The following is a 144,179-nucleotide window of genomic DNA, read 5'->3' as shown; positions in this document are numbered from 1 at the left end:
TATTATAACATAATAATATTATTGTTATACGTTACGAACGGGACGGCGGCGCGCGACGTAAAAACAAACCGTGCCAAACGATAATAATAATTTACACCGTGCACACACCGCGTTAGACCACCCCGGATTAAAATCCGGACGCGCGACTACAATATTATTATTATTATAATAAAGAGCATTTAAAAATTCGCTCGTACACGAGTTAAAAGGTTTTTATTACGAGTGTATTATATAGCAATAATAATAATAACGACGACGACGACGGTGATAATAATATTATTGTATACGTGTCCGCCGGTATAAATCTAAATTTTTAGTGTATAGGTACGATATTTTACAGGGTGTGGATTCACCAAGTATGGTTTTGTTTTTTTTATCTTATTTTGAATTTTTGAATTTTTTGGTACTACGTAGGTACCCGTGTCCTGTGGCGATACAAACTTTTGTTTTTCGAATAGAACTATTGGACCACCACCAACCTGTTATACTGTACCTACATTTTTTCAGTAGATGACTTTTTTTGGAAAGCTGTATTACGCCTAATACAAAATCTGAACGAGTAGCTTCTCAGTTATTAAAATGTATATACTAAGGATAATAGTCCTTAAAAATGGTTTTACAAAAATATAAAATAGATGTACCAAGTATTGGAATTAATATATTGGAAATATTAGTTTTTGTTATACTTAGACCAATTTCACAAATTAATTGATTAATTAATAATATTTATCAGTAAAATGTTCAAATGACCACAGTCTCCACATGTTTCGAATCAATTACCCTTATTAGTACACAAAGTTAAATAACTCGACAACTACTCGTTTGAGTTTTGATGCTGATACATCAACATTTTCATTGAAATTATCCGCTAAATAATTTACAGTAGAGAAGGGAAGTTCTCATTAAAAAAAAAAAAACAGAAGTTTGTATCTTGACAGGACACTTCTCAAGTAGTACAAAAATTATCAATAATCTGAAAATATGTAGATTTAAAATTTCCAAAAATCAAATAATTGCATTATTGAAGGAAAAAAAGGAAGTTAGTGTGCTTGGCGAATCAACGTGTATATTATTATTACTATTACACGGTCGAACCGTCGGCGCCGCCGATAGCGGCCGATAGCCATATAATAATAACATATTGTTGTCGTGTGGTTTTATGAGCGACTTACCGTGAGTTTGCTGCTGTGCAGTCGTCGCCGTTCGCAGTTGTTTCTGGAATCTTTGGGTTTTTCGGTTTTTAACGGTCGCCGTCCAAATAGAATATCCAAAGGGTGATGTATACTACTACGTGAGTGTGTAAGACGCGGGTAGGTCACCGCTGCCCATATAGCACAATAAACATGATAATATATAATATGATATACACATCGCACATCGTACATAATAATATAATACATTATGACTCTTGTATACAGTTGCGTGCACCTCTCGTATTCGGTAGGCATTTTTTTTTTTTACGACGTCGTTAAACCTCAAGTATTCGTCACAGTACAATAATAATGTATGCGGGTGCGCGCGCGGGGATACACGAGAAGCGACCGTGTGCACCCACCATGGGTACATAGGTACTGCGCTTTTCATTTTGACGAGACCCTTATTGCCGGTGAGGACACTCCGGACGGTAAAAACGAGCGCGACGCAAATTGTGTTTTCCAACACTGCACGGGCCACTTGGTTATTCGAGTCGTCTCTTGCAGTTTCTTAACCTTTTAACCCTTTATCATATCATATAATATATATATATATATATAGATCATGACGTGTGTTTCCCGTACAATATAGTACGTATTAACGGCGACGAAGTGACGGAGGACCCGAGTCTCGCGCGTGTGAAAAATATAACAATAATATCGTTATATAGATTACACTCGACCTGCAGCACCGGAACGTGAAACGTAAAACGTCGTCGACTTCTTTTATCAGCCTCTGTAACCGCACTCCGTCCACGGTCAACCGACGGGTTTCAACATCCTTTGTTTTTAAGCAACTGCAGGATCAGTAACTCTACGACGGCATCATACGTTTATTTATAGGTAAAGACCGACTCAGTGTTATAAACCGGAATGAGCAACCGAAAAGAATTACCAAGCCTGGGAAAATAATTTTAATATAGATATCTTAGTCGTTCAGTCGAGTGGCCCGAGTGTAGGTAGGTGGTAATATCGACTCGTTCGTTTTATTGTTTATCAAAACAATATCACCTACGCGCAAGCCCGGATTAAGGATCAATTAGGCCCCTTTTCAACTTTAACTTTTAAAAAATTGTGTCGCTTTATCTAGAGAGACAATCATTTATGCGTACAATGTAGTTCACACAACTACTTACCATTTCATAAACTTCATCAAATTGTTATCAATTGTTTGAATATCAATTTTATATTTATTATCATTTAGTAATTTTTCGTGATATGAAATCGAGAACATTTTTATTTCATAATTACTACCTACTAAAATTATTTTATTTTTTATTAAAGTGGTTTTGAACGCATAAAAAAAAATATTTCGGGGATAAATATGGGCCTCTAAAATCATTGGGCCTGGTGACCGCTCCTGCGACCCCCCTCAATCCGGGATTGCCTATGTGTTTCTACTATAAATTTTAGATGTTAGAAAATAGAGCTAGAAAATTTCAACATAAATTATTAAACTTTGACTCCGGGACGATTGACCGTCCTGAAACAATTTATCGGGGCAACGGCATGTTATATATTCAAAACCGGAGCAGTCCCGGCCGCGTATTTACGAACCGTAACTGAATTCGGCCAAACAACTGGTATGCACATCATCCAATTCGCTTGCACGTGGCACAACTATCAATTACACGCGTTATCACAATTTTATTTAGAAAATAGTTGAAATTCGACTTTCTTTACAAAGTAGTTGTTATATAATTTTTCGACAAGAAATCAGACAAAGTTTTACTCAACACTATTTCGTGGTAATTTTTTGCAGCTGTTTGTATCGTCCCATTGACAAAGTATTCAACGAATTCATTTTTTACCAATCTGGGATATATATAAGCCTAAGGCCCTTTGGCCTTTCTGACTTTTCAACTCATTTAGTCATTTGGTCGTTTGGAATTTTTATTTTGCTCTCCGATCGGTTAGGATTTTTAGAAACTACAGTTATTGTTTTCTTTAATATTAGTTTAATTTGCATAACTGTTTGTAAATTATACAAAATAATTTGACTCAATGAAAAATTATAATTATGTTTATTATCACCTGTTAAGAACTAGGGTACCTATATAAATTGCAATAATAGTGGTTTCTAAAAATACTAACCGTTTTTTCTGGCGTTAAGCCAGCTGCAGATTGGATAAAAAATATAACAAATTCCAAACAGGTTACCCATTGTATTCGACGACCTATACTATATTGGACCTATAGTTTTTTCACGAAAATTGGTTAGGATTTCTCATACAAATGATGACATAAATATGATACAATATATTTTACCTACTTTTACATATTACACTACAGGATGATTCAATACAACATATTGGAATACAATTATATTTTTTATCGTAACTATTATTATTTACTTTTTGAATGACTGCAATACCAGCACACATTTTAATTTTAACCAGAATTTTTTTTCAAGAATTTTTATGAATCTAAATTGTATTTTACACGAGTGTATTGTTATGAGTATAACATTTTCATACGAACAAAATGGAATACTGGCTCAGGGAAACCCCGAAAAAATGCTGTTCCACTATTCAGTTCGTGTTATAACTATGTAATTATTAACAACCTACACGTTTGAAATTTGAGTGTATTCAAATATTTTCAGAAAAATGTCTACATATGAATGTAATATTACAAAAACATACTGTAATTTATTCAAAAAAAATAAAAACTTAATAATAGTAACGAAAAAAATATAACTTTTTTTAATCAAAATCGTTGCAATTCAATCCATTTTATGTATTTAAAAAAATAATACGAGCGCATATGATTGTACATATACGTTTACAGAAAGTATGTATAATGGTGATAACAAGATATCAGCTACAGGTTACAACGAGTAAAATAATGAGCTATGAATAATGAATAATTTATAAAAAAAATGAATTAGATTATCGACCTTCCGGTTACTACGAGCAAATTGCTACCATTTGGCCATTATTTATTTGAAATAAATGAAAAAATAATCAAAGATGTCATATCCAGCTATCAAGTCGAGCACGATACTGATGAGTTTGATGACTTTTTTGGACCTGTACCGTCAATATCCAATGCTAGTGCTGCATCGAGGATTCTTGAAAAATGTTATTACACAAGACATGAAGGTACAAATGATGAAAGGAAGGCGTTGTTTTTATTAAACTTCGACTAACACTAAAAATTCCACAAAGAAAAGATTATTTTAAGAAATTAAATTCAAGCGTATAAAAATATAATAATGAATTATATTTAAGAGGATGCCAGTGCACTATTTGTTTTCTCTTTCCGACCCGCATGCAATATAGAAAATGTATGTTTAGCAACACTATTATTACTTTTAGAATGAATTCACCTATTATCAAACTTTAAGTTAAGAACGTTAAATATGTCCCTACGTTGGTTATCTTATGATATTTTAATTAAAATTTAAGTTATGAGCGTGTAAATTATTACGATTTAAAAATTCTTGTAAATTGTATAGAAATTAAAATATTGTAAAAACCATCTAGCCAACGTAGGGACACGGGTAATGTTCTTGGCTTAAATGTTGATAATAGGTGAATTCACTCTAATATTAAAAGTAACATAACACAGGGTTGATTCTTCTAAACACAAATTTACTATGTTGGCATATTGTGCGTGGGTCAGAGAGAGGAAACAAATGGTGCGCTGACATCCGCTTAAGTAATATTATGTATTCATAAATGCAGTATTAATCTAGATTATAAGTAAAATAAAATCGTCTGCATTTTTGTTTTCCCGCTGGTTACAAAGAACACTCGTTGGATTCGTAACTATAACGAGCTACCGCGGGTTACAACGAAGAAAACTCGCTGGCCATTGAAACTTGTAACAGATTTCTACTGTATTTCCAAAAAAAAAACGTTAATAATTTTCAAGATAATATTATGATAGTGTTTATTTTTAATAGAATCGCCATGTACAAACAGGCAGACAGCAGCAAACACGTTGTAATCACGGTCTATAATTTATATTTGTTTTATTTATTTTTTTATTGATCATAAAGCCCGGCAACTGTGGCCATTAGCTGTTTGTTTTTGTTTGTAGGGGAGGAATTGTACGTTAGTGTGTTTTGGTTTGAAAGATTTTTTAGTGGGCACCCGTATAGGTGTCTGCCACTTATTCTCTCCGGACACCGTGACTAGCCCGAAGAAAAATGCCGCCCGCGGCTGGGTTCGAACCGGCGCTAGCGTGCGTCGCAACCGACGCCTTAATCCGCTTAGCCCCCCCCCCCCTCATATAATGTATAATTTGTCTTGTCATCGTCAGCAGACCGAAGACCTTAAGAAATCGAAACAGAAAACTATTACAAACATAATATGGTATATTGCCTAAGACATATTGAAAAATAATTTATAACCAAACCAACTTCAATACTGCGCACTATTAGATAAATTACCACCATCGAGAAAACACGTAATAGGTGAATAACTAGATATGTGGAACTTTAAACGATTCGATAAAAAAATTAAAATAATGATTATGTCATGTATTCGTATTTTATTTTATATTTTTATCTCTTATACGTTTCTATACAGCAATTTAAAATATGATTATCGCGTTTTTAGATAAACCGTAAATGGTTGCAATTTTTTTTTCAATTCCGTGTATTGTATTTATTTTAAAAAATATATATATATGTACCTGTAGGTAGGTATACCTATTGTACAACTACATTTTCTTTATTATTATTTTTTATTTTTTTTTTCCAGACACGTTTTGGAGAACGATTGAACAGTTTTAATGTAGGTAGCATTTCAAAAGATCGGAAATCGAGTCACTATACAATATTACCTATATGATACTTTGAAGAGGTAATTTTTCGATTTCCTAAATAGTTGCTTCTATAGGAAAAACTACAGCAACGTAGAACGAATGATTTTTGAAAAAATGTCGGCAAGCACGGGTTTAACCGAATTCCGTTCAAAATCGGTTTGGGAATGTGCAAGTATCGTTGTTATCGTTTTCGAATCTAATAATATACATAGGCACGTACCATAAAATGTGCACGTTACGATGATTGGAACCAGTAACAATCGTCTATATTCCAATCATAATATATTATTATTAAATCATAAAATTTTGATTTTTTCCAATTAAATTATAAAACGGCTCGTCTACATTTTAAACACTCGTCATGGGCCTAATCTTTTATTATATAATATATAAAATATAATTATGATATTATTATTTCCATTTTTCATTAAATAACAGTTGTTTTTTTTTTCAATCGTTATTATATTATATATTAATTATTATTATTATTATTATTATTATTTATGACGAGTGCGAATTGGAAAAAAAAAATGAATGCCATTTATTTATGTTTTAAATTCTTATTTACAACTACTATAATACCGTAACGCAACGCTGCATGATTGCTCGTAGTGTACACGCTGTTACATATATCCAATGCAAACCACGGTACTTTGTTGGTCGACGGGAAGACGCATCTTTGTAGAAGAGGAAGGATTTTTACGTGTAATGAAATAACATGTCCTTTCATCCGTGTGCGTTGACGTTGATTGCGAATCCGTTTTTGTGCTTGGCCAAACGCCGGTCTAGTTTGTCTCGTTTTTTGCACGGCGACCTTATCTTTTTGTTCGGTTGCACTTTGTGTACGTGATTTACAGGGTTGGACATTTTTATTTTTTTAAATTTTATTCGCATCAAAAACCAAATCTCCTATTGAATTCGGCCAGATAACTGGACAAATATTCCAAACACCAGAAATACCTACAATATGATGTTATAAATAATAAAAAAAAAAAATGTATTACAATGAAATTAAAAATAAGTTGCAGTCGGTCGTACAAATTTACTGATTTAGGGGGAAATATTATGCTTTAAGAATAAAATATGGGAAAAATCGTTTTACATTTTTTAATGAATCGAATGATTTTAATAAACCATTGGTCATACTATACAATACAACAAACACTAAACAAGGGTGTATACTAATATAATATTATAATAATTAATTATATAATACATGCGATGTTTTTTGAAATAAATAGTTCAACGTTCAGTATTTCTAATAGAAAAATAGAAAATAAATAATAAGATCAATATGAATATAATATAAAATATCGATAGAAATATGGGCTGACGCGCCGTCTCCGATCATAATCGTTTTTTTGCAAGAAATGGTTTGTCGTTAAATTCAAACTTGACACATCAATTTAAATGACCTACTCAATTATGAGGTTCACTCGAAACCATCTGTACAGCAAACTGACTTCCTCGGTTTTTCGTTTAAATTATTTCCTAATGATCAATAGTATAATATGTTTTTGCAATACATTTTACATACGCCATCTATATTGAAATTTTACAGTACCTATATAATATAATCACTTTAAGGTCCTAATACTATTTGTGTACGATAAGATCGAACAGCGTTGATTATTTCTATGAAGAAACGTCTAATTAAGTTTTCGAGTTTTGTAGCTATTATTTAATCGTGAATGGCACAGGCGACGTCTTCCACTTCCATTTCAATGGGGATAGGGTATCCATTTAATTTGATACGATTGCTAAGTGCTGACTAGTAAACAATTTATAGTCACATATATAATTCGTACCTCGATTGTTAACAAAATGATAACGTTTTTCCCCATCGAAAACCGAACGACACCAGAGTATCATTACGACAGAAATATTATTTTGATATCGATTATAGTCAATCGGTCGTCGTCTCTTGATATCGTAAGATTGACGCCATTAGTCATATGAAAATTAATGTGGATTCGATCGATAAACGGCGATGATTAGTGAAGTTGGAATTTTAAACTGTTATTTATCAATTTAAATCCCAATTATTTAAAATAATAACATATTTGGTTATATCCGTGCCATGAATTTTGATAGAACTAAGGTACTTTCTACCTACCTTTATGTCTATATACCATTCAATGTTTGTTTAGTTTAGTGTATGGGAGGTCATGAGTAGATATTTTTTCCATAATCTTTTAAAACCGGCTAAAACCCACAACATTTCAAGTGTTTTTATTGGACAGTTTGTGGTGTCCTAAAATAACAAAAAATACCTTAAAATAAATATCGTGTGTGCTTATGTGTGCTTTTCACCCTACGAAAATTGATCGTACTTCAAAAATTCAGGAATCATCTGATAATTGTTATTATTATTATTATTATTATTAATTATTTAAATGTATAGTGCACGATGCACCTGCGACCTGCTACGACTAAAGTACTTAAATATTATGTTTTCAATACTTTAAAATCATAATAAAAATAATATTAATTCAGATATATAAGTGTTTACCTGTATATATTGTAGAGTAAATAAAATAAAAAAGACACCCGATCCGAGTTTTTTATGCTTGTTTCGTCTCCCTCATTTCGATTGAGAATTTAAATTTGAGTAACAGAATTTAGTTTTGTTTTCTGTTTAAGTTGATGCTACCCATGCATTGATTGTCTCCGTCTTACACACGTATATGACACAGACAATACGTTCACTAGTTTCAATAGTGTACAGTTAGTTTTGATATTAAAATTAATTTACCTATCATACAATTTTTAGATAAGGTTATTATCTGTCCTTAGGTATCGGTTTTTATTCGATATTTCAATTTTCAAATGACATATGACCATACTTAATTTTTGTTATTTCACGTACCCATATTTTGCTTGAAAATGAAAATATAAAAATCGCTGACGCTTAAGTAAAGATAATGCACTTACCTAAAAGTTTGATAATGAGTCAATTCACTCTAATATCAAAACTAACAGTATATATTATTATATACTATTGAAACTAGTGAACCAACATCTGTTGTGTAGTATGTGTGTAAAGATGGAGACAACAAATACATGGGAAGCATCATTTTAAAACTCAATATAAATACGTATCGCCAACATTTAAATATTACGATTGTGGATTTAGTGTCAGACCTTGTGTTATCCACTAATTTACCAATTTTTTTAATTTTTCCGGAATATAGTGGACGATTCAACGTTTCACGTTCTTCTACCATAATATAATAATAATATATACACCGATCGATCACATGCGGTGCGTAAAGTGCTTCTCAAAAATAACTCATAATTTTAAAGCCAATGAGACGTGTTCCTAGTTCGTACAGAAAATCTATGATAAGCCCCTACACAAGTTCAATGAATTATATACACCTAAACATTTATTATCATGTCCAATTTCAAATCAGAATCCTTTTAGGATATCACTTCTAATGTTGTTTTTGGGAATTCCGTGCGAATTACTTTAATTTCATGCACGGCCGAACATTGACGGTCTAGTCTGACTTGAGTAATTGATGATAAAACACGTATAATAGTCTATCCAAATCTGTATTCAGTATACTGTACCTACACGGCACCGAGACTTAGTGGACTAAGTAGACTTAGGGGTGTACAGATAACCCAACATGTGAATCGGTCTTTCTAATCAGCTGTCATTTAAACAATTTATTTTAAGTTAAGTATCACTGTATCAGAGAGTTTATATCAGTTATTTTACCTTAAACTTTTTTTCAGATTTGTTGGTTCATTTATTTATAGACAGTATATCTATAGTCTATACTATGAAAATCAGTCGTATTTTATATTTTGTTTTGGTTCTTTGACGTGAAAAATAAAAATTGCATTTCAAGATTTCATTTTCAGGTTTATTATGTCATTTCCGTATAGTTTTATCAATATTTGAAAATATAAAACACGGGAATTGCAAACAACATTATTCTTATCTGTTTTTTCCGTCGACATCTGTTTTATTTTCATTAGTCATAACAAATGTTTTACGAGCCAATAATGCTTTTTTTGTTGTGGCGTAAAAAATAAAAATAACCCTAGAAAAATATTTCGTCAAAATATATTGTGATAATTATATTGTAAAGAAAAATGTATTTCTAGTACTAACATCTAAACATGCAACTATAGGTATACAGTTGTATTTCACACGCACGAGAAAGTTTCACCCTCTACCCCTCACCAAAACTAATTTATTTGAAATCTATGCAGCCATTCAGTAATTTTATTTAAAATATAAATATATATATCAATGTGACGGGGGAGATCGACTTTAAGTGCCTTTATGTATTCCCTGTATAATTGCCAAGTATTTATTGTGACTCAACAATTATTCATAATAGTAATCACAGTTATTTTTTTCTTTTTCAATAGTTCAATATTTTTATATTTATAACTTTATTATCCTACAAGTCTTCCTATACATATTGTTGTACCATTTGTTTATTTAATTATGCAGTTCATATGAAAAAAAAAAACAAATATAAATGTAAATTTTTGCAACCCCAGATTCACTTACGTATTACAAAACTAACAATAAAACCAGACTCGTGTTATATAAATTGCAAAAAAATATGTCATTTAGAGACTAGACTTTATTTCGTATCGTTCAATATCGTGCAAGTTCATAATATTATTATACCTATTACACAATATAGGCTTTTAAAACGAACGTTAGCTCGAATGCACGTAGAAACCTGCACGTTCGTCTTACAACGAACAATTCGTTTGCATTTCAAATAATGGAGAAATTATGTTAATTCGAGAAAATCGTATTACACATTTTATGATACCATACCTCCTATATAATAGAGGATGTATACCTAGGTACACAGTTATTATCATTGAACGGCAGTACAAAACGATAATACATGGAACGCCTGTGGATCGTTAATAAGTTAAATTATATTGAATCAGGTGGTTTGTGTGTTCCGGTAATATTTTACAAGAACGGTAAAATGTCCGTTATCTGTTCGGCCGGATCGCGAATCGTATAATTAAAATATTTTCGCCGTGCTCGTCCGTTATCGTATTTTGTTCCCAACGGCAATAATAATATCCACCGTCGGATCACATGTTATTATTGCGTTTAATGGACAAAAGGTCAAACACTTACGGGCTCGGGACTTTGAGTAGAAATTGAGAAACGATACACGCCGGAAAAACAATCGTCATTTACCACAGTTGTTTTCTGTCAGACGCACTGAATTATCGACATCGGACAAATGCACTGGCCGGTGGTTGCGGGACGTGGCGCAAAGTACCGGCTATGTTTTTGTAGGGAACGTTGACTTCGATTAACGAAATTAGATTCAGCCGGCCGTGCTAATGTTCCCGAAGTAATTCCCGGTAAGTTTTTGGTAATTCAATAGACGGCGATCTTATCGAGGGTCCATTACACACACGATATTTCGTAATGGGAAACCGCCATTTCAGTCGTATTCTTGAGTGCTCCAGCTTTGTGAATAGGCCATTCAGCGAGCAAACATTTCCCGTGCACCAAACTTACATCAAACGCATTGATATCGTCGTCCGTACGGTGTATAGTACGGTAACGATGATGATGATGATGATGATGATGATGATGATGATGATAATAATAATAATAATAATATAGTTTCGATACTTTCCTATGAAAACCGTTACACTTACGGAGATTGACGGACAAAAAGTAGAACGAATGTTATTTGTGAATTTTGTAATTTATTGCCGTTTACGGCGATTAAATCGCGTTTGGTATAATGGAGATAATATTTATTTTTTATTTTTTTTAACATTTATTAGATTATATACAATCTGTAATATAATATTTACTATGAGCATATGTGCTGAATTTATTTACATGGCTTTTGAATGCGGGAGGTGAGTAGGTAGCTACCCAGCAATAACACTCGACGGTGATAATATAATATTAATTGCGTTAATGAGGCAAACACTGCAGGTATTTTAACCGTCCAGTTATTATTGTTTTATATTTTTCAACCCGTTTACCACTGCAGGGACATAACCTTTGTGTGATTTTGCCATATTGGGCCCACGATTTCGACACAGAGGATTCGAACTGTTGCCAATTTTTAGCAACCAACATTAAAATTTGCAACCCATACACGGTATTAAGGACAATATCGAAATATTCAAACATTTTGAACCTGCAGGGTGCCCACCTCACGTAGCTCCCTATTTTGTCCTATACAGACTTCGAACTTGTGCTAATATTTACCAACCTACATATCAAACTAATATTGCAGCCGTCTTGAAACAATTTTCAACTTCGATCTACTTTAGATTTTAAACCAAACGAGTTGTACCGTCGAATGGTGTAATTAGTTATATAATATTATTAAGTGTATAGATATGTCCGTAAAGTTTGTACCGGCACATCATGCCAGAACATTAAATCTAATATCAAACAGTTTGCTAAGAATTTTCTAGTGTTTGATAGGCCATTTTCAGAAATTGTCAAGGCCCCCTAAACTAATCATTAAACAAACTGACGTGTGGCACTTTGTGGAGAATTCTAAAATAATAATAATATATTCATAGGTAATCATGTATATGCCAGATTTTTATTGGCCATCTTCATATTTTGGTAGAAGTCGTAGAACCATATGATTTTCGGAATAGGTTTAAAATTATAACTACTACAGAACTGGCACATAGGGTGCTTTTCACTCTACTCTCTCCAAAATTCAACTTTTATGAAGTTGGTAGGGGACATGGAATATAACTCAATTACACCTATCTAACAATTGAGTTGAAAATTGGTTGATAACTGTAGTAGGTAAGGTTAGGTTAACTAATCCGTTGGATGGACCATAGTTTTTTCTCGGCCGATTCATAATATAGAATATATTTTATAACAACTATAACAGCAGTATTTTCAGTATTTTATCGATGTAAACACATGTGCTGTTATAATATTATATAGTTTTATTCTAATACCAATGCGATAACATAGTCCTCATTATTATAGAACACGATTTTGGTTCTTTCAAAAATATGCTGGCGATGCTAATTCATAATATTCATATTAATATGGTTTATGCGATATTATTACTAAGTATTAACCTGCGACCTCGCATACGGGTTGGCGTGATATTGTAGTAATAATTAAATAGTATATTGTGTGATAAGGGCGGGAAGAGAGCTATTTCAGTCGCGGGCGACGTGTGCGGCACGAGCCGCAGATGGAAAAACGTCGCTTTCCAACGCTTCAACCGTCATCGAAAACTAAACTTTCGGCGCAGGCGTGATAAAAATATATTTTATGGTTAGTAAAAACAAAGCTAAAATAAGTAGGTAAAGGTCAGGTACTACATAATAGGAGGTAATTTAATTTCATCAACTAGTTTTTTTTCATCGATAATTAACAACTATCATATTATTATAATAGGTCTATTATCGGAATACTATTTAATAATGTCAGATTCGATGAACGCGTGAAGTTTGTTGAAATATACCTATCGGTTTTGAATAATAGACGGAATAATAATATAATATGTTTTATAGACTTGGGTAACGCTTTTTTACTGTTCAACACTGTTGCTCCGTCGGTTAATAAAATGATGTCGACCGACGACGGATAATCAAAAGACACGCGTTTCCAGCTGTCACGATGACAGTCGTGTCACTCATAACTTTGGCACCCGTCGTGTCGAACGGGCGTCCGAGATCCTTGACAATATTCTAACGGCTCGGCGGCAAACGACCGTGAAATTTCCGCGGCGGCGGACGAATACGGAATGGAGATTGTAATAATTAGAACCTGCAGACGAGGGGCGGTTCGTCGAGTGGATACTGCAGCGTTCGAGGAAATCTCACAAACAGCCTCTAAACATTAATACTATCATCGTTATTGTGTAGTTTCGAGACGACACAGCGAAAAATCTCCGGAGGACGACGACGTCGTCGCTCACCTGGAGACCGCTCGTGCTCGTTTGTATACACACTAATTTGATGGCTGGTTTTTTTTTTCCGGCGGGAGGGTAGCTCGTGCCCATCCCTCTTCCCCCCCCCCCCCACACACACACACACACCCGTGCAACAACGTCGTCTCGCGGTTTTGTTCATTTCGAAAGTTGTTAATCACGACCCCGGAATAGCCGGAAAATTATATCTCGTCCAAAAGCTTAAGAGACTAAACGAAGATTAATGGAAGCCGAACGCGCGGCGGCACCGGTTCCTGGCGCTGGGCGGCAGCGGTATTACACGAATATAATTAAACTATGACGACTGGCGGGGCGGGCCACTGCGGCGGCGGCGGGACGTATTGTACTACCTATACATACATACATATATATATATATATATCGCGATGGGTAGCGTGTTAAAGAAATTAAGATGTTAGGATCCATAAACCTAGGGATTAATATACTTTTTTTTTTTTGCTCGCTTGTTTTTAGTTGATATTTATGTATTTCCCAACTACAAAAACTCGGCAGGCGCAACGCGAAACAAAGGCTAGTAGAGATTCCTCTTTTATTTATTTGTCTTTTTTTTTTCATCCTTTTTATTTCTATATGCCTGTATACATAATATATATATATATATATTATGTACATAAGTACGTAACAAAAGAATTAACGACCTTCTAGTAAAACTTGCGAGGGCTTGCGTTGCGCGCGAAAAAGTCCACTACTCCTCTTGCGGGCCGTCACCGCGTTGGTGAAAAAAAATAAAAATAAATAATAACTATTCCTCGGATGTTTGACTGTTTGAGCATATTATACTTGGCCGTATCATTAATCGATTGATTTGTGCACGTTAGCAAAAAAAATATACGTTCACTATCGCAGTACGGCGACTGCAGGTACACACTCCCATCGCGTTTATTATAATATTATTCTGATCGTATATAAAATCGTAATACTATGCAATACTGCACAGAGCGATCTTTTGAACGTAAGACACTGGTTGTTCGAAAAAAATCTTTAAACATTTTTGAAAATATTTTTTTACATAATTTGAAGTCGTTCAAAACGACTTTTTTCTAAAAATATAAATTTTTTACTATATTTTTGTATTGTCATAGTTTCTTACTCGTTTGGATGATAATAGATATATTGTTATTATATATTATAGCCTGTAATTTATATTAATATTATAATATTATAATTTTGTATTCATTATTTCTATGGTGATAAACAAAGCTTTTGTAATTAAAATCCCATTTTTAGCAGTTTTTTGTAATTTGTTGATGGTTTTCCCGTGGCATTAAATAATTATTCAGAAAATCAAAAAATTACCTCTCTAAAGTACCATCTTGAACCAATTTGCTAAAATATAAGAAACTACGTTATGTTAAAATCAAAGCACTCCTTTTGGTAGAAATTTTGTATACAGGATAAAAAAAAAATAATAACACCATTGTAAAACCGCTAGCTTCCTCGCTCTGCTCAGAATCTAAAACTAGGAAAAATATATAGTTTTTTCCCCCCGTAAATATTGTTTATAACGGCTTAAAATTAAAATAAAAAAATATTATCAAAAAGTTTTTTTTTTCTGAAATAAAGAGTTTTATACGTTGAATGGATCACCCCGTATCGGTTGACCTATGACGGCACTCTATGTAAACATTTTATTTTCTATGAGTTTAAATGTCCGCCATTTTATACACGCCATATAAACAAATTACGTTTAATGTTCAGTTGAAACACGATATCGCATATTATTAAACTTTTTACTCAGCCATCATCCCGGCTTCTAAACATCCACTCTGGTATACATTTTTAAAAAGTTTTCCATACAGTATGCACTATACACGTTCGTCGCTGTATAGTGACGTCCCAATTGTGTTTTACATTTTCCACAGTTCCCCGAAAATGTTTCCATGTTTTAGTCGTCTCGCAGTATCTACCTACTAGATACCCACTCTGGAAGACGGTAGACGGGTATAGTATTCACTTTCAACGTTTACATTTGCAAATGTCCTATAAATGTTGTAAAGCGATAACCCGCGCGGGAGTACGCACAAAGGTATCTTTCGTTATTAATAAATAATCCCACCTCGGATGAAGCACAACATCAATATTTTGCATACATACCTATATATATATTATACATGTTTACGAATACTCGTATTTGTGAGCGGGTGCTTTTGATAAACTGATTAAGTTTACTCGTAGATAGATACCATATGGTACCATGGTATAATATCGTACATACAGTATGATTCTTTCGACAGTCAACACTCATAAATTGTGCACGGAGTGTTAACTTGTATTCGAAGTTCTGGTTTTAGACAATGTTTGATTGATGTGTAGATGACGAACATGTAATGTTTGTGACCTACTGCGTCACCCACGGAAATGAGAGGAATATAAGACGTTTTAAGTATGTACATCTCAAAGAAAACCTGAAAAAAAAATTGTAATTATATTTTTTAAGGATAACCCAGTCGGACGTCTTAAACGCGAATGGCGCCCAGAGAACTTCTCACCGTACATCACACTTAATGTGTTTATTAATATTTCTCTCCTCTGTGTAACTACTATTCATTGTCTTTTTCTCCCCACCTCATTTAATTCGTTCACATTTACTTATTGTACATTTTCAGAATATAAATGAAATTTTTTATGAAAAAAAAATATATAAATTATTTTTAAATATTATGAGCGCTATAGTATAATATAGTAACTGTTAGAGGAATAATTCTGTGTTCATATAAAATATAAATAGTATTTCTTTATTTTTAACATATTATTACGTGTACTGAAATATAATTATATATAATAGTTATACTATTGTATAGGAGACAATAGTTACACTACTGTTAATATAAAACACTACCTAGCGTATTTTAATATATAAATAAACTCTGTCGATCATATTGAATCGTATTCTAGGGAAATTAATATTATTTAAATTCAATTGGTTTTGACGATAATGTTCATATTATAAACTAAAACAAATTTAATTTATTTTCACGTCTTTCTTCTATTCAACTATTGAACTATGATAAATAATTTAAACACTATGTCTAGACATGGTTCTAAAAGACAAAAATCAATATATTTGTTTGTATAAGGAAAACAGATTAGCTTCCATACATTATACATTTATACCATATTATACCCTGGCGATATTTGTTGTACGCCGTAATGTTCAAACAAATTGAACTTGCGCACAATTGCGCTGCACAATGTGTCTACAACTTTCATTCCAAATATATACGCAAAACAATCTTAAAGTTTAAAAGCGTACGGTTTTTGTGTCGAATACATTATTTGTTCAATTGTGAATAGGCACGCATTTGGAAATAAAAGACCACCCTCCTCCCCCCAACACACCAACTGATAGTACGCATTAGTTTTAAATTGACGTCTTAATCATTTACGAGCGTATTTGAATATTGGAAAGGTCGAGCCGTTAAACCATAAAATATATAAAAAAAAATTTATCATCATGTTATTATATAGTTATCACTTAACTTTTTTAAAATCTGATATAGACATTAACTATAAGATAATATATAGACTGGAAACGACGTGGTTGGCGGGTGTTCCTTGGCTTTCGTACGAATTTTATGTGGAAGCGGAAATTGACGGAACCCCATGAATCTGGTGGTGAATTATTATGATTATAATTCTGCTAAAGAAATTCGCATGGATCTGTAAACGTTTATTTAATATAAGATTATGGTACTTAGGCGCCAGGATGAGATAAGTTACCTAGATGACCCAATATTTTTTCTTCAGTGGATCACAATGGTAGGATGTTCTCTTCGTGCCACCCACCAAAGTATACCTATTTGTACTTAGCACTTGTCGTATGGTGTAGGTACCGATACAGTTTACAATTTACTATCTTATTTTTGTCATTTTTCATACTAGTTATCTTTAAATTCAATTGAACCGCTAAATTTTAGTGCACTTTATTAGATACATAAAAATGATTATTTAATATTACTAATCGTATATTATAACCATAATAACGGTAAAAACCGTATTCACGCCCTATTATAGCGATTTGCGATGTCAATTGATTATAAAAACGGATTGACTCTTATTTTTATAGTGAAATATTTCGAACAATATTTTATTAATAATACTTGTGTTAGGATGTTATGAAGTTAAACGAGTTAGGTACGCTTACTAATATTGTTTTATTTCTTTTTTATTATTATTATTATTATTATTAGTATAAGTAAAGACTATTTGACATCAATGTCTCAAATTAAAAAACGACAAACCCGAGAACATTTTTACTTTTTAAAAACTTAAGCTTGTCAAGCTAAATTACAAATCAAAATTAAATCGATGTATTACACGTGTTTAAGGAACAACAAAATAAAGTAACTTACTCATCTTGCTCCAAATCCATGTAAAAAGATTATTGTTGTACTTATCTGAGAGATTGCCGTGAAACTCCACCCTAAAAATTATGGGTCACTCGGCTTTTACTATTTTGGCAACACAGGGCACTATTATATTATGGCGCCTGCCAAAATTCTATGATGTATTCATTTACTCTAGCATTCGGTTTCTATGATTTATTCATTATTTTTATTTTTTTATGAAACTTGTTCATGTATGGTAGAAAATCGTCAGTTTTGAAAAAACAAATAAAATGTAAAATCAATCAAATCCTATCTTACGCGTGGGTTCACTGAATACGATACCAAAACGTAGTACACTCTACTTTTACCATGTCCCTAGTTTATGAAAACCAACGAATGGAAAATTTAAAGGAAGCGTTAAAATTAAAAAAAAAACTAAAAACAACAATTATTGTTAAGGAGCGTAATTTGAACGTTTTCGTTAAGTCCTACAAATTGATTGACGAGTCGGATGGGAACAAACGAAAACTTGAACTCTGTCGTTTCAAGATAACCCACGTCAAATTGTTCTGCAAGCCACTACATTATGACGTCCTCAGACCGTTCGCAGAACGCACACTGTTTTCGTGTGAACTAAATTAAACGCACATTATAATATCACGTAAAGAAAATTAATAGTTTAACTCTGCCGAAATAAAAATCCGCCATGGACGTTTGTAAACACCTGGTAAATGTTCCATTGTTATTATCGATTTTTGCCAAACAACATAATTATTTAGGTTTACTCGGATGGAACCGCGACGATAACGACGTTATTAGGGCTCATCGGCTAAATCTAAACTTTGGTTCATAGAATGACATTATGTCCACGATTGTTTACACAGACGCGACTTGAGTACGACTAATAGTCTTAAGCATATCTCGAAGGGGGTTCGAGATTTATAAAACAGATCCGAAATTGTTCACCGCAAGTTCGTTATATGCGTCTTGTCACCGTTGTCCGTTACACCTCGGTTCGAAAAATAAAGTCTTCGAAACTTTTGAAAAATTATGTGACACATCAAATTATTATTATATCGATATAATGAAGACACTTTGCAACCACCACTCATCAATTATTTTCATGACACTTCGATCGGCCGCATAAAATATTGCAGAAAAATGCGCGGTTTTGCTTACGATATTACAGAACCGTTACACTGCAACCAAATCAGCAAATAATATATACTCATTATACGCTGTTATGTCTATATTTTACGATCAATAGTTTATTTCATCGGCGGGGGACGTAAAATAGGTTTTATAATTATTGTATTTGTTGCAAGGTGTAATTGTAACTAATGTATACCTAACCACATACAGTATTTATATTTTATTATAATAATATAATATCCCGTACGCGTGTGCCATTTCACATTCGTTCGGCTGTATTACCTCAGAGTCCCACCACACAGGTATAATTATTTTTGATTACTTTAATAATTTCATAATAATAATCCATCGGCCTGCTGTACATACGTGTGCTGAATTATAGTTCAATTATCGTTTCATCGCTTACTCCGTGTTTATTGCTATTTGCTACCAGGTCATCGGTAAAGTAAAATATTATACTATGTTAAAATTTCATTTAATGTACCTACGTTAAATTGTGCTGTCGAGATCGGTATGACTAAGACTAAGTTGCTTCTTGAATAATATTATTAACACCGAAATCCTTCCGTACTCGACCGTTTGGTATTAATCGGTCACTTATGCCAACATGTAACAACGATTTCAAACGGTATTTGTATATTTTGATAGGTAGGATTACAATTTACAATGATATTTTGCGCAGTAGACCTTAACAAAATACCTTAACGCTACGCATGAGCGAATGAAAACAATAATTATTATGATTCATGTATCATAATATTGTATATTATATTACAGTTACGGCTCTTTTATTCTAATTGAAATAGTTTTTCATTTTACCTATACGCGCACCGCGAATAGGGTTCGACGAGATGAATGGATATTTCATAGATATTAAATAAACAATGGACCTCGACAAATTAGTGAAAATACCGATACTGATGCAGGCAGTGATGTAAATTGTATAGTACAAATTGTATAATATTGTATTATACTAGCGTATTATACGTCAGGTATAAAAAAATACAATACAAATGGTATAAAAAAAAAAAATCAGTGATAAATGGTAGATCAATAATAAAGACAAAATATACGCAGTACATAATGGGCCAGAGATTTTGTATGGAATTGTCTAAATACTAAAACTGATGATATTAAATATGAACATAATAACATGGTGGAATGGATTCGTTCATCTACAAATTTGGCAAAAGTTGCATAGGAAATTTGACAATGTCCACCTACTTCAGCTTCGACAGAGAGATCATTTTCAACTTATGGACTAGTGAAATATAGCTAAAAAGAATAGATTAACAACAGAGATAGCTTCTAAACTAGTGTATGTTAAGCACAATCTAAAATTGCAAAAAAGTAATGATGGTGATTATTAATTAGGTATATTTAATATTTAATTATTAATATTTTTCTGATAAATTGTTTCAAAAAGTTATAAAATTTATGTTTCTGTATTTTACAATAAAGTTGCTTTCTTTTTTTGTTAAAACTTTGCTTTTATTAGAACTATAGTGTTTTGGGTCTACACTTACTAGTTGTGTAGCCAGTAGCCACAGTAAACACTTACTAATTAAATAATTACATAGGTACTAATTAAAATTAATGAAAATATTAAAACCCAATACCTATTCAAAACTTAGAACTAATCTATTTCCATATACTTACTATTAGTTATTAATTTATTACCAGACTGCCATTACATAATTTAATAATCAAATTGCATCATTATTCATCAATAAACTGCAATATTATTATTGCACTCTGGTAGCTATATAATCATATTTAACATTAATCCAAACGCCATACGATATTTGTAAAATACTGTATTATACACGTACAATATATGTATAATACACGTATTATACGATTTAAAAATAAAATACGGTATTTGTACATCACTGGCATGCAGGCGAGTAAAAAATATATTATATTATGCACTATTAAATACTTTTGATAGTAATATTGAACCATAAACTCTGTAATAAGATTCAATGAGAAATAATGCAATATTTTGATATCGTCAGCACTTTGTAAAACTTTAGAAAATCGTATAAATTGCGTGCAGAAAAACAATCAAAGTTCACTTTTAAAAAAATTTAATATCGTTGAAGATCGTTTGTGTTATATTGAATCTATATAACATGGTAACTTTAGTAATATTTTATATACAAGTTATATTATATTATGATATTAAGTTACAGACGTTTGGTTTTTGATATATTTCTAATAAGGAATATCTGCGATTTAAAAATAAAACCCAACCGTGTAGACTTTTAAGTTTCAATACAGAACTGTCAGAACTTACGCAATTTCTAGAATTTGAAAATTTCTTATAGAAACCCATAATAATATATCATACATGTACGGTGTATATTTTAATATTTGAATAATAGAATTATAGAAAAGTATAAAGTTTTTCATTCAAAAATTGAACACATGGCTACACATATAAATTATTATAAATTATATGAATATAATGTTCTTCACTGTATTTATAATATTTTACTTTATTTATGGCTGGTGCATTCGGATGCGCAATGAAGTAAATACAAAAGAAAACCAACACGACAGTGCACACAAATAAATAAATAAAGGTAAGTACTGCGACGTGGCTATACTTAAAATAAAAAATAAATTGAAAATCGTTTTATATACTTAAGTATATCATACTATATAATAATAATATATTTAAGACTTAAGTACTTAGCGAATGGTTGGCAATCGTTGTTCTGCCCTACGTCGGCGGTGCCCGCTAAAATATCGACAGTGGTAACGTCGCTAAGAATGTGTACAATGATTTATATTATTATGCTTACCGATCACGTTACTAAATTGTACGCCTTATCTCGTAAGTATCGCTCTTATCTCATAGATGTGATGATGTGTCACCTCGTCCGCTCATGTTTCTCATTGATATCACCAACTATAATTAGTACATGGTCATAATAATTGTTGAGTGGCATAGGCGCAATTTGGGGGTCTAGGGGGGGGCTTAGCCCCCTAAGTTTTTAAATATATTCATTCTAAATCCACCTATTAAAAAAATTATGCGGGTCTGTATTGATTTTATAAATTTAGCCCCCCCCCCCTAAATCAGTTGTCCAAATTGCGCCTATGTTGAGTGGAACAAATATACATAGTTTTACAGAATTCACGATACAAATAATAATAATAATAATTTAATCGTTAGGAATAATTATTGAATAGTGGTGAAGCGCCGGAGCGCCATAAAAATTGAATAGGTTAAACAGAAGTGTGTTTCCTCATTCGAATTTAAAAAACAAATAATACGATGTAATTTTTAAATTACGAATTTGGTGTACTAATTAATTAAAATTAAAATTTATCTAATCTTGCTTTCAAAATTCCATTTACAGCTAAAAACAATCGATATGGATCAATACATCAAATGGTGAAATCATCATTACATTATGAAATTCAGCATCAAATAAATATAATAATATCATCGAAATATCATATAGAATAATTTAAATAATATACATATGTGTACAATGCACGTTTAATTTTGAAGATTTTGTATACCTATTTTATTTAAGTATTTTATTGCATATAATACCCATCCCTAAGTATGATTATTTTTATGAGCACAAAAAAAACACCAACGCTGGTTTTAAATTTAAATTTAGTAGACGGTTTTTCTTTATTTTTAGAAATGCTTTGGATAAGATGCATATAAATTGATTTATTTTATTTATTTATTCGACCACGATTTTGATGATTTTAACCATTATTAAACGCGTGATAGATTGGATTCCGGTCATCCACATGTCATTGATGCTTTTTAGGGAGTATGAAAATACGAATAACTCCTATAGTAGGTACTATGAATTTGAAACTAGAAATAGTGCCTCAAATTTATTGTGCAGAAGTATAATGATATATTATACATCATTTTGAATCACCTTTTCTGAAATATTTTTTATAATAACATTTCAATATGCAATGGAACAACAGCCTTAAATGAGACACAATAGAGACACAATCAGTAACCACGTCTTATATTATAATGTATAATACAACGTCTAAAACGTTTTACATTTAAAATTGTTTACTCATTATAAGTAGATACTATCATCGTAATTTGATACATTGTCTAAAACAAAACTTTATTTAAATAAAAAGGTATTTTCCACTGTATACGTATCATCCCTTAGTTTTTTTTCCTCGGTCAGTTTCAGAGAAATCGTTCTGTTGCCACGGGCAACATTTGAGTCAGTTGTTTTTGTTTGTTGAATAATTCAAAGTATAAATTTTGATAATTAGAGCTAAACTAATTAAGACGATTATTATAATTTATGGTTATCTCCTTATTCCCTATTAACTTCCGTCAAAAAAACAAAAACATTAAAAATAGAAAATTAAAAACCCTCCATAGTCCTGATAAAAAGTGTATACCTACTAGCAGTACGTAGTTTTATATAATATAATATAATATTCTACGTACTAGGTCTAAATACCATTTATTACTCGTTTCTTTGTCCTTATTTTTATGTTTGTATATGAAAATAATCCCGAGACCGAATTTGTGTGATATTATTCGTATACATTTATATTAAACATACATTTAAATACCATATTATTCTGCTTTTATTTCACAATACTTATTATTATTTATATGTTGTCGAATGGAAAATCGAAAAAATAACTAAATATATTGTCATATTTTATTCGAGTTGAGTTAAATCGTCTTAATTATAGTTGAAACTCCGATAGCGACGAAGACAAATAAAGCGTTTAATCAACAAGCTAAACGTAAGAGTAAAATATTATGTACCATGTCGAAGCGTTCTAAACATTTCATCTAAACTACTAAGAAAGTTCATAATATTGTAGTATACGTCATATTGCAGCAACGATGCACATTAAAATAGTTTGTTATTGGTACCTATAACAAAAATTACTTGACAAGTCACAAACTTAGTCGGCAAAAAAGTTGTAATGCACAGAACTATTTCAATTTCACGAATGTGACGCTTATGATTTTATTTCATATAATATTCCGTGTGTGAATTCCGAGAATGGATCGATGATAGCCAATTTTTATTCATATTCTTACATAGTTTGGTACAAAACAAAATAATGGTAGGTACCTAAAACCAAGCTATAAAAGTCTATCAAAGGGACGTCATGTACTTAATACCTTTATCCAAAAATCTCTGTTTTCATCAGCACAGAATAATATTATATTAAAAATACGATAGCGAAATATAGGTAACTAATCATACAGTTTACTAAAATATTTAGATACCTACGTAATAGATGGGTCAGAAATTGAATAGATTTAAAACATTTGTTAAAATAACGAGTCGAGTACTTATTTGAGTTGATCCGATGTAATTTGTTGTATCATTTAATGTTATAATTTATACAATTATTTAGTCAAAAATTCTATATAATTTTCGTTTTAACTCATTACCTACAGAAATATATTCTATACATATAGCATTTGAAAAGAATTGTATATTGTATACCACTAACCTAACCACTGTCCTTAGTTGAAAACGTTATTGTTGAAGTTAACATTAAATATTCGTGTCAGTTAAAACACCAATGGTGTCCACTTAAACAAATTGCCAGCTTAGATTACCCATATCAAAAGCAATCTAAAATGACTTAATATAAGACTTTATCGTATATGACGGTCCTCTTTACTGTAAATAGATAAATTTGAAGAAAAAAAATGATTATTTTCGAGATATAAATATTTTTAAACAAAAATAGGCAATAATCATAAGATATACAGAAATTAATTTTTATTCCTACCTTTTATTTTTGAGATCTGTAAATTAATTATAAGATAAGATAATTTATTGTACTATAAAAATGATTTTATTTACAAATACTTTTTAAGTATTCATCTCAATAGTCTTCAGCCAACTCTATATTATATGCATTATAGTAATAAAATATCGTTTTTTTTTTTGTGCTATACATGTTGCTTATATTTTAAGATTATATTCAAATAGTTTACGTAAATTTTTAATTAAATAATATAAGCTAAGTTACCTACCTCTGAAGAAATATTGTTTTTTTAAAATTAATAAGTATTTAATTATAAAAAAAAAAATAATTAAATTAGATATTTTTATTTGATTAATTATAACTAAATTTCTTTAAACCTAAAATGTTCACTTAGAATATATTATTTTACGATCAATAATTCATTATTATGTTAAATCCATCGCAGATATAAATCACCTCTTATAATATTGAAGCTTACTAATCTTATTACGCTACGCTTAAGAAATTAATTTGTTCAACTTGAAAATTATTTAATTTTTTTAATCCAGATAAAATCAATTAGCTTTATTTCGTATAAACTATATTATTTTATATTATATTTGTACCTATTGCGTACATAGGTACATCGTACATATTATATCATATAATATCGGATGTTAAAAGGATGCCACATCCCCGCAAGTGGCATATGTCGACTCCATCTTACAACCAACAACATGGAAAATTGTATGATCACAATAATACATTTTACTCTGTATATTCTAAAATTACAGTGAACTGACCTGTTATAAAATGAAAATGTAAAGGTAAGATTATCATTCAAGGCATCTTAAATTTATATTTTTATTAAGAAGCAAGTTTTTACCTTTTTGAAACTGTACAATTCTTGAACATTATAAAATGATCATAACTTACTTAAAAGTAATAAAATCCTCAGTAAAATCCCCAGAGATGCCCTAGATAATAGTCTATCTTAAAATTTTGTCACTGTAATTTAAAATCAGCAGAGTGAAATGGATTATTGTTAACTTAAAATTGACTACCTATGTTGTACGTTTGTAAGACGTAGACAACAAATGCGGGTGGCGTCCTTTTAAAGATATTTATATTATATTAATCGACTGATAAAAATAGTAGCAGTAATTTTCGTTCATATTAGATATGCCAGTGAAATGTAAAATCATTGTTACTTTAAGAGGACGCTGTACACATAGGCGCAACTAGGAATATGCAAGGGTACTTGTGCACTCCCAAAAAATAAAAGGCTTTCTCCATTATATTTTGATAATTTTAGAGTAAAAATTATCAATAAATACAAAAATATTGTGCTGCTCTACCTATATAATATTGTATATTGAGGGATAAAATATGCAGGTATTTATAACATAATATTATGAAATAAATAATAATCTTTAGCTTATGTAATGTGTTGTAAAGGACAGGTCACAGTCCACAGATACGTATATTTATTACTTATTTGTATCATAATATTATATTATTATACTATCGGTTGACGAAATAACTTTGAGCACAGGATAACGACATGTTATCTTTATCTTTGGCAGGATGAAAAACTGCCTATGAATATGAGGGCGTTGACATTGTCTCCTTAGGAGACTCTCCTAGTTTATAATTTGTTATTGAAGTGTATTTATTATTGAATATATACTATTATAATAGGAATCATTTATCACATAATATTTTTTTTTTTTTTATATCTTACAAATGTCGCCGCAATAATGTATAGAAAAAAATCATTTTTAAATGTTATTTTGTCATGAAGGGAAACATTTCTCCACCCCCCGAGGTTTCGTAAATTTGAGCTTCAACCACCTGTGATCTATATAGCTGCAAAGTATATTTCTTTAGTCTCTACTACGGTCTTATTTTATACAGGTTTTTATCTTATTAGTATTTGTAATTTACATAGATCGGTACAGCGAAAACTGCACTACACTTGTATAACATTTTTTGTTTTTTATACATCGATATAACATATTTTAATATAAATAAACAAATATCAAATTTAACGTCGAATAGGATTTATTGTTTTAATTTTGTCGCAACACGGCATTCGCACATTTTCGGCTTACTATAGCGTTGAATTTTAGTGTGTTTCAACCTCTGGAAAGGCGAGCAAGGCTGCTGGCGCCAAGGGATTTATATCTGTCACATAGCATTATAAGTCCAAGAGGAGTAAAAATTCAGTAGTTTTAAATTATTAGGATGATATCCCCCGATCCTTATTTAAAATTCAACACTGTCCTAATATTATAACTATAACTATATTATAGTTACTATTATTATTATATTTATCATGCCTTATTACTAGGTATAAATATTATAATTTATTTATTATTATTTACAGATTACCGAAGTATTACCTATTTCTAAGTCTCCTACCACTCACTATTTCTATTGGGCCTCTTTATTCAACCTGTTTTAAATGTCGTGATACTCATTCATAAAAATGTTTTTACGATCCTGGAACAAAGTGTTTATTTTGAGTGTGTGACGCCGGCCGGCGATAGTGGGTGATGTGTTTGGCGTGGAGATGAAATGGTGAGGAGACGACAATATTAAATAAATACATTTTACAAAATACTTAATACATAAAATCATATTACTTGGTTTAGGCATCTATAGTTCTTCAGCTTACTTATCCGCAGACCAAGACTTATATCAAAATAATTCCTTATCGTCACTTAGACTTAATAACTTTTCTATAAAGGTTGACAGGTGTTGAAACATTGTAGGTGCATAAAAATATTTCAGTCTTCAGATCTGTGGCCTGAGAAATTTAATCCTTCCTTAATAATAGCTTTCATTGTTGATGTACGTGTGACAATGAATCTAAAAAGTATAATATTGTTTTATTAAAAAAAACTTATAATTTACGAACGAAAAAATACTTAAAAAAGTTAAAAAGAATATAGAAAAACTTTTAGAAAATAAAAATTATAATAGTTAACGGAAAAAATAAATATTATTGACGAAAGTAAAAAACTGATGTATTATATTAAACAAATGCATTTTGAACAAAATTAAAACGGTAATAACATTAGTACGAAAATTAATAACTAGGTAGCATACCCACTATTGAGCCAGCATATCTATTATTTATAATAATAATAAATATATAAATAACTCAATAACTTGTTTGTGTACGTTTGTTTATATTGTGTTTGTCGCCAACACACGATACAAAAAATTAATACCAAGTAAGTATAGCTCTCCACAGTAAGGCTGCCCCTTTACGTACATAGTACCTACATGTAGTATTTAAAAAAAAAAAATTTCTTAACAAGAAATTAACTTTTTGAGTCTTATTGCTTAAAGGTATTCTAATTCTAGTTCAAATCGGTCAGACTTAAAAAGTGCCTACTCAACTGAATGAAAAGAATTGTAATGACATTATTGATTAGGGTATAATTGAGATAGAAAAGGTAGAAGTCTGAACTAATAATAATTTAAATTAAAATTTAATTTAAAATTTTACTGGCCGAAAAATTATGTAGTAGTCACAATTTAGTATTTACTGTTACTGTTTCACAAAAATATTAGAAATATAGGAAGTATCTACATAAATATACATTTGAAATTATTGTTAATAGATAAACAGTGTTAAGGGGAAATTATACAGGAAATTTTATAATTTGTGCACCCCTAAAAATATTGGTCTAGTTGCGCCTATGGCAGTACAGTGTACAGACATCATTATTTTCAACAAAAAAATCGATTCGCACTGAAAAGAGCCCAGGAGGTTGTAAGCACTAAACATACGTACTTAAGACTCCAAATTCGTATACTCGAGATGGAGGAGTGGAGGACATCTTTATCTGTGCAACAGCATAATAATTTTTTTTGTAAAAAAGAAAAACTTATAACGTTAGGTGTGTCATAATGTTTAAGAAGTAAAATTATACTTATTCAAGTAATCTAAACAAAACTGCTCAGATATTATACAGATAAAGCCGTGGTCTATCTAGTGAAAAAAAACGTTTCTTAAGACGTATATGTCAGTGGTTCCCAAGCTTTTAGTTGGCGGGACCCACGTCGCATGGACCAAATTTAGTCGCCACGTCCGGCTGTGAATACTGCGAGGTACACGAATAAAAATGTACACAAATTCACATTGATAAGCAATATAAAGACCGTGCATCTTGTATTAATATCAACCACGAGTCAAATGCGATTATTGACAAAACTGAACAAAGCCGATTTCACGAAATCGTGTGTGTAATAAATTGTGATCTGTATTTAGTGTTTACACGGCGTGTGGGACACGCCTATGTAAAGATTCTTGAACACAATTTTGTTTCTGATTATCAGATAAGTTGTTTGTTTTATATGATTATTGTCAGTACATTAATAACTAATAGACACAAATTATTTTTATAAGACTCAAAATTGAAATTAATAAAATATAATGACAGTAAATTATAAATAGTATTTATTTATTTTTATATTCGTATATGGGACGTATAGTTCCATATAAAATAGGAGCTCGTGGTGAACAGTTTGGAAACTGCTGGTCTACAACAATAAACAATTTCAAAAAAACCCAAAAAGTTAATACTTTTTGAAATAATGAGCGTTTGCTGTTAAAAAAATTAATTCTGAGCACGTTTACCAACGTTTAAACTTGTTTTAACTTAACGTATTAACTGAACTAGTTACTATGGTAAAAAGAAGAAAGTTTAAATTATGTCGACTAATTCTTAAAAAAAATTAAAAAGTTAAAATTCTTCATTTTCTAATCAACAATGAAAATATTTTTAATAGCTGAAGATAATATGAGGGTATATTTAAACAGTATTTGACATAACATAGTAAGTTCAAGTGCCTTTATGCGAAATTAATTTGAAACGCTAATACTTTATATATATATATATAATATAATAATCGACTTGACCTGAATATTCATCTAGACAATGCTTACAATCGGAGCGCAACAACAATGACTCCGATCGCATATAGGGTCCATAAACCTGGTATTTTAACGGCACTTGAGAATAATCGCGCATAATAATATATCATATACAAATGACCAGTGTTGACCGCCGTAGACCGGTGATCGGATGTACGGTTATAGGTTAGGCAGTGATTCGTATTCGGCCGCGGCCCGGTAATATTGCGGAAACCATGTCGGGCGCGCTCGCGGCATTCGTCTGGCCCTAAACCACCTGTCCACCTGTCTCGGTCAAGTCTGGGATATCTATCGTGGTGACGTCACCTCGTCCGCGCATACTATCATCGCCATGGTGTTGGCCGACCGAGAGAATCGCACGCCAATACAGCGACGTATATTGAGAGTGAGCAGAGAGGGAGAGAGTCAGTAATCATCGAAAGTCTATACTCTATAGAAATAGTATTGGATCCGACGAAAAAAGATAGGGTCGGATATCGGACCTTTTGTTGTATCGAAACAACGCGCGGTGAACGTCGGACGTCCGGTTTCTCTTTATTTCCGACGGACTTCGGACGCGTCCGACATATTAATACTATTACGGACTGACCGAAATGATGATTGAAATCATTCGACGCCAGTTTGGGGTGTGTGGTGTGTGCGCCTGGGTGGGGGTGGGGTCCAAAAACGGGTTTTTCACGTCGACTTTAGGTCAAACTTCCGACGCGATAACGGCGATATCACGATCATTCGTGAATAACCCTTCGCACGTGTGCTGCTGGTTCGGCGTCCAAATAGTGATGGCCAATTGCGATTGACGGTGGGCTCATCGAAATTCGTTTGTATTTGTATTTTGTATACACTGAGTCGATGTCGAACGCAGTTATACCGTCCATAAACTCTATCTCATACCGGTCGAGTAACGTGCTCTGAAATGTTTTATGTTATCCACCGATATTTTCGACCGTAATACCGTTGAATGATTTGAACTTATATCGATTCCGAAATACTATTCTGTAAGTACCTACATCAATATATAAAACACCGACAATGAAAAAAAAATGATTTTAACGATGTTAAGCAGAATACCTATCATAAGTTTTTAATTAATATAGTTTTAAATACTAAATAATGATTATAACCCCATCGAATTGTAAATGCATTCAATAGACAGCAAAAATCAACATTGTTTTTTTTCGTGTTACCAAAGTATACTTATTATTCCATAAAAACATCTATATTCTATAATGTATATGTACAGTTTTTAAATTAAAATACAAAAAAAAATGTAATATTCAATATTATTTTTAATTATTAAAGTGCCTTTAGCAAAAACAAACATATCAACTGCGCTTGACATATTAGTAAATAAAAATAATATAGGTATAGGTACATAATACAGGGTAATCCGTATACGTCTTAACACTAATAATAGACTCACATTATATAATATATATTTATAATTGAAATGCATATATTATAGGTATGGACGTTTTAAGTTAAACAATAAACTAATAAAGTAAAAAAACTTAAACGGACACTGTAACAATAAATACATAATATTATAATTAAAATTAGAATTTATTATATAAAATGTCATAAGACGTACATCAAATTACAGTGCACGTACTGCACAGTCATAGTATTACGATGGTGTGCAACAACACTTTTTTGCTCGAGTAAGCAGTAGACTATAATTTATACTGGTCAATAGTAACTGGTAAGTTATTTAAATGTGACTCGTGTAATTCCATCGTCATTTTCCACCAAAATATACTATTACATAATGATCGTCAATTCGTTCTATGTTTTGAAATCGGTGACATGAGGAGGACTTATCCTCTTTAAATATTTAGTGTTGTGATTTTATTGTCTATAGAACAGAACTTAGAGCGGTAGGTACACAAATATTTTATATTTTCCACTTGCATGAAACCAACCATCTGTTATTATTTAATAAAAATGTACGCATGAAAAACCATCATTGTTCTCCACAATATTGGGCACACTACCTACACAATATTGATTTGTTTTTTTTATTGTTATTAAGAATTAGATTTGACAGCTGGGTCTTTGGACTAAAATTCAAAGTAATTTTGTAATTTATATGTTATGACATTGTACCAATGTAGATTTAATAAAATGTTGTAATCATATTTAAAAGTTTTGAAATGTTTATACCCTCCTCCTCCCCCCCCCAAAAAAAAAAAAAAAAAAATAATAATTTTAAACGATTTCCTACGATAATATAATATGTATAACGTACCTAAATAATTATAATCGCTGGAAGTTTATAATAATGGTCAATTGACCAATATTTTTATACCTTTTGAATCTATTCCTTAATAGCTTTCCAATTTAATCATGTACTGAACTTACTCTATTTAAAATTTTAATTTTAATAATATGGTTTTTATTTGATAAAACTGAACGGCCGGACATGAAAAAATATTGACGATTTACATGTAGTTTTGGCAAAACTCTATTGGCTAGCTGTATAATATAAATAATTCTTGTTGATCATTAATCAATAATAATTAAATATTTGTTTTACACAATTTAAAAAAAAACATATTTATTCGTATGATGAAAATCGTATCACAATAATATGTTTTATAAATTATAAGTCTATAAGTCTATTTGATATAATTTACAACTTCTATTCGATTTTATTGTCTTCTATATAAAAAAATAATTAAGATTGTTATATTATCATTTGTATACGTAATAAATGACAACCAATCACATGGATACGTTTTAAATATTAAATATTAATTACTATACCCGCATTATATTTTGTAAAATATATGAAAATCTAAAAAAAAATTCAAATAATCAAAACTAAGTCTTATTTTTAGGATTCTTTAATTTATGAAACAAAATTGTACACACGGGACGCAATGTTTTAGAGCTCTAGAAAACAATGATTTGCATTCGAATCCGTGATCTACATAATATTATTAGGTAGTGTGGTTTGACGATTTCATTCTTTGAACGTGTTCTCGCGGTGGAAAATCATATCTAGTAAAATAAAACTTCGCGGAGAGTGGTAATCGTTCGTTATTTACATAAAATATTGTCTCACGGTTATTTCCCCCCGTGCTGGTCGTTGCGGGCGTCTGGAATCTTTTCAATCACTATTATAGAATATTCAGCTATAAATCAATCCTCGTCCGATGGCTGATGTGAACCGAACGCAGCACACATCGAGCACCCGCCGCAGCTGTGGTGTGAATGCAATAATAAGTTTAGTTATTTAACTCTGCAAGAAAAAACAACGGCGGCAACATATACCACGGTTACATTATACAAGTAAACCTTGCGAAGGGTGGCGTCGTCGCGGTCGTCGGTAGCTGCAGAGGCAGCGGCATGTTAAAAAAATTAAGACGTTGGGATCCATAAACCTTTAGGGATTAATTTACTTTTTTTTCTCTCTTGTTTCAGTTAATATTTATATTCTTTTCAGCTTTTTCTATAGTACGAACAACGGAACAAATGCCAGTAGATTATTCCTCTCGTATTTATTTATCTTCTTTAATATACACAATACATAGGAATCATCGACCTACTCATATAAATTCAGTAGTCCTGCGTAATGCGAAAAAGTCTTCTACTCTAATTATTATACCTCTTGTAGAGACGCAACCTTACTATAATAAAAACAAATTCTCAGTCTACCGCGACGTCTACCTTTAATCGCTTAAATTATAGCTTATAAGTTATGGGTCATAAGACATAATAACATTTTTAATAACAAAATAATTTATTGTAAAAAATTAAAAAAATCGCGTTTAAATATTTCGTTGTGATTTGTAGAATATTTATAATTGCGTCGTAAAATGTTTATGTCAACCTAATTATTTTCAATTTACTTAAAAGTTAAATTACTGTAATTTTATACGCAACGTATAAACACAAAAATATTACTCAAATTGATATCCAGATAAAACTTAATATCGCGTAATAAGCGTTCTCTCAACTTAAACTTATAATTTTACTAATTTTATTTACATCTTTGCTTCGACAATAAATTAAATAAATATAAATTTACAAAAGCGCATTATAAAAAAGAAAATAATAAACGTACAAGTATTATTTGCACAAATGTAACATTTATAAAATCAATACATTTCTCCTTAACTTAAAATAAAAAGTTACAAAGTCATTAGATACAGTAGTTTAGTGGACACTGGGAGTTTCAACGAATTTCAATAAGTTCGGAAGTAACAGTTAGATACAACTAGTGCGTCGTAACGTTTATAAGAAGACGTCGCATGAGTATTTGACAAATAACAGATCGACCAGTGTGCGTGATTTCGATATTGCGCACATAAAGATTTCAAAAAAGTCGCAACTATATTATTGTTATATCTCATAGTATATGATGTGAATGCCAAAACCGTTGTAGTAACATCAAACGCACTATAAAAAATCAAAGAAATATGTAATAATCAAGGATGGCCAGTTCTCGGGAACACAACGTGACGGGAATTCCTTGCAATTCCCGGGATCATGTTGGAACACACAGGAATCTTACAGAAATTACGAAAACTAATTATAGTTTACACATAACAGGGCTTCTTAATGGTGTATTTCATTTAAATATTCAAGGTTTTTGGTAAATTTTTATTTAAATAAGCACTTATAAAGTAAATTGCTTAAACATTTTTTTTTTTTAAAAAACAAGAAATAGGCTTTCAACTGGGATATTTATATTGTGTACCTGCACTGGCAGAATCAATGGTTCTCATTCTCTGATTGTTTATTACATTAATATAAAAAAAAAAATAATCAAAGAAACAATCAACATTATAGAGGTACCTACTAAATAAAAATAATCTTTCATAACTGTTAATCATAATTACATTTAAATTTAATTATATTTATAAAATAAATCAGCATTCCTTTTATTTCTTTAATATTTTAAACAATTATTAACACTCAAACTCGCACTGTTAAATAAAATATATAAATATGGCGAAACTGGTAGGTACCACCGAATGATATTATAAATTATCAAACGATGCAATACATATATTAATGATAACGAATTATATTTCATGGACACATAATAGTATTAACATTATTATAATATATTAATATAATATTACCATAACAATATTATAATATGTCCGAAAAATTTAACCTTGGTAGTCATGTAGCTAGATTGCCTATTCATAACGCCGTGCGGTCATAATATTATTATGATATTATATTATATTTTTTAGATGTATAAAACAGTAAGTTACTGATACAAAAACCTATTAGAAAAATGGATAATGTTATTATTTGTTTAATCATTAAAACTACAATGTAAAATCAGATGCTTAGCCAGTGAGTCATATGGTAGGTAATGTTATACCAAGTTTATATAATTAATAATTTATTATAATGCAGTATCAAAATATATACTTAGCTGCATTGTGCACTAAATTAATAAAAGGCATTTGTTAAAAAACCATTAAATTTATCAAAACAGTCCAAATATTATTATTACTATGTAATGAAGAAAAATATTTAACATAAATCAACAAGATAAATAATGGTATAATGTTAAAAACATAGTCAGTAATGATAAAAAAACCAGTATGTATTTCGCTTATCGTGATAATAATCTAATTATGTATATCTAGCGTTTTAAAAACTATGAAATATTAATTGCAACGGTTGTACATTACTATTATGATTATTAACTTTGGTGCTAAACTAAGCAGATTTAGATAATTCATCCCCTTTGGTATGATATTATATACTGTCCAACCATCAACTACACAAACGTCGATTGGTCCATGATGGTCGTTGACCATTTGCACTCGATAGATTATAATTTATAATCATATAAGCCACTTACGCTAAAATGTTTAGTTGATCTTGTTTACACCTCATTGCGTGAAATCAGATATTGGTAACTCATCTCACGCTTAGTTCACCTCATCTATGAATTCAGTAATATTATTATAATCTATTACAATGTAATCTTACTAGAATAGCGTTAAAGAAAAATCTGAGCTGTAAGTACTTGATTTACTTTATTGTTCATACGACTGTTTAAAAATCTTAAATGTATTACTAATGAATATGTACATAAATATTAATACCTATTCATATTCATGTACGAAACCCCAATATTCACCCCCCCCCCCTCCACCAATCTTGAATTTTAAAATATGTTTGATATAAAATAATTTGTTTGTAATTTTTCCTATGACATTCGGGCAAACAGCTATTGTATTTCGGTGTTAACGAGTTTATGAAAGTTTATTTAAAAAAAATCTAAAGAAAAATTAATCTTAAGTTTAATAAACACTTCGTTAACACTAGTTCAAGAAGCGTCCGTACGAATCGTCAACAATAAAGCATGTTCATACTAAAGTAAGCCGAATTTCATTTTATAATTATTTTGTAATTTAATTTAACTGCTTTTAATTTATAAAGAAAAAATAACATAGCATTTACTAAAAGCATTTTATTTCAAATATTTTTGGCATAAATGACTTGACAAAATGTATTTACTCGGTAGTATTATTAGTCACTATAAATTAAAATAAATCAGTTCATAAATCATAGTTTACCTACATAATTTAAATAATTTTCTAAATTAATATACCTAAAATATGTTTAAATAACTTTTATTATAAAAAAAAAAAAATTCAAATTCAATTATTAACAATAAAATATGTCTATAACATTATTATCAACAACTATGCGAATATTTTTAAATCTATATTGCATATTATAATGCACTAATGCATACCATAAAAAAAAATATTACAAATACTTATTACTATGATTACATGAGCATACTTATTTATAATTTCTCAAAACAAGAAAAATATGAAAATGAAATTCATCAAAAATAATCAACTTAATAACAATTTATTGTTTTTATTACAGACAAAATAAACAAATAATATTGCCCTGGGGCCTATACGTTGGCTTTTTTCTTACTACACAGAGCACTTCCAATTTTATTTACAGCGTAGTATTTTTATGACTACGTTCTTTGGTAGCGTAGTGAATATAAGTGAAAACACAGGGGCCCCATGAAATCATATGTGCATTACTTCATAAATCTAAAATTTAAAGTTTAAGTGCCTAAAAATAAGAAACTATTGGTACAACATTGGATATTTATACATACCTATGAAAAAATGCGTCAATACTTTCAGGCAAAAAAATATTCCGCCTCTGAATACAAAATTAAAAAAAGATGTCGCTTTGCTGTACAGTAGGTTAAAAGTGGGTCAATGTATAATGGATTGTATTAAACTTAAATTCAATGATATAATATCATTGTATAAGAAAAACGATTCTGAACGGAGACGGTTTGTCAGTCTGGATTTGTTATATTGTTATTATTAATTATTATAGCCTGTTAGTTGAATTAATATTATAATATTATTATTTTTGTTTATTCTTTACTCTGGCGATAAACAAAGCGTTAGAAATTAAAATCCCATTTTTAGCCGGTTTTCGTAATTTGTCGGTAGTTTTTCCTGTGGCATTAAATAACTATTGAGAAAATCGAAAAATTACCTCTTTTAAAGTACTATCTTGATCCAATTTGCTAAAAGATAAGGTACTATATGTTGAAATCAAAGCACTCCTTCTGGTAGAAATTTTGTATACAGGATATAAAAAATAAATAAATAAACACCATTGTAAAACCACTAGCTTTCTCGCTCCACTCAGAATCTAATATTAGTCACCAGTCAAAAAAATAGTACTCATTTTTATTCTATTAAAAATGAATTTATATTAATATTAGTAATTTATGAACTGTTGAAACTATATTAAAACATTTTCTACAAATTCACTAAAAATTTACACTTTATAGTGAATATTAACGAAAGTTTAATGCAAAATGATTGCTGTGGCGTCCGCTTTAAATCAAAATTAGTTTTCACTTTTCAACAAATCTAAATTTCTTAAGTTATAAGAACGAAAATTGTAACGAAACATTATTAACATATTTTATGAAATACTTAATAAATTATAATGATTAATAACATAATATGCATCTCTAACATGGTCTATGCAAATTTTTGAATACCAGGGTAGTTCTATATATAGTTTATTATATTATTAATTTATTCTATATTATTTAAATTATAACAAAAATATTACTAGGCCTCACTGAGAAAACTCGTGTGGAGACCCCAGGGGTTATCTTGGTTTACAGATATTCTTAAATCTTAATAATACAATATTCTGTTTAACATAATATATCTATATTATAGATGCACATAATAAAATATACAATATAGATATAATTAACATTAGATAATAAAAGCTGCTTAATGATAATAATAATAAATTCAAATACAAGTAATAAGTATTATTAAATAGTATAGTACATATAACATATATTTAGTTGTAATCGCATCATATTCATATCGAAGCCAGTGGGAAATTTTTTTTTTTTTTTGAAAAGTAGTAGCGAAATATTGGCTAATAGAAGAATATTTCTAGCCATGTCCCGGGAAGCAAATTAAATGGATTTACATATAGAAATATAATGTAATTACGAGACATGTATTAAAATGGTGTACCTATCGCATTATTTGTGTCCTATTCACAACAAAATGTTTGATTAACTTGTACCTACTTATTGTGTTATCTAATACGAGTTGTATAAATAATTGAAACACTCGATGACCAAGTAAAACTATAGTATATAGTTACTATACTATTATAATACTATACGACACGATTGATATAATATTCTTATTAAATTAACGATTTCTAGTGGAATTTTTCAATTTAAATAAGACATCTCAACTTTAACATACGTATTGTTATCATTGTGAGTTTAAAAAAAACGGAAATTAAAGTTTATGCACCTAGTATTTGTTTTTTCATTCGGAATAATGCGATCTGTTTATATTTTATAGAAGAATAATAATTTTAATAAAAATAAATAAATAAATAAATTGAATAAATCTCTGTATACCTGCAGCTGTACGACGGCTGACTGCTGTTATTGCTTCTGCTAACAGGTGCGAGTGTAAAATTGTTTTATTTATTCTCACCGCCGGTGCAGCCCACACCACTATACCGCCGTCAACCGTATGCCCGCGAGATTATTATTATTTAACCAGTGGCGGCGGCTGCAGCCTTCAGGACTTGGGGTGGATCAACAGTGCCACAGTTGAACGGTTCGGTGACTTCGGATTTATTAACCGATTGGATTCGAAAAACTTCAAAAAGCTCTGTCCACCCCTACCCCTCCCCCTCCTTCCGTGACGCTGGCACTCGTCGTTCCCGTTTGGTCCATCAATCCCCATCTGAACTGCGTTTCGCACGGCCGAAACTCTTTATTACTCAACGCGCTAAAATGGGATTTAGTGTACTCGATCAATCGCGTAGTTTTCTACGGTTAAATAACAAGGTCTGCCCAGGTTCCTCGTCACACGAACATATATAGGTAATAATATGTATGCATTGTATTCCATAGTCCACCTGTAGGGTCTACAATCCAAATCATAACGAATATAATAACATTACTACAGTGTGTACAAAACCATAATAATATGCAAATGTGTCCAAACGTGGTGTAGAAAATAAAGTTAAAGGCGTATAGTTTTCGGTTGAACTTTACCGTAATATAAACGATCTATAACGTTGATCATTACCTACATCATAACAATAATTAGCATAACAAATAAATCATGTACCTATAGTCCTTTACGTGTATACAATATTTTTTTTTAATTTTTTTTTTTTAAGAACTTTTAGACCATGCGTCCAAACATAACTGTCTGTAATATTAGAATAATATTATTGATGACCACCTTGGACCAGCGTTTTTATACCATGTCCGTCCGACATCGTAATATGCGGCACGGATAACCCAATGCTTGGGATGTTATAATAGAAGAATATTGTTTAAAGGCATTTCCAAATAAAAATGTAATACATTTTAATATATCATACAGACCATACAGTTTAATAGTCCACCATATTGGATCGCGTGTTGTTTAGGTTTAATTTTTAAATTATTAACCTTTATAACCACTCCTAAAAATAAATTTTTTCGAAGGTGCTTGAAAAACGTATGTTTAAAAGAATATGCCCAATCATAACCAACTCCAAAATTATTTCACACAATTAACACACAATATTTGGCTTTCAAAATTATCGTTCCACAATTCACCAAATAAACCATATAACTGACACAATCGCTTAATTACTAAAGAAAAACATTACTACATCACAACTTCCCTCTATGTCACACTGGCGTTTGATCGGGTAAACACTCTGACCGTCTTTTTAAAATAAAGAAATTTCTAATTTCTAATTTTCTGATACTCTTTAAATCCCACCTCAATAATTGTCAGTTGGCAGTCTGATACTGAACAGTACAATAACACCTCCTCTCATATTCAACATTTTTATATTGACCCTCTTCTCCTCATACTTTTGTCGCTGAATATGCTGAAGACAAAGCAATTCTTTCATTTAATAAAAATGTAATCACCACATCTTATGTTCTTCAATCTCATATTTTTAGATTCTGAGCGAACCGATGAATGTATTGATTTTACAATAATGTGTGTTTTTTTTTTATTTTTATTTTTTTTTTTTTTGTGTCTGTCATCAACTTTTAGGACAGCTAAAGTGCTTGAATTTTTTTCAACAGTAACTTTTCTGATAGTAATATGAAACTAGTTAGTACTTTGGGGGTCAAAAGTAAAAATTTCTCAGTAGTTTTCAAACGCGACGCGAAAAACAAAAAAAAAATTAAGGGTAAACGAGAATTTTTACGTAAAATCTGTTTTCGAGAAAATCTAAAAAAAATGACCGTAGGTACATGCAATTTTGACTGAATGTTTATATTAGCATTTTCTATACACCATAACATTTTCCAAATATTTTGACTTATTTTGAGCTGTTTACGAACATTTTCAGTTTCCATTTTTTTTCGTTTTTTTTTCTATAAATATCAATAAAATTTTAACTGTTGGGTAAAAAAATTTGAAAATTTAATAGAAGGCTCCTAGGTTATTGTTTCAGAGGCAGATGAAAAAAATTAAAAATCCTTAGTCACAGTTTTTATTTATAAGTATAAAGTTCAAATCTTGACAATATACGGAAAAATCACAAAAATTAGCAAATTATTTTGAGTTGAGAATTCATAAAAATTTTTCTTTTTAAAACTAAGATTTGAAAATGTAATACATTTTTCGTTCGTCATTAGTTTGTCTACCTCTATCAAAAAAAAAATGTCTACAAGAAAGTCAAATTAAATTTTTATGAGCGTTTGAAATTCATATTTTTACAGCATTTGATATTCACTCGATATCTCAGGTAACAATTTTCTTATTTTGTTGTAATTAAAAAACGTATGACTGTAGATACTTGAAAATTTCACTGAATGTTTTTATTAGCATTTTCTATACACCATACAATTTTGAAAATATTTTGGCTCTTTTTGAGCTGTTTACGGACATTGTCAGTTTTCAATTTTTTTAGTTTTTTTTTTCTATAAATATCAATAAAATTTTATTTGTTGGGTAAAAAAGCATAAAAATTTAATATAAGGCTTCTAATATATCGTTATATAGCAGTTGAAAAATATTAAAAATACATAGACACAATTTTTTTTTATAAGCATTTAAAGTTCAAATTTTTCAAATTTATAATTTAATAATTATTTTGTAGTTAAAAATTTATGAAATGTTCAATTTTTATAGCTAAGGATTGAAAATTGAAAACAAGGCTCTTAGGCTCCACGTAAATAGGTTATATATAAATTACTTTATTCATAATAATATCATAAAATATACTTGGTTATATCATAGGCTGACTGACCGTTTTCGCTCAGAATCGTTTTTCTTATACAATGATATTATATCATTGAATTCAAATTTAACACCATCCATTACAGTGACCCACTTGTAACCTACTGTATAGCAGAGCAACATCCTCTTATTCACCTTTTTTGTATTAAAGCCTGATGTCAGAACTGGAAAGTAAAAATGAATGAAAGAAAATCCAGTAGGTAGTCTCGTCACTCTTGCTCTCAAGCACTGCATTTATCCTCGAGTTACATTAAAAACATATTGATCCAACATCACTAACCAAAAAATACATTTGTCCACTTTGATAAGAATTTCCCATCATATCCACATTACCAAAGGTAAACTAAACTCTCGTCTTGATATCTATAAAATATTCCCTGAACTCAAAATCAAAACTTTCACTCCACACTAAACTAATCCTCTACTAAACTCTACTACAACTAATTTGGATGTATGGGATCCAAATTTAGAGTTTCACAAACAAATTTAATCTAAAGATAATACAAATAATACAAACCACACTTTTTGTTTAGTAACAAAACCACCTTCTACAACTCAAATCAAACATTACACGCAGATCTAAAAATTAATACAATTATATATACACTGCTATTAGTCGTACACATGTTAGGTACTACAAATTACCTTCCGACCATACAAATATTATAACAAAAACAGAACTAAAACAGATTATTGCTTTTTATTTATAATTATAATATACGATTTCTATGTAGTCATCTATGTAGATACATTATATTATTTTGTTTAGGTATACTTAAAATATTATTTTCTTTCGTGGTTGTGTTTACAATGGCTCTATGCCTGTATAAAGAGGTGACACCACATTATGACCAACGCTAATATTGTTCTCAGCTGGGTGACCGCACCACTCGAGAATATTTTAGCAATGCACTATAACAATATCATACCGAAACACAACTTGATCATGACAGTGATCATACATTTTCGGGATGAAATATCGCAAAGATAACCCAAGAAATGAAAATCCTGTTTTGAATTTTACCCGTCTTATATTTTTGTATTTAATATTAATCATATTATTGTTGCGAACATTTTAAAGAAGTAACATTTTTTTCAATATTAATCATTAACTTGGAGATTAAAACGAATTATTATTTTTATTGTTTTGTTTTGTTCGTAATCACGTATATTCTGCCGTAATAATATTATTAACACGGTGTTAAAACAAGCGAGTCGAATATAATAATAATAAATTCCTCGGGGAAAATGAGTTGTAAATCATTTCATTATGCGTTAAGCATAATATATTAAAGCTTTTAGACTGCACCGCTATACCTGCTGACACGCCGTCCGTAGAAAGCTTTAAAAACAGTAATGAATTTATTAGGTACCTATGTGTATATACGCACACAGTATGAGATCGTTGTAACGTAGGTACCTATATACCGATCATATTATATACAAACGCGAAACCTAATAATTGGAATATTCAACGCGTGTAGCCAAAATTACGTATTATTTTTCGCTAAAGATGTGCACCACGCTACCACGCACATATAATTATTATAATTATCATATCGTTATTATATAGATACTATCATGCTCAGCTAATGGCCATAGTTGCCGAAGCTTAAGATCAATAAAAAAAAAAAAAAAAAAGATACTATCATATAAACGTCGAATATAGATCATTTTTTTCTTTCTACAATACAATCCCTCCCCTCGACTATGTAGTCGTAATACAATAAACAACGGTACACTTATACACTGATGTGTGTGGTAAATCGATGTAGTTTCTCACTAATCGCATTTTATTGTTATTTTTTTAGAAATGAAATTATAATATATTATAGGTACCTATTGTATTTTATTGAAAATGTTTGAATCGCAAAATGTGCGCTAGAAAAGCCGACGGGTCGTCATCACGTACGCACGCAATCTATAATAAGAACTCCGTATACCTTATATTATATGGCCTTTATAAGGTACTAGGTACCTATAGCTAGCCTTTCATCGAAGCGTATATCCGCAAATAATATATTATTATAATATCGTACCTATTATAAATTGTCTTCGCGACAGTGTCAAGATTTACCATTATAAATTGTTTGCTGCTACAAGAACTCAACACGACGCTCTTCTATAATATTATAATGATGGTGTCCCATTCAAACGATGTAAATTATTATCTTGTATCATATTTTATAAACGGGCGGTTTCTTTTAACGGCGTACACTCATAATTTCAAAAAAAAATATGGTTTATTTTCAAATTTCTTCATTTGCAAAATTTATATCGATGCCATTCTATAATATTTTATGCTGTACATTATCTTTTTATATTATGCATTTGTTGGTGTACTATATGTTTTAAGTGATTATCTGATTATGATGAATGTATTGACTATACAATAATATGTGTATTTTTCAATTTTCTAATTATATTTTAAGTGGAGCGACGAATGTACTGATTTTACTTTAATGCGTGTTTTTTTGTATGTCTGTCATCACCTTTTTTGGCAGCATAAATGTATCAATTTTACTTTCTCTACATTTAAAATTTGAAATTAATTTTCAGTTTTTTTTTTCTGTAATTATCGATACTAAATTTTTTGTTTGGTCAAAAAACTTGAAAATGTAATGCAAGGTTTCTCGTAAGTTGTGTACACTGTAGTACCAATTTAAAAACATTAAAGATACATATGCAAGTTTTTTATGAGCAATTCAAATTTTTACGAAATAGTCGATGTTTTCATAAAATGATATTCCGCTTCAGCTGATAATGAAATCCATAAGCAAATCGATATAGCGGTTTCACTGGCTAACATATTAATATTATAATATAGGTAATAACGTCATAATGTAAGGATGAAAAAATAAGGATAATTTAAAATGGTACAGTACTATTATAGTCTAAAAGTTATACTTAAAAAAAGAAAAAAACTAATTCAATAATATGTTATATTGTACATACCTACTTATTTATTATTTGAACTCTCAACCTCAAAAATAACACACCGGTCACCATTCCCAAATTAAATGGTAGACATATTTAACTATTCATATCAAAAGTCTATACTGAAGCCCCACAGTTGGGCCTGAATACATTTCTGCTTGTGGTACTAGCGGCTCTTCAGAAATTCCGGTGCCATTTAATGACTGTGTAGGATATATTATTATTATATTATACTGTGACTGTGAAAGTTCTCTGAATATAATATGATATCAGTATTAATAGGTAGGTACGCGTATATATTATTATATACGAATATAAACTAATAACTAAGAGACTTGCGCGGCGGCCTTTATACGATGTTCACTCAGCCGGGAACTTTGATACCGGTTAAAGCCATTATACTATAGTATTGTGAAGTGCACTATAGTGCGACTATCCGGTGGATTCGTCCAACCTCCACAGAGCGGTGTCCTCGATAAACTATAGATGATCCATTTAAGAGTTAACATAATATTAGAGACTCTGCACTCATTATTTCGAAAACTCTTATCTTTTTGAAAATTATATTTTACATAATATTAATTTTATGTCATTACAAAACAATATTTTTGAAGAAAAAATTACAATTATTATTATTATTATTATTATTATTTTGTATTATCATTATGTATTATTTTTTATGTAATTCGCATTTTTGAATGACAACGTATTATATTTTTAATTTAATTTCCTAAAGCAGAATATTTTTCGGAGCACCTACTTTTTCGATACATAAAAATCGAATTTCAAAGGAATATAATTGTTAATAGTTAATTAGATAAAACTTTTTGAAATAATAGATGTAGAAACAAATGGATCATCTTATATGATACCAGTCTAATATAATATATATATTATCCAGGCTGATAGTTGTTTATTATAATAATAAATAGTGGTTTATTTAAAAATGTTATTATTAATATTACTCCAAATTACAAAGTAGGTAATGGAATACATAATATATAAATAAAATTATAGAATAAAATACATTATTAAGATGTAGATATAATTATATAAAACTGAACTTTAACTGCAATGGTACTAGGAAAACATTGAAAAATTAAGAAATTCTAGACTAATTTTTTCTATAAATTAAATTAGCAAAAAATGAAAGATTTAATAAAATAATAATACATCACATTGCACACGCGATCCCCACAGATAGGGAAATAGTAAATCTTTTCCACAGTATAAGGTAAAAACTACCCTTATAATGTAAGTCCCTACGCGAGATTAAAATTCGTATAATATGGGAGTTCCAATTCTTACAGGAGCGTTAGTTAAGTTAGATTAAGTTACATAAAATCACAAAACAAACTTATTAAAGCACAAACATTGGAGACAAATAATAATAAGTACCTAATCATATTACATATTATACTATTCTTAAAAAATAAATAATTTTATAATTACACAACAATTATTATTTTGAAATAAAAAAGCTAGACATAAGCAAGTATCTATAGATAATATATACCTAACTAAAATTTTGATAAATTAATTAAATGAACCGAGAAAAAAAAACTATTTTAGAACTTTTAATGCGCGTTTTATAGATAAGTCATAATTACTTAATTGTTTCTTTATTAAAAATAACGGGACAAACACCGATAATAGTGCACAGGATTAATAATAGGTAGGAATCTTTATATTACGTATTATATTTATCTACACAATATATTGTCATATTGATACAATATATATAATAATTTGCAACGTACCGAAACACTACCTATTACCTAAGTAAATATTTGATATACTGATCCTGGTTGGAGAGTCCCATCGTCCTAATCCTTATCCAGCGGTTCACTATAATATGTAGGTACTGTCATAATTAATTATGAGCGTATCTAAGATATAGGAGTCGCAGTGTCACGAATATATAACAGCAATAAATTAACAAGTGTTTTCGAAAACGTTGATAGATGTATATTTCATACTATATACAAATAAGTAGGTATAGACGTATAGTATGTATACTGTATAGTTGACTACATCCTAAATTATAATTGTTTGAAAGCCATTACCTATATGTTATGGCTATACGCACACATCATTTTAAACTGCGAATATAATATAGACGGAGTACAAGAATAATGTTCGACACTTTGTTCACTTTGTGCACTGATTACAATTTACAAACACGTGCGTTTATAAGTGCATCGATATTAAATTAGGTATTATTTAAAAGTTAAAAATTATAAATTTAAAATAGTTAATTTGAATATTGCCCATATTATAGTGTAAATTAATTTTAATTTCACCTATAATTATTGTTAAATATTATGTTGTGCAAAAAAACTCTATAACAACCGGTGATTAAAGTTAATATAAGAATTATATTATAATACATAATTTAAAATGCGTACATTACAATTACCTATTAGACACTGCATAACAATAATTTAATACAATACATTTTTAAAATCAATAAAAATATAAAATAAACAACTTTAATTATGGTCAATGATTTTTACTATGTAGGATGGATTAATTTCACATATAGTTATTTCATAGTCAAATTGTATTTATTTCAAGATAAATAATATACATCATTTTAATATTAAAGTAGGTATTCACAAATTCAATTAATTATGCATGCATTTTTAATTAAAAATGTTGGTAATCTAAAATCTTTAAAAACTTTAAAGTTTAAACATCGTTCAATCGTGGAGTATTTTTTGATTAAGAGTAACCTACTCGCTACAACTATATGGTGCAGTTATATTGTACTGTTATTATAAATGTGAAATGTTATTAATAACAACAAAACGATGAATCAAGTTTAATTTAAATCATTGATACACAAATTAACAATGCACACGCTACACGCATATAATAGAATATGTCATATAAATTAAATAAAAATTCTGATTTACAATCAATTTTTACTTTGAAGACTGAATGCTCAAAGCTGAGGGTACTAACGGGTTAGGCTGAAATATATTGAAAGCAGAATATACGTAGGTACAGAATATGCAGTTAGTAGCTATACTACGAGTACCCATCACATTATTAAGACACGGATCCTAATTGATTTACGAACAGTATCAGTAGCGGAACAAGTTTGTACTTCGTGCGTTGCAACTAAATCACATCATGAGTTTGCATTCAATACGATTCCGGTATATATAATAATATATACACACGCACTGATGATTTGTACGTACGTACCATCTACGATATTGTGTGCAGTAAAATGAAATTATTGGTCTGAATTGAATAGGTGTTTTCGTTAAATGCCAGGCAACTGGAAATATTATTATAATAACATATTTTGTATTTAGATTCGTACGTGGGTACTTACGACACGCCATGTCACATAGACAAAATAATGATAAACGCCCAGACTTAAAATCATATATTTTTTAGATTCTGAGCGAAGCGATGAATGTATTGATTCTACAATGATGTGTGTTTTTTTTTTTTATTTTTTTATTTTTTTTTAATTTTTTTATTTTTGTGTCTGTCATCACCTTTTAGGACAGTAAAAGTGCTTGGATTTTCTTCAATAGTAACTTTTCTGATAGGAAAGTGAATCTAGTTGGTACTTTGGGGGGTCAAAAGTAAAAATTTCCCAGTAGTTTTCACAAGCGACGTGAAAAACAAAAGAAAAATTAAGGAAAAACGGGAATTTTTACGCAAAATCTGTTTTTGAGAAAATCGATTTTGGTTTTTGGTGTAACTCTAAAACAAATGACCGTAGGGACATGAAATTTTGACTGAATGTTTATATTAGCATTTTCTATACACCATAAAATTTACAAAATATGTTGACTCTTTTTGAGCTGTTTACGGCCATTGTCAGTTTTCAATTTTTTTAGTTTTTTTTTCTATAAATATCAATAAAATTTTATCTGTTGAGTAAAAAAGCTTGAAAATTTAATAGAAGGCTCCTAGGTTATTGTTTCAAAGGCAGATGAAAAAAATTAAAAATCCTTAGTCACAGTTTTTAATTATAAGCATTTAAAGTTCAAATTTTGACAAAATACGGAAAAATCACGAAAAATAGCAAATTATTTTGATGAGAATTCATAAAAATTTTTCTTTTTAAATCTAAGATTTGAAAATGTAATATAAGATTACTCATAAGTTTGTCTACCTTTATCAAAAAAAAAATGTCTAGAAGAAACTTAAATTAAATTTTTATGAGCGTCTGAAATTTATATTTTTACAACATTTGATATTTACTCGATTTCTCATGTAACAATTTTCTTATTTTATTGTAATTAAAAAAACGAATGACTGTAGATACTTGAAAATTTCACTGAATGTTTATATTAGCATTTTCTATACACCATAAAATGTTGAAAATATTTTGACTCTTTTTGAGCTGTTTACGGCCATTGTCAGTTTTCAATTTTTTTAGTTTTTTTTCTATAAATATCAATAAATTTTTATTTGTTGGGTAAAAAAAGCGTGAAAATTTAATATAAGGCTCCTGATATATCGTTCTAATAGCAGTTGAAAAATATTAAAAATACATGGCACAATTTTTTTTTATAAGCATTTAAAGTTCAAATTTTGACAACATTTATCAAATTTATAATTTATTAATTATTTTGTAGTTAAAAATTTATAAAATTTTAACTTTTATGGCTAAGGATTGAAAATTTAAAACAAGGCTCCACGTAAATAGGTTATATATAAATAACTTTATTCACAATAATATCATCAAATATACTTGGTAAAATCATAGGCTGACTGACCGTTTTCGCTCAGAATCGTTTTTCTTATACAATGATATTATATCATTGAATTCAAATTTAACACCATCCATTACAGTGACCCACTTGTAATCTACCGTACAGCAGAGCGACATCCACTTATCCACCTTTTTTATTATTATTATTAACAAAACGGGTCGCGGCAGCTAAGGCTATTGGACGTAACAATGTTTTACATAATGTACATATTAAGCTAGATTTTATAGATTAGATTACAATATTGCTCCAGATTTTAAAGAGCTTCAGACAAATCACCCGAAAGCTTTGGAAAGTCGTTATCTCGTGAGTTTGAGGCTACACAAATAATTTAGATCGATTGCTAATATTGCAGTTCAGAAAAATTCCTTAGGTGATGCGTACGTCGCCTCCGCGGAGTTGCACGTTTCGATGGATTCGCCATCCGCCGAATCGTCTAACGCCCCATAAATGACACTTGCCACTGCAGAAGTTAGGGACATCGAGACGCCGTCTCGTCATCTTTGTCAGTCTCGGCTGGCCGAAGCGGACGTACTGCAGAGCGTAGGCAAATTCGATACACAACATGGCAACACAGTTTGGGTTTGGTGCTGCTAAGTAAAAACGACTCCACCAGCCCACGAGACAGCTAGTCTCAAGGATATGGTTACCTGCAGCCAGGGCCATATTTACTATAAGGCAGGATAGGCAACTGCCTATGGCCTCCGTTATTAAAGGGCTTCAGATTTTTATGAACATTTTTTATTTTTTTTAGAGTACTACTTTCATCGTATAAAATAAATATAAGAAACATATAATATTTCAAAAAAAATAAATAATTAATCCTTATCAGTGTAAAATGTAAATGGAAATAAATAAAAGTCTATTTTTAATAAGAAAGAATTGATAATTTAGGTTTACTATCAATAGAAAGCGATCTTACATCTGCTTTAAACTTCGATGACATAATAAATATATGATACATAATAAATGAATTTGCTTTAAAAAAAGCAAGAAAAGTAATTTTATAAAATAGCTTATTAATTATTTCTATTATAAATATAAAAAAAAAAATGTTTTATTTTGTTTTCATTATCAATAATAAATATATATATATTAATTAAAAAATAATAGGTACAAGAAATCTGTAGCCTGTAGAGATAAAAATGAATAACATTATAATTATGTTAGTGAAAATGTATAAGTTAATACTAAATTGATATAAATTATTATTTTGTTATAAACAACTCGTTTTAGGAGGGGGGCTATAAATGCTACTGTTGCCAAGGGGCCACGTTTTTTATTTTGTCTAAGGCCACAAAATGCCTAAATCAGGCCCTGCCTGCAGCGGCCGCTGCGGTGATGCAGAAATGGGCCCGACGGTAACCGCGGTCAATCCTAGGCACCACTAATTATTTCAAAAACTTTTAACGTTTTTCCATACATTTTTTTTACATCATTTTAAGTCGTTAAAACACAAACGTTTTTTCTAAAAACTAAAATATTTATAAATTATAACTAGGTAATTAACTACTTGTCCAACATTTGAATTTTATAGATCGAAATACCCCGAATAATTTAATAATATTCTGCTACGGAATATGATATTAAAAATGCATGTTCTAATTTAAAAGAGTACCTAAACAAATTAAAAATTGATAACGTTAAAAAATAAAGTTTTGTTCCAAAAACTACTTAAAATTATGTAAAAGATATATTTTCAAAAACGTTAGTATTTTCTAAAATAATGAAGGTCTTACGTCAACTAAATCCTGTGGCGGTAACACACTTATACACGCCCTTTACGCGTTTTAAAAATGTTATCACGTCGACTTTTTCCTTGAACCATAATGATTGTCGTAAATCGTAATGACTGATAACAGTTGGAAGATATTACGCTATGCTCTTACGCATAGTAATAAATATAATATATTAATACGCAGCAAACTCGAATACTCATTAATATCAAATATTCAAATGGGTATAATAATATAAAAAACATGAATTAAGATATAGCTATACGTCATATTGTACAACCATTAATTATCATTATTAGGGCCCGGATGTTGATGCCCTAATATACCTATAAAAATGCATAAATGACATCAAAAACCCCAAAAATGCCCTAAAAAAAATATTGTATATTATGTTAATGACTTAAACAGTGTTCATAAAATTAGTGAAGTTAATACAATTATTTATCAATTATATCGTCAGAATTATTAACAATTTAATAACTATAACATTATAGGCACTTATAGGGTGTTACCACTGGGTACCTTCCCTAATCTTATTATCATATTCTTACTCGTCACTCATCAAACCTATTTATTATACTAAGAACATGTATAGATTGTAGATTACTTCAATAAAAAAAATTTTAAAAAAAACATTATAGGCACAACTGCCACTACTAGTGTTAAAATACTGGGGGGGGGGGGGCTAAACCCTACTGTGTATACATTGAACACTATAGTTGTTATATGTATTGTTTGTGTGAACAGTAAATATAGAATAACAAATTGTCGGTTAGGTATATTATTGTGTCGGCCAAAATTGGAGGTCTGTGTGACTGTACCTATATTTTGTTGTCAAATAACCGAAAACATGCATTATATTTCATACAGACTTCGTGCATTTTTTCATGTTTGAATAAAAAAACAAAAAAACTGTATATTTTGTTTTAAACTGTTTTTTTCAATTGTTTGAGTTTTAAACAGTTCAAAGCAATGTTTTAAACATTAAATTTCAAATAACTTAGTTTAAAATTTAATAAGTAATTTACTTATATGGCATAGTATGCCTATATGTCGTGTAGGTACTAGTATATAATATACAAAACATATATGTTTCACTATTTATTTATTACTTATTTGAAATGTATTTTAAATATTTTCTGAATGGATGTTTTATGTGGACATAATAATATTATTATGTATGTATTAACTATTAAGTAAAAACATTTTAAATTTGATAATTTATTTGATAAAATTTTAAAAAAAAATTAAATGAAGGATGACAATAGATATAATTATTTAATAGGTAGGTACCTACTATAACTTAATTTCTGAAGGAAATAATCTATTATTATTTATTAGTATTTATTAGTAATTACCTACTGTTTTGGTACACTTTTTGCAGCCATACGTAGCGTTTGGTCTTAAATCAGTTATATACAGTTTCTCGTTGGTATTTCAGATTTCTGGACAACAATCTAGACTTAGACAATGCAAACATGACGAATTAGGCTTTGTTAGCAGATTTTGGTCGAAGTTTAATTTCCTCGTGCATACAATTTGTATTATTTACATTAACGCCTAGGTAATTAGAACAGCTTAAAAACTACAGCTAACTTGTTGAAAGAAGGGACCGTCAACTGTCAAGTGTTTCATGTCCTCTTAGCTTTCCTCCTCCTCGACAAAAACATGTTCAATGGTCGTATGATATTATTATAACCTAATAATGCAGTAATGCCTTTATAACAAAAATATGTTCTTTGAACGTCTGAATATTCACATACCAATATTGAAAACTGTAAAATACTATGTTATAGTAATAATATGTTATAAACAATAAACATAAAATTTATTTTATTTTTCATACAACGCATCCGCTCTACATTTCGACGAGGTCCAGTTGTAGTTTCCGAATGTCGGTATTATCCGCCAGATTCCGTTGTCGGTTTGGTTTTTTATCCATGACATAATAATATATTATCGACGTGTTATTTTTCCATGTTTTTCTCTTCGATCTGCTCTTGTTTCCATGACCGTCACCGTCGGTTATCAATGTCGCGCGTCGTTAATCGTTATCATCTCCTATTTTCACGTCGTCGCCGTCGTCGGTGGAACCACTCAACCACTGGAACCGCGGCTTGCGTTATAATTCAAGGCGGCCTCGTCGCGGTTCGTATTTCACACGGCACCGCCGTCAATGTCAACAATTATTATTATTGATCATTCGATCGTTGTCGTCTATTAACTATTGTGAATTATAATCCGGTAAGTCGATTATAACACCGTTATTGTGTTATAATTATTTTCACGCTTTCTGGTGGACATTGAACCTTCCGAATGACAGGTCACGTTTTTTGATGGCTCCGTGCCCTCACTGGTAAAATACCGTTCACGAAGTGACACCGAATTTCCGGCCATGGAGGAGCTTGCGTGCGTCCGGTGCATGAGCTCCAAGTTCCGGAACCCGAACCTCGTGTTCAGCTTCAACGTGTGCGGGCATACCATGTGTGCAAATTGCATAGAAGTGGCGTTCATGAAAGGTAAACACCGAATTATTGTGTTTTGAGTATGTGTTGATTGTGCCAAGTGCGAAGGTGGGGTGACATCAGGTGTCCCGATTAAAACTGCATCTCTAGGGTGCCTCTGGTATATTACTAGTTAACTAATAATATTGAGTGTTAGATTTTGAACCGGCTAAGTCATTACTCATTGCTGTCTACTTTGAGCAATTTCATAGGTCTTAAATATATTAAGATAGGTAATCAGATTTTCATGTTTGTCTCTGGACTCGTCGTGGGTTAGCTATCTTTCAAAGTTATCGTCCATGTTTAAATACCTATCCAGTTTTCGAGAAAATATCAAGTCGAAAACAAATTGTTTGTATCATTATTGCATTTATTCAAAACTAATCATTCACTAAGTGATTTTTTTTCATAACTTGTACTGTTTGTCCTTCTTACAATGTTGTTGACTACAGTAAATACAGAATGTAGACAGTAGTCGAGTAGTCCACTACCTACATAATCTATGTATTTAGAATCTTTAAGGACGACACATACTGCAGCGGTTAGGTCATCTGCTTTAAACTTCGATGACATAATAAATATATGATACATAATAAATGAATTTGCTTTAAAAAAAGCAAGAAAAGTAATTTTATAAAATAGCTTATTAATTATTTCTATTATAAATATAAAAAAAAAAATGTTTTATTTTGTTTTCATTATCAATAATAAATATATATATATTAATTAAAAAATAATAGGTACAAGAAATCTGTAGCCTGTAGAGATAAAAATGAATAACATTATAATTATGTTAGTGAAAATGTATAAGTTAATACTAAATTGATATAAATTATTATTTTGTTATAAACAACTCGTTTTAGGAGGGGGGCTATAAATGCTACTGTTGCCAAGGGGCCACGTTTTTTATTTTGTCTAAGGCCACAAAATGCCTAAATCAGGCCCTGCCTGCAGCGGCCGCTGCGGTGATGCAGAAATGGGCCCGACGGTAACCGCGGTCAATCCTAGGCACCACTAATTATTTCAAAAACTTTTAACGTTTTTCCATACATTTTTTTTACATCATTTTAAGTCGTTAAAACACAAACGTTTTTTCTAAAAACTAAAATATTTATAAATTATAACTAGGTAATTAACTACTTGTCCAACATTTGAATTTTATAGATCGAAATACCCCGAATAATTTAATAATATTCTGCTACGGAATATGATATTAAAAATGCATGTTCTAATTTAAAAGAGTACCTAAACAAATTAAAAATTGATAACGTTAAAAAATAAAGTTTTGTTCCAAAAACTACTTAAAATTATGTAAAAGATATATTTTCAAAAACGTTAGTATTTTCTAAAATAATGAAGGTCTTACGTCAACTAAATCCTGTGGCGGTAACACACTTATACACGCCCTTTACGCGTTTTAAAAATGTTATCACGTCGACTTTTTCCTTGAACTATAATGATTGTCGTAAATCGTAATGACTGATAACAGTTGGAAGATATTACGCTATGCTCTTACGCATAGTAATAAATATAATATATTAATACGCAGCAAACTCGAATACTCATTAATATCAAATATTCAAATGGGTATAATAATATAAAAAACATGAATTAAGATATAGCTATACGTCATATTGTACAACCATTAATTATCATTATTAGGGCCCGGATGTTGATGCCCTAATATACCTATAAAAATGCATAAATGACATCAAAAACCCCAAAAATGCCCTAAAAAAAATATTGTATATTATGTTAATGACTTAAACAGTGTTCATAAAATTAGTGAAGTTAATACAATTATTTATCAATTATATCGTCAGAATTATTAACAATTTAATAACTATAACATTATAGGCACTTATAGGGTGTTACCACTGGGTACCTTCCCTAATCTTATTATCATATTCTTACTCGTCACTCATCAAACCTATTTATTATACTAAGAACATGTATAGATTGTAGATTACTTCAATAAAAAAAATTTTAAAAAAAACATTATAGGCACAACTGCCACTACTAGTGTTAAAATACTGGGGGGGGGGGGGCTAAACCCTACTGTGTATACATTGAACACTATAGTTGTTATATGTATTGTTTGTGTGAACAGTAAATATAGAATAACAAATTGTCGGTTAGGTATATTATTGTGTCGGCCAAAATTGGAGGTCTGTGTGACTGTACCTATATTTTGTTGTCAAATAACCGAAAACATGCATTATATTTCATACAGACTTCGTGCATTTTTTCATGTTTGAATAAAAAAACAAAAAAACTGTATATTTTGTTTTAAACTGTTTTTTTCAATTGTTTGAGTTTTAAACAGTTCAAAGCAATGTTTTAAACATTAAATTTCAAATAACTTAGTTTAAAATTTAATAAGTAATTTACTTATATGGCATAGTATGCCTATATGTCGTGTAGGTACTAGTATATAATATACAAAACATATATGTTTCACTATTTATTTATTACTTATTTGAAATGTATTTTAAATATTTTCTGAATGGATGTTTTATGTGGACATAATAATATTATTATGTATGTATTAACTATTAAGTAAAAACATTTTAAATTTGATAATTTATTTGATAAAATTTTAAAAAAAAATTAAATGAAGGATGACAATAGATATAATTATTTAATAGGTAGGTACCTACTATAACTTAATTTCTGAAGGAAATAATCTATTATTATTTATTAGTATTTATTAGTAATTACCTACTGTTTTGGTACACTTTTTGCAGCCATACGTAGCGTTTGGTCTTAAATCAGTTATATACAGTTTCTCGTTGGTATTTCAGATTTCTGGACAACAATCTAGACTTAGACAATGCAAACATGACGAATTAGGCTTTGTTAGCAGATTTTGGTCGAAGTTTAATTTCCTCGTGCATACAATTTGTATTATTTACATTAACGCCTAGGTAATTAGAACAGCTTAAAAACTACAGCTAACTTGTTGAAAGAAGGGACCGTCAACTGTCAAGTGTTTCATGTCCTCTTAGCTTTCCTCCTCCTCGACAAAAACATGTTCAATGGTCGTATGATATTATTATAACCTAATAATGCAGTAATGCCTTTATAACAAAAATATGTTCTTTGAACGTCTGAATATTCACATACCAATATTGAAAACTGTAAAATACTATGTTATAGTAATAATATGTTATAAACAATAAACATAAAATTTATTTTATTTTTCATACAACGCATCCGCTCTACATTTCGACGAGGTCCAGTTGTAGTTTCCGAATGTCGGTATTATCCGCCAGATTCCGTTGTCGGTTTGGTTTTTTATCCATGACATAATAATATATTATCGACGTGTTATTTTTCCATGTTTTTCTCTTCGATCTGCTCTTGTTTCCATGACCGTCACCGTCGGTTATCAATGTCGCGCGTCGTTAATCGTTATCATCTCCTATTTTCACGTCGTCGCCGTCGTCGGTGGAACCACTCAACCACTGGAACCGCGGCTTGCGTTATAATTCAAGGCGGCCTCGTCGCGGTTCGTATTTCACACGGCACCGCCGTCAATGTCAACAATTATTATTATTGATCATTCGATCGTTGTCGTCTATTAACTATTGTGAATTATAATCCGGTAAGTCGATTATAACACCGTTATTGTGTTATAATTATTTTCACGCTTTCTGGTGGACATTGAACCTTCCGAATGACAGGTCACGTTTTTTGATGGCTCCGTGCCCTCACTGGTAAAATACCGTTCACGAAGTGACACCGAATTTCCGGCCATGGAGGAGCTTGCGTGCGTCCGGTGCATGAGCTCCAAGTTCCGGAACCCGAACCTCGTGTTCAGCTTCAACGTGTGCGGGCATACCATGTGTGCAAATTGCATAGAAGTGGCGTTCATGAAAGGTAAACACCGAATTATTGTGTTTTGAGTATGTGTTGATTGTGCCAAGTGCGAAGGTGGGGTGACATCAGGTGTCCCGATTAAAACTGCATCTCTAGGGTGCCTCTGGTATATTACTAGTTAACTAATAATATTGAGTGTTAGATTTTGAACCGGCTAAGTCATTACTCATTGCTGTCTACTTTGAGCAATTTCATAGGTCTTAAATATATTAAGATAGGTAATCAGATTTTCATGTTTGTCTCTGGACTCGTCGTGGGTTAGCTATCTTTCAAAGTTATCGTCCATGTTTAAATACCTATCCAGTTTTCGAGAAAATATCAAGTCGAAAACAAATTGTTTGTATCATTATTGCATTTATTCAAAACTAATCATTCACTAAGTGATTTTTTTTCATAACTTGTACTGTTTGTCCTTCTTACAATGTTGTTGACTACAGTAAATACAGAATGTAGACAGTAGTCGAGTAGTCCACTACCTACATAATCTATGTATTTAGAATCTTTAAGGACGACACATACTGCAGCGGTTAGGTCATCTGCTTTAAACTTCGATGACATAATAAATATATGATACATAATAAATGAATTTGCTTTAAAAAAAGCAAGAAAAGTAATTTTATAAAATAGCTTATTAATTATTTCTATTATAAATATAAAAAAAAAAATGTTTTATTTTGTTTTCATTATCAATAATAAATATATATATATTAATTAAAAAATAATAGGTACAAGAAATCTGTAGCCTGTAGAGATAAAAATGAATAACATTATAATTATGTTAGTGAAAATGTATAAGTTAATACTAAATTGATATAAATTATTATTTTGTTATAAACAACTCGTTTTAGGAGGGGGGCTATAAATGCTACTGTTGCCAAGGGGCCACGTTTTTTATTTTGTCTAAGGCCACAAAATGCCTAAATCAGGCCCTGCCTGCAGCGGCCGCTGCGGTGATGCAGAAATGGGCCCGACGGTAACCGCGGTCAATCCTAGGCACCACTAATTATTTCAAAAACTTTTAACGTTTTTCCATACATTTTTTTTACATCATTTTAAGTCGTTAAAACACAAACGTTTTTTCTAAAAACTAAAATATTTATAAATTATAACTAGGTAATTAACTACTTGTCCAACATTTGAATTTTATAGATCGAAATACCCCGAATAATTTAATAATATTCTGCTACGGAATATGATATTAAAAATGCATGTTCTAATTTAAAAGAGTACCTAAACAAATTAAAAATTGATAACGTTAAAAAATAAAGTTTTGTTCCAAAAACTACTTAAAATTATGTAAAAGATATATTTTCAAAAACGTTAGTATTTTCTAAAATAATGAAGGTCTTACGTCAACTAAATCCTGTGGCGGTAACACACTTATACACGCCCTTTACGCGTTTTAAAAATGTTATCACGTCGACTTTTTCCTTGAACTATAATGATTGTCGTAAATCGTAATGACTGATAACAGTTGGAAGATATTACGCTATGCTCTTACGCATAGTAATAAATATAATATATTAATACGCAGCAAACTCGAATACTCATTAATATCAAATATTCAAATGGGTATAATAATATAAAAAACATGAATTAAGATATAGCTATACGTCATATTGTACAACCATTAATTATCATTATTAGGGCCCGGATGTTGATGCCCTAATATACCTATAAAAATGCATAAATGACATCAAAAACCCCAAAAATGCCCTAAAAAAAATATTGTATATTATGTTAATGACTTAAACAGTGTTCATAAAATTAGTGAAGTTAATACAATTATTTATCAATTATATCGTCAGAATTATTAACAATTTAATAACTATAACATTATAGGCACTTATAGGGTGTTACCACTGGGTACCTTCCCTAATCTTATTATCATATTCTTACTCGTCACTCATCAAACCTATTTATTATACTAAGAACATGTATAGATTGTAGATTACTTCAATAAAAAAAATTTTAAAAAAAACATTATAGGCACAACTGCCACTACTAGTGTTAAAATACTGGGGGGGGGGGGGCTAAACCCTACTGTGTATACATTGAACACTATAGTTGTTATATGTATTGTTTGTGTGAACAGTAAATATAGAATAACAAATTGTCGGTTAGGTATATTATTGTGTCGGCCAAAATTGGAGGTCTGTGTGACTGTACCTATATTTTGTTGTCAAATAACCGAAAACATGCATTATATTTCATACAGACTTCGTGCATTTTTTCATGTTTGAATAAAAAAACAAAAAAACTGTATATTTTGTTTTAAACTGTTTTTTTCAATTGTTTGAGTTTTAAACAGTTCAAAGCAATGTTTTAAACATTAAATTTCAAATAACTTAGTTTAAAATTTAATAAGTAATTTACTTATATGGCATAGTATGCCTATATGTCGTGTAGGTACTAGTATATAATATACAAAACATATATGTTTCACTATTTATTTATTACTTATTTGAAATGTATTTTAAATATTTTCTGAATGGATGTTTTATGTGGACATAATAATATTATTATGTATGTATTAACTATTAAGTAAAAACATTTTAAATTTGATAATTTATTTGATAAAATTTAAAAAAAAAATTAAATGAAGGATGACAATAGATATAATTATTTAATAGGTAGGTACCTACTATAACTTAATTTCTGAAGGAAATAATCTATTATTATTTATTAGTATTTATTAGTAATTACCTACTGTTTTGGTACACTTTTTGCAGCCATACGTAGCGTTTGGTCTTAAATCAGTTATATACAGTTTCTCGTTGGTATTTCAGATTTCTGGACAACAATCTAGACTTAGACAATGCAAACATGACGAATTAGGCTTTGTTAGCAGATTTTGGTCGAAGTTTAATTTCCTCGTGCATACAATTTGTATTATTTACATTAACGCCTAGGTAATTAGAACAGCTTAAAAACTACAGCTAACTTGTTGAAAGAAGGGACCGTCAACTGTCAAGTGTTTCATGTCCTCTTAGCTTTCCTCCTCCTCGACAAAAACATGTTCAATGGTCGTATGATATTATTATAACCTAATAATGCAGTAATGCCTTTATAACAAAAATATGTTCTTTGAACGTCTGAATATTCACATACCAATATTGAAAACTGTAAAATACTATGTTATAGTAATAATATGTTATAAACAATAAACATAAAATTTATTTTATTTTTCATACAACGCATCCGCTCTACATTTCGACGAGGTCCAGTTGTAGTTTCCGAATGTCGGTATTATCCGCCAGATTCCGTTGTCGGTTTGGTTTTTTATCCATGACATAATAATATATTATCGACGTGTTATTTTTCCATGTTTTTCTCTTCGATCTGCTCTTGTTTCCATGACCGTCACCGTCGGTTATCAATGTCGCGCGTCGTTAATCGTTATCATCTCCTATTTTCACGTCGTCGCCGTCGTCGGTGGAACCACTCAACCACTGGAACCGCGGCTTGCGTTATAATTCAAGGCGGCCTCGTCGCGGTTCGTATTTCACACGGCACCGCCGTCAATGTCAACAATTATTATTATTGATCATTCGATCGTTGTCGTCTATTAACTATTGTGAATTATAATCCGGTAAGTCGATTATAACACCGTTATTGTGTTATAATTATTTTCACGCTTTCTGGTGGACATTGAACCTTCCGAATGACAGGTCACGTTTTTTGATGGCTCCGTGCCCTCACTGGTAAAATACCGTTCACGAAGTGACACCGAATTTCCGGCCATGGAGGAGCTTGCGTGCGTCCGGTGCATGAGCTCCAAGTTCCGGAACCCGAACCTCGTGTTCAGCTTCAACGTGTGCGGGCATACCATGTGTGCAAATTGCATAGAAGTGGCGTTCATGAAAGGTAAACACCGAATTATTGTGTTTTGAGTATGTGTTGATTGTGCCAAGTGCGAAGGTGGGGTGACATCAGGTGTCCCGATTAAAACTGCATCTCTAGGGTGCCTCTGGTATATTACTAGTTAACTAATAATATTGAGTGTTAGATTTTGAACCGGCTAAGTCATTACTCATTGCTGTCTACTTTGAGCAATTTCATAGGTCTTAAATATATTAAGATAGGTAATCAGATTTTCATGTTTGTCTCTGGACTCGTCGTGGGTTAGCTATCTTTCAAAGTTATCGTCCATGTTTAAATACCTATCCAGTTTTCGAGAAAATATCAAGTCGAAAACAAATTGTTTGTATCATTATTGCATTTATTCAAAACTAATCATTCACTAAGTGATTTTTTTTCATAACTTGTACTGTTTGTCCTTCTTACAATGTTGTTGACTACAGTAAATACAGAATGTAGACAGTAGTCGAGTAGTCCACTACCTACATAATCTATGTATTTAGAATCTTTAAGGACGACACATACTGCAGCGGTGGCGGTAAAATTGTGTCCGGATTCAATTTACTGTAACCGCTACCACCACCGCTGCAGTGTATGGGGACTTTTATATTGGAAAGTCAGGGTAAATATATGTTATTTATTCACAATATCTGCTAAAAACTAATTGATGTATAACAAAGATGGTAATTTACATTCATTAAAATTGTAATCATACTTACATGTATTAGGTACCAAATTGTGTTTCAAAAGTATTTTTTATACTTATGCCCAGTTATGGTAAATTATCTACTAACATACGTTTTACCAATTGGCTTGATATAAAATAAAAGATCTAATAATTGGCTAGTCGAAGACAGAATTATGAATACTAATAACATCTGTTCAAAACTAAGCCTATAGCAAAAAGAACATACACGGTCGCAGAAATTTAATTATCATAATTTTCTTGCACTACCAATTTGTCCAACAATTTTCTTTTCTTTTTTTTAGATTGTTTTTACCACTTAAATATTTTATAATCTGCAATATCTTAATCTTAGACATTTCCAGTTTATCTTTCAAATGTGGTATAGTTTATCTCATTTAGAATATCAAGTACTGGAGTCAAAACTAGTTTAGGTATATTTATGTCTAGATGTTATAGGTAGTGAACTTGGCAAGTCGAAGACAGAGAATTGATAATTTTTCATTACTCCTGTTCAAAACTATGCCTATATTAATAATTGACTTAACGGTCGCTGGAAATTTGTTTCTTGTATTTTTCATGCATTACCAATTTGTCTTACAGGAAGTCAATTTAACAAAAATGTAGTATTTCATTTAGAAGATTAAATAGTTAGGTACTTAACTAGAACTAGTTTATATTTATTTATTGATGTTATAGTGAACTTGGCAAGTCGAAGACAGAGAATTGATAATTTTTCATTACTCCTGTTCAAAACTATGCCTATATTAATAATTGACTTAACGGTCGCTGGAAATTTGTTTCTTGTATTTTTCATGCATTACCAATTCGTCTCACAGGAACTCAATCTAACAAATGTATAGTATTGATGCAGTTTTTCTTATTTTGAAGATTTGGTAGTTAGGTACTTAACTAAAACTATACTTAGTTCAAAATAAGACAATGACCTGGCAGCGACCAGTTTTTGTTCCGCTACAGTGACGCGTCGGGCACTGCCACGGAACAAAGCCACACCCATTTGCACAACTTGGCCGCCTGGTCATCGTCTTATTTTGAACAGAGTATAGTTAGTATTTATGACTTATGTATTGATGTTTTAATGAACTTGGCAAGTCGAAGACAGAGAATTGTTAATTTTTCATTACTCCTGTTCAAAACTATGCCTATATTAATAATTGACTTAACGGTCGCTGGAAATTTGTTTCTTGTATTTTTCATGCATTACCAATTTGTCTTACAGGAAGTCAATTTAACAAAAATGTAGTATTTCATTTAGAAGATTAAATAGTTAGGTACTTAACTAAAACTAGTTTATATTTATTTACTGATGTTTTAGTGAACTTGGCAAGTCGAAGACAGAGAATTGATAATTTTTCATTACTCCTGTTCAAAACTATGCCTATATTAATAATAGACTTAACGGTCGCTGGAAATTTGTTTCTTGTATTTTTCATGCATTACCAATTCGTCTTACAGGAACTCAATCTAACAAATGTAGTATTGATATAGTTTTTCTTATTTTGAAGGTTAGGTAGTTAGGTACTTAACTAAAACTAGTTAATATTTATGTATTGATGTTTTAATGAACTTGGCAAGTCGAAGACAGGGAATTGATAATTTTTCATTACTTCTGTTCAAAACTATGCCTATATTAATAATAGACTTAACGGTCGCTGGAAATTTGTTTCTCATATTTTTTATGCATTACCAATATGTCTTTCAGTACCCAACTTAACATAAAATAAATACTAAACAAATTAATTTTTTTTCTGTAATTGTTTGTACTGTGATATTTTTTAAATTGTATTAGTTTGATTTACCTTATGGCTATTCGAAGATCAGACTTTTTAATCGTTTAGCTTTGGTTCAATTGTATGCCTAAATAAATACAACATACACGGTCGCATACAAGTTTTTATACCATTTATTGCATTACCTATATGTTTTACAATTTTCTGGAAACTATTCATGTTTATGGAATTTGCTTGTACCTATATAATATATAAAAATATTTGAACACGGATGTTAACTAAAAATATTACTCAAATACTAATTCAAATAACAATAAAATATAAAATTGATATATCATACCCTCAAAAATATTATCTTCTTTAATTTTTGTAATAGTTGATTTTATTCTAAGATACTCAAAAATCATAATAAAAAAAACTATTTTATGTGAAAGCGTTTTATATTTCTATTTAGGTATTTAATAATATAATATTTTGCTTAGTGCATAAAATAATTCCTAAATAAATTAAGTTTTATAACTTTTATATTATGCACAAGTGTCTACTCACCCTTATTCCAGCTATAGTAAGAAATGTACCTCCACCACTGGCAACAAAAGCACTTTATAAGAGACAACATCATTAAACTAATCACCTATATTTTACTATATATTACTACAGCATTATTTATCTTTTTAATTATATTTTAATGATATTGATATTGTCTAACTAATTATTTATGCTACACGTCATAGTTCCTTAATGGTATATATTTTTATTTATTTCAACTAAAAAATTACTTATAATGATCTTTTTTAATTTTTAGGTTCTGGTCCCTGCCCTAAATGTCTCATTCCTCTACGGCGTAATGGTTTTAAACTTCAGCAGTTTGAAGACGCTTCAGTTGACGTGGAAGTGGAAACAAGAAAAAGAATATTGCAAGATTTCAACAAAACTGAAGATGATTTTGAATCTTTAGATGATTATAATGATTATTTAATAGAAATTGAAGATATTATTTACAATTTAGTTAGAAATATTAATGTAGTTGAAACAAAAGAACGTATTGATCAATATAAAAGAGAAAATAAAGAAATAATTATGAGGAACAGAATGAAATCAAAGCGTGAAGAACAAGCCTTAGATGATTTAATTGAAGAAGAAAAGATGCATACTCAGTATAAAAGAGATGAAGTTTTAAGAGATGAAGCTGAACAAAGAACTAAAAAACTTCGAGTAGATTCTGAATTGATTGATAGTTTAGCACGTTCTAATTCTGATGCTAGAGACATTGTTAACACTTATACACATAAAAAAGAAGAAATTCCTGTCCCGAAACCAAAACCTATTTCTAAATCTATAAACTTCACCAAGTTTTCAACTGGTGTCAAATTCAATCAGTCTTCTATATCAATCTCAATAAAAGAAGGTCCATTATTCAAATATGAGCCAGTTTCTCATCAACTTAATGGTCCTTCCTGTCCAGATATTACGCAATTAGATTCATTAGGATATATGAAATACATCAGAAGAGAAAGTTCTCAAGAACTTGCTGGTGGATTTTTAATAAAAACATCCTGCTTGCATTATGTTCAAGAATGTGTATCAGCATTGTATGAAAGAAAGACTGGTAAAGTATAATAAATTAATTTAAATTCCAATTATGTGTTCATTACCAAAGCTATACAGTTGTATTAATTAATTTATATGTTAAGTTACTTAGTATTTTAAGACCTTATTTATATGTATATATTTTATTTTTAATGTCAATGTACCTTTATACAAATTACAAATATATATTTTTTTATGTGTACATTTGTCTGAGTTAACATTTATAATTATTTTTTTAGTACCTACTTATTTAACATGTTACCTACTAACTGCATATTTTGATTCATCTTAATTTATCTTTATATTTGTTTAAAAAATATGGGATGATTTGAATAAAATTAATTTTTATTTATTTAAGATATAGCGTAATATCAGATTATTAAATCATCTAACTATTTATAACATAGATAATCAACTTTTAATTTTAATTGTTAGAAATCTGAATGTAATACCATTGATTATAAATATTAGTAAACTAGTATTTATATAATCAATGGTAATGCTCATATTGTACATTGTGTATCAGTAGTTTATTATTTATACATAGTATTATACTGGTATAATTATAAATTAGTGTAAAATATCCATAGTTGATTGTTTTTGACACAAAGACACCTGTGTTACATTCAATAATATTCTTACATATTAGTTACACTGATTTCCAACCATAAATTATTAATTATTAAACTTATTTCAGTGTACCCTACCTATACTCTAAAATTGCCTTAAATTTGGTACCTATATTACTTGATGATGTGATCAAATTAATTTTTTCCCATGGTCAAAAGGTAATTACTAATTTGGACATTTTATGTTATTGGTTATTTGTTATCAACTCAAATTTCAGAATATAATTAAGGGTGGCGGACAGTTATTTCAACTAAAACATACAAACTTGTATTCCATGATACTGTTCAACCTAGCAATGCGATAATATTTTTTAAAACTAATTTAAATTTGTTATTATGTCTGCTTGAGATCGGTCAGTCCATATTTCCCAATTTCACCCACCCAATAATTATAAATTTATTTAGAAATTTCGAAATTTTCAAACGTTGATTATTTGGAATTTAAATCAGAAATCTTAAAATGTGGACTGACCGATCTCAAATAAACATAAAGAATTCAGATCAGTTTTGTGAAGAATGATCGCATTATTAGGTCGATCGATAGGATGGAACAAAATACATACAAATGAGCATAAATTGTATACCGTTCACCTGCGAATCGCCAAGTCAGTGACTTGTACATGCAAGTGCGGGAACGCTCCGCCACACACTAAATCATTAAATGATAACTTACTACGCACACATTTATAGACCCGTATGCGTGCAGTTTGAAAATTGCATAATCCGAACTCCTTAAAAACTGTCCGCCACCGATCGGTTCACAACTATCTCACCAAAAATGTTAAATACATAGTTTTGTAATTCTATAAGACGTAGTTATACAGTACCTAATCGCCAACTATTTAACTTATTTGAGTCCATAAATCCATTACTAAAAGAGTCGATAAGACAAAAGATTCAAAAATAAAAACTAAACATAATATGCATTGTAATGAAAAAATTTAATTTGGGAATATACTATTAAATATTATGTATTTCAAATGTATGTTTTTATTCACGAAAAAAAAACAAAAATTGATAATTTGAATGATGATTTTTTATCAAAAAAGTTGTTTTGTTGTAATTTAAAATTATGTAAAGAGAAATATTTTTAAAATCCTAAATACTTTTCGATGTGATTAATGAAATTGATGAAATAGTATTATTCATCTAAACTCTAAATATATGATATTAAATTGGGAAAATTGACTAAAAATCGTAGAAATATGACCTTTATTTAACCCCACTTGGACTACTAGAATGTTTTTAATGAAATTTTATTTTTGAAGCATTTATAATAATTTTAAGACTACATTTTTTTTTAAAATTACATTATATAAAATACGTGTATTTTATATGATAAAAAAGAATTAGCTCTTAGTACATTTTGGCACACTTATAAAAAAAAACTCAAACGGAGCTACAACTCTACAAGACTTGATGTTTGGCTACTTAATATTTATATTAATTAAATTGTTTATTGCTCAGAATCTTAGCGAGTGAGAAACTGAGTACCATCGTTTCTCTCTCCATTATTGTTCTGTGGTTATACTGGCCTGAAGGACGTAAATGGTGAAGATATTAAGATTGGAATACCGTAGCCATATGTTTGATATTATTACCTATGATTTTATTCGAAAACAATATTATCAATCAAACTTTATTTACTTCTTTATTATTAAGTTTAAGTAGATATGTATTTACTATTTGAGGATGCCAACCATCCATCCGTCTCGCATGTGTTATTATTTTATACGATGTGTGGGTATACCCAGCGTTGTTAAAATATGTAATGCTATGCATAGTGCGTACGTTCCCATATGGTTATTACTCAATGCGTATTTGATTGTTTGAATGATATTGAATATTACAATTTATAATAGATCACTACGAAACTCATAAATTCATAAATAATATCGATTTATCATTTATTTACGGCGTGTAGGTGTACATATTATATTGTATATTATTGTTGTATCATAAAATTATCAGCTTAGTGTTCATTCTAAATAATAAAAGAGTCGCGCAACACGTTTTAATAATAATATGTAGAAAAAATAACCGTAACGCGTAGTCATCACAATATTGTCCTTATTACAATGCCTACATGGCTATTATATATAACATAATATATACATAGAAGATAGAACTATATAAGTAGATAATACTGTGCACAATGGTCCATAATACTATAGGACAGAGAAGTATAGAACGGTATAATATATTATTTATTTAACGGTTTTAATCTCGCCGAGCTATTACGAGGAAAAATTGTTGAAATACGCAACAATTAAAATAATATTATAGGTAGCTACTAGCTGCATTAATACGGTAATGTTTCAGTATTTGCTTTCGCAATTCGATATAGGTAATAATACTAATAACTAATTAGTAATAAGTAATAACTATCCGTAAAACAATTACAGACTACAGTTGTTCAACCTATGGACCAATTGGCAACCGTTCATGGTTCATATTATAAAAGACCACTGACCAACATAACAAAACAAAATATAATTGGTACCTAATTTATTACATATTATATTATAATATTTTCTATTCTCAGCAGTGCGATGATTGTATTAATTTTACAATGATGTGTGTGTCAGTAGTGTGTATGTTTTCTTTTGTCATGATATAAAATATAGTATTGAAGAAAACAAAATAGTACAACAAAAATACTTCGATTTTCAACATCAATTAATTTTAGTACTTTTGGGAGGTCAAAATTAAAAATTCCCAGCTCAATACTTTTTATGATAATTTATTACTAATTAGGAATAAAAAATTAGGGAAAACGGGCATTTTTACGTAAAGCCAGTTTTTGACAAAATGGTATTTTTATTTTGTTGTAATTCAAAAATGAATGAGTACCTACCTAATAACCGTAGATACATGAAATGTCCAAAAAGTGTTTCTATGTTTCTAGTATAATTTTCAAAATAGTTTAACTTTATGATTTTTTTTTTATATATATTATATAAGTACCTACTTGCTGATGAAAAATGTTCTCCGTGTAAAATGCTTGAAAATAAAATACAAGGCTCCTTATATAAGCTGTTATTACTTAGGTACTGGAATACAAAATAAAAGTTGAGCGTGAATCCACAATACCTAATCTTTTATCAGGTTAGAATTTTGATGAGATTAGACTTGAAATGATCACTAAATGTTTAAATTATCATTTTGTAAACATATGGACATATGGTATTAAATATTTTTTAAAAAATCTTGACTCGTTTTGAGTTATTAATATACCTACATTTCAGATCTACAGTTATTTTTAGTTTTTTTTTATATATATTTCGATAAAATACATTTTACTGGATCAGAAAGCTCGAAGTTGGTACGAAATCCCACATAAGTTGTTTTTATAGCTGTACCTGAACTAATATTAAAAATATATAGTTACAATTGTTTTTAGTCATTTAAAGTTCAAATTTGGATAAAATTAGATATTAAAAAAAAAATAACAATAGCTAATGGCCATACCGGGCTTAAGGATCAATAAAAAAACGATTTTAGTTATTTTGTTGCATAATAAATTATTTAAAAATATTTTGCTTTAGGATTTGATACTTCTACATATATATTATTATATTTTATAACTTTATAAACACAATGTCACGCGTGCAATGACATTTTCAAAACATTTAGATTAATTGTATGCGATTATCTACCTCTTTATACACCAAGAGGCATAAAGCACGAAACCTATTCACAGTTCACACCGTTCTACAACAGTAAGTCGGTATTAACTCAAAAATTAATAATATCGCATTCAAACATAGTTTGAAACAACCGTCCGGTTCATCTTGGCACCCGCCAACCGTTTACAATTTTTTTTTTTAAATGTGGTCTGAAAACTAAATTAGGTATATTGAAAAAAGTATTGTTTTTTATTCAAATCTAAACGGTTTCCGAGTGCCAAGATGAACTGGGCGTATACCTGCAAACTCTTCACAGTTACAATATTAATATAGATATTATAATATATTTAACATTTATATATTATCTATATAATATTATAGGTATTAGTGTATTATTGGACTATATAGAACGGTACCGAACGCCTAAGGCTACCTAACCTAACCTAACCCTCGGGTCTGGAGGATAGCGTGGCCCCCTCATCCTTAACCACCCCCTCACACCACCAACCAATTGTAGACTGGAGCCACTCCATCCCGTCGTTGGTGAACATATATTTTGCAACACGATTGCTTTAGAGTGAGCACGTGTTACTTTTTTATTCCAAAAAAAAAGTACAATATAATGAAAATTAATTAAAGAATAAAGACTCAATAAACGGTAGTGGAAATTTAATTATTAAATGTATTATCTCTAAGGTATTATAAGGTCTATCGTCTATACGATTGAGGTCTATTCACTATTTGGAGTTTCGTTTTTTATCATTACAGCAGTAGGACGTGCATAATATTATTATTTTGTGCTCATTGCGTGCTCCTCGCATACATCGGTAGGTAGAGGTACTCTCGAAGTCTCGACTTTGTCAAACGTTAACCTACTGTCGGGAACGGCAAATAAAGCTATCAAGTATATTTAATTTTTGTAAATATTTGTAAACATGTCATTCGGAGGTTATATTATTATTAGTAGTATAATCGGATTACTTGTACAGCGTTTAGTATTTGCATACGACTGACGCTCGAAATGTATTATTTGTACTTTGTGTGAGCAGCGCACATTGTGTAGATATACCGGTTATATAATCTATTACACATTATTAATATGTCATTTCCTCTTTCTCGCTTTCAAAAACCCGCAGTGACTACAATATCTCCTTACGACCCGCTGCCCAATTGAATATATCCCCTCACCCCTACCGTTCAATTATCCCGCTTCCAGTATTTTGTGCAACGTCGTCGGAAACACGCAATCTCCATCGCGATATTATATAGACAGATAGTGTAAATTATACACACGAGTACTTATATACACGACACACGTGCGACGTGCCGAGTGCCCGACACGTCTTGATTGAGTTTAATTGAAAGAAATGTAATATCGTCGTGTTTGTATTTGATATTTTGTCAAAGCATAATAATATCATTATTATATCGTATCACGAGTTCTCGTTTCTTTTTTAGATCCGCATATCGGAGCGATGTAAATACTTTTATTGAATACGAATTCACACGAGTCCTGTGTGTGATATAAAATACGACTGCCGGCGACGCTCATTCGGTATTTCGTTATTGCGTCGACGGGCATTGCAAAAAAGGTGCTTATTGTGCTAATTACTAATAATTTATAAACAGGGGTTCGTAACACCCCCGGGGTAAAATGAAAGTTCATTTCCCATTTAAAAATATCTAAATTATTCTGGGTAATGGACTTTCGGGGGAATGAGTAACTTCTAAGTCTTCATATGTTTTAGATACAATTTCTTTGTTTTATTATTCTTAAACATTAAAAATAATAATACTAATACTAATAATAAGCCCACACTGCTGACCATAACTATTACACCGATTAGTAGATAATGATTTGAGTCATAAATCGTATCGACAACATTTCTTTTAAGGTGACTTTGTAGTTCATCTAGTGATTTGGAATTTTCAATTAGTTTATTCAGATTATCTTTTATTCTTAAATTTTCTTTTGGAAACAAAGTGTTATCCAAATCTTTATTAGATACAGTTTTTAATACGTCAAAATTTAAAGATAAGTTAAGTTTTGGAGTGTAATTTTTATTAATTTGTTGGTGGATTGTTGGACATCGTTGGATAACATTTATTTTCACTGGGGGACCAATTTCCAATTTTGCGCTGCCAAGTTCACTCCAGCAGTGCAACTGTTTGTTGGAACATGTTGTTTGTGCTACACGGGTTTGTCTCCATTTGTTGGACACTGTTGGACAACTTTCATAATTTGTTGGAAATTTTTTTTCACCGAGGGCCAATTTCCAATATTGCGCTGCCAAGTTCACGCCAGTAGCGCAACTATTTGTGGGAACATGTTTTTTGTGCTACACAGGTTCGTCTTATTTTGGTGGACACCTTTCAGAATTTGTTGGACGTTATTTTCACCGGGGGCCAATTCCCAATTTTGCAGTGCCATGTTCACGTTAGCAGCGCAACTTTTTGTTGGAACATGTTTTTGGTACTAGACTTGTTCGTCCCTATTTGTTGGACAGTGTTGGACAACTTTCAGAATTTGTTGGACTTTATTATATAGAGTCGTGGAACTTTGTTAAGTATCTTTTCAGTTAGAACTATGTTACATAATTACTATCAAAATTTCTACTGTAGAATCATAAAAAAAAGTTGTCCATTTTGTGTATTCACGCAATGTATACGTTCATTCACTTTCAAAATTTGATGGAATTCATTTTCCTGAGAGTGAGATTTTGAACTTTCGTGCTTAATAGCATTATAAGCTAGGCAATTATTGTGTTATTTTTTATTCATTTATTTTCTATTAAGAAAAGTATTTAAATAACTCTTTGAGTATATTATTAAAAATTAAATAAAAGTAAAATATTTATCAACTTTTAATATTTTTCAATAAAACTATTATTATTTTTATGTAACTATATTTTCAAACAATATTGACATATTATTTTAAATACATGTATTATTTTTTTGTTAATAAAAAAGAATAAAATATAAACAAAACTTTTTAATTATATATAAAACAATGTTAATTTTATTGGAGACGAACCTGAGTAACACAAAAAACATGACCCAATAATTAGTTGCGCTGCTGGCGTGAACTTGGCAGTGCAGAATTCGAAATTGGCCCTCCGGTGAAAATAACGTCCAACAAATTCTGAAAGTTGTCCAACAGTGTCCAACAAATGGAGATGAACAAGTCTAGCACAAAAACGAGGCCCAACAAACATTTGCACTGCTGGAGTGAACTTGGCAAAATTGGAAATCGGCTCCCCCCGTGAAAATAACGTCCAACAAATTCTGAAAGTTGTCCAACAAATGGAGACGAACCTGTGTAGCACAAAAAACATGTTCCAACTAACAGTTGCGCTTCTGGCATTAACTTGACAGCGCAAAATGTATGTATGTGTGTGTGTATGTATGTATGTATGTATGTATGTATGTATGTATGTATGTATGTATGTATGTATGTATGTATGATATGTGGCGTAAAATATATGTCGGTCACGTGTCGGATCGGGTGGCGGTTGTGATGTTTGATGAGTTTATGTGTGTTGCGGGTTGCCTATATTGAGTAATTAATACAAATTTGAGCGGTGCATGTACTGAGTGTTGCCTATACAGCGGTGCCTATGCTTTTACATGTAAAATATAAGGGGGCGGTGAACCTACATAATTATACTACTCATACTTCCATTTTTTTTGGCATTTAAATAATTTAATATTATATTATAATGTTTATAATACATACTCCACGACTCCACTTCGTTATTTATTTTACACTGTGCCGTGTTAACCTAACCGTCATTTTGTCACTGTTACGAATTGATTCGATTATTTTTTATTATACACTCCGACCGTCCGACGTGTCTGATACATCGATATATTCGCGTTGTTTGAATAATATTTCTATTACTTCGAATAGATATTTTTATCATCCATAACATACCCATATAATATATGTACACAAAGTGTTCCATTTAGACGGATTTTCTAACTTTTTCAAACAGTTTTAATAGAAAACAAGTCTGTCTGAAGTGAGAGAAGTTGCTCCACCGTATAGTGTACCTAGGTATGGTATATATATTATAGTATAATAGTATGTAGTGTCATGTTGTAGCCTGTAGGTATCGAGTGTACCGCTCGTTGCACCTAAGTAGGTCAGTGGTCACTGTAATGGATGAGTTAAATTGTATTACATAAATATAATTATATTATATTATAGGTATACAAAAACCATTTTGAGTGGAGACGAGCTGTCAGAATTTATTTCTAAGGATATTTTAATATTTAATATTATATAGGTATTTATAATGATGTAAGTAATTTAGTAATTGGTACTTGTTATAGGGTAGGTTGAACAATTTTTTTTTCCAAAAACAAATTAAATATATTATTATATTATGTTAATATTATTACCTATATAACATTATAATTAGTTTGAAGTAATTATATAACTAAAGTTTTACTAAAAAAAATATAATTTTTTGACTAGCTAATAGCTAATACCTACATATTTTATCATTAATAGTATTTTTTTTAAGATTATTTATTTTTTAATAAATCTGCATGTATGCTTAGGGAAACATGGGGCAAAGTGAGGACGCTAATGTCTGAAGACCTGTAATTCACTTAAAAATCAAATTTTTCCTATCAAATTTTGTTCACACAAAAGGTTATTTTTAGGTTATGGTAATTGATAATATATTTTTTATGAAAATTTGATTTTTTTTTTTATGCAAGTTTAAAAGGATGTAAAAAAAGTACAGTTTACCCCAATTTTCCCCATATGTGGGACAAAGTGGAGACATACGAAAAAATTCCATATATTTTAATTAATTTTATAAACACAACAAATTATTTCTAAAAAACGTTAATATACTTGAATGTATAGCTTTACTTAAAAGAAATAAAACTATAAATTGTAACTTTTTAAATGTTATAAAACATAAAAATAATTTTAGGAACAAAATTCACATTTAATTATTTCTAATCTTTTTCTTCAAACTCAGCACAAAGACAATGAAGCCATTTTTTACATAATAGATACTGAATCTACCCATCAACTAAAGTTTTTCCTTTATTTTAAGAATATTTGGGTTGTTCTCACATTGCCCCAGACAGGTATAAACGACTTTGCCCCAAATAATTAAATTGTCTAGAGCCCTAGAGCCATTTATTTTATTTTATTTAAATACCTAAACATAAATAAAGAACTTTAATCATAAAACAAACAACATAGACTTTTTAATAAAAAAAAAAATTATTATTAACAAAGCGCAAAATAATTGAGTATATAAATAACAAATTATGCAATTCTATTATCAAGTAAATTATAATAGGTATATGTCCAGTTATTCATTGATTAATTGCAAAATAATCGATAGTTTGATTCAAAACTTCTACCACACAATCTCAGACGACCAAGCCATAAATCTAATAATATTATCAATGTTTTACATTAAATAAATAGATAATACAATGTCCCCACTTCGCCACGGTACCCCAATTTGCCTCATGTTCCCCTACCTATTTTTTTCAAATATCGAATATATCGAATATTGAACGAAATAATGAATGGTTTATTATTTATAAGCATTTATAAAGTTAATATCGTCAAAGTTTAGTACCTAGAAGATTCCTCTCGAGTTGGTTAGGTTAGGTTAGGTTAGGTCCTCTCGAGTTGGTTCACTATAGTCACTATACTCCACTCCAGAATAAGAGATTACATTTACTATAGATTGTACCTACTATGTAATTAAAAACAGTAGTGAAAAATCACTTTATAGAATTATAGAGTTCTTCGAAATCACAAAAATTATTTAGTGTAGGTACTTACTATTGATAAGTTAGGATTTTAGCATTTAACCATTTAATATTTTAACTGTGTCATATTATATTATTATGTGCACTAGTGCAAAATGCCAAAATGTAGGTACAACATGCTTGAAAGAAAGTAATAATACTACACATTCGGTTATTTGTTTTTTTTTTTTTTTTAACTAAAAAATATGTAGCTAACCTTCTAACCTATATCTAATCGCCGAAATCGCCAATATTCGTCAATAGCGTCCGCAAACTCGGTTGCGTTCCATTTTATCTTTATAAAACGGTCTTACAACACCAACGTTATAGACATATATTATGATATATTACCTATATATTATAGGACCGTGACGTGTTAGAAGCTTAAACAACGCTCTATAAATCATCATAACTCTTATCAGTATATTGAATGCAAATAAACACTGTAGTAGGTAATTAATAGGTACGTATTCTATTGTAAATGATTTACAGAGTTAATTTTAGAGACGATTACGCGAGCCGCGCGCGTTCTTGACGTTTCCGATTTACGTGTGAACAGACGACCATGGCGATATATAGGTAGGTATTTTATATGCGTTCACAAGAGCACCAAGTAGGCGATCCCTCCCTGTAAAATGTAAAGTAAATTTGTTTTTATTTAGAACATTAACACGCGGAATAACTTTGACTAGAAGAAAATGAATGAAGGTATAGGTTGGACTGGTTGGACGGACTGTGTCCATAGAGAAAAAGTTCAACATTACTCCAAGCAAAATTGAAAAAGTACCTAATCGAAATATTTAGTTGGTAGGTGTGCAAAATAAATTAAATTTACAGTTTTTGTTTTTAAAATGTTAGGTATTTATATGACCTATAACCTAGTCAATAACACATTTATTTATAATCGTGCAGATACGCACATATTTCTTACACTTTTGTATACCCCTTCAAGCACTAATTTAAGCTACTAATTCAAGCACTGTAAACACTTATTTTTTACCACAGCCATAAATAACTAGGGCTTATTTGAAAGACTATAAATATATTTAGACAATTATTCAGACAAATAAACTGTGTTTGTTTTAATTTATGTTTTTTCTTATATAAATTGATTTGTAACCCTTAGGTTTCGACAGAAGCGCCCTCACGCAGAAGCGCCCTCACACAATCACCTATGTATATCCTGTAGCATTTAATTTGAATATAGACGATTTAGTTCAATAATTTCATAGGTTAAGGTCGAAGATTCAAAGGGATTAAACTTCCAAGGCCAACAATATTATTATTATATATATATATAGGCACTCATGCAGGTAATTACAAAGTTGCTTTACAACAGTTTGACACGATTGAAGTATATAGTATTTGATTAAAATGTCGATTGATGACGATTTCCTTTAGGTAGGTACCTACATAATGTGTATTCGCAACAAGTGAGGTACTTTAACTACCTAATGCGGGATTCTTGAAGAACTGTTATGCGTGCGGCACGAAAAAATGTACACAAAATCTTATTATATATATATATATGTATTATGTATTATGTGTATACTTTTGTTTTTATAATTATGGTACAAATGTACAATGTATCCTACACAAAATAATAAAATAACAAGATATTTATTTAGATTTTTATTACATTCGCGTTTTTTAGACCGTACTATTAGTAGGTAGGTACCCATAAAAATAAAATTGCTTGTACTATATATATAATACACCAGTACGATGACACACGCTACATTATAGTACTATACTGTATAACGTGTACGAAGGTCGAAAGCATTATGCGTTACCTATCTACGACATTTTTTGTATCATTTAATATTGTAAATTGTAGTCTTATAATAAAGCTAACGACTGTTCACCAAAGAAAAAAAGTCAGTCACGGTCGGTCCGTCAAAAAACAAAAGAAAAACGGCAAACTACAATAATACCGTATAATCGCGCTGTTTTTTTGATTAAGTTTGTCCCGTGTCCGTCTCCGACAATATTATAAATTAGTAAACAATATAATGACCCTCACTCTACATATTATTGAATTATGTAATACATTAAGTTACAGGGTCGACCTCTCTCCCGCACAAACCACCCCGTGTCCTCCTCGTCACCGATACAACCTCTGGGGATGCCTGCAGAGTTATAATAGATGGTATACACTTATGTAACTTCACACAATAATATAATAATATACCTCTTCCGGTATCCCTAGTCACTATGCATATATACCTGCTATATACCTATATAATAATAATAAATGTTCTGGCTGCAATTAATTATTGAACTATATACCTGTATAGTCTAGCAGTATGAATACGACTACGTGTAGTATATATATATATATATATATAATGTATGTAGATAATAAACGGTCGTATATATATAATATATATGCGCTCGAGGTGTGTAGGTTTAAGCATATGCATGTATATAATATTATATATGTATGTATATGTAAATATGTGCACTCTGCGTTTATATATTTATATATATATATAGAATAGAGCGTAGGTAGGTGATGTAATTGTGTCAAGTCTCGACGGAAGGTAAATTAACATTGACAATAACGTCGAGTAGGTACGGCGCCGAATACATATAGTATCGGTACGCGTGGGTTACAGGTTATATAAGTTTATACACACACACACAGAGACGACACACATGTCACACATACAAGCACTTACCTACGATTTATAATATATTTATATGTGTATATTTCATAATATGTGTTCACTGCTCAGACGATGAATTCTAAATTAATTTTTGAGACACACACGCACACGTCATATTATTTTATTAACTATAATAAAATAAGGAAATAGTTTTGGAAAATAAATCAATCGACAGATTATTATAATATAATACAAAATTGTATAAAATATAAATGGCAGCGTATTGTAATGATGAAACAGATTATATTTAAATACTATAGCTGATCCCGTGCACTTCGTTACCCGTTAAATGTACAAACTGTATATGACTCAAACTTTGTTCAAGGGCTTATTTAATATTTGGTGTATGATGTTCTAGATTCATCTTAACTTTTCTGTTGCCCGGAATAAAAATTCTTATTCGCAGCAGTTTATTAACAGGTAGGCAATCAACCTGGGGTTAGGTACCCGTGGACCCCGTGCTGTAAGTGTATGATTTAACTCTAAAGTATCAAAGTTATACCAAGTTTGTCGTTTTTACTTGATTCCACCTACGGTTAGCCCAGTTTAACCTACGGTGGATTAACCACCGATACATATAATATCAAAACACAGCGTACAAAAAAATTAATGCATTGAATGAATACACTGATTTCACGGCAACCAATAATAATAATTATTATTATAATAGCTTTAAAACCCATGGCAACCATTTATAAACAAAAATTTCCACCGTCAATCTCGAAATCCCCGTTTGAGCACATCCCCTGGTTGGACCTAGGGGGATGATTTGAGAATCTAAACCATCAGAGGCGTCACCCAAACGCATACAAAAAAATTCGTTCAAATCGGTCCGGCCCTTCTCGAGTCTTAGCGAGACTAACGAACAGCAATTCATTTTTATATACATAGATTATATAGACATGCACAGGTATTCCTAGTTTTAGATTCTGTTTTTTTTTTTATTACAAGTTTTATTATATAAACCAGCGGTTGTCAACCTGGGGTACGCGAAAAAAAATTGAGTAATGGTGGATAAAAGTGAAATTTAATGTAACCGAAATAGTTTGCTATTAACGAAATATTTAATAATTGTGTACTGATTACAATGTAGAGTCTGCGATTTAATGTTATTAATGCGATAAGATTTTATCGTTATAATATGAACACTGTAGAAGTATAGAATGTAGTTAATTTAAGTAGATCAATTTTTGTAGATTATTTTTAGATAATTGTAGAGACTCGTTATATCGCTGTATTACAGATGAGCCATATAAGGTACCTACACAATCGTAATAATCGTCAACTATTCAGTTGTTATATGATATTTGTGAGTGGTACATGTTTCAAAAAATTAAGTTCAAGCAAAGAAGCTCAAGGTTCACATTCAAATAAAATTGTTTAGTTGATATTATTATTTTTATATACATTGTTTGGCGCAAGCTAATTAAAATAAATAAATATTTCCAAATTTTCCTTAAAAATTATTATTATTATTATTATTATTATTATTTTCCATTATTTATATTCAAAATTGATATTTGGGGTACGTGAAATAGTGGTGAGTGGTAAAGGGGTACGTGAATGAAAAAACGTTGAGTACCACTGATATAAACGATTATATATACGATTAGTTTATTTAATTTGATGCAATATATAATAGCAGGTAGGTATATCTACATTATAATATTTCACGCTCCTTTGTGTATGTTTAACAATGCGCTAACCCATTTGCAACGTTTTGAAGAGAAAACATTTTCCAACTATTGTCACCGCGGTGTCTAATAACTAATAAGTATATACCATACCTATACCTGTAATATGTAATTGTTGTAGGTATATTATACTATTATTGTACTAAAAATGTGCAATAAATAATAATAATCACAATGCACGGGCGTTTCAACTGGGAGAAAAAATAAATAAAACAATTGAGTCTCAGTCTTCCATAAGAAGGCAACATCCCACAGTCCTTAACCCCTCGAAAGTATTGCGACCACTCCTGCAGAACACATAATTTAATGTGTAGTAGGTATACCTACAACTAAACCTAACCATGCATGTGATACATTATACGGAATAATAAAGGGTTAATGTGTATAATCAATGGCATTATGTAATCGTATGCATGTTATATAGGTACTCAGTGGTACTTGGAAAAAACCTCATAGCCCATCATAGGCGGTACGAAAAGCAAAAAGTTAAAATAAAGTAGAACTATTGATCAAATAACGTATTATTATAATTAACAATAAATATTAAATTAACAAATACTTGAAAAAGTGATAGGTAGGTTCACAATAATGAAATACCTAATAATATAGGTATTTAATTGTGATATTACACAATAAACGTGCATCATTATTCATTACCATCACATTTAATGTAATTGATTTTAAATGTTCATAATATTATTATATTTTAGTTTCTAATAATAGGTCAATAATAGGTCATTTAATTCTAAAGGGATTTTTTTTTTAAGTGGTTCATTAGGGTAGGGATATTTTCATTTTAATTAAGCCGGGACAAATATTTTTTGTATAAATTTCAAGAGGGAAATTTTACTATTTTCCCAGGGTCAACCTCTAGTTTTAAACTTATAACATCATATTTCTTGGTAACTGAAATACCACACATAGAGGTCAAAACTCTACGACACGCATTTATCTATATATAAAAAAATAAGTGTACATTTTGAATAAATTTTATAACTCAAGATCCACCGAACCGATTTCGATAAATCGTCTATACAATTATTTTTATCTATATAACCCATAGCAACCATTAAAAAACAAAAATTTCTATCGTAAATCTCAAAATTCCTGTTTGAGCACCTACCGGGGGTGATCACTTCCCTTTTTAAATTAGCCTATGACACTCACAAAGAATGTGGCTTTGTATTGGTGAAAGAATTTTCGAAATTGGTTCCGTAGTTTCGGAGTTTATCCTAAACATACAAACAAACGCTATCATTTTATATATTAGTATAGATAAAAATGAATGTTTGTGTGTAGATTAGACCTCTGGGAAGAAGATAGGCTAATTTAAAAAGTGTTAAATTTGTTTTTTTTTATTCATCGGATTTTAGTATGGTTGCGTTAGGTTTTTGTATTAATTGATTATATTAATCCTCCCTAGGTGGAATTAAGTAAAAATGACAAACTTGGTACAATTTTAATACTTTAGAGTTAAATCATACACTTACGTACAAACAGCACGGGGTCCGCGATCTACCGCAGGTAGATTGCCTACCTGATAATATACTGCTGCAAATTAGAATTTTTATTCCGGGCAACAGAAAAGTAAAGATAAATTTTGAACACCATACACCATACACCGAATATTAAATAACGAATTGAACAAAGTTTGAGCCACATAGAATTGGTATAACGGGCAACGAAGTGCCAGCGGGATCAGCTAGTAACTTTATAAGGCAAAAAGTAAAGTTACAGATAGGGATGAATAACCGATAAAATTATCAATTAGTGATAAGTGATTACAAAAATTGACATAATAATATGAGGTAACAGAAAATGAATGAATGAACCTATATTCGTCAATATTGGTCATTATTATGGACTTCAAATATCGTATCTCAATGAAAGATTAAAAAACCACTTCAATATAACAGATAAATTCTAAAAAAAAAAACTGAAAATTCTAAAAAAAAAACACTAGTAATTATTTATTTTTATTTCTTATTGATCTAATACAACTTAAATTAAATACAGCTATAAATTAAATACATATTTTAGTAGATAATAATATGACTGTTGTCTGTTCCACATTATAAAAAAGTACAATATAGGTACTATAAATTATAATACATAATAAATCCCCTAAATTCTTAAATAATGTAAAATCATTTAAAATATAAACTTTTTACTAATAGCATTTTTCTTAAAAATAAAATATAAAATAATTTAATAATCCCAAAATTCACTTGTGACGTGACGGAGCAGATGACACAGAACGATTGAATACAACATCTAATTTATTATCCTGGTAGATTTTATCTTATTGATTTTACCTTTTCGATCATTGTGCAACTATAACCTATGTGAGAATTGATTAAAATCAATTTTATCCATTTCCACTAACATTACAAAAACATAAATAAGTAAACCTATCAAATTTAATGAAAACAAAAAAAACTCTAAAAAGTAACTTAGGTAAAAGTAAAAGGAAGATTAAAAAGCATTAAAAAAATGGCTTGAAAACCAAAATATAATCTAGTATATACTAATCCTACGTAGTAGGAAATAAATTATTTATAGCTAACGTCGCTTATGCATATTGGACCAATAGAAAAAATAAGAAAATACCTACCCACAACAGTCAACATTTGAACTTGAGTCATCACCAAGTCGGAAAATAATTTAATAAACATTGATTTCGTCAATTAGTCAAATATAATCAGCTTAATTATCTTATCATTTATCAAAACAATATATTTTTCTACTAGAAATGTTTAGTAAAAGCATAGATAATAATATAAGAATGGATCGGCCATTCATATATAACAAAATAAGGGGTGGTGGCCCGGAATGTGGATGAGAGACAGACTATAGCAATAGTGCACTCGCCACTCACTCCAGCAAGGGGTTTTATCATTAATTCAATTTGTTATACAATTGATTAGACTTTTTGAAACCTCAAAATATCAAAATGTTTACTATCCGGTTATAAATTCTAGTGGCATATGGTCTATCCATTCTTAAATTATTGTCTATGAGTAAAAGATAAAATGTTAATAAAAATGATTGAAGTTTAATTTCGGGACAATTATTCCTCCCAAAACACTCTTCAGGACACATGCAGCTGCAGGACTATAGGACGCTATAATATTCAAATCTGCACATACAGTCCATGAAAAACTATAGGGCGTATATATGGCAATCGTATGGTATAAGTGAATATTTTAAAACTAGTGTTTGGTACTGGGATATAATATAAAGGTTAGGGCTTGGGAACCGCTGACCTAACCTGACCTAACCAACAATACTCTTAGCTATTATAGATGTGAGACTCACGGGATCTTAAACCATGGTCAGACTATATAGGTAGGTTATATTTTATATTATACTAGCTGACACGGCAATGCGTTGTTATTGCTAGGTTTTTGTGATTATGTGAGCAGTATATTCTCAGGTTGTCTCAATCTAGTATCTACTTACTTGCGGTAGATCGCGGACTCCCCATTATGTGCTTACGTAAGTGGATAATAATTAAATATTAAAGTATCAAAAAATCGGTGCACCGAAACCGTGCTTTAAACTCATTACATTCTGTACTCATAAAACACACAATATGCTTGTCGCATTAATAATAGGTAATAATTGTTATTATTAAAAACAATAGCAACCATTTATAAACAAAAATAATAATAATAATAATCTCAAAATCCATGTTTGAGAATATCCCCGGGTTGGACTCTTATTTAACTTTTTCGTGACAAAATGTAGCCTACCTTCTTCCCCAAGGTCTAATCTATCTCTGAACCAAATTTCATCACAATCGGATGTACGGTTTAGGAATGCGTAAAGAACACAATCAGTCAAACAATTTTTTTCTTTTATATTTATATATATATATATATACATACATTTATGTATAGATAGAAGATTATTAAATTAGGTAATAATATAATAGTATGTATTAAGTGTTTCAAACACTGTGCTTGTATGCCTGTGTAATAATATTATGACCTTTACGAGCTTCTACTACGCGTAATGTTTGGACAATGACTCATTGTATTGATATAATTAGTGTAAACAAAGATTACATTAGGTATTATAATATCGATTGATAACCAATTTTGGTTTGAAAAACGATAACAAACCATAATTCTATTTTTAATATTGTATACTTACATGTGTTTATATAGCCGTGTGTTGTATCTATATACTATTAAGTTCCAAATGCAAAACGAGCGGTTGTCAATAATTGCGTTTCGTTTTCGATAATATGTTAAATAATAATATATTTAGTCATTAAGATTATTTTTAAAAAAATGTGTCGTACAATTACGTATCCAATTTATTGATAATGTCTATTTATTCTTAATTATAACAACATTTCAGAAATGAAACAAATTATCCTAGAACTTTTTTTTTTAAGACCACAGTCGTCAGTCAATAAGTACAGTATTACAGTTCGGGGAGGGAAGAGGAATGTAATTCAGAAAGGTCATCAAACCTTTTCTGTAGAGAGTAACCTACGAAGTGAATTCATAATGACAAATCGATAAATTGATTAACTTACAAAAACCTGCCAAGCATTATTTAGCATTTTATAAACTGATTAAATAAATGTATTAGGTATATAACACAAAAAGCCACCAGAAAGGAATGCACAGTTATATTTTCAAAACAAAATATTAAAACACTGCAGACGATAGAATTTAAACGCAAAAGCCATGTACATAATATGCATAATATCTAAGAATATTTATATATTTTTTTTAGGTTTCTAATGATTTATTATAATGATGTGTGTGTTTTTGTCTATCATCATATTTTTGAGCAGCAAAAATGATTTAATCTTCCACATTAAGGGTGGCTTCTGTTTGGATTGAATCTAGTTGGTACGTTGTGAGGGGGGAGGGTAGATATAGAGATTTAATTAAAAGTTCCTCAAAAGTGGCTCTTACAGCAATTTAATATATTTTCTTTTATTGAAGTTTGAAGTTTGAAGTTCTAATCAATTAGTTATATTTTAATCGTAAAATAATGATTTTTCTTTTAAGAGTTAAGATCACGCTACACAAGCATTTATTGTCTCCATCTTACAAGATGTGCGTAACATAGTAAATTTATGCTCAGCAAATCACGTTTAGCTTCGTTAGTTTAGAAATTAGACCGAATCGATCTGTTAAGAAACTTGATGGTATGAACATAATCTGTGTTTGTTTGTGGGTTTTTACGACATTTCGATTTTTTAGCAAGTTTTACGTATATAATATACCTAACTTAAATTAAAAGTGCACAAACTCACTTTAAAACAGAATTATCGTTAAAACATACATATAAACACAGATAATGTTCTTACAATTTTACCATCAAGTTTTATATAGATCGATTTACTCGAATTTTCAAACTAACAAAGCTAAACGTGATCTGCTGAACGTAAATTTGGTAAGCATACTACGCATTTGTAAAACGGCGATAACAAATGTCTGTGTAGCGTTCCCAAGATCAACCACCTCATTCATAGATGGAGTTAAGTTAACCACATGGATCAAATAATTAAATACTAAAGGATTGCGTATTCGCGTGTACCTATTCCATTTAAAGATGTTCAATGAAAGACCCAGTTTATTTGACCATAGAGCCATTGCATTGATATTTTGCTGGAGATGCAGACAATCATCAATTATAATAAATAGCTGATTTATATTTTATAATCTTCACTCATCAGTTGTATAAATATTCTCATATTAATCATTATTGCAAGGCTCTATAAAAACAAATTATAGGTATAATAATATATTGACATATTATAACAGTTATTAATTAACTATGTAAATTAATTACATCGAATTTAAAGTTTAATTAAACATTTATGTGTTTTAATAGATTTTGCTCCGTCATCCAGTGGAGCCTTCAAAGAGTGGGGGAGGAGTTAGCAGTCACCCTCCTCCATACATTGTATAGTTTTTTATAGTTAATTTTGCTGTATAACTGAACTATTTCTGATTACATAATTATTGTTAACATTTTAAATGATATACGAATGATTAATACATACCTATATAAACATACTAATTACAAATAATAAGTTAAATTATTATATATACATAAATTAGTCTCCGTCTAACTAGAGATAGTATTAAATCAAATTTAAAGGAAAGAATATTATTTAAGACACACGTGTAGAATGTTAATTTTAAAACAATTTATGAACATTTCAAAATTTTGTTATTTTTTTTTAAATTTTAAAATTCTCTTAACTTCTTTCAAAATTAAAATATAAAAAGAAAGTCTACGGGCTTAAAAAATATTCTTACCTTCAAATTTGACAAAGGGACACAGGTCAAATTTTTATAATAATTTTAAAAGTAAGTAATGTTAAATGTATGTATTATTATAGTATATGAATATCTGTTACTCTGCTAGGTATGTTTTTTTTGTGTTCTAGTAAAACGGAGACCACTGACAATACACCCGCATGGTACAACGATCTCTTATATAATTCATGAAAACTATTGAGAATTTTAAATTTTGGCCTCCCGATGCACTAACTAGATTTACTTTCCCATCGAACATGATACTATTGAAAAAAATCGAAGCAGTGTTACTGCCCCAAACGGTGATACCAAAAATAAATTTAAAAAAAGAATTAAAAAACACACATCATTGTAAAATCAATACATTCATCGCTCCGCTAGGCGCTCAGAATCAAAAATCCAATATTTAACAATATAGTGAAATATTTCAGACTTCAAACACTAAATTATATATTATGTATTTGTCAAACAGAAATTTAACTATGGACATATCATGTAGATTACGATATTGATTTATTTTGCGTAGTTAGAGTACCTAACTGAAATATGTGTAAATTATAATATAGTATAGTGTATAATACTTGTATACTATTTCATCATATTTATGTTGCTTTTAAATCTAACAAAGAACGTTTACGTAGGTATATATTAAACATATATGGGTGTAAAAACCATATGTAAATAATATATAAAACTTTATAGTATCTAATATATTTACAACCCACGTCCCACAAGTAGTGTAGGTACAACACACTATAGGTAACTGATCAGCATATCTACTCTTTATTCTTTGACATTTTTGTGATTTAATAAAATATAATAATATGATAACTCAATACATAATTGTATAGTTTAAAAACTCACTATGACCTGTAAACTCGCAAGTCGCAGTTGTATAATGTATTATTGTATAAAGTATATTATACTCTATTGTAATTGAAATTTGACTGAAATAATAATAGAAATATATTATAATAATGTACCTATAGTGTAGGCATATGCATATCACCTATATGAATAATAATATGATATTACAATTGTAATTGTTATAAATTCGAAGGGCAAGTTGGAACACAGCAGGAAAAATAAGATAACACTACGAAGTGACCTAGGTTTAGGTACCTACCTACGCGTTATATTCTATTTACACTATTTTTCTTCCTATTGTCAAAATCCACGACGATTCAATACGTATAATATGTTTCACTATAGACACAAAAGATATATATATACCATAGACGTATCGCAACTATAACTATTTTAGTGTGACGGTCACATAACATCTGATAGGTATATTTCTCCAAAAACTGTAATTTCAAAACATTTTTTTCCCTGTGTGTATAACATATTTTACTGTGATTAAAGAACGGAACGCGTACTTATAGTACGTCATACAAAATAAACTTAATTCCCTTATTGTTTTTTCCTAGTATATTTAAATTAATATTCGTTTTTTGAACTTTTCAAGTGATTTATGTTTTAGGATGATAAAAATTATATTACTTTGTAGTTTGTACCATAACTAGTATTACACATTTGCACCTACTACCTACCAAGGTATAAACTCACGACCACTTAAATTCCAAAATATATATATAAATTTTCGTCCGATTTCCTTCGAATGACAGCTCAAATGATTTGAACTCAATTACCTATCCTACCTAGGTACTTATACTGGTTTATTTTATTCGAAATTCACATTCTATTCGCATATAGTTACAACGATTTAGTGTAAAGGGCAACAGTTAAATTTATTTTAAATGTGTATGACATTTAAGTTAGGCCAGTTTATCTTCATCGTGGACCACTTACATATACAATAAACGTATCACATCACCACATAAAATATCTGACAAATCCTCAAATTAAACATATTTTCATAATAATATATATATATATTTTTCTAATTTATTAAAGCCTTGGCGTCAAAGGCCATATTGGCTGCATAATAATATTATTTAGGTACCTTCATGAATATTGTATAATGATTAAATTATATAAGTATGGTATAACTATTGGAAAAAAAAAATCACATATAAATATACGTGATGATGATTTTCGATAACAAACACCAAAAAAGTATTAATAGTAAATTGTAAATATTGGCGAAAAAATACCTTTTGTCCCAGACTACAAGTTATTAAAATTGATCATAAGAATAATGTAAATAACCAAAATATATCGGACGCATATCCCGCAGCTATAGCCCAAATGGGTTTTATATTGCAGGTCTTTAGTAGGGACGAGGTACACAGCAAAGAGAAGTCAGACTATCGACACTTACAGTATAGGCAAGAAGCTATTAGACGTACATTATTTTTATATAACTAAATTTGCTTAGATAACACAATAAATTTTCTTTAAACTTTGTTTTGAGTATTTTATTTAATTCTTTGTTGATATATTGTGTTAATTAATAACGATATGCAGTGGATTTTTTTTTGAGGGAGGGATCCCAAAAAATATTTATTTTTTGTATAGCGTAGGTTATAGGTTATCCATACGTAAATGAGTTTACCAACACGAATACCTATAATAGCAAATGACTAATACCTACCTTATATTAATAATGTATTTAAGTACTAGACTATAATATTATTATTTATTACCTATATACTATAGGTATATTTATATAATTATATATTTTATCAATTTTAAGTCATAAATGATAAGTACGACCATTGTACTTATTGGCTATACATTTTTTTTTTTTTAAAGAAGTAAACACCTTGGCAGCTGTGGTCATTGGTCTGACAGTAATACTTAAATTTATTATTACATCATTTAAATTAGATACATTCATATAGGCATAATCTGGGGTAAATTCTTGACTATTAGTGGTAAAACTAAAAATCTATAAGGTAAAATTTCACTATTGTCTATTGCCCACTTAGTTAAATACCCCCCTCGCCCCCTCAGATTACGCCTATAGATGAATTTATGATACTTTGCTTAAACTAGGGTATACCTAGTTCATATTTTGTTGAACACATTAGTTTTTTTTTAGATACTTAGATAAATTATGAATAGCGTTTGGAACTGGACTAAGAAATACATATAATTGTGTGAAGCAGAGTTTCCTCGCGATCTCTCTGGTGATGACAGCTTCAGTGAGGGGGTGCTTGAGTAATATTGACTAAAATGTAAAACGTTTTCAATTGTACAACACTGATGCTGCGCGAGACTGACAATATTATGTACCATGTAATCGTGTTTATAACTTACATTAACCGCAATTACAACAGTCTGTGATGCTATTATAATTGCCATATTATATGTTTACCGTACAAACGGCAGAAAACCTGTTTACACAGGTTTTTCATCTATTAACCGAATGAAAAATATAGTACGAAATACGAATACAGTTTGTAGTATAAAAATGACCGAATGAATCCAATATCTCGGTTATATTTTAAAGCTAATAACTTACAATTTATATAAAGTTATTTATTATTTTTTTAAATACCTATGTAATACAGTATGTATTAATAATTAAGATTACTAAACGACTACCTAGGTCCGTTCTTACAATGTCCGGTAATGTGCAGTATATATTCATATTTTAATTTATAATGTATAATAGTATAATAGGTAGATATGTACATAACTATTACGTAGGTATCATATGGATATAATATATTATATTGTATAATATGTACCTAAATATTTATACACTATATAGGTACACTTTAAACACCTATAAATAGTTTATAAAGGTGACTGAAATATTATTAACATTTAGCTCCCTCTTCGTTATACCGTAGTTAGTCGTCCATCTATAAAAAAACGTCAACAATATAAATATTATTGTGGAATGTGGAATACGTTGTAGTCGTTTTACGCGTACACTGGGGACCATTCACGACGAAGGGTTTGAATCCGATAGGGCGCTGATTCCGCTATAATGCGTGGCCTATTACAGTATTAGTAGTATTACCTATACACATTTTATACGTTATACGTTATACCTATATATTATATACACTATACAGGTATAGCATGTGTTCGTGTACGATAATAATATATTGTAATATACAATAAATGCATTACCACATTATAAATGCAGAACCTCTCACGTCTCACGCCCAATGACGATTTATACCCGCTCGAGGACGCCAAGCCATATTCACCCTTATATACAGTATAAGTGTATTATGTATATGGTTTAGGTAATACTGTTCATTTAACACAATATAAACAGCGGTTAAGCTACATTAGTTCTCGGAACTATGGACACGGTGTTAGGCATAATATTATATGTAGCGTAAAACATACGTGTCATTGTATAGTTTGCTAGCGACTCGACTTCAATATTTTAAAACGAGTATAATACGACTTATCAATAAATAATAATACAGGAATGATTAGCGACAAATGGTTTAGAATAAGGTTCACCTGAGACGTAAATAGTGAATTTATATAATATTATGTCCAGACCAACAGGTGAGATTATCACCGGCAGAATTATTTTCTAATGTATAGGTATTATCGTGTACATTATTGTCATCATTAAATGGTATAATTTATTTTATCATTACACTATAATATGTATAATACTCATAAATTAGGTATAGATTATTAATTAATTAATTCAAAAATCTAAAATAATAACCTGTTTTCCAATTTCGCATTCTCATTCATAATAATATGATCCATATGATTCTCACCTATTCGGTCAGGAACTTATAGGTTAGGTTGGGCATACACGGGATCAGGTACTTAAAATATTACGCATTTCGTAAAAAAATGTTTATGTTATTATTGTTAAAAATATAAATTAAAAAACCATAAAAATTTCTAATTTTACCCGATTTTAGTAACAAAATAAATTGTTCTTATAAATCTTTTTACGTATACTGCTATACCTACAATATTAGATGGTTGTACCTAGAAGTTTTAGCAACCGAATTATTTAAATTTTTTTCAAAGTCATTGTTATATAATTTTTATTTTTACACAAGTATAGATTCATATTGTATACCGCGGCCTGTATTGCTGACTGCTAAATCTATATAGGTTTCTAAAAAGTAATAACACTCTAATTATTTTAAATTCTTGAGGCCTTGAACGGTACCTTGAACCCGAAATCACTCGAGAAATCTAACCTAATTGGTATTTATTTTATCGTATTGACATATATTTATAGGTATATATTAATAAAGTGTTTGGTTATTTATTTTACTACAGTGGTACCTATGGATATTTTACTTGTGGATGGAGCTTCCCAGATTCTGATGCCTCTCTAAATATCGAACAAAATTCTAAAGTAATGATTAAATATGATATAATATTAAATATAGTGCAATTATACCTAACTTTTTTTTCAATAAAAAAATATAATAACTAATAAGTAATATAATATTATGGTATTTTTTAATTAACAACAGAATAGGGCACATATATAATATTATATAGCATATGACTGAGTTAAGTATATTAAACTGTATAGAAAAATAATATGGCAAAAATTAAAATTAAATCTTAATTTAATTTAAAAGCCCATTACTCACAATATATCCATTCGTTTTACATTCGTTTTACACAAACTGCAAAAATTATTTATTTAAGTATTAACAACGTGAAAAAATTAAAAATATGTTTTAATAATTATTAATAACCGTCAACCGTGTATCTGAAATATACGAGGCACGTACCTTATTATCACCTGCTGGAACACATTGTGTAAAGTACTCATTGAGTTTAGTTTTTTAGTTCTTGTATAAGCATATTATGTAAGCACTCCAAAAAAGTTTCATCAAGTTTCAAGATATTTCTATATAATACCTAATGATATACTCGCGCTCCTACTTGCATTATAATTAAATCGAAGGCATTCATCGAAATTGTATACTGCTTATAGAAATTGAACGGGCTTATAAAAAAATGTTTGTTATTAAAGTATTTTTTTTGTTTTTTGACTCTTACAAATTTACAATTCTAAAGACCAGATTAAGTTAAAGAAATCTGAATCTGAATCTGAAATACTGAATCTGTAAAAACTTTATACAACTCATGAAGTAGACAAACATTTTGAAGCCACTAACTAGTAACTAGATTATATTCAAGATAGAGTTCAAAATATTCACCTAGATACGATTTAAATTTTTTTTTAACAAATTTCTGACTTGGAATAATATTATAATCAAATGCCGTAATGTGGATGTTTAAATTAAAATCACAAAAGTTTCATAAAACAACTTCAGTTTTATTACCTACCTATAATTAATTTATTTTTTTTATATTAAAAATTATAAATATATAATTACGTGTGCCCAATTTCATAATACCTACCTACATAGCCACATAGGTATCTACAGTGCGTGTAATTGTATATTAAATGAAAGGGTTTAGCTCTCCTGACATTTTCCAGGACGCCCGTGCGGGACATAATAATATTACAGTTTCTTAGAATTCAGATGAATATTATATGAATGGCAAATGGCAATACAAATTAAAATATCAAAACTCATATTATTCGATTTAAAACGGTGCCTTTGCCATAAATTACGAGGTTTCTTTCTTCCGTTGTGAATGCAGCTACCTATAGTATGGTAGCTGGTATGCTACATTGGTACATAGGTGGGTAAAGCCGGTAAAATTAATGATAATATATTATGTAGTATTAAACCACGTAGGTAATAACAATAATAATAACAACAATAAAATACGAAACGCTGTTTTGTGGAGCGCGACCTACAGCTGCAGCAGCTGCTGTTTGCGGATTTTTCTTAATATTCACTATTATAATAACAATAATAATTTATACATAGCGACGACGACGACAGCCGGTCGGTCGAGTCGTCGGTGTTCCGATCGCGCGGCGGAGGGCGTGTTTTGCGCGCTTTACCACGACTCGTTCAACGACCAAAGACTGATTACACGACGGACGGCCCTGTGATAACGATCAGTAGTTAAGCGCGCTTGTGTGTGTGTGGTGTGTCGGAAGGCACAGTCGGCCGTCGTGCGCGCTCGGAACTCATTTATTATTATCATCGCCGTCGTTTATCATAATAATAATAAAATATATTGTTATAACATTTTACACCGTTTTTATATGCAAGTACACAACAACTACCAGTGACGTACTGATGTCCGGACTATCCAGTTAGTTCAGTTTCCAGTACGCAGCGAAACGACAACTTAACGTCCTCCCCGGACCCGCGGCTAGCCACTACTACAGGTAGGTAGTGCGACCGAGTCCGGAGCCGTTTTATGTTTTAGTTTACGTGAAATTTTTGCCCTCCCGACCGGCTAATTCGGGTACGCGTCCTGAAGTATTTCGCGGTTTTTGGTAGGCAGTTAACGAACACGAAACTCCGCGGCGCATCGGTACGAGACCTTATAAAAATATTGTTATATCATTTTCTTCAGGATCACATATCGCCGCCAATCAATTTTCCCCAGTAAGAAAAACGTCCGCCCGTCCGGAGCCCAACATAACTACGAGATTTGACTGCTGAAACGGACCGAATAAAAACGAGTGCAGCAGCAGAACACCTGCCGTCGCAGAGTTTTCCTTTTGTCCACAACATCGTTTGACGCAGTGCCCCCCCCCCCCCCAACTACCCTACTACAGCCGTTCCATTGCTAAACATCCCCCCCCGCTCAGGGATATCGTTTTCAATCAACAGCGTAAGTTATTTATTTGCTTGTTTTATACGACCGACCTAGTGCTTGTCAGATTTTTGTATTTATATATATATATATATATATATATAATATATATTGTATTTATATTTATTGTTTATTGTAGTTTGGATAGAAAAATATTTGTTCACCTTATGCTCACAGCGCATTCCGATGCCTGCCTATCACATAATATATTATTACTATCTACCTAATAGCTTACCCATCTTTTTTATCTGTTTCAAGCCAACAACGACAGGGGAATTTCTTTGCCGTAGTGTTTCCCCATAATCATCCGCTTAATGCTAAGAGTTATGCTTACACTTTACATATAAGCACTTTACCACAACCTTATGCTTTACATATAGGTACCTAGCTAAAAATATTATTTCTGATGGGCCAAAAACTTGCACATTTTTTATTACTTACCTGCTAGTTTTGAGAGTAGATATCACAGTTTTCCAAATTGTTTGTAAACAAAGCCCAACGGTCAATTAAATTACACCATATTATATTATGTTTCGTTAAAAATTCTAACATCCATATGGCTATTAGTACCCTATAAGGTAGGTAGGTATTTGTATTTTAAATACCTATATTTTGAAGTTTTCATAATAATACCAACAGTGTACATAAGGTCTTATAATTACCTAATACCTATTATTTACTGATATTTGTACTTAAGGCTTTATACGTTATATTATAGCATTAGGTGAAAAATAATAAGAATACGTAAATACATTAGACTACCTAATTTGAACATCTATAATGACTTGACTTTTATTTGCGGGTCTTACAAATATTTGACTAGGAAACAAAACAAAATTGTCTGGGTTATAAACAATATAAACTAATCAAACTTATACCTTACAAGGTATATTATCTTACACACTTTATGTTATGTTTTGTGTCTATTTATTCATCATTGTTCATTACCTATTATTATTACTTATTAATTATTATTATGATAAAACTATTTTTTATAGGTTTAGCTTATAATATTAGCTTTAGCTTGTGTTTAAAATAATAATAATATAATCAATTAATCCAAATATCCAATACTTCAATTATTAAGGCTCTAATGTTTAATATTATTGTTTTGTTTGGGAATTTGACTTTTGATTCTTAAGTACCTAGTATAATATTATTATTTTAGGATATAATGGATACCTGTATTGACGTATAGTTAATTTTAATTCATCAGTTAAGACATTTTATGGTTGAACAATAACACAATAAAAAACTAGAATTTGTTTATTTTTTGTATAAAGAAATAATAACCATTACCTACCCACCTACCTACCTATAAAATATACCTAACTACATAATATTATGTATACCTACATCTTATAAAATAATGCATGTATAAGTAAACACCAAGTAGACACTTGTTTTATCATATTTATAAGGAATAAAACTGAATAAAATGACTTGTAGTTAACATTATTGTTGAGTATTAATAAACTATCTAAACATAATATATTATTTTATTTAAGTGCTTTACTAATTACCATATAGGTGCGTGCAGGGTATGCAATTGCACCCCCCAGCGAGTTCAGCTTAGAAATAGATAGATAGATAAATAATATATTTTGAGTTTATAATTTTTTTCAAAGCAGTGGTCATACAATGAGTGGTATGTACAATTACACAATTAAAATTGTTTTTTAATTAGTCCTGGCCTGACTTGTTGTAAGGCTAGGTAACATTTTAGTACTGTGCACCCTCAGCAAAAATGTCCTGCGCATGCCTATGCTTGGATACATTTTTATGTTATTTTGTCTTTCACTAATTATTAAATAGCTATATAAATGTATTATAACAATAACCATCTGAATTACTACATAATAAAAGTATAATTATCAATTGTTTCAATTGTTTATATCTTCTAACTGCAATATTATGTCTTATATTAAATGTGTTTTTATATTTTATTATTTAGTCTTAAAATGTAGGTACCAAGATGGTATCTAGGTACTTAATCAATAAAAATATGAGTAAAATCTTGTTATGAAAATCATATTTTTGTCTATACTCTGCACCAGGATAGAACATTACCGTTTTGCGGCTTTGCGCATGCAGACTGACAGCAGTGACTGGTCCGAGGTACAATTTACCCCACTTAATGACACGACAGTAGAGGTTGTATAAATATATATTATAGCATCGAACGTACCTCACATTAACAAACTGTTGTCGTTGAATGGAGGGTTGCGCAGGATCGGACATGTTTTGGTCAGGACACAGTAATGTTCTCTCGTGGTACTAACTACAGTTTCAATATACTTCATAATTATTATCTATCTTAGATAGGCTACCTATAAGTATAGGTATAAGGCAAGCACAGACTTATATAGCAGATGTGGCTACTATTTTTTTTATCATCCACCCCTTCACACGGCCCACCCACCTTCCTACAAAAAAGTATACGTACAAAAAAATGCATAAATAAAATATACTCAAACAGAAAATTAAAATTTATAATACTTTCAAATTTCAGCAGTTAGGTGAAAAAGACTTATGGGTAGGTATTGTCTTTTTTGGCCCTTTTTAGGTGTCTACCTATAGCTTAACTCATGTGTACACCTATACCTATAACTTAAAAGTAATGGAGTATTGCCAATTTAACAAATTTAAGAAGTAAGACTAAGAAAAAAATGTCGTTTGTAGTTTGTACCTATGTATTATAAGTAGCATGTTACTAGATATTTTTCCTCTGCAAGGAAAATTGAAGAATTATATTATATATGTTTTTGGGTATAGTGCAATGGTAAAATATCTAGTAGCATGCTACATTTTGTTAGGAAATTAATTTAATTTTTTTTTTTGCGTTTCTTCGGCAATAAATAAAGCATTACAAAAATTGGCCCCATAAAAATTGGTTGGAAAAAGTTAGCCCAAGTACTAAGCCCAAAAACATATCTATGTTAAAATGATTCTAACCAGATACCTAGATAAAGTATTTTCTTAATATTTTACTATTGTTCCATGGATTTATTATTAAAAAAAAAAAACTTTGGAATAGATAAATTAAATCAAGTAATAAAGCAACAAATTTGAAAACATGGGCTATAGATATTTACTTCTAATTAATTAACTTTTTACGAGAATAATTCCTATTGTGATGTATCTTTTATTGCTTTAAAAACATTCATACACATTAGACATTATTCTATTCATTATATACAATTATGCAATCGTATATATAATTTATAATTTAAAATTTATATATTTGTAGTATATAGGTACTACAGGGTGATTCACTGTATGTTCACCACAATATTTTTATTTTAGTTCTGCATTCACTCAAATTCTGATGCTTAGAATTTTTAAGTTTAATTTCATAAATACCATTATAACTGTATGCATAGTCAGATCATAAAAGTCACTTAAATAGGATTAAAATTTTCAAATACTAAAGTTTTTTAAACCATTTAAGGATTGACTTATGGTACCGAATACACACTTTTTTTGAAATGAACTACCATTTTATTTCTGTCAGTTATTAAGCAGATAATTTTTTTGAAAATATTGATACCCATATTGAGTACCTATATAATCAAAATTCTAACTAGTAGTTTTTTGTATTATTAAACTGGTTCTAGGGTAATTGTTAACAATATGAGGGAGTCTAAGTCCTTCTAAAAAATTGATAAGATCGTGGCATAGAAATATAAAGGTACCATAAGAAATATATTTCTCTATTTCATCAAAATAACCTAGCCTTTAAAAATGTGATCACTGATTTATAGAATCAACCGTTTATTGGAATCAAAAATGAAAATCCCAAACCAAATGTTATATTGAAAAAAAGGATGCTTTATGTAATCAACTAGTTAATAGAATCAAAATGGCCTGAACAAATGTGGTCACATTAAGAAGTACTCACTGTATAATACCTACTTTTATTGTTATTTGATGTCCACTTTTGAAAAAGTGGCTAGTTATTTTGTTTTAATTTAATTTAATCATACATTATTATAAATAAAATTAAATAAACAATAAATATATACATATAACAAAAAACAACGGCACACAAATTCAAACAAATGTCTTGGTCATTCACTTTTCACTTGAAACCATTTAGGTTAAGTTTTTCAAAGGATTACACATAAATTAGTAGTTGGTACTAAACTATTAAATTATATTTTTTCCTGTCAGTATCATAATATGTTATGTGGAGGTGATGAATTCCGTCAGTAGACACCTAAATACAATTGGCATACCAACATAAAAACATTTTGTTCCATTTGGTTTAATATCATTATAGCTCGTATCATTTTTATAATATTATTTTTTTCTAAGAATGTTATTAGGACTTAAAAAAATTACTATTTTAAGGTTTTACAGTGTAGTCCTGGGTCTACCAGCTGGACATGCCACTGTATGTCATATTATAGATTCTGCTGAAATGTAACATTTAAAATTTCTGATTTCAATGGTTATTGGATGAATACCTAGGTAATAGTTAATGCATCATACAATATTATCATATTCTATTAGAACAATATGCTCTATTAGGTAACATGAAAAAAGTAATTTATTCATTAATTTATTACTATTATATTTTCATTTTGTTAAAATTTGGTGTACACATTTGTAAAATAAAATAGTACTTTTAAATAGGTTTAATATATTCCATTATAAAAATAATTAATACCTACATATATTTTTACTTTATTTTTAACCACATATTATATTTGTCACGTTATGTTAATATTATGTTATCCTGTTATTTTAATTTACTTAAAAGTTTATATGTGTAAATTAAAATTACAAGGTTTTTATTACAACGAGGATACGAAATAAATTATCATATTATTCTATATTTATTACGATTTAATTTAATCACACGGATAACTGATAACTGATAAGTATACAAATAAATATATTATGCAAGTGTTTGCGTAAGTAAAACCGCAAAATAAAATATGATAATATAATATAAAATATTATTTATAATTTATTAGGTACTTACCTTTATGGCTATATTATAGAAAACGATCTTTGCTTTGATTTACATTTTCCAATTGAATATTGGTTAAAAATATAATGATATTAACATAAATATGTTTTTGGGCTGGGTACTGCTGATATACAATTAATGGTTACTTTATTAATACAGATTTATGATTCATACATTTTCTTCGAAGTGAAAAATATCGAGTAACGTTCTATGTTTGTAAATACACCACTTTTTTTTGTTATTTGATTTTTAAGAATATATTTTATTTGTAGTTATTTTATAAGAACTGATTATAATATTTTAGTTGTATATAATATTATCATCACATCGTATATTTGCTGCAAATCGCTTATAGATCAAATAACAGTATAGACCCCACAATGGAAATGATTGCTATCGTGGGTTATTGACCGTACGTGAATGAAGAACTATTTATGAGTCTGACATTACTGTTTTATCTTTAAGTTCAACTGTTCAAGTATTTTTGTCAAAAATGTGTACACTGTATATTATGTGAACTGTGAAGACGAGTTCTGAAAAATCCTATTGTTAGAAATAATTAATAAAATATATTTAATACCAAATTAAAGTATAAAACATTTAAACCTAATACATGTTTGGGCTTTGGGCTTTTACATTTAATGGTTGTATAAAGTATAGTTTTGTGAAAAAGACGAGTGTGTTTATGTAATATACTAATGTGTATAAAATATTAAATCGTATTTTAGAAATTTAGAGTGTATAATAATATCTAAATCATGCGGTTTATGAACCACCCTCTCCTGCATTCACCCTCTGCAAACAAATTATAGATAACTAGATAAGGCCTGATTTATTTATAAATTTATAACATACTAAAACAACTCAATCTCAAGTTTAAATTATTTTGTTAAATCTGAGAAAAACTTGAAAAATGTTTGCATTAACGTGCTGAACAAAAATTAGGTTAGGACGCTATACCCGTATGCGTTGTCTCCGTCTTACAAATGTACAACATAGCAAAAAACTGTTTTGCGCGGAACTGAGAAGGCTACAGTCATAAAAAAGAAACGAAATTTTCACCACATAAAAAGGAGAACTTTGGCTGTGCAACGTTGTTTTTATTTTTTTGATATCACTTATATGAAAAAAATTCATACTGTTTCAAAAACTATTATTGTTTGTGTTTTTCAAACATGAAAAACTTTTTTCATAATAATGATATCATAGACGGAGACAACACATACGAATGTAGCGTCTTCTTAATTATTTCAAGATTCTTGGTAATGAGTTGAATTTTAAATATTAGTACCTACTATTTTCCATTTTGGCTTTTCTGAACTTGATACATTTTTAATGTACGATGTGTTCATAACAATAATTGAAGAAACTAGAAAAATAAATTATTATTAGAGGCAATATAATACAATTATTGAAAGTTATTTATAACAAATTGGTTCAGTAAAATAAAATAATTTAATTGGCTTGATTCCAAACGAGATTAGATACGTGGAAATTATCCATCAGTTTATAGTTATAAATTATAACTTTATTAAGAAATAAGAATAATTAAGAAATTAAAATATTTTCTCAATCAAATCCGAGTAACCAAATAACTAGAAAAAATGCGTGGTTGTTTTTAACATTATTCACTATACAACAGTTTCATATGATATTTTTGACAACATGGGCATATGACGGTTGAATGAATTCAACCAATGCTGGATGACCGGATGTAGTTTGTTCGTTATCTCATTTGTTTTGACTTAGATAATACAAATAATAATTAATGTTATTATTAAAATAATAATTTATTCAGTTTATAAATAATATGTAAAGTATTATAACATTTTTTTTGTTGGTAAATATTAAATTCAATTTTTACTATTTTTTGTGATAACATCGCACCATTCACTAATAAACTAAAATATGTATTAAGAGATCAAAAGGACGTCATGACCTGAACGTGTTGTCTCTATCTAAAGCATAACAGCAAATTTTGCGTTCAGAATAATCCATTTTACTGTTATATATTTTAATATTAGAGTGGATTTGTAATGCTCATAACTTGTGTTAAAATTTAAATGTCGAAATATTTGAATCTGACGATACGTCAATTCACTGTAATATTAAAAATAATGGAATAAAGTGATTATTCTTAGCGTAAAATTTGCTACCATTTGGTAGTGTTTAATTATGTTACTGCGTTAGCTAGCATACATCCATTTGAGTACCTACGTCGTCTTCCTAATATTAGCAAAATAATTAAATGGAACATTTCTAAAGATTTTGTATGAAAGTAAAAATAATATCAAAGTTTCTGTGCACTTTTTTATTTTTATACTCTTAAATAATTTAGATTAGGAACATACAGAGTAATAATAATAATTATTTTTAATTACATAAATCATTCAAATTTCTTTCAATATACAATTATTTTTAATCGTTAAAATACATTTAATCTGAATATTTATTTTTGCATTCCACTGTAAAAAAAATGTTATTTGAATAATATTTTAGTTTAGATAGATCACATAAATTACATCACATGCCCGTTCAATTTATTTTAATAGAAACAATAATAAATTGCAATATAATTAATACTTCCTTTACGCTCTTGTGTCAATAAAAAACTGTCCAGCTATCTAACAGAAGGTTAAAATAACCTACATGAAATTGTTGACAGCTTCTTTTTCATGAATAACAATTTGTATTATAATTGTAACTTGTATTATATGTAACGTAGTCGCTCGACCTTTGGCACTCCTATTCATACTTCATAGTTCATTATGATGTATTGATGTGTATTATTTATATATTATAGTATTTTAGTATAATGTATTTTTTTCAAACACCACACCGGTTTGATTTCCTGTTACATTATAATATTATGGTGTAAGGTGTTTACCATGTTTTTGTATTTTATGATCTAAGGTGTTTATACTTTCCTTTATAGTTTATATGCGATTATTATATTTTGATTGTAACACTTTCCCCCTAAAATATACCTATGAACTAAATAAAATAAATTACTTGTATTCGTTTTTAAACCAATTAAATAAAAAAAATGAAATTCACCTATAATAGTAGTGAATCGAATATTTTGCCTCACAGCATAGGTACATAAATTATCTAAATAAAAATATATTCGATCAATCATTTTTTGGTATTTTTAGAAATCATCTTATATTTTACATGTTACAAACTATTCCATGATAATAATTTTGATTAGAATAAATCAATAAATAATATTTTTGAAACATCGTTTCAATTTTCTTTTAGCTTAGAGGAAAATAAAACCTACTTTTTATTATAATTTATATGCAATTTTGAGTATTACATGGTAATATTTGTAAATGGTAAATAATTAAAATACGTTTGTTTTAAAGTTATTTTATAGTTTTATATTGAAATGATTTGTTTTCATTTACAGACTGTTTGTAGAATGAATATCAGTTATCTATGGCCAAGATGAGGTATGCAGATATGCCCAGAGATGTTTCTATTGACAATTTCCCTTCGCTCAACGTGTCTGAGGTAACGCTTTCACAAATATATTAAAATAATGTACCGCTATCTACTTGATATTATAAGTTTCGTGGTTTTTCATATTTTTAAATTTGTATCTACCGTGATTGTACAGAGCATACATTTATGGTACTTGAATGTATAAAAATATAAATTATGATATTTTCGGTAAATTTTTTTTAAACAAAAATTAAAACAGTTAAATTAAGAAGGATAATAATAATATTTAGTTATATTATAACAATCACATTGTACTATTTTTATACTTAGATTCTTTTCAGCAACTGTCACGTGAATGAATAGACTGGTAGAGGTTTATATTATACTTTTATAATGTAAACCTAAAACATTCAAGGTTATAAGAATTTTACAAAATTAAACAAAAACTAAATATTAAGAATATTTCCATTTGTTATTAATAACTGCAGTATGGCTCTAAAAGTAATGTGTACTTAATGTCATAATATTATATTAATAGTTATTAGGTTATTAGTTTATTACCTAGATATGCTATTATAAATAAAATACACTTAGAACTTTATGCAATCGCATATTTCAAAGAAATTAGTATACCTAAAATCTAGATCAATACAAATGTGTTTCCATTTCAAAAATGTTAGCATATTTTGATATTTTTGTTCAAATTGTAACAATATGGAAAAAATTTCATTTTTCTTATTATTTTATGGCTATAATGTGCGACTAGCAGCTACATATACACTTACGACAAACTGAAAAAGGAAATATTTGAATATTGTTATTATTATATTACCACATAGAAATTATACGGTACATGCCGCACATCTACTTTTGGAAGGTATCTTATTAGTAAATTTGAGGGCTTTTGTAATATTAAACCCTAGTGGAATCAATAATAATGATGTTTTGTTTATTTTTGACGTATGCGGCACCTTATACGATAAAACGTCAAATTTCCAGTTGCGTTATGCAAATTTATAATATTATATTTTTGCATTAATTGAGTGCATTTTTGTAATTTCTAATGTATATAATTTATGCGCATCGCAACAGCTTATTAGTTATTACCATTTATCCAATATAAAGGAATAGGTAGTTTAATAAATAAGTTTTATATATTTCCTTTATTTTAAGGATTTTATACTCATAATTTTGGATTACAAATTTGAGAAACGTCCCTTAGATGTTTTAAAGATATATTTTTAAATTAATAAATACATTTTTAACTGATATATTAATAAATGCGTTGTAAGTATAAAGTAAGTAGTAAGTATACCTGGTACCTAATGCTAGTGTTTCATATTATTTACAATATTTATGTATTCTTATTTTCTTATACACGAATGACAGCTGCTGGTGACATGAGCATAATATTGTGCAGTACCTAACTATACTAGCGTATTAAAGTTCATTGAATCTTGGGTAATTTACTATTCATTATTCAAGAATAACTTTGTGAATTGTGGATATCAAAATTTAAATCAACATTGGTGTAAAATTATACATTACCTATACAAATATCGTAATATGTATATATGAATTTGATAACAGGTCATTGCCTTAAATTAATTTTAATATTTTAGATTGACAATTATTAATGATAAATGATTAATAACAATAATAATAATATTTGTTATCGGCAAGTGTTAGGAGATTCAATTTTCGGTAATCGGTGTGATATAAAATACTAAATTCTTTTATAAAAAGTCTTTATTTTATGTCTGGGTATTCAGAATTATTTTCTAAAAAACTGAATTGTTTAAATATTATGATGTTCTTTAAGCGTGAAGTAATGCGTATTATGCGTATATGTCAGCTGTATTCATAGCTTATAGTTTCACTTATTTTTTTAAAAACCATTCACAAGAGAAAAATACCCTCGACCCAAATAATATTATACATTTATATTTTTTCCTCCGTCATTTTACGGATATTGTTATTCACCCCCCCCCCCCCCTTCAAATCCTGTTAATCTAGCTTATGATGGATTGCACAAAAATGATTTCTAGTTAAAAATATCCCATGCTCTGTGTACCAATTTAAAACTATTCTAAAGTCAATGGTATTAAACGATTATTATAATAATACATAAATATAATATAATAATATATGACTCTAATAAGTAATAACTATTATTATGCGGAGGTATGCGTTAGTATGTATATGGTATTCGTAAGTAACTTTAAACTTTTAAACGACTATAATAAGTGGTGGATCGGAAATTTTAATTAATCCTTATATTTCAATGACACCGAAAAAAGTGTGCACATTCAAAAATACTTGTTAAAATATAAGTTATATTTTCCACTGTCATAAAAAATGTAGTTATATGATAAGAAATACTCATTAAGATGGTCTATTATTTTACTACACAGGTATTATTTATTTATTTATTTATAAACAGTTTAATGGACCTAGGTCCTTTTTAATAATATAATAGTGCTACGTTTTGTTCAACTAAATGATAAAAATATCTTTTTTTTTAATATTTCTTATACTGAGTTGTAATAACAACAAACGTGTATAAATTAAAAATGTAATACAAGGTTACTCATAAATTGTTGTTATTGGAAATTATAAAAAAAGTTTAGCGTAAATAAAAAGTTGTTCTGTGTAAATCAAAGATTTGAAAATTAAATTTCCCTGAACATTTAACATAAAAAAAGTTTAGGTACCGGAAAGTCAAATACAATTTTCCACGAATTAAGATAATATACAGGATACGGGACGACACCTCGCTATCAATATTAAGGGGAATCGGAGGCAGACAGTTTCTAAGGAGTTCGAATTAGGCAATTTTAAAACTGCACGTATGCGGGTCTTGTAAATGTGTGCGTAGTGCGTAATAAGTGTTCATTAGTTTGTGACTGTGAGTAAAAAAAATTGTGGAGTGTTCCCGCACACACATGTACAAGTCACTGGCTGGCGTTTCGCGCGTGAACGGTAGACAATTTATGGTAATTTCACATTTGTATGTATTTTGTTCCATCCTACCGATCGACCTAATAATGCGATCATTTTTCAGAAAACTGATCTGAGTTCTTTATAATGTCTATTTGAGATTGGTCAGTCCACATTTTAAGATTTCTGATTTAAATTCTGAATAATCAACGTTTGAAAATTCCGAAATTTAAAAATATTCAAACTAAATTGATAGTTATATGTGTGTGTTATATGTATGTGTGTGTGAAATTGGGAAAAGTGGACCGTCCGATATCAGTGTTATAAATTATTATTGCATTACTATAGGTTGATCAGTATATGATAGAATAAAAGTTGGTATGTTTTAGCTGAAATAACTGTCCGCCACCGATCCCCTTAATCAGACAATTAGCGCTCTCATAGTTTTCTATTGGTCAATCACGGTCGATATAATATGTATAATGTATATCCATCCTAATTCATGAATAGCGTGAAAACTACCACCGTCGATTACTCAACGCTACGAGTCAAAGTTGAAAAAACTTGTCATCAACTGATAAGATTTTGTTCCGTGTCCTGTACATCTTAATTAGTGATCGTAACTTTTACTAACTGAGCGTCAGACCATGTGATAGCTAGGTGCGTAATACAACGCTTGTTCTCGCCGTGAAATACTGGCTACCCCGACTCCCAAGACCTGATGGCTGCTTCGCTAGCAGCATAGACCTATAAAACCATAAACCTATATATAATAACCTATAAAACCTATAAACCTAGTCATAAACCTATAAACTAATGAGCAGCGCATATAGAGTGAGAAATCACCAGACGTGGTTGTTGAGAGAGAAAATAGAGGTTTAGGCTGTTACAGTATTCAAAACATTAGCCCAAAGCATGTTTTTTCTCTCTCATATTCTCATATGTTATTTTTCTCTCTCAGTCGTGTCGTCTGGATTAACCAAGGGCTATAATTATAGGCCTATGCTATAAACTATTAGACGCGCTTCCACACGCCGCCCTGCCCTTGCTTAATCCAGACGACATAACTGAGAGAGAAAACATAACATATGAGCTATGAGCATATGAGAGAGAAAAAACATGCTTTGCACATAGTAACAGCCCAGTACCTCTTTTTTCTCTCTCAACAATCCCGTCTGGTGATTTCTCTCTCTATGCGCTGTCTATTAGTTTATACTTTATAGCATAGACCTATATAATATTATAGCCCTTGGTTGATCCAGGTGACATAACTAACTGCTACTAACCGCCCATGACATGCTCATTCAGCTGTGCTTCATCAATGATTTGTATAGTTTACGTTCGATTGTATGGTCTTCAAGTGGTTGACTATTCTTTGATATTCTTATTATAAATAAAAATAATTTGTGTATTATTAATTAATTATAAATAAAATATAATGCATTAATGAATTGAAAGTAAACATTTTTTAAATATTTAATCTTGGGATAAATGTGTATTCCTATAATACAGTGAAATACATTATGACAAATGAGCAAGCCTCTTATTTCAGAGTTAAGGTCCCCCCACACACTGCAGCGGTGGCGGTGAATTACTGCAGGACAACATTTCACCGCTCACCGCGGCGCAGCGGTAAAGCCCTTAGACAATCAAATTTAACGCCACTGCCACCGCTGCAGGGGGGGACCTACATTCGCCACTACTAAAGATATTGGATAACCGTCCACGATAATAATATATATTTTATACTTTAGAAGATATGGATGTTATAATCCGGTGCGAGTCATTTGGTCGAATATTTTATGAATATAGTCGAAATGTTTTGTTGTCGAATGAGTTTTTGGTCGGAGTAAACATAATGATTAGATTTTACATACTATATAATCCGACGATAGCAGCAGTAATGTAGACATGTAGTGTTAATAAATACATTTATGAATGTATGTAACCTTGACATTGGATGGGTGCAGTGAATGACGTGGCAACTGAAATTTTAAAAAGGCTTGATTTACAAACTTGTGCGTTGCGTGCCCCGTAGAATGAATATCCAACAGTTTTATAATAGGTATACGGTGTTATAAAAATTATAGTCATTTTTATAAGTTAAGAGTGGGTGATGGGTGCTGGAATGTTTTAAAACTATTAGTCAGTGGTGTGATTGCGGGCAGTGGTATAATTTTGTCCCCCCCCCCCCCAAGATATGTCTACCTTCTTACTAACGAATTCTTAAGTACTTATTATTATTTATCAATATTGGGGGGGGGGGGAGGGGTTATCACAATTAATATTTTAACAAATACAAAATGACTACATTTTATATACTTTCTATGTTGTAAGGGGTTGGGTGGTTGAATTTCCTACCCCTCGTGTATCCGGCCCTGCTAACCTACATGGCTTATTTCTAGTTTAATTTCCTCATTTTACCACAAACATTTCACGGATCATCTATATTATCTTTGTTTCCAGAATGTTACAAACGCATAGGAATGTGGCCATTAAAAAATATCAGTGTCGTAAAATAGTTATGAATTTATCTTTTGTTAATTATTATTTATTACCATCAAACTTCATAATAATCAGTCTAATTTACCAACATATTGTATTAGGTATGTCAATGTCATCATGTTATAGGCTCACGGATTTAATATAAATCATATTAGGTTTTTTTCCCATTTAAAATTATTTTTGTAAAAAATAGATAAACATGTTCTCTGTTTCATAATTAATCAAATTGCAGAAGAATCCATCTAATATTGTTGACCTTGCTCTGAATTTAATTAGTATTATTATAATTGGGTACCTAAGTTATAACGGTTTATTATAATAATTAAAAATAAATAGTTTTAGTTTTATGGCCAATATGGCAATATGTAACATAATATTATGTTTATATTATTATATGTATATTTCCAGTTTTATTATCGTTTCTAGATATGATAAACCTTAACTAGTAAAGATAATGCATTCAATCGGTGTACATTCATTTTGTTGTTTAGTATTTTAATTTCTCTCATATTGAATAGTCTTATAAGTTATAATCAATCATATAAATAATGGATTATTTCTTATATTATTTTTTCAAATTGCACATAATTTTTTTATTAATTTTATAAAAAGTTCTAAAAATGTGTGTTGTTTACAGAAAGTAAAGTCAAAGGCATACGATGATGATGATAAATTAGAACATTTAGTTTCCAACACAGAGTATAGAAAATTAACCACTTACAACTCTTTGAAAAAACATCCATCAAATCTATCAACTCCGTCGTGTGAACAAAGGCATAGAAGACGTCTTTCAGAAACATTAACATGGTGAGTACTGAGTAGACTTATTATTTTTTAAATATAAAATTATTAAAAACTTATATTATTTACATTTTTAACAGCTACTATTTACTATTTATTATTTATTATATTATTACTTATTCTTATTGAATACAGTTTATTTGTGTACATAGGTAACTATTATTATACTTTTATACTTTTATACTTTACTCCTTAAAAAAGCATTACCATTTACCTTACTTTTTAGTATAAACAATTATATTTGAAATTGTTGTACGACTGATTTTAGAATTTATATTGAATCAACGTAAGTAGATTTAAAAACATTAAAAGTATCCAGTGAACTAGACTTGCAGATCAGCTGTGACTGGTTAAGTAGATTTACATTATGATGAAAATAAAAGTTAGCAATAAATGGTATTATAATTAAATGCATTAACATCTAATGAAAACAGATTATACACAGTCACTGTATCCGGCATCGTATTTGTGTTTGCAAGTACCGGGACCAAAGACATGATAAATAAATAATACCTACAACATAACATTATATATATTATTGTAAACAAGTGACTTTGTTATCATAATATTTGGTAACATTTTGGTTTTGTGCAATTACAACTAGACTTCATAACTTTACCTATATCCTATAGTGTAATATAATAATATAATACACCTATTGTTAATTTATTAGTACTTGAACGTTAAGCATTCATTTATTTGTACAATTAAGTATTAACATATTTTTTTTTTTTTACAGTGGCTTAGCAAGGCAATGTAAAACTCACAGTCTTCCTTGTAATATGACATTAAAACATCCTTATAGTGTTTCACCAGTCGATGAAAAAGATGTTGATAAGACTAAGGGTGTTTTGTCTCCTGGTATTCTTCCGGAAGATTGGGCTGCCCAACTCACATTATTAGATTTAAATATATTTAGTCAAATATCCCCAGAAGAGTTGTCTTCGTGTTCTTGGAACAAGAAGCAAAAATTAGAAGTTGCACCAAATGTAGTAGCATTTACTAGGCAATTCAATCATGTAAGTAAAAATTAAATATCAAAATGTTTTGGATCAAATTTTAAACATGATCAATTTTCAGGTATCATTTTGGGTTGTTCAAGAAATATTGAAAGGCACCACTCCAAAACTGCGTGCTGATCTGATCACTCAGTTTATAAAGATCTCCAAAAAATTGTATGACCTTAATAATTTCCATTCATTGTTTGCTGTTATTTCCTCCCTTCAAAGTGCTTCAGTTTATAGGTGAGTTTTTAATTCATAAAGTGATTGAACTCAAATTTCAAAATTTGTTATATTGTTGATTAGACTATCTAAATCATGGAACAATGTGTCGAAGAAAGATCGGCAATCATTCGATAAACTAGCCAATGTTTTCTCAGAATGTAATAACTGGAGAAATCTTCGGGATCACCTAGAAACTTTACGTTTGCCATGCATACCTTATTTAGGTAAATAATAAATAAATAATATAATAAGTTTATTTATTTACATTCATTTTTCTAAATAAATATATGTACATCTAGGTGTATTTTTGACTGATTTGGTGTATGTTGATATGGCACATCCTCATAAAAGTAGCGGCATATTAGAATCTGAAGCAAGGCGTCTGAAAATGAATAATATTCTAAGAGTAATATCACATATGCAGCAGAGCCGTTATGATCATCTAATACGGTTTTCTAGGATAAATGATTATTTGAACTCTATTAGATATATTGAAGAACTGCATAAGTTTGTTCAAGACGACCAATATAAGTATGCATTAAAATGTAGTAAATTATGCCCTAATTATTTCAAACTTTTCTATTTCATGTATAATGTGTTTAGATTATCATTAAAGTTAGAACCTTTATCCTGCCAAACAGAAAACTCTAGAGGCTCCAAAGAATCCGTCAATCAAGTGTTGTTAGATTCATTAAGTTTATCACCTGCAAAATCAACCGATTTAATGCGAATAAGAAAATTTTCTTTATGCAAGCAACAACAACAGAAAACAAATTGTTCAAAGTAAGCAGATCCAGATACTATGATATAATACTTAAATCCAACTTATTTTTATTGTTGACCTTTAAATATACAATTAAATACTATCATTAACATTAAATTATAAGTTTAAATAAAAAAAGAAAATAACAACTGTGTCCATTGTCCATATGTTGTCAATGACTATTGTAGTCATTTTAAACATACATTTATTTTTTAATCAGATATCGCAGTGCAAGTCTACCACGTAGTTTTCTTAAAAAACCTGTGAATCAATCTGCAGTGTGTAATAATAATAGGTAAGCAGTTAGGTTTTAGAGTGTTGATTCTTTGCACATTTTTTTTTTTTATCACAAGTGTTATAGATCTTGCTGTTAACTATTTTTGCTTTTGGCTGAAAAACATAATCAATGTGCTTTTTTTCAAATTATTTTGTTTTTGGTATGGTAGTTTCTTTTTTTATACAACTAAAAATATATATGAGTATTTAAGTATTCTTAATAAAACAATATTTTTAATTGATTACATTTTTTTTTTAACAAATTATAATTGTATGGTTTAAATTCTATTTTTTCAATTAATTTTGTATCTTATTACGTAGTTTCTGATCGTGTTTTTAAGTGGAAAAAGTTTACCAACTTAAATTTAGTTCAACCCCTCTTAAATAATGGTGAATTGTTGTACTATTGATTGGTATAAAGTAATAGATATATTTAAGAATGTGTGTTATTGACACCGGTACATTAATTCATAATACATATTATATTATGTCAATAAACTAAATTTATGGTATCAAACATAAAATAATGTATAATTTCTATCGTGGTGTCTTTTAAAATATGCATACCGTGAAGTATTGTTTAGGAAGAAAATTAATATTATTCTGTTTTTATTGTCTGCAATGGGTCTGTTAAACATATTTTATAAAATGTTTTTACATTTTTACAAAACTCGTTAACACAATATTTTTAACCTAATTGTATAACAAATTGTATTGATTCAATTAGTTTTCATACTTTAGTGTTCGGTATAATGGTGAACATTCATTTAAATGTTTGGATTTATTTTCAGTTCACTATAATTATCATTTCTTTAGATTGTGAACTGTTGTTCATATACTGCCAGATTTTATATTTTATTGATGTCATATAGCAAACTGACAATAAAAACATTTTAGTATTACTACTTTTTAATTTCTATATTAATAATTCAAATTTCATTAATCTATTCAATATGAATTAATAACTATCGTGGTATTAATAAAATAAATACATATTATTTATTTTTTTATGGCTAAACTCCAATTTCCCACCCTATATAGTATATAATTACCATCATATTTCGGTATAAACATAAAATATAATTTGAATATATGTTTAAAAGTCTAAGATATTATGTTATTTGAGTCACTGAAGAATATAGTCTTAAGAGGACACCTGCATGTATTGTCTCTGTCTTATGAACGTACAACATAGCAAATTTTACTTTCACAATAATACATTTACTCCATAATTTCCAAAATTATAGTGAAATGACCTCTTATAAAATTTAAAGGTATGATTATTATTATCTAGGGCTTCTCATAGGCTTTTCATTATATTTCAATTTTAAAGCAAGTTATGAGTATTTTAAGATGTACAAACAATTTACAATTTTAAAATACTCATAATTCGCTTTAAAATTAAAATATGATAAAAAGCCGAGATGATAATCTTACTATTCAATTTTATCATGGGCCAATCAATTCTAACTTCAAAAATAACATGGTAAAATGGATTAATGTCAACGTAAAATTGACTGTGTTGTACACTTATACGTTTTGTACACTTATACACTTGTACGTTTATGCGGATGTGGCATTCACTTAAGGTGTTATATGCAGATATAATACATATACAAATAACTCAGCTAGTATACTAAAATGTATGTGTAAAATAATAATTGAATGTTTATTAAAAACTATTTTAATACACATTTTTAGTCAAGTACAAAGTATTTATAAAAAATGAATAAGGCTAATAAAGTAGTCACCTACCTTAAATTCCAAATTTATTATTATTTACAACATTCTAAGAAAAATTCATTTCCTGCTATTTTGGATTTAAAATTAATTTTTATAGTATGATGTACTTAATTATGACATAGTATAGTATATCAATTATAGTAATTACTTTTATAATTTTATATTTTTCACGTGACATATTATTTCTAATTGCTTAAGTATTTAAAGAGTAATTTATTATAAAATACCTAATATTTTTATTGTTTAAGAAATAAGACCAACAGTAAAAAAAAAAAAAAACTTAAACATTTATTGTATAAAGTGAGTAGGTATAATAAATGCTACTTAATAAATATTTAACTTTTAACAACTAATAAGATATTTTTACTTTTATTTATGTCGGTGCATTTATTTCTTAGTATTTCCTAATTCATGAATTTTTTTTTATAAATTTAATTTCTAAATTTCTTAATATACACTTTTTTAGTTTGATCCATAAATCTGATGAAGGAATATTGTCAACTGTGAACTCGAGAAATTTACTAGATGACTCGCTCATAGAAGAGAATACATTAGATCTGTCTAATTTAAATCTATCACCCTCTCAGTGAGTACCATAAATTATAATGATAATAAATAAAATGTATGACTGAAATATATTGAAATGTATGTTTTTTAAATAGAACATTGAAAGGAGCCCATAAAATAAGTTTAGAAAGTTGTTTAAGGCGTAAAGTGGTTTTGAAAAATGGACGAAAACCAGCTGTGACAACTTGGCAACGTTATTGGATACAACTATGGGCATCGGTATTAATTTATTACTCACCCAAGTCATTTAAAGGGTAAGTGTATGATTACAAAATATCAATATGTGTGTATTTATGTATGTATAATATTGTCTATTGTACAGTTGTAACAGAAATGACTTTAAACGAGAGCCTTGCAAACTTTGTCCGTTAAAAGGATGTACTATTAGTCTTGGTGATAATCCAGATACATTTTTAATCAAGCATCCTGATCAAAGTAAATATTTCAACTTGATTTGTTTTTATTCTGAAGTAATATATTTATCTGACTAAATTTATGATTGTTTTAGGAAATACATATAAGTTTCGAGCTGAGAGTGACAATACAGCGTTACAATGGTACAGACGATTGTACCATGCAGCACAGTCAGTACACCAACCCGACACTAAATTACCCGATAACCTTATAAGTTTTGACTGATTAGTTTTAAAATTTCATGTGAGTTTTTTTACTTAAAAATAGAAAAAAAATCAATTTTAAAATCAGATTATTTTATGAATACAACCTTTAAGGTTACTATAATACACTAAAATATAAATAATATCTATATGAGAGTTAAATCGTACTAAAAGTGATAATTGTTACCAAAGATGATTTTTAGATAGAATATACATATAAATATAAAATATTAAAATAAAGTTAGGTTAGTTTAAGTTGTTTAATATAGATTAAAAATTGCAATAAATTAAAAAGAAAAATAATATTTTGAAACACATATCAGATGTTTTAAAATTTAAGACTTACTTTATTGAAATACATATTATACATTTCCATATGAAATACATATTTTTTTTTACGTTTCTTGCCTCCATTGATTTAAAATAAAATAAAAACAATTATAATATATCTTGCCATACAAGTATTTGTGTTTTAATATATTTAATTGAGTTAACTTGCACGATTGATTTTAGTTGTTTACAACTTCAAATGTATATTTACCAACAATTAATATTTTAATTGCTTAGTATATCCTTATTATCTTATGTTATATTGAACTATAGTATGGTGTTTTATACTTTTTGTTACTCTTCTGAAGTCTGACTTTTTTTTAAAACTTTTTATTTAATTCATTGGTTTAAATTATTATTTTATTTTACATTTCAGTTTACTTTGATTGCAGTTGGTTCTTGTGAAAAATTAATTATTATCTTTAATCCAATAATATAATAATATAATTCAGTTATGAATATTTATAACTATTGTATTATAAATTTATTATTTGCGCATAAGCACCTGCTTTTTGTTCTCCCACTAGATTACAAACAGTCTTTGTGTTTAGTGGACACTAATCAGAACATTTAAACAACATATCTCTGCATCTTAAAATTATTAAGTTTGCTCTGACTAATGTTATTAGTTAATTGATTGTTTGAAAGTATTTTATTTTTGACTCTGGCTGTTGTTTATATAATTATATGTATTTAGTTATGGATAATCTTATTTACAAAACGCTTAACTTTAATTGGAAAAATGCACACATAAATAGTCCCTAAAATAAAATTAAAATGGCCAAAGCCTAAGTTCCTTACACTAAAATATCTTGATAATTATTATTATGAACCAAAGCTGTTCATAATTTATTTTTTTAGAAATGTAATTTTAAAAAAAATAACATTTTTGTTAGTATTTTTTTTCAAGCTTAATTTATGTTTGTTTGCAAATAAAGAATAATTATATAGAAAATATGTTTTTGATATCTTAAAGCATATATATTATTATAATCATATTTAAAAACATCATGATTGAAAATAATGAAGATAAAATAGCAATTTCATAAATATTAATTAATAACTATTGTGTTATAAAAACTCAATAATAATGGCATATACGGAGTAGGTTGTGAAAAGCCCTTAATATTGGAACTGTTTATACATTTTATACTAATTATATCATTGAGTTTAATATAAACCTATTTACTATACATTTAAACAGTTGAGAAATGTTGGGGTATTATATAAAACGATTCTGAATAATCATGAATCTTATTTAAGTGTTATATTTTTGTACGCTCCTGTTCTATTCATATAATATAATTTTTGAGTATTTTTTCCATGAGACTTAAGTTTATTTATCACCTGTTAAAATTTCCCATTGACAAATGATTCATATTTACTTAAAAAATTATCTTTACCTAAACAGTAAATTTTATAAATTATATTGACTCAGAAAAGATAAAATGTTGTGTTTAAAAAATAATATTAAATCTATAACTTATTTTTCACTGTCGACTGCCGTAGATCTATAAATAGCCAGTATAGCGTAAGATCTCTAATAGCACATAAGTTGTGATGAAATAAATAATAGTATAATAAAAAAAACATTAATAATGTGAGTGATACTAAATGAGTTTCATAGATTAATAAGATGTATTAATAGATTTTCTCTTAATTTGTGTAATTAGCACAATGTGCTAATAATTTTATTTTCCTAATAATAACCTGAGTTAAATTTATTTGTTGTAATCAATTATATTATTAGCAATTGTGTTTTTTTTTCCGTTATAAATGCATTCAGATTTGTTGTTGTGTTCATTTTTAATTTAACTGTTATATTGTTATCACTTATCAGCATAATATAGCTTATTTATAGGATAGTTAATCTATGATTATATTATTATTTTATTACTCGACCAGGAGTCTAATATTGTAAGGGAGTAATTATTATTGTACTAAATTAACTCCATCTGATTGTTTTTAAAGTATTAATTTTTTGAAGAGGACACAACAATGTTGTCAAAAGACATACAATGTGTATACTTATGTTATAGTTAGTGGTTTGCATTGTTGTGCTAAAAGCTTAAGTTGCTTAGATTTCTAAATCTGAGTATGTTTCAGACCAAAAGTTTTATTTTGTTAAGTCTTTAACATTGAGCTGAAATAATAATTTTCTTGCGGACTTAAAATATTATACATTTGCATAAATCGATCTCAATTTAAAGAATACAGTGATGTCTTTAAACAATATAATTTTAAAATATTGTAATGTATTTTAAGGAAATGCAAATAAAAAAGTCAAATATTAATAATCTATTTTCAAGCAAAAAAAAAAAGTATATATATAATATTATATAGTATAAACCTAATATAGTCCATTTTAAAATTATTATCTGTCTGTTGGCTTATGAAATGGTTAACAAATGTATACTTACAGTTTCCTTTTCCTACCAGCATTTAATTGAAATTACTATTATTGTTATTATACATACCTGATGCTTTGTTCGTGCTTTAATTTGAGATCAGTTAGTGATGATATTATAAATTATAATAGGTATGTAATTTTTGGCGCAACTGTTTTGTTTTGTTAAATTGTTGTGTTTGAAATTGGATATAAACTGTTGATAATTATTGTTTACTGTTTAGTAATATGGTGATACAATGTACCTACCTACGTGTTAATTTATTAATGTTCGGAAATGTTAATGTTCACCATTTCTGATGGCCTGATGTATGATTACTATATTAAATATTATATAGTTGTGTACTTGCATATTATGACACTTAATTTATTTTATTCTTTTAGATGTATAAAAGCAATAACTAAATGCTTAAGATTATTTATTTGTACAATACTTATGTATATTGTCCACACACATGCCAAAACAATAAAATGTCCTACATAATATTCTTGTCTTATTTTTTTATTATTATCATTCAATTTATTTCCAGATAAATTTATTGTTATAATAATCTATTTGTATGTACCTACTGTCATATTAAAAAAATTAAATTTGGTCTACTTTACAATAATCTACATTTTATGAGCAGAGCAAATTTTTTCTACTCATACTTAAGTAAAACGACCAATTTTGGAAATATGGTTAAATCTACTTAAAACGCTCTTCTCATTTTTGATTCTATAAGAATGAATTTAGAACTGGAGATAAGTAAGTAGGTACTTATATTATTATTTTATATATAAATATATTATTAATATATGTTTAAATTTTAAATCATAAACCGCCACAAATCCATATTTTTGGTTAAAAAGCACAGTTAGATTATTCTTACACTCTTACACCACATAATGGATGAAATCATCATATTATTGTTCATATTATGATTTAATCTATTCTGTGGTCTTACTAGTATTGTCCTGTGTTACTAGTATTTATAATCAATGGTAGTAGGCACATCATAATTATTGATAAAACATTTTAGAAATACAATAAATCCAGCTGATAAATTTTCTTTTCAGACGTTTTAAGGGCAAAACTATATACGATTTATACTTTTTTAATAACAAATTAACACAAGTAGGTAGATATTGCAATTTGTAGTTTTGAATACCCTTGCAGTCCGCGCGACTCTTCATCAAACACAGTGGCCCTCCCCGAAATGTTAAGAAAGTTAAAAAATTATTTTAATGGCCTATGATAGTTGCTCAAAAAGTCTTACATTAAAATATTTAAAAATTTACTATAAGTATTAACACTTTTCAGCTATCTATCTGTGCTAGGACGTATTTAATGCATAAAAGTGTAAAAGTTGATCAGCCCTCCTGAAAAAAAATCCTGGCTTGAAGTATTCAAACATTACGAGTGATGGGTACACCAAAACGCTTGAATATTTTACCTTAACTGTGGAAATGTGTGCAATTATGAAGTGCTTTTAAAAATTACTTGTCTTATCATTCACATTTGAGGTACTTTTTATGTTATAAATACAGAGTTAATTTCACTATAATAGTTGGAGTTAGGTATTTCAACAATAAAATAACTTATTATAATCACCCACAGTATAATTGTTTTAAATAAGGTTGTGGTTATTTTAACTAAGAATTTAAACGGAGATAACTACTAATTATGTATTTAAAATAAATGTTACGATCAACATTTAGTTTTTGTTAAATTGACTACAAATTTGACACTTTCAAGAGTTGAATCAACTACACTTTTCTATGTCCTCATTATTAATTTTCATTTTTAAATGCGTATAGACGATAAAAAGTACTATTGTATAATATATTATTATATTGTATACGCAACGATGTTCAACTTCGGCGTATTTAATATTTTCTTGTCAGCCATAATAAACCGTTAGCAGTTGCGACCCATATGGAGGCAAATATTTCCCCCATAGTCGACATAGCGATGAAGGTGAACAATATCCAACAGAATGACCTACAACCGTTGGAAACGCTCAGCACACGCATGGCTCGCGAAATAAAATATAAGATCTGCAAATTGGAATCTATAGCAGGCACATGGCAGCAGTGGCTATATGTGGATAGGGAATTTGGATTTTATGGAGAAATGGAGGATAGACGTTTGTTGATGTAACTGAGAATTCACATTCTTCAAATGAGGAACAACATTTTCAAGTCCAATATACATAACATTTTCGGCTATTGGATTTATAAATACTATTACATTTACAAAATTTTTTTAAAAAAACTATATATTACCATTTATGGGTATTGCCAAATTTTGAAATATGTCATACCTCTAGTTAAAATGTTGAATCACGTGAAGATACAGATTGTAAGTTGCAAGTTGTTCTTTCATTTTATAATATTCTTATAATGTACACATTTATGTGGTGTGCCGTGGAAAACCTCTGAAGTTTATCGTAGTAGTGTTATTTGGAATATCGATTGTCGTTGTTATTTGAATTAGTTTTCCAAATCCCACATATATTTTTGCGGCCATATTGCGCAATATAACTGGATTTTTTAAATGTTTCATAATAAATTTTGCAATCACCCAAATTTTTGTAAAATACGGTATTATCATTTTTGGGTACATCCAAATCTCATTCATCGTCTCTTCTTCCCATGTCACTGGAGGTATTACAAACCTATACATTTATAAACACACCAATAAGTTGCACATTATCATTTTTAGTGTGGTTAAAAACGTAGTGCATTAATGTTTAAAATTAATTTTCCGGAACGGAATACTTAACTAGGCACACATGCCTATTCTGTGGTATAACCACAAATTAAACATGTGATTGTTATTGATTTAAAAGGGTGTAACACCCTTATGTTCTTCTTCATCTTACAAACGTACAATATGGCAAATTTGTGTTCAACATAATTTGTTTTGTGTAATTTTAGTATATTACGATTAAATAATAATAAATATTATACATTTTAAATACCGATAAAATAACAATATGTCAATAATCAATATATATTATTCGATATAATTTAAATATGATAATAGGTAAATGTGATACGTTTGTAAGTTGGAGACAATACGCATTACATGCAGGATATATCGTCATCTTAAGCCATAAATGTACCGTACGTAAATTTGGCAACCCTTACCTATAAAACAATATATTTTGAAAATTACGTGGTCATTTTATAAATATTTGCAAATTAGTTTTCAGAGGTTGCAAATTAACTGTAAGTCCGGTATAAAATAGTAAAACTGGGAGGCCAGATTCACACTTCCCTCTCCCCTCCTCATATGTAATGACTTCAAAATAATACTAACATTTTGCAAATGACTTTAAAATGATATAAATATTTTGAAAATAACTATAAATATTGGAAACTAATTTTTTTGTTGAGATTTTGACTGATTATGTTAAAAATGGTTTAGTTCGAGGTGTTAACTTTACGCAGTTAACCAATCGAACAACAAATTCTATATGATGGACTTAATTTTCGACGGTAAAAGGTTCTGAGCTTCTGCCCTTTTTTATTTCGGACTAGGAAATGATTAGTAAAATATTCTGAAAACTTATTCGCAAAATTATTATAGGTCCTACATAATTTTCAAATAAATTGGCCTTATCTGCCACTTGCATATAATATGCTTATAGTTTGTCGAGTACGATCAACACGTGTTGCCTAATAATTATTATCAATTATCACAGACCTATAGCGTAATGGACAGCACATAAAGAGATAAATCACCAGACGGGATTCTTGAGTGGGAAAGAGAGGTTTGGGCCGTTACAGTGTGCCAAAACATAGCCCAAAACATATTTTTTCTCTCTCATAATATGCTCATAATATGTTATGTTTTCTCTCTCAGTTACCTATGTCGTCTGGATTAACCAGGGCAGGGCGGTGTGGGTAAGCGCTGTCCATTATATATATATAAAAAAAAAATGGTTTATAGGTCTATGGTTATATCCGTAAGACTGTAGCACGATATACCTGACGCGGCATGGTTTCTTTTCAACAAATGTCTGTGTGCCGGTTGAAACCTGTGAATAGTTTCTGAGTTGCATCAACAAACGTCTATCCTCCATCAAATCCAAATTCTCCAATCGTACAGCAACTGCTGCCCTGTGCCTGCTAGTTTCCAGTTTAACGATCTTCTTTAATGCGCGAGCAATGCGTGTGCTCAGCTCTTTCAACGGTTCTAGGTCATCCTTTTGGATCTTGTTCACTTTCATCGCAATATCGACTACGGGAGAAATACTTGCCTCTACGGGTCGCGCCAACTGCTGACGGTTTATCAAGGGTGACAAGATAATATTAAATACGCCGAAGTCGAACATCGTTGCGTGTACAATATAATATTATATTATACAATTACACTTTTTATCGTCTATATATCGTCTATACGCGTTTAAAACGGAAAATTGATAACGAAATATTATATTTTCGATTCTATAATAACTGGTTTGTTGACTAGCGTAAGTTGTTATGGCAGTAAAATGGAACGGAACAAATTCACTTTAGTTGCTACTCATTTTCTTTGAATTGGGTGTATTCCACCAATAAATACGTTTTGACATTTAATCAATTTTAAACTTTTATAGGTTACCAAAATCATCATAAGATCAATACAAGAAATACAATACAGGTTTTGGTGAGAAGCATTAATTCTTTGATTCAAAATTAATGCACATCCATGCCTGAAGTGTAGGTATACACAATTTAAGTAACTATAAAAATAATACCTACCTATTTTTTTGTTTCGTTGTTTGAATATAAATATATAATATTATAGGTATTCAAAAAATATGCATTTTAATATTTAGAATGAATATTATTATACCTATATTATGCCATTATATTATATACCAATGTTTTAATTAAAAATGTTAATTTTTTTCAAATACAAATAAAAAAAGGTGGGTAAGTGAATGTCGCTCTGCTGTACAGAAGGTTATAAGTGGGTCACTGTAATGGATGGTGTTAAATTTGAATTCAATGATATAATCATTGTATAAGAAAAACGATTCTGAGCGAAAATGGTCAGTCGGCCTATGATATTACTAAGTATATTTGATGATATTATTGTGAATAAAGTAATTTATATATTTACTTATTTAAGTGGAACCTTGTTTTAAATTTTCAATCCTTAGCTACAAAAGTTGAACATTTTATAAATTTTTAACTATAAATAATTATTACATTTTAAATTTGAGAAATGTTGTCAACATTTGAACTTTAAATGCTTATAAAAAAAAATTGTGCTTATGTATTTTCAATAATTTTCAACTGCTATTGTAACAATATATCAGGAGCCTTGCATAAATCTTAGTTTTAAAAAGAAAAAAATTTATGAATTCTCAACTAAAAATAATTTGCTACTTTTCGTGATTTTTTCGTATTTTGTCAATATTTGAACTTTAAATGCTTATAAATAAAAACTGTGACTAAGGTTTTTTAATATTTTTCAAATGTCATTGTAACAATATAGTAGGAGGCTTGTATTCAATTTTCAAGCTTTTTTTACCCAACAAATAACATTTTATTGATATTTGTAGAAAAAAAAAATATTGGTAAAAATTGGACAAATTTTAAGGGCTAACTTCACATAAAATAATTTCGGCTCGTCTTTATCACTGTGCCACTCCCTATATTTTTTGTAAATTAATTATTAAAAAGCTTCCAAATTTACAAATTACAATACAAATATTATATTTTATCCAGTGCGTGTTGATCGAAGCGAGAATTTTTAATGCCCAACAATATCTTTACATCCCATCTGGTTTAATTTTTTTTTTTTAACTAGTAACAATTCTATTTTGGCCAATGACGTAATCACGTAGGTACTTTTATAAATTATAAATGTTATCTTCAACATAATTATTGTCATTAGAGCAGTTTTTGAAATGTTCGTCATCAATAATTATGTACCTATAGGTAACTGTAGACATAAAACGGTCAACATTATCAAGGTCAATCTATCTACCTTGATATTAATAATAGGTTTTTTGTTGGTCATTATTCATTCATCAGTTATTACATATTATAAATATCTTACATAACGTGACTTTAACTTTAAGCACCACAATACTCAGGTGCATACCTATATTCTGTTCTCAATTTGTGGAGGAAGGAATTCGTGTGACGGGCAATTTTTAATACAACTGGTAATAAACCGGTTATTCCCTACTATACCTATGTTTTTACATTGGTAGGTATACATATACCTATCCAACACGCATATAAAAATAGTAAATACCGTTCAGAAAGATGTTTCAGATATTCAGTTATTGTTTGGACGCCGATAAGCACTGGTCGTGTAGTTTTTATAATATTGAAAAACAAATTTTAAAACAAAAATGGAAAAGTGGAATGGAAAAGTTGCTGTAGTGACGGGTGCTTCTTCTGGGATCGGAGAGGAGACTTGTCGACAACTGGTTGAAAAGGGAATGATTGTTGTTGGTTTTGCCAGAAGAGAAGATAAACTTCAGGTATGCTATAGTTCAGTAGTTGTGAATGAAATCAATGTGTTAGGTATTTAGAGCAAATCTGCAAATTCAATATATATTTAACTAAACATTTGTATTTATAAATCATTATGGTTTCATATCTATATATATAAAACTGAAATCAAGCAAAAGAGGAAATCTTTGTTACGGTTTGGCTTTGAAACTTCTTATCCAATTGTCATACAGTTTTTTTTAAATTAAAGATGATATCACGGAGCAGGTTTTAGGCATAAATAAAGTCCGATAATGTTAGTCAATAATTAGTTATCTATACATATAAAATCCAAATACCACTGACTCACTGATCGCTGTATCTCAAAAACTACTCAACGTACGGACTTGAAATTTGGAATAGAGGTTCTTCTCATATTTTCACCGTGCAATAAGAAAGGATTTTCAAAAATGTTGCGTTTTAGTGGAGTAATTAACGATTATAATTATTCACTGCCAATACGTATTGTGCGGCACGGCGGCCCGCGGGTTTCCAGCTACCTGCAACCTATCCTTTTTGTTCGTCGTCGTCGTCGTGTAGATAAGAATAATGATTCCGATTTTATATATTAGTATAGAGTATAGATAAAAATTAATGTTTGTGTGTAGATTAGACCTCTGGGAAGAAGATAGGCTAATTTAAAAAGTGTTAAATTTGGTTTTTTTTTATTCATTGGATTTTAGTACGGTTGCGTTAGGCTTTTGTATTAATTGATTATATTAATCCTCCGAAGGTGGAATTAAGTAAAAATGACAAACTTTGTACAATTTTGATACTTTAGAGTTAAATCATACACTTACGTACAAACAGCACGGGGTCCGCGATCTACCGCAGGTAGATTGCCTACCTGATAATATACTGCTGCGAATCAGAATTTTTATTCCGGCCAACAGAAAAGTTAAGATAAATTTTGAACACCATACACCATACACCGAATATTAAATAACGAATTGAACAAAGTTTGAGTCATATAGAATTGGTACATTTAACGGGCAACGAAGTGCCAGCGGGATCAGCTAGTTATTTTATAAAATATCATCAACGTGTTACATCCGAGTATAGGAAAAGTGTAAATCAGTGTTTCGCAACCTATTTATACCTATTTTTATATTTGTCCCACAGAAGAAAATTCAATTTTATTATTGTTATGAGTTTGATAACATAATTTAATCTTTAAATCTTATTATATGTTTGTGACCCATCAATAAAATTCCGCAAGCCATGATGGTTTTGGAAACATTTGCGAAACATTGCGACGTTGAACTTATTTATCAATTTTGAAGACTGCAGTTGTACCTATAGGTAACAACTAACAAGACTATTTTAGATTCTGAGTTGACCAATGAATGTTCTTGTTTTATAATGTTTTTTTTTTTATATTTTATATTTTATTATTTTTAGTTTTTAGTTAAAAACGAAATTTGAAAAAAACCAAAAATAACGGTTTTAGTTAATTTTTTTCAAAAAAAGTTATTATTAATAGTAGTCCGTAGGGACTTGAAACTTTTCACGTTTGACTTATTTTATTATTTACTATTCTGAATGCAATTTTCATGTTAGGTATTATAATTGATTTTAAGCTATTTATACCACGAACCTATTCCGTGTACGGGTATACCTATATATATACCGTTCTACAGTAAGTCGATATACTATACTTATAACTTATAAGTTAATGGCAGCTACTAATAATGTATAGAATAATATTATAACAATTATTATAGAATTTATATAATTTCGTTTTGTTAAAAATGAGTTCTACCAAACCATATAATATTACCTATAGAAAAATAAGTTTCTAATAGTAGGTAATATAATATAAATTTATAAATTATATATTTCTTGATATTCCATAGACAATGATATACAATTACAATTTAACAATTCCCTAGTATAGTAACTTACATCTTACTCAATGAAAAGTTACACTCGTGCTCTTAATATACAACACAGTGACGACATCCTCGAATTTTAAAATTAAATTTTCTAATACAATATTTTTTTTTCAGGAATTAGAAAAAGATTTAAAAGGAAAACTGGGTAAATTTTATTACGTTAAAGTTGATTTGTGTTCGGAAGAAAACATTATAGAAGCTTTCAATTGGGTGAAGAGTACATTGAAATCGGTTGATGTACTAGTTAACAATGCAGGTGTTTTGAAGCAAAGTGATTTATTAGGTAAATTGAATTGGTTTATTGATTTAAAATAGGTACCTATCTAGTAGTGTGATAGTAACACTATAATTACCTGTATGTATTACGTAAAGCGTATGCAAAATAATATCAAATAAAATATAAACAAATAATGTTAAGAACGTGTGCATCGCACTGACCACTGCAGTATTTCAATATAATTGATCCAACTGTTAATGTTATGTATAATTTGTTATGCACTTATGGATTATGAGTATAAGTTGTATAAGTTTAGTTTAGTGTCTTGTGTAAGTTTTGATTTTGGGTTGCAAAAAAATTTAAGGGTATGTGAAGACGAAAGTTTAGCTTAAGTTTGGTCTTTGGTGTTGTGAGTATGGTGGGCCCAGTTTAGTTTTTTTGTCAAAGCGTGTGTTTCGAGGCATTTAGTGTTTGATGAGGTTGGAATTGTGATGTTTTTCAACGTAATTTGAGGACAAAATTGGTGTTTAAGGGTAAAAATTATATGGCACGATTTACTTACGTTTATTTTGACATACCAGTTTTGATACCAAGTTTCCGAACGAGAATGGTGAGTTTGTAATTGGTTAGATTCAGTGATGGGGTTTTGTGAACTGAAAGAATTGTTTTATCATCAACGTCATATTCTGCGACAGTAATATAAAAATAACAATTCTATTTATAGTCACTCGTCACATAGATTTTTTAATATTTAACATTTAACCATTGATTTTATAGTACATAATTATATAAAATCAATGCTTTAACCAACCTCCACAGTCCACAAACGAGTTACAAGTAACGAGTTCATTATTATTTTTTGTAAAATTTAAAATGCTTATAACTAGCTTTGAAATTAAAATATATTGTTTACATAAAATCCAACTAATAGCATTACAACCTTTAAATTTTTGAAAATAGGTAAATTCACTAAAATATTAAAATTAAGTGATTTAAATGGACTATTCTGAACCATGTACACGTATAATAATAACGTTTAATATTTTTAGAAGTAACCATTCTAACCAGCGCTATAACTACATGTCTACATGAATCTATCAATCATTACTGTGGATATTTATAAAAACATTTTTAAATAATAATACAATTAATTTATATGAATTATTATGGCGTTAATAATAAATTACAATATTTGGTATCGTTAAAGTTTTTGAGCAAATATTAACTATAATATATACTATATAGTGTTGTAATTCACAATAGTTTTTAAATTTAGTTACAAGTAATTTTATATTTGAATACAAATAATACAATTTTGAGAAGTATCAGTTACGCTGTATCAATATAATCATTAATTATATACATTTTCATGTCATTAAAATCTTTTGTCAACTTTTATACTTCCAGGAAACACAAATGACTGGAAACAAATGTTTGACACTAATGTCATGGGTCTTAACATTTGCAGCAGAGAAGCCATAAAAATCATGGAGGAAACACAAATCAAAGCGGGTCACATAATAAATATTAACAGGTAACTATAATATACATCTTAGCTAAATAAAATCGTATGAATGTTAATGTACTTTATAATACATTTTAAAGAAAAATAAATATATATATTATATTATGATTCACATAGGCGCAAATGGACTAAATTTTTTGGGGGGACTCAAGCCCCCCTCCCCAATATTGCTTAGTACCACAGAATATAAAAATTAGTGCTATTTACTAGTTTTTGAACTGGGGTTGGGTTAGGTTAGGTTATTCGACATTTCAACAAGTTCGAATCGTGGAAAAAAAGTCCCGATTATCAAAATTGAAGTATATACATATGTTAAAATTGTGTTGAAAAATACATTAAAGTTACATAAAAAAATCATATAATATCATAAAAAATGTTAATTACTTACTTAAATCACATATTAAAATATAATACAATTTAATTTAATATTCAAGTCTAAAATAATAAATACAATTATAGTAATATAGTGCCTATATAGTTATTATAATAATGCTATAAAAATGTAATATTATAATTAGGTACACCTCTTTCTTATGTTATGACTTACAGCTGTTAAAAAGGCCTGTTTATAGGTATAATTATAACCTATTATTATACCAAAAAACGTTTGTTTTTATGTAATGTTCCTAATCAAAGTTCAAATCATAAGTATCTATAGTAATTTCGTATATATTTATTAGTCTACTATATTTGAAAAACCATCTAGAATAAATTCCTATTACAAACTAAATTTTTTTAAAAATCACCTCTGCTAATTACCTTTCAATTTATGATGAATAATTTATAAAATGAAACTTTTTATATTTATCTATACAATTTGATATACACCATATTATCATTATACTAAAACTAAATAGTAAATTACTAAATTATAGTAAAAGCCAAAACCATGATCTTCATTATAAGGAACTTGAAAATTAAATATATATTATATTATAATATATACATTATACACTATATAGGTATGTAAGCTCCCTTTTATTTTTTATAATATTATATGATTTTTTATGTAACTTTAATGTATTTTTCAATACAATTTTAACATAATATTTATACTTCAATTTTGATATATTTTCATTAATTTTTTTCGGGACTTTTTTCACCGGGACTTTTTTACCTGGACTTTTTTTCCGATGATGATTCATCCATTTAGTACTCAGGTGAGTATTAGTTTTCATACTTTTATTGGACATAGATAATTATTTTAATTTAATTTTAATCAATTAATAACTCCAAATATGATATCACGATATAAATTGTGATTTATTTCTAAGATCCTAACAATAACTGATTAATTATCAACGTGATATAATTAACTATGTTGTAGTGTTGGAGGTCATTACCAATTTCCATTTATGAAGGATATTGCAGTTTACACCGCTACCAAACATACTGTTACTATAATTACAGAGAGTTTAAGAGAATTGATGGGCATGAAAAATTTACCAGTCAGAGTCACGGTAAATTATTAGTTTTTAGGTTAATGTACCTATAATACGATATAGGTATAGGTACCCAATACTATGTTTACTGCCTTTCATTAGTTATGAAACCTCAGTGCTGTGATAATCGTTTTTAATCTACTTTATTGATAATCGGTTATATAATAAAATGTAAAGTTTATTATTATTTGTGGATGGTCGATGTTTAAAGTTTATTGTTATTTTAGATTTTAGATGTTTTTATTTTTAACATAATTAAATTAATAATGTGAAAAATTATGGAGTTAAATACGCTCAAAGAGTGTGTATTTCCTTGCATGTTTTATCTACCATAGGTTTTCTTTTTAAAATATGTTATGTTTTCAAGTGCTTAGTATATAAAAGTGAATGTAATTTCTGTTATATTTATTTTAAAAATAAACTAAAATCATAATATATTACATACTTATTATAGCAGATAATAGAATATTAAATAATTAAGCTGAATGCAGGCGTAATGCACATACATTTTGTTTCTCAATTATATTTAAAATAAAACTAAAAATTATAAAGTTAAAAATTACACGTTTAAAATAGAAAACGAATATACCTACCACACTAAATTTTACAAATTGCAAAATACACAGTTTTAGTAAAAAATAAATCGTTTTAATTTCAGAGCATCAGTCCGGGTGGAGTAGAAACCGAAATGACTCTAGAGTTTAGCAAATTGGAAGGATTTAAAATGTTGAAATCTATTGACATTGCTGAAGCTATTATGTATGCTTTGAGTGCACCACAACGTGTTAACGTAAGTTAAAAATAATTTTTATTTAAAATTTTTAAGCACGCATATGCTAGTGATGTTACCTATATTTTGTGTTTCACCATTGTTTTTCAAAAAAGTTATAACTTATAACTAATAGTTACCAGTTACCACTTACCCGTTTGTTATGTTAGGTTATCTTCTTTAATACATTAATTATTATCAGCCCACTTTACTTACCTATATACTATTAGCTTTACTTATCTATAAATTAAAGCTATGTAGTTATGTATCTTATTATTTATTGTTAGATACCTTGTTCATATTATATTTAAGATCCTTGAAAAATATACATATACAAATATTTTACCACCTATAATCAAATTGCTATAATTATTTCATGAAGGTAATTGTCCGCTATAGTTTAAAATGTCCTCTGTTCTGTTCATATTTCATAAATTACGTATTAGTAACATATACACTATCCTTGTGAATTATTATTATACGCCTTAATATACCCCCCACCCTGACCGTAATTATTTTTGCGGGTGTTTCGTTACCATGTATGTCAATTTCCGAAATTCATATGACGTCCTCTCCTAGTCCAAATGGCGATTTACACATCCAGACATTTATTTAGCACCTCTCGAATGGAACCGATCTAGTTAAGTTGATATTTTTGTCCCTTAAGTTCGTGTTCGTATGTTTGTAACACAGATAAATTTTGTGTTAAAAAAATTATGCTTTACAATATATTGATGCATTTATTAGAGATTGTATTCATAAGTTTTAATTTTTGCAGGTCGCTGAAATCATCATAAGACCAACAAGTGAGAATTCATTAGGTTTAGTTAAGAATTTTGTATAGATATTGTTGCATATCAAGCATTTATACATACTGATGCTCGTAGTATAAGACATTATATAAGTACCTATCATATATTATTACGATCGGCGGGGACTGTCCACCAATCATAGTTTATTGAAAATGTTTAATGTATATCATACGATTTATAAACTAGACTTAACTTTATAGTAATTTATCGATATTATAGAGGACTATAAAATACGTTAGTATTATATTATTCATATTAATAATGCAGTTATAAATTAGGAACGATATAATATGCGCTGTGTAATTCAAGTATGTTAACACACGTAATGCGTATTTCACTTTTTAAAATAATAATGTTCTAATAAAAAACTAGGTTGATCTATTACAAAAATATATTCATCCTTACATTTTCGTAATTCTCAGAAATATTTTTTTTGTAATTTTGTTTCTATATTATAATATGTATTGATGCAAGTATATTATTTATATAATATGGTTATTGATTCCGTGTATTTGAATTTAATTTAGTCGTAATCTTACACTATTTATTTGATAACAATAAATTTCATTGACAGTTATACAATATTACAGACATTATACGGTTCTTATACATTGGCTTTTACATAGCTTTATACACCTTATCCCAAACATCTTAAACAAGGGACACCAAACTTTTTATTCAAAGGCCTTTAACTTATAGACATATTATAAACAGTAGAATTGAAAAAATATTCTGTATTCGGTTTCATATCATTTAATTCCTAAACATTAAATATAGTAAATATTTATTATTAAATTTGGTTGCCGTACCTACGCCTCTACCATTATGTTACGTGACGGACTGTAAAGGAATAGCTTTACGTACTAATATATAATATATGTAGGTAATTGATTCACGAATTAGTGTATAAGTATTACTCTACTCGCAGAGGCAGTTTTCCTTGAGTTGTTATAGTCTCCTAGACGTAACCTCATAGTTAGAAACCACATTCTATTTTGGCAAGCTAATCAAGAAGAGCGGACAACAACAAATTACCATTACGAGGCGGCAGTTTCACTAAATTGCGAGAATAACAACTTTGTGAACAGCTACATCCACCTCAAGGTAAGGTAACCGGGAGGGTAACTGGGAGGGCTGGGAGCACAGCATAAGCAGATGTACCTGGACCAGCAACACAGAAGCGCCTTCACGCCGCTAGCCATATACAGGACGACTACTACTACCATGACGATATTATACATTTTATTCTGTTATAACAAAAACATTGCATTTACTATTCTAATTTGACTACTATTATTTTCAAAATCATCTACGTAGTGAATCCCTGTAGGGGCAGCACGTAACAGGACGACAGTTACTAACTTACTATGAAACTTTGTTTATCTCTGATACCGCGGCATGTGTTAGTGACCGATAAATACTAAACAGGAGTGGAGTACGAAATGATTTTAATGTTCAATTTGATTAGACATAGAGTATAGTTTAACTCATATTAGAATAAAATGTAAGTATAATATTATATCGTATTTTACCAACAACGACACGGTAGCAGTGCACAGAGCTATACATAATATAGTGATGGAACGAAACTACATCGGCACACATAGCGGGACGAATTATTATTAATATACATTTTGTAAAATAATCAAATAGATTTAAGTGTAATAATTATTGGACTCCACGATTATACCGAATGAATATAATGAATATACACTGTTTACTGTGTAATTTTATTAATAATATAACACATTTTAAAACAAAAATGAAAATTTGGGAAGAAAAAGTAATTGTAGGAAAGGACGATTCTCCTTGGTTTGGAAAGGAGACTTGTTGATGGCTGGTTGAAAAGAGAATGGTTGCAAATTAAATTAAAATGTTACCTATGTGTTTACAACTAATTAAATCCATTTTACTAAATTAAATATTTGTACTTATGAAACATAATATATGATTTCATATTGTTAAATATTCGTAATAGTATATATTGTGTGGCAAGGACGGGAATTGAGCTGTTTCTGTTGCGGGTGACATTTCGCCCATGACTGAAATTGCCTTTCCGAATGAGCTACATATACTATTTTTTGTCACGTCTCTGACTATTCTACGAAAACAATTTCATGAAAGAAAAATATCTACGCGTCATGCAAGGTGGTTATAATATGAATAATATGAGATGTAACCAAAAGTTTATATTTTGTAAGGACCGTAGTATAGATTTCAGTGGATCAACTATGCAGGGGATACGCGTGATATGTGCGCCAAGCACTTTTGGGAATTTCCATTTTACCATCCAGCACTTTTTGGGATTTCCACTTTACCGCCCGCTGGACGGAAAAAAGTCGCTTTCCAACGCTTCAATCGTAATCAAAAACTTAACTTTCGGTGAAGGAGTGGAAAATAATATATTTTGTGGCAAGGGCGGAAAGTGAGCTTTTTCAGTCACAAGCAACGTGTGCGGCACGCACATCGATATAAAATCGATAGCTTTATGTACCTGCTACATATTATAAAATATACAACGCATTGAATTGAATTGACGATACGGATAGTATGTGCTATATTATAATTTAAAAAAGGTGGGTAAGTGGATGTCGCTCTGCTGTACAGTGGGTTAAAAGTGGGTCACTGTAATGGATGGTGTTAAATTTGAATTCAATGATATAATCATTGTATAAGAAAAACGATTCGGAGAGAAAACGGTCAGTGTTAGCCTATGATATTACTAAGTATATTTGATGATATTATTGTGAATAAAGTAATTAATATATAACCTATTTACGTGGAGCCTAGTTTTAAATTTTCAATCCTTAGCTATAAAAGTTAAACATTTTATACATTTTTAACTACAAAATAATTATAAAATTTAAAATTTGATAAATTTTGTCAAAATTTGAACTTTAAATGCTTATAAAAAAAAATTGTGCCTATGTATTTTTAATATTTTTCAACTGCTATTAGAACGATATATCAGGAGCCTTATATTAAATTTTCACGCTTTTTTACCCAACAAATAAAATTTTATAGATATTTATAGAAAAAAAAACTAAAAAAATTGAAAACTGACAATGTCCGTAAACAGCTCAAAAAGAGTCAAAATATTTTCAAAATTTTATCGTGTGTAGAGAATATTAATACAAACATTCAGTGAAATTTTCAAGTATCTACAATCATAAGTTTTTTAGTTACAACAAAATAAGAAAATCGTTACATGAGATATCGAGTGAATATCAAATGTTGTAAAAATATAAATTTTAGACGCTCATAAAAATTTAATTTAAGTTTCTTGTAGACATTTTTTTTTTTTTTTGATAATGGTAGACAAACTTATGAGTAATCTTATACTACATTTTCAAATCTTAGTTTTAAAAAGAAAAATTATTATGATTTCTCAACTCAAAATAATTTGCTAATTTTCGTGATTTTTCCGTATTTTGTCAAAATTTGAACTGTAAATGCTTATAAATAAAAACTGTGACTAAGGATTTTTAATTTTTTTCATCTGTCTTTGAAACAATAACCTATAGGAGCCTTCTATTAAATTTTCAAGCTTTTTTAATCAAGAGGTAAAATTTTAATGAAAAAAAAAACACAATTTTTTGTATTCAATCGAAGTAAATTAATATTCATTATTTATTTATTTATTTAAAAAGTCTAAAGACTGAAAGTAACACAACAAATAAACCGTCTTCATATAGTATATAATAAAAAAAAATTACAAAACAAACACCAAATAAAAAAAAAAAATGATATCCAGGGATACAATATTTGGCATTTGCAAGTCATTTAAGATTTATAAGACTTACGTAAATCCGTAAAGTTAGGTGAGGGTGGACTTTTTTACAATAGATAAGTTATCAACCGGGTTTACAAATACATATCCGTAATATGAAAGTAATTAATAATTATGTATACATAGTATTATATATTTATTCATACGCAGTGAAATACGTACTATACCTACGCGTGCATTGTTGACGGTGTGGAGGTGTATTTGGCTTAATTGATACCTATAAAATATTCTTAATAAATCCTATTGTATTTTCGCTAGTTGGCCTTATGATTATTTCAACGACCTGTACAAATTAAAACTTTAATATGAAAACCTGATTCATCAAAATTTTATGTAAACAGTTCAATTAAATCAGACAGGACATTTTAGTGTACAAAAAACTTTAGTACACGAATACATGAAATAATTAAATAATAATAATAAATTATCAGTGCTAGACACTAAATGTCAGTATTATAAAACATTTCTGATAACTTAATAAGTTTGTTGTGTAGAACATTGAGAATGAAAAATATAGTTGGTAGGTAGGTACTTATTATTAAATTTGTACTTATTCGACTTACGTTAACACGCTGCGGTGCACTCAACACGTAAATGATAGCTTCAGCAATGTCACTCGATTTCAAAACATTTATTCCTTTAAATTTCTCTAACCCAAACCCTACTGCCATTTCAGTTTCTACTGCACCCGGACTGATGCTCTGAAATTAAAAGAAGATATTTTTAACAAAATCAAAAAATTATGTGTGGAATTGTAAATTTAGATTCTAAGCGGATCGATGAATATTGTATTGTTCTTACAACGATGTGTTTTTTTTTGTGTCAATCATAGTGTCATCACCTTTTTGCCTTTTGGTAAATATGCTAGGAAAGTGCTAGTAGATGTGCTTTGATTTAATTACATTTAGTGTTAGTATTTACAAAAGTAAAATTCTCAAGAGTCTTAAAAAGGTTAAGAAAAAACGAAAAAAAAACATTAAAGAAAAACGGGAATTTTTAAGCGACATCAGTTTTTGACACGATAATGGGATATATATCGATTTATAAAGTCTACATAAAAAACAAATAAATTACCGTGACTCTGATGGGTAAATCTTTCATGCCCATCAATTCTCTTAAACTTTCTGTGATTGAAGTAATACTATGTTTGGTAGCGCCATAAACTGAAATATCCTTTACAAATGGAATTTGGTAATGACCTATAATACTAAAACATAAGTCAATATTATATTACGTTAATAGTATAATTGTTAAAAGCGTAGGTATAAATTATAAAATGGTCTGAACTACCAAAATTTTTTTAAAAAACTTCCGTTACATAATTAATATTTATCTTTCTTTCAAGTTTATTTGATAGTAAAATGGTATATATTTCTGAAGTGAGAACTTCTCTTGGGAGGCTCTGCTCTCCACTTAAATCATGAGAGCAAACGCGTGAAAATATCAGTGACACTCACGAAATGTAACGCTTTCAATCAAATACATTCTATGTAATATATATGTGCGCGCGCGCGTTCGTCAACGGATAGTGGCTCTTATACCACGGTTTAAGATGGTATGATTACGATAAAATGCTAAAGGCAACTTAACACTGCTCCGTGAACCGGGTTCACGCTGCATCGTGTCGTGTCGTAAAAAATAGTTTTCTCTGATTGACTGATCCGCAGGTCCATGAAGTTGGCCGCACAATGTGAAAATGTTTGATCCACACTTTTTCAAAACTTTGTAAGTATAATTTGTAAGTTCATGTAAGCACAAATTGGAAATTTGAAAGTTCAGCCGTCTTCAATTATCCACCAAAGCTTAAATCATGGCTAACTTCCGCGAAACCTGGCTGTTTTATCATTTCAAAGTTTTTGACCATGCCAATATGTCGCTGACAATTTGTAAGTATTTATAAGCACAAATTTAAAAAAAAAGATGGGTAAGTGGATGTCGCTCTGCTGTACAGTAGGTCACAAGTGGTTGGAATGGAATCCATGTAATGGATGGTGTTAAATTTGAATTCAATGATATAATATCATTGTATAAGAAAAACGATTCTGAGCGAAAACGGTCAGTCAGCCTATGATATTACCATGTATATTTGATGATATTATTGTGAATAAAGTAATTTATATTTATATTTTATTTATTTATATTTATTTATTTATTTATTTATTTATTTATTTACCTATTTACGTGAAGCCTTGTTTTAAATTTTCAATCCTTATTTTATGGTGTAGAGAAAATGCTAATATAAACATTCAGTGAAATTTTCAAATATCTACAGTCATTTGTTTTTTAATTACAATAAAATAAGAAAATCGTTACATGAGATATCGAGTGAATATCAAATGTTGTAAAAATATAAATTTCAGACACTCAGAAAAATTTAATTTAAGTTTCTTGTAGACATTTTTTTTTTTGATAACGTTAGACAAACTTATGAGTGATCTTATATTACATTTTAAAATCTTAGATTTAAAAAGAAAAATTTTTATGAATTCTCAACTCAAAATAATTTGCTAATTTTTGTGATTTTTCCGTATTTTGTCAAAATTTGAACTTTAAATGCTTATAAATAAAAACCGTGACTAAGGATTTTTAATTATTTTCATCTGCCTTTGAAACAATAACCTAGGAGCCTTCTATTAAATTTTCAAACTTTTCTACTCAACAGATAAAATTTTATTGATATTTATAGAAAAAAAAAACTAAAAAAAATGAAAACCGACAATGTCCGTAAACAGCTCAAAATAAGTCAAAATATTTGGAAAATGTTATGGTGTACCAACTAGATTCACTTTCCTATCAGAAAAGTTACTATTGAAGAAAATCCAAGCACTTTTACTTTTCTAAAAGGTGATGTCAGACACAAAAAAAAAAAATTAAAATAAATAAAAAATAAAAAAAAAAAATAAAAAAAAAAAACATACATTATTGTAAAATCAATACAATAATCGCTTCGCTCAGAATCTAAAATTTTAAGTCATTTTTAAGTATCTATATAAAATTAACTATCAAAAATTAATTAATAATCAACTCGAGGGGTATAAAGTTTTAAATTCATGCTTACAAATACTTACAATTTGTTAACGACATTTTGGCACGGTCAAAAACTTTTTAATGATAAAACTGCCAAGTTTTGTGGAAGTTAGCCGTGATTTCAGCTTTTATGGCTGAACTTACAAATTTGCGATTTGTGCTAAAATAAACTTACAAATGACTTACAAATGTTTGAAAAAGATTGGATCAAACATTTTCGGATGCACCGTAGCTCCGCACGAATAAAAATATTTTGTGAATCCGTAGCTCCACTTGCACCGCATTTCCACACGGTCGAAAAATTAACACATCGTAACCATTCTAAAAATATTTTTAACACCAAATGTCCGCATGCCATACAATTGTTTGAAATATCTAAAAACACTGGAGCTCGACATTTATCAATATATTAATGATATCGCTATATCGATGTAAAACCGTGTTTGAAATCAAACTATAATATAGGTACCTATATCTGTATAGCCATGTGTCTCAAACAGTTCCGGGCAATCCCCCATGGCGTTTAAAAAGAAATTGGTGTCGTGATTTACTTAATGAATAATCAAATAAATAGTAAATAAAAAAAAAAACAAATAACTAGGTAGTACTTTTACTGGATGGCTTTTTCCCACACGTGTTTCATGTTATAAATTCTCACTTATCACATGTTCTTATTGTGTCCAAGGGCTCAGACTATATATTTGTAGATTAAAGTAAAAAAAAATTTTTTACCTGTTAATATTTATTATATGGCCCTCTTTGATTTTTAATTCTTCCATGAGTTTTACTGCCTCTCTAGTGCAAATATTAAGACCTATGACATTTGTGTCAAACATTTTTTTCCAATCACTTGTGTTTCCTGTTGTAAGTATAAAAGTTTACCAAAGATTTTAATGATATCAAAATTAATAAGATTTAATTGATATTGGTTAGTGATTACACGTATCTGATTCCTCTCAACATTGTATTTAAATATTAAATTACTTGTAATTAATGTGAAAATTATTTTGAATTATTATTATATATAATATTTGCTAAAATACTTTAATACCTAATAGGTATCGTGATTTGTTATTTAAGTGATAATAATTCATGTATTTATACGAATTTTATTATTTTTAATTATTGTTTAATACATATTTACAACAATAATTATGAGTGATGATTGACAAATGTCTGAAGTAAGTAATAGGTACTTTAAGATATGTACTGGTTTAGAATGATTTACGATTGAACTAAATATTTGATAATTTATTGCATTGATATTCTTGTGTGTAAGTCATCGGTATAGAAATTAGAAATACAGATTTTTTATAAAGGTTTTTATAAAAACAATTTTGTAGATACCCTTTTTTGATATTTTCCTTTAATTTGACTCAAGAATATAAAGATTTGATCTATCATCAAATGTAATGTGATGAATGTTATTTAAGCTCCCGTTGGCTTAATATATTTTGATTTCAAAATCAGTTGTGAGTATTTTAAAATTTACAAAAAAATACGAATTTTAAATGCTCATAATTTGTTTTAAAGTTAGAATATCAAAAAGACTATGTGGGGCTGAAAATAATGTATTTATCTATAATTTATTAGTCAAATTAATATACTCTAATATTAAAAATAACGTAGTAAAACTTATAATCGTAAAATGTATTCACACAATATGTATGTATTATAGAAGTTGGCTTAACAGAAAAAATTAAATGTCAAGTCGGAGATATTAACGAATATCATAGATGAAAAAGATATTTCCGTACTCTATGAGAAAAATGTATTTCTCATTGAATGAAGAGTAATAATTAATAATTGTACAATGTTTGATAAATTGAAAAATTCTATCACAACACCTCCCCTTCGCTCTTTTCTAATTCATGCTAATCCAATGACAATCAAAAAAGCTATATTCTGTATAATACTTTAATATGATGGTAGCTCTGAAGAGATTTTACAAATGAGTAATGAGCCTCATCAAATTATCATAAACCATATGAAATTAATATCAGCGTACATCTGTATTATAATATTATGTGATTAAAAAAAATTGTATCATTTACTATGTAATTATTTATTAGTTTCTTACTATATTTTATAGCTATTAAGTAGATTTGTACATATTGATAACCACAAGATAAATAACAAAATTATTGTGTTCAATTTTTGTTATGGCCAATATTATAAGAAATCAAACTGAATAATTTATTTTTATAAGATATTAGTGTTTATTACACCTAGTATATTTTGTTTAGTATGCATGTATATTGTATGTAAACTTAAAAAAATGTAATCTAAAAGTATAGAAAAATGAATTGTTAAAAAAAAAAGATGGGCAAGTGGATGTCGCTCTGCTGTACTGCAGTATAGGTTACAAGTGGGTCACTGTATAATGGATTGTATTAAATTCGAATTCAATGATATAAATTCATTGTACCTATAGGTACGAAAAACGATTCTGAGCGGAGACGGTCGTCAGTGTGGATATTTTATATTATGTTTACCACCTATATTATGTTATACCTATTGTTATTATTTATTAATTATTATTAATACGGTACCCAGTAAGTTAAATTAATATTATAAAATTACAACAAAAATATAATTTTTGGTTATTTAATATGTAATTTTGTCCAAATTTAAACATAAAATAACTATAAAAAAATTATATAATCATCATATTTTATCAATATGTTACCTTAGGTGTATCAAATTAAATTTATTAATAGCTCTTGGTGTTTAGAAATGAAAAAAATTGCATCGGTACCGACTATAATACCTCCTTCAACACGAATACTTTGAGGAACTTTTTAATTTTAAATATAACGTGCAAATTCATAAAGAAAAAATAGTTTTATTAATTCATGAAATTTTTATTATATGTTAGGAAAAAAATAAAAATAAAAAAAGTTAATACTTTTATAAATAATTAATGAACCCACTTAAACGGATCACTCTGTATACTATATTTGTATTAATAGTATTATTCATGTCGAGATTTCATTATTTCTTTTTATAATTTATGGGTATTAGTTAGGTGCATTACAAAAAATGATACAATTTTTTATCGCATATTATTTTACATATTATATTGTAACACAGAGTTAATTATTGTATTATACTTTAATTTTAGAAATTACCTAACAACTTTAAATTAATAAATTCATTCAATTTACCTAATAAATCACTTTGCTTCATAACACCTGCATTGTTAACTAATACATCAACCGATTTCAATGTTTTCTTCACCCATTTAAAAGCTTCCAAAATGTTTTCTTCCGAACACAAATCAACTTTAACGTAATAAAATTTACCCAGTTTTCCTTTTAAATCTTTTTCTAATTCCTGAAAAAAAATATATTGTATCAGATATAACACTTTGCCATATTATGTTTGAAAACTATTGTAATCGTATTGTATGACTATTGTATATCGTTAATAAATCATTGTATACGAAATGTTAACAATAAAATATATAATTTATAAATTAAAATAATTCAATTGTTATCAGGATTTTAAACGAATTTTAACTTGCTTATAAAAAAATTGTGGTTATGTATTTTAAATATTTTTTAATAGCAGTAAGAACAACTTGTGGGTTGCTGGGATTAATTATAGATAATTCTCATTTACAATTTACGTTTACACATTGATTTCATTAACGACTACTGAACTATATAGCGTACCTGAAGTTTATGTTCTCTCCTAGCAAAACCAACAACAATCATTCCCTTGTCAACCAGTTGTCGACAAGTCTCCTCTCCGATCCCAGAAGAAGCACCAGTCACTACAGCAACTTTTCCATTCCACTTTTCCATTTTTGTTTTGAAATTTGTTTTTTAATATTATAAAAACTACACGACCAGTGCTTATTGGCGTCCAAACAGTAACTGAAACATTATTCTGAACATCTATATATATTATATACGTATAGCGTAGGGAATATAAGTGCCAATTAATTACCAATTGTATTCACAATTTTCTCATACAAATTAAAAATTCAATAATGATGTATGATATCTATAGTAAGCATATTATTGACTAGAATAGAATTATTACTCGTTAAAAAAAAAATATACCAAACGGTATGTCGTTACACAGAAATTAATTGCTGAACATTATAGAGTCTTTCTTTGACCAATTCTCACCGGATGGAAGAAGACTTGTACTATATTACATTTTACATTTGAAAATAACGTTATAATGGATTCTATTGAACTAATATTTTTTGAACTACATCCAACCTAACTAAAATAGTTACATTCAAAATCGTCATTTATGTTTAACATCTAATTTTGTCAAAATTTAAATTTCGCTAGTAGTTATAAAAAAAAACAGTGACTTTATTTTTTTAATATTTTTTAATTGCTGCAAGGACAACTTATAAAGAATTTTCAAATCTTGTAATATATTTCAAGATTTTTATTTAAAAAAAAAGATTGTTTCAACATTAACTTTAAAAAAAAAAATATTAACCATTCAAAATGTCTATTTATAGTTAAAAAAGATTCAACATATTCTTAAAATTATATCATAATATTACTTAGAAAATGCTAAAATAATTATTTTGTTGAAATTTAAAGTCCCTACTGATTTTGGTTTATGTGTTTTAATAATATATAAAAATTTTTTATTGTGTAAAGTACTGGTAACAGCATGTTATAAAAGAATATTATAAATATTTAACTGCAATTTTTGACGAATTATGTTAATATTTAAAATTTTTATAAAGAAAATTGTGCGTAGGTATATGTATAATAAAAAAATCTAAAATGTCAATTATGGCATAATTAGTTTTAACTTAGAATTAATTGGAAAATGTCTTTATAGATAATTATACTTTATGTAATAACAGCGTAATGTTTTAAGAGGACGTCTCACCCGCATTATATGTTGTCTCCATCTTACAAGTGCGTAACATGGACAATTTTACGCTCAGCAGATCACGTTTAACTCTGTTAGTTTAAAAATTAGAGTGAATTTATCTCTTATAAAATTTAAAGGTAAGATTATCTAGGCAATCTCATGGGATTTTTATTATATTTTAATTTTAAAGCGAGTTATGAGCATTTTAAAATTGTAAATTGTTTGTACATCTTAAAACACTCATAACTCGCTTTAAAATTAAAATATAATAAAAATCCCATGAGATTACCTATAGATAATAATCTTACCTTTATAAATTGTATAAGTGGTAAATTCACTCTAATTTTTTAGCTAACGGAGCTACACGTATTTTGCTGGGCGTACAATTTTCTATGGTACGCACTTGTAAGACGAGACAACATATGCGGGTGCCTCAGTCCTCTTAAGTTTCTACTATTAATACTTTTTGAATTCAAAAGAAAAATATTGTTACACATGTAATTTTTGAAAATTTTAAACTGCATGTGCTCACATAAATATTTTTTAGTATTATAATCTATTAATTACCATTATTATTATAGGCAAAACATGATAGCTGTTTGTTTTATGATGGGGCAAATGTAGAGCAACATTTGTGATGTACCAACGGGCTTTAGCAATCATACGGAGGCAGATGGCTTGGAATGCGCTTGTATCGTTTTTGTGTTCGATGGTTTAGCGGTACCCCGGACAGCGATTCCGTATGACCAGATAGGTTGCAGTAAGGATTTGTAGAATAGTAGTCGGTTAGAGATGTATATATCAGATTCCAACACATTTCTTAAAATAAAAAGTATTTACTATCCGCTGGACAGAAAAAAATCATCATGTTCCAACGCACTAACCGGTATCAACAATTAAAATTTCTGTGCAGGCGTGACAAGATAACGTTCTCACGACTTATTACGTACATGCCATCCGATTCCAAATTGGTCAAAGTGTCAATTTTCGTGTACCTATACACAATATTATTATATCGACCAAAAATGCCCATTAATTTACATCCAATCGAAATTCAACTTTACCGCCAACATAAATTGTATGTATAACATACCTATACGGTGTCAGCGAACAGGTATTATACACATCCATTATATTATACATTAAATTGTGATCATATACACATATTATAAAACGCCATTATATTCGGTCGTATGCGGTTAAATAACATTTATTTTTTTATTATTTTTTTTTTGGAAATCGGACAAAAAAAACAACCAAATACCGTTGAGTCAACAGTTATAAATCCATAGGATTCGACAAAATCGGGTGACCTGTCATTGGCATATTTGTTTATCCGCCAAAACGTTCAGCATATTTTTACATATTATTGTCGGCGACGAGAGGCCGGACAAAAAAATTATAATAAAACTAGAATTTTTTGACCATTTGCCGGGTCCGATCACTATATATTATTGTTATGGTATCTAGCGTTCAGATTGTGTGGCTGACGTCGAGGACTCGCGGTAAAGGGGGTGTCCGAAAAATGACCCTTTTTGTCACGTTCACAACCCTTTGCGATATTTCTGAACACTATAATATATATATGTGTATAAACAATAATAATAAAAATACACACGCGTTCGTCGCGTCAACTATAAATCGGTTGTCATCGACAGCGTGGGGCATTTCGGAGAAAAAACACTATACAATATACGCTATGTTATATTATATTATAATATATAAATTATAATCTATGTATAGATATATACGATAAAGTGTATTAAAATGTCAAAATATAAAATATATATATATATATATATATACATAATATTATATTAATGCAGTTTAGCGTGCAAGACTTGTTATGTCTACAGACCTGTGACAAACTATGCAGTTTAAAATTGTATTACACCCTCCTCGACTGTGTAATAATTAGTATTTTTCAGAATAGAGCAAGGGTGATGGTTTTAATATATTTTGTTATAAAGATAAATATTTTCAATATATTATATTATTATATAATTGATAAAACAGATAAATTTATCGTAATAAATACCTATACTTTAAATTAATTAAATACTAAAACATGTATCATAATATGATTATATTTATGTATATAAAGCGTATAGCGTATGTTGTATATTCAATATAGTAACCAACAGTATAGTAATATAATTTAGGTGTTTTAGTGGTCTGTGAATTACAAGTTTTTTTTTTTATTTATTTATTTAAGTAATTAACAATCTATACAACATTATGTACAATGAGCAAAAAGGATATTTAATATAATATAAAGAAACAGAATTTAACATTTGTGGGCAGGCACTCAGCAGCACCACCCGACCGAGAACATTTTAGATGTCGCGGTTTTTTTTATTTTTTTTTTTATTTTAGTAGGTCTCTAGGCCACTGTCTTTTGAGTCTTCTAATTACATTGCCAGGGAGTGAGGTGGAAGAAAGTTGTTTTATTAATGGATTACTGTGAGAGTTTAAGTTGGAGTGAAATTTAGAGTAATGGGCTTTTGCTAATTGATTGAGTGTAGGAATTTTTAGGTCTTTGTGAAGATTATTGTTTGTGAAATACCAAGGAGAAGATGTTATTAATCGTAGGCAGATAGATTGAAAAGCTTGAAGCGTGTTGGTGTTAGAGGGCTTTGCAGAGCCCCATAACTGGATACCATATGTCCAAGCTGGTCGAATTATTGATTTGTATATAGTAAGTTTATTGGAAAGGGAAAGTTTGGATTTTAAGAGTGGTCTGAGGATATGAAGTTTAGAGTTAACAGTTGTACGTTTATATTTTATGTGTGGGCTCCAGGTTAAGCGTTTGTCGAGAGTTAGCCCAAGGCATTTAACTTTGTTTGCCTTAAATTACAAGTAAAAGTAAA

The 144,179-nt window shown here is 29.2% G+C and overlaps 5 protein-coding genes across 8 annotated transcripts; 3 read left to right on the top strand and 2 right to left on the bottom strand.

Annotated features, from left to right (window-relative positions):
• Positions 1-60,755: 60,755 nt before the first annotated feature.
• On the top strand, positions 60,756-65,775 carry LOC132942912 (CDK-activating kinase assembly factor MAT1). The gene is made up of 3 exons (XM_061011627.1): positions 60,756-61,276; positions 61,356-61,551; positions 64,787-65,775. The coding sequence occupies exons 2-3, from the start codon at positions 61,428-61,430 to the stop codon at positions 65,599-65,601; spliced, it is 939 nt and encodes a 312-aa protein (XP_060867610.1). The 5' UTR covers positions 60,756-61,276; positions 61,356-61,427; the 3' UTR covers positions 65,602-65,775.
• A 27,386-nt stretch (positions 65,776-93,161) lies between these two features.
• Positions 93,162-116,975, top strand: LOC132943171 (ras-specific guanine nucleotide-releasing factor RalGPS1-like). 4 transcript variants are annotated; one of them, XM_061012025.1, is made up of 14 exons: positions 93,162-93,455; positions 93,647-93,907; positions 102,280-102,383; positions 108,397-108,566; positions 109,300-109,579; positions 109,641-109,804; positions 109,868-110,010; positions 110,086-110,317; positions 110,390-110,569; positions 110,770-110,844; positions 113,035-113,154; positions 113,231-113,389; positions 113,458-113,570; positions 113,644-116,975. In XM_061012025.1, the coding sequence occupies exons 3-14, from the start codon at positions 102,309-102,311 to the stop codon at positions 113,772-113,774; spliced, it is 1,842 nt and encodes a 613-aa protein (XP_060868008.1). In that variant the 5' UTR covers positions 93,162-93,455; positions 93,647-93,907; positions 102,280-102,308; the 3' UTR covers positions 113,775-116,975. The 4 variants fall into 4 exon arrangements, with proteins under 4 accessions (XP_060868008.1, XP_060868010.1, XP_060868011.1 ...); XM_061012026.1 differs by having other exon boundaries at positions 93,442-93,566; XM_061012027.1 differs by lacking the exon at positions 93,647-93,907.
• A 1,909-nt stretch (positions 116,976-118,884) lies between these two features.
• On the bottom strand, positions 118,885-120,814 carry LOC132942795 (uncharacterized). Its single transcript, XM_061011441.1, has 2 exons — positions 120,468-120,814; positions 118,885-119,149 (listed from the first exon to the last, which is right to left on the bottom strand). The coding sequence occupies exons 1-2, from the start codon at positions 120,812-120,814 to the stop codon at positions 118,885-118,887; spliced, it is 612 nt and encodes a 203-aa protein (XP_060867424.1).
• A 1,933-nt stretch (positions 120,815-122,747) lies between these two features.
• LOC132943802 (farnesol dehydrogenase-like) lies at positions 122,748-130,244 on the top strand. The gene is made up of 6 exons (XM_061012907.1): positions 122,748-122,965; positions 124,985-125,153; positions 126,495-126,621; positions 127,940-128,072; positions 128,713-128,844; positions 129,602-130,244. Exons 1-6 carry the CDS (start codon positions 122,834-122,836, stop codon positions 129,665-129,667), a joined length of 759 nt encoding a protein of 252 aa, XP_060868890.1. The 5' UTR covers positions 122,748-122,833; the 3' UTR covers positions 129,668-130,244.
• Positions 130,245-133,198: 2,954 nt separating this feature from the next.
• Positions 133,199-140,315, bottom strand: LOC132943453 (farnesol dehydrogenase-like). The gene is made up of 6 exons (XM_061012460.1): positions 140,130-140,315; positions 139,620-139,788; positions 137,185-137,311; positions 134,500-134,632; positions 133,989-134,126; positions 133,199-133,708 (listed from the first exon to the last, which is right to left on the bottom strand). Exons 1-6 carry the CDS (start codon positions 140,259-140,261, stop codon positions 133,643-133,645), a joined length of 765 nt encoding a protein of 254 aa, XP_060868443.1. The 5' UTR covers positions 140,262-140,315; the 3' UTR covers positions 133,199-133,642.
• Positions 140,316-144,179: the final 3,864 nt, after the last annotated feature.

This window comes from Metopolophium dirhodum, chromosome 4 (assembly GCF_019925205.1).
Source record: "Metopolophium dirhodum isolate CAU chromosome 4, ASM1992520v1, whole genome shotgun sequence".
Taxonomy (NCBI): domain Eukaryota; kingdom Metazoa; phylum Arthropoda; class Insecta; order Hemiptera; family Aphididae; genus Metopolophium; species Metopolophium dirhodum.
This window is presented reverse-complemented; position numbering and strand designations above follow the sequence as displayed.

Coding starts and splice junctions, on each gene's coding strand:
- LOC132942795 (XM_061011441.1), bottom strand. CDS start 120,814: ATGTTCGACTTCGGCGTATTTAATATTATCTTGTCACCCTTGATAAAC. Junction 119,150..120,467: donor AAGAAACCATGCCGCGTCAG/GTATATCGTGCT, acceptor ATAAATGTATAG/GTTTGTAATACCTCCAGTGA.
- LOC132943453 (XM_061012460.1), bottom strand. CDS start 140,261: ATGGAAAAGTGGAATGGAAAAGTTGCTGTAGTGACTGGTGCTTCTTCT. Junction 137,312..139,619: donor GAAGCAAAGTGATTTATTAG/GTAAATTGAATG, acceptor TACTTACAACAG/GAAACACAAGTGATTGGAAA. Junction 133,709..133,988: donor GTGCACCGCAGCGTGTTAAC/GTAAGTCGAATA, acceptor TAATTTGTACAG/GTCGTTGAAATAATCATAAG.
- LOC132942912 (XM_061011627.1), top strand. CDS start 61,428: ATGGAGGAGCTTGCGTGCGTCCGGTGCATGAGCTCCAAGTTCCGGAAC. Junction 61,552..64,786: donor AGAAGTGGCGTTCATGAAAG/GTAAACACCGAA, acceptor TTTAATTTTTAG/GTTCTGGTCCCTGCCCTAAA.
- LOC132943171 (XM_061012027.1), top strand. CDS start 102,309: ATGGCCAAGATGAGGTATGCAGATATGCCCAGAGATGTTTCTATTGAC. Junction 110,011..110,085: donor GCCATGCATACCTTATTTAG/GTAAATAATAAA, acceptor ATGTACATCTAG/GTGTATTTTTGACTGATTTG. Junction 110,845..113,034: donor GCAGTGTGTAATAATAATAG/GTAAGCAGTTAG, acceptor ACACTTTTTTAG/TTTGATCCATAAATCTGATG.
- LOC132943802 (XM_061012907.1), top strand. CDS start 122,834: ATGGAAAAGTGGAATGGAAAAGTTGCTGTAGTGACGGGTGCTTCTTCT. Junction 125,154..126,494: donor GAAGCAAAGTGATTTATTAG/GTAAATTGAATT, acceptor TTATACTTCCAG/GAAACACAAATGACTGGAAA. Junction 128,073..128,712: donor ATTTACCAGTCAGAGTCACG/GTAAATTATTAG, acceptor TTTTAATTTCAG/AGCATCAGTCCGGGTGGAGT.